This window comes from Dromaius novaehollandiae, chromosome 22 (genome assembly GCF_036370855.1).
Source record: "Dromaius novaehollandiae isolate bDroNov1 chromosome 22, bDroNov1.hap1, whole genome shotgun sequence".
NCBI lineage: Eukaryota > Metazoa > Chordata > Aves > Casuariiformes > Dromaiidae > Dromaius > Dromaius novaehollandiae.
The window spans coordinates 9,045,801-9,167,006 of record NC_088119.1 but is presented as its reverse complement, the minus strand read 5'-3'; the positions used below and the strand labels follow the sequence as shown (position 1 = coordinate 9,167,006).

The 121,206-nt window shown below is 51.2% G+C and overlaps 6 protein-coding genes and 3 long non-coding RNA genes across 24 annotated transcripts; 3 read left to right on the top strand and 6 right to left on the bottom strand.

Annotated features, from left to right (window-relative positions):
* Window positions 1–5,822: 5,822 nt before the first annotated feature.
* Window positions 5,823–9,093, bottom strand: HOXB2 (homeobox B2). Its single transcript, XM_026106916.2, has 2 exons — window positions 8,182–9,093; window positions 5,823–7,018 (listed from the first exon to the last, which is right to left on the bottom strand). The coding sequence occupies exons 1-2, from the start codon at window positions 8,567–8,569 to the stop codon at window positions 6,387–6,389; spliced, it is 1,020 nt and encodes a 339-aa protein (XP_025962701.2). The 5' UTR covers window positions 8,570–9,093; the 3' UTR covers window positions 5,823–6,386.
* Window positions 9,094–12,484: 3,391 nt separating this feature from the next.
* On the bottom strand, window positions 12,485–68,164 carry LOC112987190 (homeobox protein Hox-B3). 11 transcript variants are annotated; one of them, XM_026106949.2, is made up of 6 exons: window positions 52,355–54,518; window positions 35,884–36,127; window positions 21,912–21,974; window positions 19,493–19,582; window positions 15,922–16,475; window positions 12,485–14,823 (listed from the first exon to the last, which is right to left on the bottom strand). In XM_026106949.2, exons 5-6 carry the CDS (start codon window positions 16,355–16,357, stop codon window positions 14,057–14,059), a joined length of 1,203 nt encoding a protein of 400 aa, XP_025962734.2. In that variant the 5' UTR covers window positions 16,358–16,475; window positions 19,493–19,582; window positions 21,912–21,974; window positions 35,884–36,127; window positions 52,355–54,518; the 3' UTR covers window positions 12,485–14,056. The 11 variants fall into 11 exon arrangements, with proteins under 11 accessions (XP_025962734.2, XP_025962735.2, XP_025962733.2 ...); XM_026106950.2 differs by lacking the exons at window positions 19,493–19,582; window positions 52,355–54,518 and adding an exon at window positions 67,661–68,164; XM_026106948.2 differs by lacking the exon at window positions 19,493–19,582.
* Window positions 38,351–41,428, bottom strand: HOXB4 (homeobox B4). The gene is made up of 3 exons (XM_026106961.2): window positions 40,272–41,428; window positions 39,747–40,173; window positions 38,351–39,044 (listed from the first exon to the last, which is right to left on the bottom strand). The coding sequence occupies exons 1-3, from the start codon at window positions 40,383–40,385 to the stop codon at window positions 38,728–38,730; spliced, it is 858 nt and encodes a 285-aa protein (XP_025962746.2). The 5' UTR covers window positions 40,386–41,428; the 3' UTR covers window positions 38,351–38,727.
* On the top strand, window positions 39,948–70,210 carry LOC112987191 (uncharacterized). Its single transcript, XR_010392579.1, has 5 exons — window positions 39,948–40,083; window positions 49,768–49,861; window positions 62,660–62,942; window positions 66,899–67,181; window positions 68,967–70,210. It is a non-coding gene; the product is annotated as an uncharacterized LOC112987191 (long non-coding RNA).
* Window positions 70,075–75,524, bottom strand: HOXB7 (homeobox B7). 5 transcript variants are annotated; one of them, XM_026106964.2, is made up of 4 exons: window positions 75,378–75,501; window positions 74,765–74,929; window positions 73,765–74,047; window positions 70,075–71,015 (listed from the first exon to the last, which is right to left on the bottom strand). In XM_026106964.2, exons 3-4 carry the CDS (start codon window positions 74,000–74,002, stop codon window positions 70,762–70,764), a joined length of 492 nt encoding a protein of 163 aa, XP_025962749.1. In that variant the 5' UTR covers window positions 74,003–74,047; window positions 74,765–74,929; window positions 75,378–75,501; the 3' UTR covers window positions 70,075–70,761. The 5 variants fall into 5 exon arrangements, with proteins under 5 accessions (XP_025962749.1, XP_025962751.1, XP_025962748.1 ...); XM_026106966.2 differs by lacking the exon at window positions 75,378–75,501 and adding an exon at window positions 75,094–75,261; XM_026106963.2 differs by lacking the exon at window positions 74,765–74,929 and having other exon boundaries at window positions 75,378–75,524.
* Window positions 75,525–75,651: 127 nt separating this feature from the next.
* Window positions 75,652–79,143, bottom strand: HOXB8 (homeobox B8). Of its 2 annotated transcripts, none has more exons than XM_026106959.2 (2): window positions 77,627–79,143; window positions 75,652–76,851 (listed from the first exon to the last, which is right to left on the bottom strand). In XM_026106959.2, exons 1-2 carry the CDS (start codon window positions 78,045–78,047, stop codon window positions 76,547–76,549), a joined length of 726 nt encoding a protein of 241 aa, XP_025962744.1. In that variant the 5' UTR covers window positions 78,048–79,143; the 3' UTR covers window positions 75,652–76,546. The 2 variants fall into 2 exon arrangements, with proteins under 2 accessions (XP_025962744.1, XP_025962743.1); XM_026106958.2 differs by having other exon boundaries at window positions 75,652–76,854; window positions 77,627–78,047.
* A 122-nt stretch (window positions 79,144–79,265) lies between these two features.
* Window positions 79,266–81,184, top strand: LOC135330604 (uncharacterized). The gene is made up of 2 exons (XR_010392580.1): window positions 79,266–79,364; window positions 79,860–81,184. It is a non-coding gene; the product is annotated as an uncharacterized LOC135330604 (long non-coding RNA).
* A 2,659-nt stretch (window positions 81,185–83,843) lies between these two features.
* HOXB9 (homeobox B9) lies at window positions 83,844–91,068 on the bottom strand. The gene is made up of 2 exons (XM_026106980.2): window positions 90,027–91,068; window positions 83,844–86,913 (listed from the first exon to the last, which is right to left on the bottom strand). The coding sequence occupies exons 1-2, from the start codon at window positions 90,532–90,534 to the stop codon at window positions 86,678–86,680; spliced, it is 744 nt and encodes a 247-aa protein (XP_025962765.1). The 5' UTR covers window positions 90,535–91,068; the 3' UTR covers window positions 83,844–86,677.
* An 11,338-nt stretch (window positions 91,069–102,406) lies between these two features.
* Window positions 102,407–104,584, top strand: LOC112987202 (uncharacterized). Its single transcript, XR_003260223.2, has 2 exons — window positions 102,407–102,845; window positions 103,685–104,584. It is a non-coding gene; the product is annotated as an uncharacterized LOC112987202 (long non-coding RNA).
* The last annotated feature ends 16,622 nt before the right edge of the window (window positions 104,585–121,206 follow it).

Sequence of the window (121,206 nt, the reverse complement as noted above, 5' to 3'; positions counted from 1 at the left end):
GAAGATAAAGGCGAGCGGGAAATTTTTAGCTCTTTGGTTCCTGGGAAAAGAATCTGTGCGGGCCAGGAGACTGGTCGGTTGGTCAATGAGAGGAAGAGGAAATTACTTTGCTGCTTGCTGGGTCAGATTTCTTGCATGGCACTAAGTGTCTAACACCCCCCAGAAAAGAGCTGCTTTCCTGAGCTTGGTTTCCTATTCCCGCAGGGCTGCGGGCCTAATGCACTTCGGGAGTTATTAGCCTGAAACCCAGGCATTAGTGATGAGCGGATAGAAACGCGGAGGTGACCGGCAGAACGTGCGGCTGCCGCGGGGCGGGGGCGGCCGGACAAGTGCCCCAGCGCAACCCGGGCACTTCAGCAGCCGTCGTTCATCCCGTGCATTGCCCGGGTGGAAGCACCCGCTCTCTCCCACTGTTAAATTAGCAGGGATGCTGCTCTTGGCCCTCCAGAGAAAACCACGCCTTTATTGCAGCTCTCTCCAGTCCCGTTGAAGACATCTTTTTAAAGTAAACATTTGGCTGAGAGTGAATTCTCCCTTTTAGAGACACAAAATAGCTCCACGAAACTCGGCGCTGCAGCGGGCTGAGGGGAGGGAAGGGGGAGCTTTCGCCTTGAAACAACTACTTGTTTGACATGTAGGATAGGGTCCCTCGGAAGATGGTGTGTGGGAACACTTCTTGTAGCAGGTCTTCATGCGAGACAGGTCGGGGAGCTCTCTGTGCCGGAGACACAGACGAAATTAAGCATTTCCGAAGGCTCCAGAGCGCTCAGACAGTCTTCAGATGTTTCATTCTGCCGTTACATATAACTCTCCGCAGAGAAAGTTTGTGTCGTGCGTACGAAATGTCACGCCTGGCTCCTCGCGGGGAGATTTATAAGCAGCGCTGCTGACGCTGGGGATGTGCGTTTGGCTGTGGACTTCGTTATCGCCAAACAGGACTTGTCCTCAGAAATTGTCAGAGAAGTTTACAGTCCCGGCGTATGTCCTGGTTAAATCACGTATGTGTATATTTGGGTCTAAAAACTGAAGGGAGAAAATGGAATAATAATACAGAGAAAGTTTGTGAGTCAGAGTTTGTGAGTCCAAAGAAATGCGGAAGGAATCCTTTTAATGAGTTATAGGCATCGGGCTATCTCCGAGCTGAAGAGTAAATAAGAGACAATTAAGATAAGATGTAATTCTTATCTGTGGTGCAGGGAGCAGGGCGAGCGCGGGGCCGGCGGCTCGGCCGGCCGCGGGGTCCCAGGAGGCCCGGCCCGGGGCGGGCGCCGGCAGCCGGGGCGGCCCGGCACGACGTGCTGAGACGCTTCCCCGCAGCTTTCCCGGGGGCAGCGGGGGAACACGGAGCCCTTCGGCTTTGGGCGCCCGGGTCAGTTCGTGTAACTCCCTGGGCGAGGCTTGACTTTTCGGCAATGAGCAGGGGAAAAGAGACCCCGCAGGGGAACGGGGCGGTCCGCAGGCGGTCAGCATCCTCGCCGAGGGGGTGAGAAGCCCTCTTAGCCAGGGAGGGAGAAATCAGTTCTGTGTTGGTCTCCCGACCCACACCGTGGGTGGAGAGTTTGGGTGAGAAATGCCTGTTTCTGTATTTCTCCTTTTTTGGGGTGGCACAAACCCCTCGACTCCAACCTCCTCCAGCGCCGAAAGATCAAACTCCTCCTTCCGTGGCTTTGGGAACCTGTCCCGTGTGCTCTGGGGAGCCTGTCCTGTGTGTACCGACTGCTCCTGCGAGGGAGAGTGCGGGGGGCTGGTGCCGTGGTCCCAAGGCAGGGATGCGTCTGTGCGTGTAAGCCGAGTCGTCACGCTAATTAGGTTCATTAAGCCTTTCTGCTCGGTGAGAGTGGAGAGGACAGATCTGTATCTGCTGCCTGCGCCCCGGAGAGCCCGCTGCCGCGGCGGGCAGCTCGCCGGGCCGGGCCGGGGCCGGGCCGCTGAGACCTGGGCCTGCAGCCGGGCCCGGCAGCTCCGGGGAGAAGACGGCCGGGACCGACCCCGGAGTGTCCTCACCCTCCGTGAAACCTCTCTGGATTTCAGTCGGGTCCATACAGCTATCAGCACCTGGCAGGTCCGGGGTGGGCTCGTTCCGCCTAAAACCGCCCTTTAATTCATTAAATTTAATAAATGCATGATTTTATTAACATCATCAATATTGCTGGTATTAGTAGGTCAGCATCATTAACATTAACTAATACTATTCCAAATACTGTCCCTGGCCTTGAGAACTGGGTTCAGCTGCGACTGCAGAGCGAATCGCAGCATTTCCGAAGGCAGTTGCTCCAAACGGGACTCTGTGATTTCCTCTGCACTGTAGAAAGGGAGGAAGAAAACAAACGGCCAAGCTGCGATGGAGGAGGGAGGTGCCAGGCCGGGGCGCAGGAGGAAGCCTCCTCTCGCAGCTCCTTCCTTTGGTGATGGTGAAACGTTAGAAGTTCATCAAGCTCTGCTCACTCAGGGCTGGGGTGCAGCAGTGACTGAAAAGGCTGCTACAGCACTGTGGAGAAAAGGGTCAATAGTGATTCAGAAATATTCCCGGCAAGCCAGAGTCTGGCATCAGCAGCTCAGGAGGAAGGTCGGGGTGATTTCCCAAGAGGAGTTAACTCTTCCCATCTCACACTTTACTGGATCAGCTCCTGCCACACTCCTGGTCCACGTTTTCTTCGGAGGTTTGCCGCTTTGAGCCTTCCCGTGGCTGTAATGGTTTAGTTCAACATCTTTAGGGCCTCGAGTAGCTCTTTAGCAAACATATCCCCAGACTAGATCAGCACAAGATAAATATTACTTTAGCATCCTTACAACACGTGCGAGCATATCTCATTTGCATATTTCTAGGTTAATAATCGTGAGGCAATTGCAGTGTTTTGACAACGATTAAGAGCTGAATATGCTTAATATGCTTAATATATGCCCTCCAGTTGCACAGAACAGAAGGGCAGGGTTGCAAATATGCATTCTCCATTTGTTTGACATTTTGAAGAAGGTAAAGAATGGCTGAACTAATGGCGAAATCTTACAGTCATTCAATAATTTAGATTTTATTGAATATTCCCCTTCTTTCCTCCGACATTTCAGTCTTGCTAATTAGGACAAATAAGAAGGGGCCTGCTGTTAGCAAGGATAATAACTGGCGAGGTTCCATTTATTAAGTCACTTTCCGTGGGTGTAGAATTGATCTGTGGCTGTGACTGGCATGCTTTCTGGACCTGCAGCAACTTTGAGAAGTCATTATGATCTGCAGAAGGGCCCTTGTTAGAGATTTGTATTGATAAGATGTCAGGGCGCACGGTGCTGTGTTGGTGGAAACCCCTCCGCGCCCCGCCCCGCGCAGGGCGCAGCGCCGCCCTCGCCGCCCGCTCGCCTCCCGCTGCCCCTCCGCCCCTCCACGCGGAAGCGGCGGCTGCCGGTGGAAATCCGCTGCAGGACGGATTTGCTAAGGGAGAGGTGTGTGTTTTTGAGGGGAATAAGAAGCTCTCCTCTCCTGAGAGGCAAGTGGGAAGTGCAAACACATGATACCTTTACACCCCCCCCCCCCAAAAGCGGCACGGCTGCTGCCCCGGGGACGGGGCAGGGCGCGTGGGAGCGCGGAGGCAGCGCGGGGGCGCAGCGGCCGCTCCGCAGCCCGGGCGCCTGGCGTGGGCTCGCTCCGACCATCTGATTCCCGGCTCCTGCCGTTCCCCAACAAGCCTGTATTCAGGCTTGCGAGGGGGAGGAGGCGAGAGGGGAAATATGTGAAGCGCTGGAACAAATGGCGCTTTGATAGACAACGTCTGGCAGTGCCAACGCTGTCGCTGAGTATGTTCCAGAAGCTGGAGATATTAAATAAACTTAAAGATAATGAATAGCCTTCTGTGGTACTCGGGATGCGCATGGGTTCCTTTCCCTCCGCGAGGCCGTAGGACTTGCAGAGCGCAGAGGAGTCAGGAAGAGAGGGCAGCACAAGCGCTGCGATGGGGGAGGGACGTGGTGACTCCCAGGCTAGATGTGAGTGCAACTCCTCTGAACTCGGTGTAAATCATGCACTAGACGCTTCCTTTTATTTATGTGAAGGTGTTAAGTAATGTTCACTTGAATATTTTAATTGCAATCTACTTCGATTTTCAATATAAACCTGGTCCTTCGCGGAGTGAGATGCTAGCAGGTTTGAGACGTCTGCTCGTTTAGCGGGGGCGGGAAATAGGCTGGTGACATTATTGAGAATAACAAGGTAGCTGTAAAAGCAACCCCCTTTGTTACAGCGGGAAGAGATATTCCAGATCTTCGAAGAGCAATTCCGAAAACATCTGTCGAGGGCTTTCTTTATGTTGTTTTATTTCTTTTCACACCCTGAAGTAGAAAGAAAGGCTGGGTCTGAGGCTCTTAATCGGAAATAAAAATGCCGGGCGACCCCGCGGAAGTTTCCCAGACTCCACGCTTTTCCTGCTGCTCCTGGTGGGAGGGTGGCACCGCCCAAGCACGGAAACACACCAAGCGACTCCTCGATTCCCCGCGCGGAGAGACGCGGCCCCCGAGGAAGCCCCGCAGACTTCCCCGCCTGGCGGCAGCCCCTGCCCGGGGAGCCGGGCGGGCGGCGGGGCCGCTCCGGCCCCTCCGCCGCCCCCGAGGAAGGGGCTGCCGCTCCGCGCTGCGCGGGGCTGCCCGGCCCCTCTCCGCGCCCCGCCGCGGCTCCTTGCGCCGTTTCCCGGCCGCTCGCCGCTGCCCCCGGCGCCCCCCGCCCCCCGGCTCGCCTCTGCGCGCTGCTTGCGCACAGGCCCCACTTGAACGCCTCCCAAATTTCTGCCGTGTCTGAGGAAACACCAATGACTTAGCAAAGACGTAATATGATTTATTTTTGGTGTCACGGCGATTGATTCTTGCGCTGACCCCTTTTCATTCATAAGCCTCCCCACCCCCTCTCCCTCCCCCTCCCTCTTTGATATATGAGTTTTGTATTTAAAATTACATGTTGGAAGAAAGCTTTCGTAAAGGGACTCGTGAGCCGGGACAGAGCAGCACAAATTGCCATGGAAAGAGACCGCAGATTTATTAGGCCAGGGGTTTTCTGGTTTGTACTGCTAAAGAGAGAGCGAGCGAGAAAGAGAGGGAAAAAAAGGGCCTCTCTAGGCTAATCTCTGGCCTCTTTTTCCTTTATAGCGTTCGTTTACTGACTGCGATGCTGGCCCGCACCACCCGCCCGGGGTGCGTTTTTTACACCTACCCCAAATCCGCCCTTTCACTTTTCCGTCCTTTTTTGTAGTCCGGGACGTTTAAGCACTAGCGATTGCAACGTTGCCTGTGTGTATTTGTTGCTGCGAGAGCTGAGAGGAGGAGGAGGAGGAGGAGGAGTGGGCTGAAGGCTGGGCGCAGCGTGCGCCTTTCGGGGCCGGCCGGGGGGGCTCCGGGGGGGGGAGCGCCGCAGCCCCCCGGGGCAGCGCGGGGAGCGGGACGCGCGTGGGGCCCCGCCGCCCCCGCCCGCGGCCCAGCGCCTCCCCACGTCGCCGGCTCTGGGTTTGCTTTCGATCTCGTTTCATCCGGCGGTTTCTTCCCAAGCGCAGGAGGGGTTTTCTTAGTTGTAAAAATATAGCAACAATTGTTAAAATTGGAAACAATTTGGCTTTGATTTTTTTTAAACAAGCTCAAGGAAAACGCAGACAAAATGAATACAGCAGATATTTCTGACTTCTGAAGCCTCTGCAATGGTAGTTGGGAGCAATTTCTTTTGTCTGCTCTCTCAATACATGCAAGCAGATGATTAGGGCATCAGATTACCCCAAAGCATGAAAGAGGAAGGCGGCTAATTTAGGCAAAAAAGAACATTTTTGAATTAAATGTATAGTAATTGATAACACACGTTCTTGATTTTATAAAGACATTTATTTACGCTATGAAAATAATATACAATAAATAATTTGCCATTTACTATTAAAGGATTTGAATAAATAGTCTACCTCTAAAACTTAAAAAGAGGAAAGAAATTTCCTCTATTTTTTAATTTTATTAAGAAATCTAAAAGTCTCGTTCTGATTCCTGAGAAATTCACTTGAAGGATTTACAAATGTTTTCTCTTGGCGTGATATCTCTGATGTGCATGAGGACGACTGGGCGCTTTCTTTAAAAATACATAAGACAAAAGAACTATAATTAAATACCTGAACTGAGTAAAAATTAGGGTGTTCTTTTATGTGGGTCTGTTAGAATAAATATTGGTAGGGTGATTCGGCCCCACGATGTGGAGAGTTTTAACAGAAAATGTCCGGGGGACGGGATGGGCTGAGTGAATGACTCATGGCTTGGGCCGCTTTTAGGGTGCCCCTGCTAAGGGGGGCTGGGGGCGGCCGGCTGCGGCTCGGGAGGGGCTGTGCGTGGGTTTGCCGGGAAGGGGCAGGAGCGGCGCGGCGAGCGGCGAGTGGAGATCGCTACTGGAAATTTAGGTGCTGCAGATCTATAGTACAAAGTGCGCTGGTAAAAAAGTCCAGGTCTTCCTCGGAGAAGTGGACGGGGCTCTCCAAGGAGCCCTGGAGGCTGGGGCAAAGCCCCTCCGAGAGCTGCAGGCAGGCGTCTGCCGAGAGGATGCTCAGGTCTGGCAACAAAGGCGAGCGCGGCCCCTCGGCGTAGGCGCGGGCCGTGGGGCCGCCGGCGCCCCGCTCCCCCGCGGCCGCCCCGGCCTCGCCGCCCCGCGGGCTCCCGGCCCCCGCGCCGCCCCGCTCGTCGGCGGGGAGAGGCCCCCGCGGCTCCGGGGCTCGGCCGAAAGCGGGGCTCTCCTCGGGCTCGTCCGCGGGGTCGCTGCCCTCGTCCAGGCTGGGGCAGGCGGGGTCCCCGTCGGGGGGCTCCTTGTGCTGGGTTTGCCTCTTGTGCTTCATCCGCCGGTTCTGGAACCAGACCTTCACCTGCCTCTCGGTGAGGTCGAGCAGCGCGGCGATCTCGACGCGCCGCGGCCTGCAGAGGTATTTGTTGAAGTGGAATTCCTTCTCCAGCTCCAGCAGCTGCGTGTTGGTGTAGGCTGTGCGGAGCCTCCGCGAGCCGCTGCTGTCGGCGAGCCCCTGGGTGTCTTAAACACACAGAAACCCGCACATTGCAAAGGCAGGGAGCGGGGCGAATGCGGGCGCGGGGGGTCCGGACCCAGCCCCTCCCCGCCGCGGGCTGCGCAGCGCCGTGCCCCGCACTAACCCGCAGCTTGGCATGGGGTGGGGGGGGAAGCTTTAAGCCGCTACAAGATAAAATAAATCCTAATTGAGCTCTTCCCCCTGTGGAAGGGAGGTTGGAAATCACCCTCCAGTCCTCTCAGCCCAGGGAGGAGAAAGGATTTTGCTGCCCGGCCTCTGCCTTTAGCGACTTTTCCTCTCTGCCCCCTTCACCGACAAGGGGAATTTCGACCTGCTTCTTACTATATTTTTTTGCCAATAGTTTAGGAATTGACGCTGCTGAGCTTTGATTTCATTATTCCTGTATTCTCTGGCCAATGAGCTCTGGTTTCCGCCCTTCTCCCGCGTTCGCGTTTACCTGCACGATACTAATAAAATACTGAAACTGCGAATTCTGCCTTAAATATTTTGTCCCGGGGGAAGGATGGTCCCGTCAGGACTGCTGAACTCCCTCGCCAAGAGGCATCTTGGAAAGGCCACATTGCTTTGTGAGGGGAGGAGGGGAATTTGGGGCTGTATTTATTTTATTTTGTAGTGGGGGGCTGGCTCTGCACAATGCACTGAGTGCTGACAGTCCTGCTCCCGCTCTTTCGCCCTCCTAAGCTTGCTCACAACAGCCTCAGCATTTCCCCCCGTCTTTCTCTCCCCGCTTTGCTTTTCTTTCTTTTTCCCCCCGTAGGCTGCAAAAAAAATCCAGGGCTGGGAGGGAAAGACGAGAAAACGGAGCTCTGCCTCAGCCGCCAGTTCCTCCCGCTGTAGCTAAGAGAGAGCATCCGACTCCCCGAAATCTTTCTCTTTGGTTTCACACAAGTTGCAGCAATTTGCTCTTTCATTTGCGGGGGGAGGAGGCAGGAGAATTATCACCACCACCACCACCACCACCCCCCCGCCGCAGCCGGCTGCATATTGCTGCGGTGTCTTTTATTGCGTGACACAGTTTCGGGGGAGGTGCGGGGCAAAGCCGGGGGGGGGCTGGGGTAGGGCTGCTGGCGGGGCGGGGGGGAATTGTTTATCGTTCGGATCCTCTCGGATTTCGGCAAACACCCCCTCACCCCCTCGTTATACGAACCTGCAGGAGATCCTGCGGCAGGCACCGGCACCGAGGAAGATGATGGGGGGGAAGAGGATGAAGAAGAGGCTGGAGCCTGGGTAGCTTTCTTGGACGATTTCTTCTCCTTCATCCAGGGGAATTCCGCTGCCAAGGGGCCGGGCTGCACCGGCGGCTGGGCTTGGAGCAGGCCATGAGATGCTCTTTTTTGGCTCCTCGGTCTTGCCTGGCTGCCGGAACAAGGATTCAGGCTGAGGACGGTTTGCTCAAAAGGAGGAGGAATTAATGTCGAGTCCTTGATTGATGAAGTTTGAAATGTCTCCAGGACAGCGGGAAGAGACGTCAGGCACTCTGCGAGCGAAGGCTGGCTATTTATAAACCCGATCTCCCTCTCAAATTCAAAATTCATGGCTTTTCCAGGGCCCGGGTTTAAAAAGCGGGAGGGGGGGAGGGAGGAGGAGGGGAAGAGGGAGAGAAATCTGAGGGCCTCAGTTTTTATGGCAGTGATGATGATGGTTCTCGGGCTTTTTATAATTGTTATATTGCTGATAATACAGGCGTATGGGGACCTTGCTCTATTAAACTCGAGACTGGGGCGAAATTGCAGCCAATTCCTGGTCACGTGGACACCCCTGGCCAATGGCAGGCGGGGCCTGGTGGCAAACAGAAAGCATTATTTTCTTTAATTGATTAAAAAAAAGAAGCGAGAGAAGATCCCCAGGAAAAGCATCCTTTCCCCCACCCCAGTCCCTCCTCGGCGGGCCGCGGGCTGCGCTGCGGCTGGGCCGGCGGGTGCGGGCAGGCGGCCGCTGCCTGCGCTGCCTGGTGCTGCCTGGTGCTGCCTGGTGCTGCCTGCCTGCCCTGCCTGCCTTCCCTGCCTCCCTGCCTGCCCTGCCTGCCTTCCCTGCCTCCCTGCCTGCCTGCCCTGCCTGCCTGCCTGCCTTCCCTCTGCTGCCTGCCCTGCCTGCCTGCCTGCCCTGCCTGCCTGCCTGCCTTCCCTCTGCTGCCTGCCCTGCCTGCCTGCCTGCCCTGCCTGCCTGCCTGCCTTCCCTCTGCTGCCTGCCCTGCCTGCGCTGCCTGCCCTGCCTTCCCTGCCTGCCCTGCCTGCCTTCCCCCTGCTGCCTTCCCTCTGCTGCCTTCCCTGCCCTGCCTGCCTTCCCTGCCCTGCCTGCCCTGCCTGCCTGCCTGCCCTGCCTGCCTGCCTTCCCTCTGCTGCCTGCCCTGCCTGCGCTGCCGCCTGCCCGCCTCCCCTGCGCTGCCTGCCCGCCGGGGGCTCTGCGGGCGGAGGCGCTCGCTGAGCTCCGGGAAGCCTGAACCCACGGGGGGAATCGGGCGTGGGAAAAGGGGTTTTTCCCCCCGGGGGTCCGCCTGCCGCCGGCGACGGGGCAGCCTAAGCCCCGGCCGAGCAGGGAGCTCGGGTCTGGCAACAGGAGCTAGGGCCGAGTATGTGTATTTACATATTATACAGGGATGTTGCAGAGCTTGAAAAGTTCAGGCCAGCAGGAGGGTTTGGTTCGGAGTTTTGTTTCTGGGTCTGGATGTGAAGCACTTACGAAATCAAGGGAGCTTTCAGGTCAAGTTTAGTAAGATCGGTCGGATTTGCCTTGTTAAATTACTTTTAAAGAAACAGCGTAATCCTTGTGTTCTAAAGCGAGCCTTAATGGACCTTTTACACTTTTCTTCAAGGCCAAACATGTTTTAAGGTCATGGATATCTTTGAAATCACATTTCTTCCTTCCCATCTTCTTCCCCCCTTTCCCCTCGCCAGTAAACAGCTCCACTTCCAGAGTTTACAAAATAAATAAATAAAATTAAAAGTCATTTCCCAGGAAGATTTTTTTTCTTTTAAAGTAGCCGAGTCCACACAAACCAAAAAGAGGAGAGAAACAATCAATCTTTTTCTCGAAAGACTTTTGACAGGTCGGCCTAACTCACTCAGCAAATAATTTTGGCTTTTGTTAAAGAGTTGCTTAAAAGAAGATGGGTTCAAAAAGTTTAAACCAGAGCCCTGAATTCGTGAAGTCTAAAAAAATCTACATTTCTAGGGGGAAAAGCTCTTTGCTATAGAATGAAAATTTGGTTGGTTCTCAGTTTATTTGTTCAAGCTCCATTTCTCCCATTTTGCAGCCGAGCACTGGCAGACGGCATTCACGCAGGGAGAACCCTAGAAACTTTTGTCAGTTAAAGCATCTGTGTGGGTGGTAAGGGTTTCACAGAAACACAGAATAAATCTAAAGCTAAACCGGAGGCCGAAATGCAGTTTAGCAAAAGGGTGAAGAAAATAAAAACCATTTGCAAAATGCGCTCGATTGGGGGCTTTAAAGTTTGGTAGAATTTCCCTAAATATTTCGTATCCGACGATTTGCATTTGTGCTAATCGAAATCAGCGTAAACTTACTCGGTACCGGCATATCAGGGCTGATGTCAACATTAACGGTTGGGTTGCCGATCGTTTTTGCTTGTCCGCGTTAAAGAGGCTGTTTTGGTTTCAGGCGTTGCCAGTAGCCGTTTCTCAGGCTTTGCCATCAGCATTTGCCGTTTAGTGGCGGCTCTTTGAGGGACAGTGCGGGCCGCGGCGAGCCGGGATGCCGCGAAACAGTCCGGAAAGCGAGCGGAACCGGGAAACTCTTCCCAGCCGCTCCCGGTTGCTTTCGCTGTTTTTGCTAACGCTCAAAGTTGCGAACAAAACACCCTCTTGGGGAAAGAGGGATTTTATCCCACGCACCACGCGGAGCGCTGAGCAGGGAAAAATCCTTCCGGCCCAAGGGGAAGGGCATCGCCTCGGAAAAAGAAATGCACATGTTTAGTAAACGGCAGAGAGAAATGCAGTAATCGTATTTTAAGACGAAATCAGGCCTGCTTCTTTAATGCCGTCGCGCAGATTAAAACAGGGGACGTGATTTATAGGAGAGAGGAGCGTGGGAGTCCGCAGAGAAAACATCTGACGGCAGCGTGAAACGCGCGGCGCTCCGAGCCGCTGCGCTGGCTTCGCTTTCCGCGGTTTTAGCTCGTTCCCGGGAATCCCTGGCAGAGAATCCAGCAACATGGCGACCGGGACGTGAGGCTCGGGAAATTACAATCAGGGAGAGGGGGAAAAGCCAACAGCAGCCAAACCCGAGCCCGAGCCCTTGACTATTGTTATTTGATCCGACCCCAATCAAAGCTTGCACGCTCTTATACTTTTAAATTATAGCATCACCGAATGGTAAATTGCTCTCTGCATGGATGGGCATAACCGAGCCACAGTCCTGGGGAGAAAAACAAGCCCTGTCTCTCTTTTATACTGTTATTTATTATTGCACAAAGGTTATAATTATTAACCTGGAACTCCATTTATTAAAAAAGATCAGAGATAAAAAGAGCCACAAAATCATTTCTCATGTAAAGTCAACCGTGCACATGTGTGGATTTATCTAGGCGCCTATGGATGTGTCTAGCTACGCACACCTGTGTGTATAAAATACGAATACACACATACTCCCCGCTTCTGCTGCCCAGCCCTTTTTTTTTTTTTTTTTTTTTTTTTTTGGATAGCTTTTAAAGCCTTTTCACCCTTTTCTCTCAGCAGTAGTTAAAACCCCTGTACCTTCTTCCCCTCGGAGGGGGCCTTGCCCCCTTTCTCAGCCACAGAAACGGAGCATTTCGAGCCTGAGAAGCGGTTTGCACCCCCTTCCAGAATCATAAAACTTTTATCGGCCCACACTGCTTGAGTATAAGTTTTCTTAAGGCTTTCGAGCATAAAAAGCAGATTATTCACGGTATTATCCTCGCTGCTTTTGCTGCTGCAAGGGGTTACGTTCCCCTTTGCTTGCACTGTAACCGCTCCTAAAAACAATATTCTCTATATTTTTCCGTCTGGGGCAGGGGCGTGGGTGCGTTTGTGCGTGCCGGGGGGTGCTCGGGTGCCCGCGCGCGTGTGCTGCGCGTGGGCAGCCGTGGGCGCGCACGGCGGTTTCATTTCCCTGCGTGGAAACTCGGGGCCCTTTTTTGTGTGATTAATCATTTTCCTTTGTTTTCATTTGCGGCCCAATGGCAGCCCAGCGCCGGCGCCACGTGACCCCCCTTTGTGACCGCAGGCGCGGGCAGGGCCGCGCGGGGCCGCGGAGGGGCCGCGGAGGGCGGGGGCTGCCCGGGCCGCGGCGGCGGGTTCGCCCGGCCCAGCCCGCCCCTCCCGCGGAGCCGGCGCCCGGCGGGGGTTGCGCACATGGAGCCGCTCGTCCTGGCTCCGGCAAGTCCGGCGCTGTGCCCTGCCTGCTGGCTGCCTTTTTTCCTTTTCTCTGTACCTGGGGTTATTTTGCTTTTAAATCCGACTGATAGGACAAGGTAAAACTGATAACAGAAAGTTTATTCAAGAATTGTTCAACAGACAACCCTTAAGCAAGGAAATAAAATAACTACTATAAGAACAAAGAAAGATCTCCAAAGAGGAGGGGTGAGGTGGGAGGGAGGGATTCGCTATAGCTCTTCTAATTCAGGACTATACAATTACAGTCTGGTTCTGCTCTCATGCCTCCAGTAGAACTAATTACATTATTCATAAGTACGAAGGTAACATAAAACTACTGGTCTTTCTAAATTACAATAACTAAAATAAGCTTGTTGTACAATGACAAGGAAACACAATGTCCTTTATAACAAGTAAATACTAAAAAAGTACAATTTTTATCTTTTTTCCTCATATAAATACATAATATTGGGGATAAATAATACAAAAAAAGGAAAATATTTTAAACTGGCTATAACCAATAAATATATATGAATGTTCACCAGAACACACACCTATTGAAGGACGTCTCGACTGAGTTGGACGAACGCCCTTCAAAGTTGTTTTTATACCCATTATATGTAAACTCTAAGTGCAACAAAGATGTCCAGACAAGAAAGCATTAGCAAATACTAAGGATCCATTCACTTCTGCTTCGATTGGAGGACATTCCGTTTGTTCAAATATACCCTGTTTTCACGTAAGGTCAAGAGAAGAGGAGGAAAGAAGTGTAGGACTTCTAAGTCTTAAGATTGCTTTTCTGTTAATGAACCCTAAGAAAAACACCCCCAAAAGAAAAAAACCTGGCGTCATCAAATGGAGACTTCACGTCATCAGAGGCAAAGGCGGAAAAATATTCAGACCTGTCAACTCTTTCTTCCTCTCTTTGGACTGCTGTTGTTTTGTTGGGGGTTTTATAGGTGTTTCAGAAGCTTGTTCCCGAACCTTTTGCAATTCTTAAGCCTCTCGTTTTATTTTTTTGCTTTTGAGAGGAGAGGCAGGGGAGGGAGGGGAAGAGCGTGATTCCCACGCACTGGCAGGTGTGTATTTCCAGTTTGTGGTGGGGACTGGAAGCGAAGAAGGATGCCTTTCCTCTGAAGGCTGGAAGGGAAAGCGCAAGGTTCTTCTTGAGAAGGAATTAGAGAGGAGAGTAGTTTTCCTGCGAATCTCTTTTGATTGCATATATGTACACATGTACATGTTTATGTAGATGCAGAGACACCAACTGTGAAGACTCGGTTGGCTGACTATTCTCCTTTCCAGTGTCCGAGAATTATCAGTAATGATCTGTACTTGGTTTGCAAATGCAGGGTGCTGATGCTAAAACCTGCTAGATTCCCATAAACCTACCCCAAGCCCACTTCAGAAGCATTTGTGTTGAAACACAGGAGGTACATCTCTTCAGAGAGAGCTGCTTTTGGAAGCAAATACTGAAATGCTTGGAAATCGTGCCTAATAAAACCAAGAAATAATAGCAATGATAACAATAACCTGGCAGAAATCACCCCACCAAAAAAGAGAAAGAAGAGAGATCAACACAAATGTTTCTGAAGCCGGTCCTGCCCTCTTCCCCTCTCCCACAGCCTGTGGCGGGATCCCGTCCAGTTCACGCGAGGCTCTCCCTGCTCTCTATCACAGATGGGTCAGCTTGGGCGCCTCTTGGATTCTGCCCTGAGAAGAAGCGTGGTGCGTGGAAAGGTCTGTGTAGGTGGGGTGGGTCTCGCATGGTCCGTGGTGCTGGCTCGGGGGCATCTGCGGAGGCCCGTTGTAGTCCATGTTGGCAGCCTGGTGATGTGGCAGGTGATTGAGGCCGTAAAGGGACGGCCCAGAGGTGGGCATAGAATCCACATAGTTACCTCCGACATAGACGGGGCTTCCCTGCATGCTGGGAGTCCCGTAGGCCACCCCGTTCCCTTGTAACACGTGGGGGTCATACTCGGGGGCCGTGTTGGCGTACTTCTGTTGGGAGGGGCAGCCTTTGATGGGGTTTTGGTAGGTAGTTGACATGGCATAGGCATTTTGGTGGGGCTTATTGAAGGAAGGCGGAGAGGGGGCATCATAGTTACTGCTCATGGTGTGCAAGGCGTTCATAAATCCAGCTGAGGACTGCATGGGCTGGGGCGGGCTGCCGGTGGGGGAAGGCCCTCCAGAGGAAGACCCCATGCCTTTCGACTTCTGATCTTTCTTATACTTCATCCTTCTGTTCTGGAACCAGATCTTGATCTGCCTCTCGCTGAGGTTCAGCAGGTTGGCCATCTCCACGCGCCGGGGCCTGCACAGGTACCGGTTGAAGTGGAATTCCTTCTCCAGCTCCACCAGCTGAGCGCTGGTGTAGGCTGTGCGGGCTCTCTTGGAGGCCGAGGAGCCTGGAGGGCTTTTCTCGCCACTGCAGGTTTCTGCTGGCCGTGAAATGAAATAAAAGATAATTACTTACATGCAGAAATTGAATGCATCGTTTCTTAATAAATCCTGGAACAGGCACAAGAGTTCAACCCCCCTTCCTCTCACCCCCTTTGCATTAGCCTGCACTCCATAATCATGTCATTTATTAAGAGTTCTGTTCTCCAAAGCTGCCCCTGGTTTATGAAAATTTGATCATGTCATGTAGAAAAGGATTCCAGGGCCATTTATTTAGGAGTCGATTATTTTCAACAGATAATTTTGAGAAAATAATATTTGGCAGGGGGGCAGCCACTGCAAAGCCAATTAATAGCAACACAGGTCAGTGTTGGAAGATATTTTGTTTGCCTAGGTATGAACACACACAAACACACATCTTGTGTGTGGTTTGTATTGGTGCAACACAAATATTTACACACATTTTCAAACATTGAATTACTTCCGTATCTACATTTTTGCAATATAAACATGTATATAACAGATAAATATTAATAGAGTGAAGTGTGTGCTGGAAAGTTTGTACGAATATATTTGTCAAAACAGTGCAATTCCGTAGTGTACTTTTTTCTCCCTTGCCATAGAGATGTGTATATGCATCTGTGGATAAGCATCTGTGGATAAATGTAAAAATATACATATGTTTATGCATAAGTTACATATATGCACACACACTCAGACAGGGCCATGGTTGCTGCTGTATCTGTAGGCAGGGTGGTAGGAAGAGAAACATTACTCTGCTTCAGCATTGCTAGGCTGGTCCGGTGGGTGTACAGGTTTGCGTGTCTGTATCTACACAGGCAGACGTCAGCTGCCTACAGCTGACTGGTTGCGTTTCCCTGTAGTGCTCTGGATGTGTTTAAAATAACCCGAGTGTGTGCAGCTGGCGCCGCAGGACGGGCCGCGGCCCGCTCAGCCCGGCGGGCGCGTGTGGGAGGGCGCCCGGCTGGCGGCCAGCAGCCCAGCTCTCGCACGGCCGTGGGGTCCGGGCTGCCCCCCCGCCCCCATCTCTCCACCCCGCAGACCAGGCCATTCCAGCTAGTCGCTTCATTCCCTCGCTGGTTAGGAAAATGGATGGTTACAAAAGCAGAATGTTCTACCTGTGCTGGGGGAGCTGTTTTTCTGTTTGGAGTTTTGTCTCGATTCTTTCATCCAGGGGAAAATCTGCTTGGTGAGACTGGCGTTTGCACGGAGGTTGGCTTTGCTGGGGGCAGTTTTACTGCTCCCCGACTGGTTATTGCTGTTGCTACTGGTGCTGTTGGTGGCAGGGTTTGGGGGCGGCGAGATGGGCGGAGGCGGGTGGTGCTCTTGGGGCAAACTCGGCCGCATGCAGCTCCCGTTCAGGTCTTTACTCTTTGCGTGAGGGGTTGTGTTGCCAAGAGCCTGGAGGGAGCAGGCGGACCTCTGGTAGTCGCTCTCCACGTGAGCGGCGGGCTGGAAGGGCTGCTGCGGGCCGTCGTAGCCGAACCCATTGGCACTCCCGTAGGAGTAACCCCCAAAGAGCGTGGAGCTGTCGTAGTAGGTAGTCTTCTGCATCTCTGGGACTCCCCAAAATGATTTTTCCGGCTACCAGGGTCTTGACACCCCTATGGCAGAACATTGGCACCCCAAGGCCACGTGACAGGCCGTTTCCAGCTGTCTATTGGAAGCTGACCTGAAAGGTTAGGAGAAAACACACAATAATAGTACCCGGCCTATGAATCCATCTTGGGCCCTGAAAAGCACATGACATGAATAGGGTCCTGCAGAACAGGGTGAGCAGATGCTTTGAGCAGATTTTGTCCTGTGTGCAGCCTAGGAAGGCTTGTCAACTGTTTCACTGCAGAAGCGTTGAGTTCTTTTGGGGGAGCTGCTTTCCTAGTCGTTTGTTTGCATTTTTTTCCCCCTTAGAGCATAGCACTGAGTAGGTATAACTACATATATGCTCTATAAGTACACGTGCTTTCATCTATATACAACTATTTACATCTATATTCATTTATATGCATATATACACACACCCATACATGCACACTTACACCCATATATAGCTCTGTGTGTGTATATACAGGTAAATGTGTGCGTTGTGTGCACATATACATGTCTGTGTCCAGATAGCACACACGTTAATGTTAATGTAGGAACACTGACTGGGTAGTTGCTAGCTACAAACATGAAAGGAATGAAAGTCATGCTTTCTTACCCATGACCTATTCAAATCAGCGCTTCCCATATATAACAGCAAGAGGGTTGTTACCTAGTCGGAATGGAGAAGACTTAGCAAGTCAAAGGTTGCTAAGTTTATTGTAGGGCTGCTGTCTGGAATATTTGTTTTTAAACTGAGAACAGCAAATAGTCGATATGTTTTATCCAGGTAGCAGTGTCTTGACACAGTTGGCTTCATTTGCTGTTTACACAGTGACTCACAAAGTCTCTGGAATCTGGTGCAAATATTTTAAGGAGGTTTAAGCGGGGGCATGAATTCAAGAATGTGCTTCCTTTGGCCTGTTTATTAGTCTCTCTCCCTCTCTCTCTCTCGGGTAGCACAGGTTGTATTTAGAAAACAAACCCTTTCATTGCCTGCCCTGCTGTGTACTCCTAGGTTTGAATCTGGAACTACAATTGGCAAGATGTGATTCGGACCAGTTTAATTGCTGTTGTTTTTTTCCTTGGAAAACAAACGCATCACCAGGCCATTTGCTCCTAACTTTCTCCCCCTTTGATTTTTCACCATTCTCCCCCTCTCAGTCTAAGCCCATGAAGTCTAAAAACCCAGACCAAAACCTCAAAATACAAAATGAAACATTCCTCTTTTCTTTTTTCTTTTTTCTTTATTTCTTTTATCTCTTTTCCTTTTCTTCTCTTTCCTTTTTCTCTGTCTTTGTTTCTTTTACTTTTTCTTTTCTCAAAGCATAAACTTTCCGTACAAGTAGAAATAGTCTTAGAAATACGGAAACTTATCTTGACCGGAAAATAATTTGTTGTCTGAGGATCAATCAAGCAGCAAGCACATTTAATAGGCAGTAACTTCTCGCTGCAGCTCAGACTTTGTGAGGAGCTACTGTGCTGCTTTTTTTTTTAATTTATATCCATTGTATATTTATTTAATTTTTATCAGGACTCTTTTATTCTTAAAAAAAGAAGAAAAGATAAACTCGGTGGAGATAAAGTCTAATGCGGTATTTCTGAGTACTGGGGTTTAACAGAAGCCACAGCTTAACAATAAACAACGTTTTTTTCCCTCGCTTGGCTGCTGTGGTCTTATGTCATGTCATAGCAAGCCTCCATATACTTCTAATGCCGCCTCAGACAACGTGTCCACGTAGGGACTGCTTCGCTTTTTACACTGATTAAATCCTTTATGCATTCCCAAATCTGTATTGTATCTTCCACGGAGATGTATTATTGTCTGCAGAGAGGACGGTATCCTTGCTGAGAGTTATTCTCATTTGGTTGCCTCGCCATGATAAATACGTCTTATTAAAAAGTATCCTCCGCTAGCCTAGCCGAGAAGCTATGAATTAATTAACAAACAGCAGCGCCTTTATTATGAATCGGTTTGCTGCAAATGTCTGCGAGGGCAGAGGTGGGAATTTCTCCAAGGCCTTCCTGTCTGGCATAGGTTTCTTAAAAAAACACCAAGAAAACAAACCAAACCAAAGCCAGAACAGAGCGGAGAGGCTCAGCAAAAGCGGCTAAAAATAACAGCGCTGTTTTTTTTTAAATGTCCATAAAATAAATTTACAACCCCCTTCGCCCAAAAGCTCGCTCGCTTGTGGCTTCCGCAGAAGATTTGCTTTGTACCTCGGCTCGCAGCGCGTCACAAACGCCGGTCATTTATCTTCGCCGAGGACGGCCGCAATCCTAATTATTTACTCCAAGGAATTGTTTTAAAAAACATCCCAGGCAGAATAATAAATATTCGATTATCTCTTGTTCCAATTAAACCCGAGCAGGATCCGCGCTGGGTGTTTCATCACGCTCCAAGTTTCACTTTGCGAGCGGTAACATTTAAGCACAACTCTTTGCCTGCAACTTTTGAGTGCGGAGATTTAGAGACATTAAAAAAAAATCGGGGAAACGTAGAGGTGGGAGAGGGAAAGGCTGCGGGGGGAAGGATGCTTGGGAAAAAAATCAGGCGGTCCGGGGAAAAGATAAAAGAAATCGGAGGAAGAGGTATTCTCCTGTAAAGCCATTCCCTCCATGTTGGAAATCCTAAATTCACAACCTGACTCTGTTTATGAAGAAGAGCAGCGCCTTTCCCCCTCCCCCCGCCCCCGCCTAAGGTATATTTCCCAGACCAAGCGAAAACAGGAATCGCCCCGGCTTTAATTTAAATTATTATTAATAATAAATATTCTAAACATGCCCTTAACAATAGGTCGGCTACTCAGAAGGACCTCAAATCGCAGCGGCTGCCTTACGGTGAATATGCCTGGAAAATAGAGACACATTCCTAAAATTTCCCTCTTCCCTCCCCCACAGCCGAGCTTCACCCCAACCAGAACTCCCCAGTTGTAAAGCAGGGGGGAACAAGGGCCCTGGATGAGGGCTGCAAAAGAGTCTCTGCGTGGAAGGAAGCTTAAAGCTTGTGAACTCTTCTTGAACCGAGATTGGAGTCATATGGTCATAAATCATTGGGACATATACTCCGCCATTCACAAAGTGATAGCCTATTTGAGTCCGGCTTACCTTAGTCTCTGACGAGCAAAGCACGGGCAGACATAATATATTTTCACATCCAGCATCCACGCAATCAATAAGCACGGAATGACCCCCTTCCTTTAAAAATGTTAAAGGAATATACAGGAGAGAGGAAAAAATCCAGCATATGTATGTATATATGTACAAAAAAAGCCAAAACGGGGGGGAGGGGGCTCAGCCAGTGGAGCTTTCGGTTACGGCAGCTCAAATTGTCTCTCTGTCTCCGTTTGGGAAGAAAAAAAAATCAAGATGCTTTCCAGCTTCCAAGATGTGTAGAAAAGCTGAGGGCTTTGAATGGACAAACCCTGAGGTTCTAGTTGCCCTATAGACTGGTACGCGCTGCTCACTGATAACAATGGCCTCTGCTTTAGCACAGCAAAGGGGAAGAAGGGAAAGGAGAAGGGAAAAAAAAAGAAAGAAAGAAAAGCTGAACACAACCCCCCCCCCCCTTTTAACTATGCAATGCTTGGCTGGGATTAAAATAATAACGAAAAGAATCCAGGCTACAGGGGGTGTGCGGGTGGTGAAATAACGCGGAGGGGGATATTTAAAAATAAAGATTTGGTTTGGATTGCTGGGCAAAGCCAGCGAGCTTCCAAACAGCGTCACTAGTGAAAAATTATGCTAATTGCAGACGTGGTGGACAGAGGCCTAGGCAGAAAGATAGCAAAGCTTTCCTTTGATTCACGTGTTTAACAATTAGGTGTCAATTTATGCTAATAAACCGTTTCAACATAGTCATAGTCCCCCCCCCTCCCCTTTAGCACTTGGAATCGCGGCTCTTTCAATAGCTGAAGCTGTTCCTGCTCCGTCCCCTCGGCTGCGTTTGCCTCCTGTTAGAGCCCCGTTAGGAAACGACTACGAAATGCACTTTTGGGGGGCGCGGGGGGGGCGCGGGGGAGGGAGGGGGCACAAAAGCCGGGCTCTGCCGAGTCGAGGCAGCTCCGGAGCCCCGGAGCCGGGACAACTTCGCGCTAAGTTCGTGCGCCCAAGTCCCTGCGCGGGGGAGGAGCGGGGCCTGGGGGGGGTCACCTGGGGGGGGGGGAAGCGCAGGGAGGTGCTGGGCAATAACGACGGTTATTATAGCTGTGATTAATAATGCTGTTAGTGCTAGGCGAGGCGCTGCTGCTGGCGCCACGGGAGGTTTGTGCTTTTCGCCGCTCTCTGCCGAAAACAGAAACGGGCCGGGATGGTTTTAGGGAAAGCCCGTGGCGAGGAGGGGCTGCGCGTGGGAGGAAGGCAGGGCGAAGAATTTAGGTGTCGGCACTTTTTTTTTTTTTTTTTTTTTTTTTGTAAGTGCTGCTTTTGTTTCACATCGCAATTATCTTCCCTCCTTTAATTCTGGCGCTCACTCCTTCGGGTTAAGTGCTGACGGGGGGGGCGGGGGGGGACGTTCAGCAAAGCCAGACGAGGAGGGACCACAAAGGCTCCTCGGACTTGCCGGGGAAGGTATGCCCCGTCGGGCTGCCCGCATCGCCCGGTGTGGCACCTTTGGGCTAGTAACTCTGCAACGAAAGAGAGAGGTGTCCAAGTAAACATTTGCCTTTTGGGAGGACTTTGAGCTGGACAGCAAAGGTTTTCTAGGTGATGGATAAAGGCTGAGCCCAAGGAATACGGTGTTTCCAGCCATTGTTCTGGCCGCAGCGTCCAGATCCCAGACGGGAGGGTTTCGACCAGGGACATCATTACTGTGATTTTTTTCCCATCTGACTTTTTATGAGCTGCTCTAACATAAATCTTCTGCTACAAGATAGTTCATATTTTGGAACCCCGGCGCTGAGAAGTCCAGTGGAGGCAAGAAGAATAACAGTCATGGACTATTTTTTAAAGACTTCTCTGTAGGTGAAGTATGCTATAGGTTCCGAGTACGGATCTCCACTGACCTATTTTGAGTATCAGAAGTACTTCGGATTCTGCAAGTAACTCTTCTGAAGTGCAAAAATCTGTTTTAACCTTAAATAGCAGCAGAGAAAAAGTATTAAGAAGGTCGTTGCACGTTTGTATGTTGAGCTCCTGTAAGTAGTTTCTGGGCTCCCTGTGTATTTCCATCTTTGCTTTTGTTGCAGCTTATTTTTCTTTAAAATATAACTCCCTCGCACTCCTCACAAAATCAGAGCAAATGTTGCAATCTGACTGGATTTCCCTTCAAAGGGAATGCAGGAAAAATTTTCCATTTAAAACACTCCCTCCAAGTTACAGCCATAAATCACAAAGTTTAAAGACAAGCCAGTAGCGAAACGAAAATACTCAGCTGAAATTCAGGGCAGCCGGGCTCATTGTTGGGTTGGTGGAAAAAAAAGTCACGTTGGGTGACTTTGGAGAAGGAATGGCTTCCAGGGCTGGTGCAGATGGAGATGGGGATCTACACAGGGACATGGGACCAGGTAGAATATTTAGCAAAACTCACCAATTCTCCGACGTCTGGTCCAGCAAATAGGAGGCAGCGGAGGAGTCTGAGAAAGGAAAAGAACTGAAAAAAAATATATGAAACTTCGGTCAGAAAAGCGTGGACAAGGGAATTCATCATACAGAGAAATCTTTGGGGGGGAATAGGGAGAAGATAGGCTCTAATGAACAAAAGCCCCAGTATTTCCTCTGAGATTGTTTCTCATCAAAGTAACTACAGCATTTTCCAGGGACCGCACCATCCTCTATACATTTATAACCAGAACTGTCATCAGAGATGGTGGAGACAAGGTTTGTTTCTGTAAATTTGATACATTCGTCTGTCTCTCAAACGCTTCCCTCCGGCTTCCTCCACGGGAACCCGCCATGGGGGGAACATTTCAGCCCGTTCTGGGTTTTCGCGTTGGGCGTTAGACTCGTTACTGAAAGAAGTGGGTTGGCGTGAAATGTAGATGCTTTCTGGCATAGGTTGGTGAATTCTGAATGTAACTTACAAAAATCGTGAAGTGTTTTAGTTAAATGCAGCTGGTAATTTCAGTATTAGATGCATTTAAGAAATTAAATATATGCAGTTAATTAGTTCTGGGTGCAACAACAGTAAAACAATAGGGAAAACGCCAGGCCATTTTCATAAAAGGCAGAAAAGCCTTAAGGATTTAGAATATGTCTTTTTGTGTTTCTCCAATTTGGTCGAACGGTCGCCGCGAAGGGGGAGGAAGAAAGGGAGATGCTTTATGGTGTGCGCAGACACCGTTCACACACAAGTGATTTGGTATCAGAATTAACGGTATCAAGTCGTAAACATTTTTAAAGCTACACTGAGATTTATCACCGCAACTTTGGCACGAAGGATTCAGAAAGAAAGAAAGAAGGGGAGAAAGAAAAAGCAATCTCATTTAAAAATATTTTCGTTTTGGGAAACATTCAGTCGCTCTAATAATCCTGTTTCCGTTCTGTATGTTGATGTTATTAATCTCCAATAAAAATGTTCCCCTCACACCCCTACTCTGCTTGTGACAACATCCCCGAGTCCATAAATCACCGCGATGCTTCGTGACCTTCTCCAGTCGGCGGCCTATAGCTGTATTTTTTATTAGTATTATTATTACATGCGCGCACACTTTAATACACAGCGTTGGCAATATTCCACTTACATCACAGCCTTCCCCGGTTAACTGGGGCTTTGCCGTTCCCTCTGCAGAGCACACACAGAGATTTGTAAAGAGGAAAAAACACCCTTTCTGCGCTGTGAACTCAGCAAACGAAATCGGCGAGCAGGGAAGTTCCTCCCACGCCAGGCCCGGGAGGAAGGGGCGAAGTGGGCAGAGCGAGAGGAGGTGGGGAAAGAGGGAACCGCGTGTATTTGGAGGGGATGCAGCAGGGAGGAGGGGAAAGAGAAACAAACAAACAAAAAGGAGAGGCCATAAATAAAGGCTCCAGCAAGGGGGGGGGGGGCGTTTGTTTTTCTTTGTTTTTAATTTATCCCCTCGCACTAAAGGCAGAGGAGGGATGGAGCGAGTTCTTTTCCCCACGGTGCTGTTTGTTTTGCTTTGCTTCTTTTTGCTCTATTTCGCATTAATTTTCTTAAAAGACGATTCAAATCCACTTCGGCCGCCCAGAAGAGGGGCTGCTGCCCGTGGGCAGCGCGGGGGAGCCGAGCAGCGTTTCACTCCTCTCCTGCCCTCGCCCGTTTTTGCCCGAGAGGAAGGAGCGGGGGGGCCGCGGCTCCCCCAGGGAGAGCCCAGGGACCGGGGGCGTTGCGGAGGGGCCAGGAGCTGCTGCAGCCCCGCACAGAAGCCAGCCCGGATAAGAAATCAAAATGAAACAGAGTGAGCGGTGTGTTTCCTTGACAGATTAGACCTTTTTCTCCCCATGACCTTTGCTTAGAGGAGTAATAACTCACCAGGTTAATGATCAATCAGCGGAAGCGCTTTTGAATTGGCTCCAAAAAAATAAAACAAAACAACAACTCGGCGGACACACAACTCCCAGTCTCCCGCTAGGGCTGGGCCCCCCCGAGCCCTGCAGCACCCCGCTCCCGGGCTCCCCCGGCCGCCGAGAGCCTGAGCTGGCCCCAGCGTGGGGCTGGGGGGGTGCGGGGGACGGGGGGCACGGGGAGGGCGAGGCGGGGGAGAGAAGAGCGCAATTGGTGGCATCAGTGTGCTACAAATCGCTATTTTGGGAGCAGCTCGCCAGAGACAGGCTGGGAATCACCATCCCCGCTTTTCTCCCCCCCTTCCAAATGCCAAAATAATAGCTTGAATTATGCGCTCACGTGACTAGGACACGTCAACCTTTTGCCCATTTTACACAGAATTGGTAAAGGACCGGCTCCCCCCTCCAGTCCCGCTAATCCCCCCATCAGCAAATCCCCCCGGCTCCGCGGGCAGGCGGCGGGCGATGCCCCGCTCCCCCGCCGCCTGCTCCCGCCGCAGCCGCGCTGCCCCGGCGCTCGGCGCTTCCCTCCGGCTTTCGCCTCTCCTCCCCTTCCACTTGACTTGGAGGCGCGGGAGGGGACCAAACACGGCCGGGAGAGCGACCGCAGCAGCCAGCGCTCCCGAACCTCAACTTCCAGCCAGCCGGCAAAGAACGGCGGAGACGGAGGAAAAGCGGCTCCGCGGGACCGGGAAAGGCGAGCGGGGCTCCGCGGCGGCGGCGGCGCGGGGCGGCCTTGGCCCCGGAGCCGCCCGGGCTGCGCCGCTCCCGGCCCCGCCGCCGCCCCCGGCCGCCGCTTTCCGCGCCGGCTTCCAGCTGCCGCGTTTCTTGCCGTTTTAGCTCCCATCCTCCTCCTCCTCCTCCTCCTCCTCCCCAAAAAACAGGGAGAAAATGCGGATTCAAAGCCTTTCTGCCACTGCCCTTTCTTCGCCTCCCGGGAGGACCGGGGTGTCCAGGCACCCACGCTACCGACGTGGCAGTTTCTGTGAGAAAAGGAAGGAATTCGGTTATTTTTGCAGTGATACTCGCCTGAATCCGGGACTCGGCTGGCGCTGGAGAATGAGCTGGGCATGGGGCAGAAGGGATCTGAGAGAAGAAATGAGCTCCATTTTACCTGCTTTCATCTGAGAATTCATAAGGGCTAATAATTTCTGAGGAGAGAGTCTCAAGAGAGGGGGAAGAGAAGGAAGCGGTGTTAAGGAACTGTATTTCTCTCTTTTGGGATGTTTACACTGAGTGCTTGTCGGCGACATAGCGTGCGGATACCAGTGAGCGCTGCCGTCTCCCTGCACAGTGCATCTCTACCAACACGCCACGCAAATGCAGGCACACATCTGGGCCACTGCCCTTTGCTAAAACCCTGTATTCCTGTAAGGGTATTTGGTCTGTCATGCTCATCACCATATCAAAGGGCTCCCATCCATCCCAGGCTCTTAGTTAATTTTTAATTAGGAGAGAGAGCTTTAGGGATGGCAATGTTTAACGCAGTGCCAGTGCCTTTATTGCAGAGGACACGCAGACGGAGCTGGGGGCTTTAAATCATACTTCTATTTTTATCCCGGCTATGGTCGTTCTCCCGGCTCTTCAACCCACGTGTGGGGCCGGCGGTATCACATACCTACACTCACAGTCTCCCCGGTTCAGGGGGAATAACCTACCTGGGGGATGGCCCCGAAGAAGCCCAGCTGATGCCTCGGTGGCCGCCCACCCCCGAGACCCTCATCCCGGGCTCCCCGGATTTAACCACCGCCCGCACCGCCACAGGCAGGACCGGGGCTTCCCGAGCCCCCTCTGCACCGGGACTGAGATTCTGCACGTTGCCAGAACCCCCAAACCCCCAATCCCCTAAAACCACAACTGGAAGCACCGACAACATATAGATCTATATGGGTAAATTTCCGAAAGTGTCCATTAATATCAATTTACTTCAATGAAAACTTTGTTTCTTCATGAAGTTGATGATTTATGATAAAATCAATTAAATTACGGCCACTTAGGGCCTGCGGTTTCCTCTCAGATTTCATTCGCCAACAGATCAAGCGCGGGGTAAAAAAAAATCAGGTTTAGCTGGAGGCGAGTAAAGATAATTCTGAAGCTGGAGAAATGTAATGCAAAGCAATTTTCAGAAAAAAAGGCTCTGTGTATCAGAGCTCGTGCTCCCTGCCAATGTACCAGTTATCTTCAGGAAATATTGGACAGCAAGTCAAAACTTTTCGAGTTTTACGATGTACGAGAACATTTTTAGAACAGGCAGCTTGTCCCGGGGTCTGGGTTATTATCTCACTCTAAACGGAAAGGAACCAAAAGAGAACAGGGAGTCCGCATATGTTATTTTTAGAAAAATTTCCAGGTTTAATTCGATTTCTCGGGGTTTTTTTTCCTCATACAAGCTTGATTTTCCTACCTCACTCTTAAAATACACGCTGGGAGTTCACAAGGGGGGGGGCAGATTTTTTGAGTCCGAAACAGTAGTAGAAGTCCATAGAAAATATCGCATCCAAAATTTGCCTTTCCGGTCCTTTCCTTCTCAGTTAAAGCAACCTCAGAAAATGCATTTGAGCGAAACGAACCATTTTCGAAGACACCCCCCCCACACGGACACACACACAAACAAAAATAAGCCTTGACTCGTTTTAAAAGCCTGATGATTTCAGGCTCGGACTCTCCATAGAGCCACCGGTTTCATGGCAGATAGTAAGTCTCTGCCTTACCCATTTCGGTCAAATGCACTGGTCTGCTAAAAGAAAAAGCAAGCAAACTAGGATGTTTGTTACTCACATCTAGCCACTACAATCAGAAATGCGGAGGGAAAATCCGCTCTGGACATACACAGAGCTTGGGAATTTTTTTAGAAGCTTTGTAATTAAGGTCTGCTCCAAGTAAACAAAAAACTTTGTAGGGTCATAAATCACCATCACATACATTCTTCAGCTTAACACCCCGCTTTTCCAATGGGCTTTTGTAGTTTCTTTTTCAAACAAGAGAGAGGTGCTAAACCTTTAACAAATGTGTCCCAGACAAACTCCGCTGGTAAACACGCTCTTGGAAAGCAACGGCTTGTGGCCGGTCTCGGTTATGGACCGTGCAAGATAATTTTTGCTCATCTTCAGCTTCCCCGATCCTGCTCCCGAGGCATCAGTCTTAATTTGTTACCAGGAGAAAGTCAGCTATACTTCATGGTGACCAGTGGAGAAGCCTGTCAAAGCTTTCGGAGCAATTAATTATATCTCACAGCGTCGCAACTGAGAAGGTAGAAAAGGCAGAGCTGCATCATTGTTTTATTTATTTGTCTAACTTCTTACCTGCGTTACCGTTCAACCCAGGACTTCAAGAAGAAGGAGCGAAGTCGGATCAGGGTGGTGCGAGTTTGCAACTGAAGCAGGCAAATTAAGGAGAAGAAAAGAAACTACTTTATTGCACCCCGGTGGATCTTGCTGACAGCTCGCTCGGACGGATTTTTTTTTCCCCCGAAGATGTTTTGATTTTTTGGACTCGCTCGAGTTCAAGGGAACTGACTTGACGTGGAGAAAAATGGAAACTCTTCCAAAACAGCTTAAAGTATTGTAAGGATGCGGCCCCCTTCGCAGAAGATCCCGAGCGGCAGGGGATGAGCCGGGGGTGCCGGAGGGGGACGTTGCACGCACGTTCCCCTTAAAAAAAAAAAAAAAAAAAAAAACCCACACCCGAATCCTCGGTATCTATCTGGAAAGCTGTTTCTCTTTATAAAGACTTAAAATGTTGCAAGACGGTTATAATACTGAGTGACAAGGGGTGCTGGAGAGAAAGGAACCAAATGGATTCTGTTTTTTAGAGCCAGTAGGAATTGGCCAGCCTTCAATGTCAGGATTCAAAATTGATTCCATATGTCTCGTCCAGGGAAAGGGGAAAAAAGAAGGAACGAAAGAAAGAGGGAGACAGAGGGAGAGCGAGGAAATAAAAGTTATGCAGAGCCCGTCGGGTTTCTTTCTTTCTTTCACCCGCCATCCTTCCTAGCGGCGCCGGGAAATGCCCCGTCTTTAGCTCTTGCCCCCTTACAGCGAGCGTTTTTGCCGCTCGCGTTTGGAAGCGGCAGCGGCAGCAAACCCGACCCCGTGGGTTATTTTTAGCCTCGGCTTGTTGGAGCCGACCCCAGGCCGGGGAGAGGAAATCGGGGTCTGGCCGCTGGTGAAAGGGTGCAGCGCGGACCCCGCAGGGCAGAGCGGGGGACGGGCGCGGAGGGGCGCGGAGGGGCGCGGAGGGGCGCGGGGCCGCGGCAGGTGAGGGCCGCAGCGGTGGCGCAGCCCCGGCCCGGGCCGGCTCCCGGGGCGGCGGGGGGTGGGGGCCGGGGGGGCTGACAGCCCCTATTGATTTCCCCGGGACATGTTCGGCGAGAATTTGACCCTGAGTTTTTCAGGCTTTTCTCCTGACCTCTAGATACCGCTGCCAATAAAGCGTTGATATATCTCGTATTGAGCCGGACATCAAAAGGAGACAAAGTAGTAACGAGTGGGAATTTCTTCTTAACCCCTCCCCTTATATCTGTGCCACAAAAATAAGGAGTCAAATCTCTAACATCACCGCTGATTTATAGCCTCCCTTTTCAACTGATTTGGTTACGCGCGGGCAAGTGTTGAAACGTGGTTATTGCCTTTTATTTCTTCCGCCTCTCTCTTCTCCTCTCCCTCCTCCCGACCAAAAAGAAAGAGAAAACTTCAAAGGAAACCGTCACCGTTTCCAACCTTTTGCCTATTTAACTGAAGAGCAACAAGACTCTCCCCTTTTGTCCTGTCTGCGAGTAAATCGCGTTCAGCGCCCTTTCCGTGTATTAAATTGAAGCAGCACAATTTGCCCCGGCGCTGGTGCTGCCAGCGGCTCCCGAGGCCTGCGCGGCGCGGCCGCTCCGGGTGCGGCCCCTGCGCGGGCTGCGGCCCCCCCGCGCCCCGCGCAGCCCCGGCTTCAGCAGCCGGCTCTGCCCCCCGGAGCCCTGCCAGCGCCGCGGGCCGCAGCGCGGCCTCTCCGCGCCTCCCCCGGGAGCCGCTTGCCCGAAACTGCTCCGGAGCGAGGCGAGCAACGGCGCTGCCCGGCCCCGCGCCCGCTCCGCGCCCGCGCCCGCTCCGCGCTGCGCCGCAGGTCTCCGCACCCGCCACCTCCCCGCGCCGCGCCGCTCCCGCCTTGCAGCTCTCGCCCTCCGCGATGATCTGATCTTAAATAACTCTCCCCTACCGCCTGCAATAAATTATGAATTAAGGTGATGTTGGCTCGTATTTACACCGCTAATAGCTTCCTCTCTGGGCAAAGATAGGCGGTGAGAGGCCGGGCGGGAGAGCTTTCTTTGGGGATGAGGATGCGATGAACACGGATTCCCTGGGCGCTGATAGACCGGGAACTTCTGAAGAGATGACAGGCAAGAAGAAAAGCTCATTGCTTTGAAATTAATGAAACAGCACTTGCTCGAGCTGCTTAGGCTACATTATTATCTCCTCCCGTTCTTTGAATATTATTTCTGTCATTTGTAACTAGAATGCGCAATATTCCGAGCTCTAGTTTTTTCGAAATATTCGGTTTCAGCGAGTTAGTAAAGAAATACAGCTAGAAACAACGGTAAGAAACGGTTTGCTCGTTAAATTAGCGGGTGTAGGGGAACGGCGAAGTTGCTGTGCGGCTGGGCAGAGCGACGCGGGTGGGGAGCGGCAGCGGCGGGGGATGCGCGGGGGATGCGCGGAGCAGCGGCTTCTGCGGCCGCTGCCCCGGGTTTCCCCCGCCAAACCTGGCCGAAACGAAGTCCTTTGCCTTGGGCCGCCGCTAATCGCGGGTTTTGGGGGAGGATGGGGCTGAAAAAGGTGCGGGGAGCAGAGAGGACCCCTGAGCCTCGGGGAGCCCGGGCAGAGCCGGGGCTCTGGGCACGACGGGGCCCTCGCAGCCCCCATCCTGCCCCCAGGGAAGTGTTGCAGCCCCCAACCCCCTCTGCCTTGGTCCCCTCCCAAAGCCGCCGGCGAGGGGCGGCAGAAAGAGGGGCCATCCCTGCTTGAGCCCTTCCGCCGGGGTCGGGTCTCCTGCCTGGTCTGGGGTGTCCTAACCCGGGTCTGTGAGTCCCCTCCCGGGTCAGGGATCCTATCCGGGGTCTAGTGCTCTTATCCCGGCTCTGGGCTCCTAACCCGGCTCTGGGGATCCCCTCTTGGGTCTGGGGCTCTAATCCCGGCTCTGGGCTCCCAGCCCGGCTCTGGGCTCCCCTCCCTGCTCGGCGGTGCTACCCCGAGGCGGGGCTCCCCTCCCGGGCCCGAGCATCCCCTCCCGGGCCGGGGCCGTGTCCTCGGCACCAAGGCTTGGCCGCCCCGAGCCCGGCAGCCCCCCGCCACCCCAGCTCCGCCCGACACCTGGTTAGCGAGGGGCGACGCTCGCACCGCGGCGCCGGGACCCGGGGCTACACGAAGCTCCGGGCTCCGCCGGAGCCGGGGGGCGACGCGGCCGCCCCGCCCGGAGCCTGCGCGCTGCGCGGGCCCCGCCGCAGCCCGGCCGCCGAGCGCCGGTTTCCCACGCTCAGAATTTCAAGCCTACAGAAAGAAATGAAAACACAACAGAATATATAAAATAAAATGCGGCAAAATAAAATGCAACGAAATCAGATGCAGTAAAATTTAATGAAATGAAAGGCAGACCAATAAAATGCTGTAAGTGGTCTGCATCCTTTGGAAGCCGACAATTTAAATTAATACGGGGCTTGACAGAGAATGATGCTGTATTTCTGGCTCAGTCATCGTCCCTGGATCTCCCTTAATATTTAATGAAAGTCACTGAGTTGCTCTAATTTTGCTACATAAAGGTTTACACTAGCAGACAGAGTTAAATATCACTGCTCTGGTGGTGTTAGACTTGGCTGGCGAGCAGAGGGGAGGAAAGGGAAAGGAAGCGAGGGCGAAAAAAGCGGTGAATTCTCAAGCGAGAATCCGGTGCGAACATTTAATCTTTGCTCCTGTTGTCAGTTTTATTGACTCCTCGCATGTTGGAGCTTGTAAAATATTTAAAAACGCCATCTCCCACTTCCTCCTTCCCTTTCAACACTCCCGGTTAGGACCAATTTGGTCCAGTTCGGAGATGGGAGGGGAGGGCAGTGCGTGACTCCTGACCTCCCATTTTCCGCGGAGGATGCGCTCCCCACGCTGACATTAAAGCAGGTAACGGTGCCCCCCCCCCCCTCCATTTAGGACCCGTGTCTTGTCCCGAAGCTCGGTCTGCACCGCCGTACCTCCGTGGGTTGAGGGAATTTCCCTGTTAAAGCTCTGCTATATGTTACATAGTCAGTAATCACTAAAAAGGTAGCAGCTGCCGGCCAGGTCCTGCTGTTATTTAAGCCTGTTTGCTACTGCTGTCACTCCTTGGAGTTATGCTTTTCCTGAGGTAAATAACAGGCCTGGACTCCTAAATATAAAGGCATTCCTTAGAGCACCTTCTCCAGCTTTCATCATAAGAACATTATCCTCTATCTCTTCATCCATCACCATCACAGTCCGAGCAAGATCGCGGCGCTAGGAAGCCACGCAGAGTTCTCCTACTGCTGCAGAGAACAACGCAGTGCCCGCACCGAGCTTATCCCCCCTTCTGCCCGTGTCAGCGGTGGGTGGTTATAAAGCCTGCAGACAAACAGCCTGCTGCTGGAGCCCCCAGTATCGCCCCGGCTGCCCCAGACCGCTATTGTTCTGCTTCCCCCGCGCAAAACCGCCGCTCGCGGGGGCCCGCTGCCCCCCAGGCTTCCTGCCGCCGTTTCGTCCCGCTCCGAGGTCGGTGCTGGCTTTGCACCTCCAACACGGCCCCGTTCCCCCGGGCGAGCCGCCACCCCGCGCCCTGCTCGCGTGAGCAGAGGGACGGGACGGGACGGGACGGGACGGGGAGCGGGCGACTGGGGCAAACGAGTTATGGTTGCTAAAGGGCTGCTGCAGCACAGGACTCCACGCTGTAATTCTTGTATTAAGGTCGTGCTCTTTTACTAGGTTTATATGCCAATGAGGCGTTCCCGGTTTACCAAATTTATACAAATCTCTCCTTAATTGGTAATCACAGATGCTGTAATTTAAGACCCCCAGCTACAGAGCTTTCATATTAGCTGCTGATCTATTACTGTAAATCGTCTGAAATAATCAACTCCAGGGAGTGGGGTAGGGAGAGATCCTCGCTCTAAAATATCGTCGCTTGCACATCATTTTCACTCGAGAAATGATTTATCTTGGACACCACTATAAACAACACAACTCTCTCACAAACACACACACAATGGCAGCCGCACTGCTGCTGACATGTTTATTGTAATAAATCAAGAAAGGGGGAAGAAAAAAAAGGTTGCGAGGAGAGAGAGAGAGAGGGAGAGAGAGAGAGGAATATTCCTAAAAATATCAATGAAATGCCTCGATGGGTATAAACACACATACCACCATGTGAAGAGAAATGGGAGGAAATGAAGACGGCTATTTGTCACATTTTACGACAATAACATTAATAACAAACAATAAATTTACATGGACATATAGACACGCTAGGAATTGGGAAGCCCCTGCTACTTACAATAATCCAGCCCTCGGCGTGGCTTCTTGGTTCCTGAGAATTGTTTTATTGCAGACTCCTCTCTCTCTCTCTCTCTCCCCCTCTCTCTCTTTCTCTCCCCCTCTTTCTCTCTCTCTCTCTTTCTCTCTCTTTTTTTCCTCAGCTATAGGCTTGTTTTTTAAAGGACAGTTGAATTTCACGTCAGACACAAGGAGACCATGTCTGCGATTTTCCTGACGAATACATATCTATTCTGCAACCTCTGCATTAATTATTTAATGAATCACGTGACGGGGAAGGGGGAAGGGGGTCTTTCAGTTTCATACTCAAAGGACCACTGTGACCTTCCACCGGAACAGTATTTTTTTAAATAAGTTTCGGCTCGAACCAAGCTTTCTGGAGCCCCCGGCGCAGCCCCCCGCGCCCGGCCCTTCTGCCGCGGCCCGGCAGCCTGGCGCAGCCGGCGGACGTGGGATGCGCGGGTGCGCTCAGCTGCCCGGCCCCCACAGCCCTGTATTTCGGGGTTATTCCCCCGTCTTCTCTCCTGCCTGAAGTTGAGACTAGTTCACTTTTCTAAACCTTTCTTGGATGTTGGCTTGCTGGACCTTGGCTTAGTTAAGACACGTCATGGTTGTTTTCTCCCCCCACACTGAGATTTTTATCACAACCCCGTGCTGAATAGCACGACTGTTTCAGAGGCGAAACTAGCTGAGTTTATACTCGTGGTTGCACATTTCGAAGAGCTGCCCCCTCCCTTCGCCTTGCTACAAGGCCTTTTCTCCCCGCCGCCGTGGTTGTTTGCCTGGCCTTTATTGCGTGAAAAAAATCAAATCTTGACTCGGAAGAGAGCTGCCAAGAACGAGGCTCCTGGAGAAAAAAAACCCTGAGCAACAAAGGGAGCCACCGGCAGAGGAAGCGGCAGCGGGCTCGGGAAGCAGCCGCAGGGCTGGCGCGTCCCGGGCGCGCAGCGCTGCTCCGCGGGCGCGGGGGGGGCGCGGGGGGGCCGGTGCGGAGGGGCGCGCTGCCGCCGCGGACAGGAGCGCACGGCTGAGCCCCCCGCGAGCGGGAGCGGGCGGCGGCGAGAAGGGCTCTGCCGGCGGCGAGGAAACGAGCTGCGAAGCTCGTCGCTTTGAAAAGATCTCGATTATTTTGGAATCGATTTTATCGAGTGAAAGGGGCTGTAGGAGGAGAGACGTTTGGCTCGAGGTGGGGGAGGAAGCGGGGAAAAATACGACTAAAAAGGGTCTCTCCGGGCAGGTCCCTCGCTGGAGGAGTCACAGCAGAGGGGACATTTCGCCGCTCGCGGAGCACCGGGAGGGTTTTTACGGGAACTTGGGCGCACGGGCGGTCAGCTCGGAAGCCGCAACTTTCGCTTCAGCACAACCACTTCTTTTTTTCTCGGTAATAAAACGAAGTGTCCCTGTGACTGCAGCGGGTTAGCAGAACCCCAGACCGACCCCAGCCCGCAAGCCGAGAAAATACCCGCTCCCACCTCCGCTGGCATTTTGGGCTTGTTTCATGCAAAAGAAGCAGCAATTTCGTTTAAAAAAAGCTCCTAGTTCAAAGGGTAGGAAATGCGGCCATAAACAGCGGCTTCACCCTCCGAGGTGCCGTGATCAAAGCCGTTCTCTTTCTAAAGATAAAATGAGCGTTTATATAGTGAGAAAGCGAGATTGATTTACGGATTTAAACACGCCGTTCTTATTGCGGATCATAAATCTGTCACAGAGGCTGCCGGGGCTGAGAAACTCCCAAACTGCTCTCGGCACGGAGGCGCTTTTAAAGGCAGCTCAGCGCTATAGCGGGGCGCCCCGGGCGCTTGCACGGGCAGCGACAGTCCTGTGCCTCACCGGTACATACACACACATATGCACACGTATACACACACATATGCACACATATACACACACATATACACACAGGCATGTACACGTGTGTGATGGTTCCCTCTCCTCCTCTCTCCTGCTCTCAGATAAATAAATCTCAGCGGGCCGCGGGGGGGGATCACCCGCTTTCGCGCTCGTACAAGGGCCGTTTTTGTCCAGTTTTGGGACCCAGGGGACACAAAGGGCTTCGCAGCCCGGCGAGGCCGCTCGCGGCCGGGCCCGGCGGGGCCGGGGGTCCCGGGCCGCCGCTGCTGCCCCGCCGCCCGCCCGGGGGTCCCCGCGCCCCCCGCCCGCAGCTGGGCCCAGGGAGGCTGCGGAGAGCGCCGTGGGCAGGGGCGGCGCGGGGGCGGCGCGGGGGAGGGAGGCGACAGGGGCTCTCGGAAACAAAGGAATTTCTGGAAACGAGAGGGGAGACGAGGCGCGGGGCGAGGAGAAGGGGCTGCGCCGGCTTGGGGGGGGGTTTGTTGTTTGTTTGTTTGTTTGTTTGTTTGGGGTCTTTTTTAAAATGATTTTTGTAAAGCAAACCGAGGCTCGGAGTCAGCTCCGCCAAGACAAATCACAGCCCCTCTGGCCCTAGATAACCAAACGCCTCTCTGTCTCTCCTCCTTTCCCCCGTTCTGCCTTTCTTTCTCACAAAGACACTAACAAACAGCGAAAGCATCTTGCTCCTTGAAGTTAAGCAGAGGAAATAAAAGAGGGGACAGAGTCTGTCGAGCCTGGACTCGAAAATAGGACGATTAAGCCATTATAAGCAGAAATATTCTACCTTTATAGGTCCCTTCTCTACTCATTCGTCCCTTCCACCCTGTTCTCCCCGGGAGCGGGCGGGCCCAGGCGGCCGGGCCGCGCCGAGCGGCTCCCGCACACGCAGCGCTGCTGAACTCGGGCCGCTCCGGGCTGCAAACGCTGCCCAGCACAATGTCCAGCCTCGGAGAGGTCAAGGGGTTTGCGAGGTCAGTCCGTGGCTATAATACACAGCTAATCGCCTAGAAAACGTGTCCTCTGCGTGAACTCTATGCCTCGATCGGGGCTTGCAAGCGCTGAATTTTACCTCCCCAAATTCTGCCCCCCCCTCGCCCGCGGCATCCCCGCAAGGCGCAAAATGCGAGGTACCGAGCGCGTCCCCCCGCACCGCGCCGGCACCCCCGGGACCCCTCACCGCTCCTCCCAGGACCCCCGGGATGTCCGACCCCCTCCCCGGGACACCCGGCGCCCTGGGGACGTCCGCCCCCCCCGGGACGAGCCGGGCCCCCGCTCCCTGCAGAGGCCCGAGCCCTTCGGGACTCTCCTCGCTGCAAAAGCCTCCGAAACCCGGCCCGTGCGGGCCGACGCGGGCAGCGAGATCCCGCTCGTACCAAAAAAAGAAGGATAAAAAAGGGGCTAAACCCCCCCCAAAAGGAGCGAGCCACCCGCGGCCGCCGCGCCCCGGCGCTCGCCCCGCCAGCGCGGCCGGAGCCGCCTGCAAACTTTCTCTGCTCGCTCCCTTCGCTCACATCGGTCAAAATAAAACGAGAAAACAGAAGGAAAACCCCGCAAAAGAATTCACGTGGTGTTTTTCTTTCTTTTTTTTCCCCCGAGCTTCCTCGTGAAAGGAGGCAATAAAACGGTCAGAAAGGCATGCCAAGAGACCAGCGCTGTTACCTGCTTCGCTCCCACATCCTTTTTCCAGCGCCCCAGAGACGGCCCGCATGGTTTGGGTGGTTTCTTCCAAAGTGAGAGGTCTGGGGGAGGGGGTGGCCTGGGGGCTTTGCTTTTGGTTTTCTCCCCCAAAAATAAAGCTTTCACCTTTACGATCCAGATTTTATTATTAATATTATTATTTCCCCTGAAGATTCTTGTAGGACTCCGGGTGCTTTTTTCCCAACAGACGGTCTGCGGAGATTTGCTGTTGAATAACAATGGGAAAAGGATAAGTATTTAAAGAAAAGAAGTGATTAATGATTTTCTGTATAATTCTCGCATTTTTCTTGGCTTCTGTCTGCTTATAATGGCTGTGAACTTTTAGGTCCTATAGAAATCTTCTTTTCTCCCCCTTCTATCCTATTCATACTTTCCAGCTTTGATTTGGCTCTATAGAACCTGCATTCCTGGAAGCATATGCTTTTTTTAAGAACTATTTTTGCCATTCTTAGAAGCACTATCTCGAAAATAACACCCTCTTTACAGCCACAGCAGATCAAAGGAAAAACAGCAAAATAAAATGCAACAACAACAAAACCACCCCAACCTCAGGCATTACAATAAAATACAGCCCTTGCCACCTTCTCTGGGGGGAAAAAAAAGAAACTTTAAAGGGTTCCAGTTGCTGCCTCTAAAAATGTGATAGTTAACAAAAAACGCTTTCATAAATCCACTTCTTCTGCATCCCAACGTGTAACAAATCTGTATCGTGTGACTGCATTAATGTTATTTTAAAGTGTTAAAGTGGCAACAGAAGGAGAAACACAGCGGCCCTTTGTGTGCGGCGGCCCAGGGCCGCCTCGCAGGCGCTTCGCGTGCCAGGTGCCCGCGCGGGGCTGCTGCAGCCGCGGGGACCACGCGCGAACACCCCCCGGCCCGGGACATTTCAAGCCCGGCCTTTGCTGCTGAACGAGGCGGTGGGATTTTCGGTGCTCATGGGGGGTCTCCGAGAATCCCATAAACATTGAACAAATAAGCAAAAGCCGTTTTTCAGAGGCGAGTATAAGAAAATGATTATTTTCTTCAGATGGCGTGGAGGCCCCCTCCCCCCGCACCCCCCCCCAGCTCTCAATAGTCTTTTTCTTATATTTGTGACTTAGAACTGGAATGTTATTTCGTCCTGAACAGTATTTTCGATACTTTCTATGAGAAAGAAAATGAAAATTAATACAAGAGCTGCGGCTCACAAAAGAAGCCATTTGTCTTCTTGATTATCTATTTGCTTGTCAGGCTATGAGCTATCGCAGGAGCCAGCTCCTTTGTAATATAAAAATACACAGAAAACCTGCAAACACCGAGAAACATCTGTGCAAAAATTAGACTCATTAATGCATTAACTACCTTGGAGAAGGAGATCTTTTTTTAAATCAAGAAGCCTCTCTAGAGAAATACAACGCTACATCCATTCTTTAAAGCAAAGCGAAGCACTAATGACTACCCCTGTTTTGTCTGCAACCGGTTTGGGAAGAGCATATTAATATAAGCTTAGAACAAATAAATCATCATATGTAAGGCTTAGCAGTACTTAAGGCTGATATACCCCATAGTCAAACATCTTTTGTTTTCATTAGGGAGTTGAGGCTGTGCCATTGACAACAGAAATCCCAGTTCGGAAGCACGGTGCTTTTTAATTAAAATTAAAAAAAATCCATTTTTTCCCAGCAGAACAAGAAATGCAGGTTACAAGAACCACACAGGGTCGGCTTCACGAGGAAACGTTTATTTCCACTGGCGGGTTTTTCCCCCGCTCTTTACAAGGCGGCGCGGACCCGGCCGAGGACAAAGGGAGGCGGCGGGGCCGGGCCAGGGGGCTCCGCGCCCGCGGCCCAGCGGCCCCCGCCCCAGCCCCGGCCCCGGCCCCGGCCCCGGCCCGGCCGCCGAGGCCCCTCGGCCCCGCCGCCCTTCCACAGCCCCGGCGCGGAGCAGGGCCGGGCCGGGCCGGGCGAGCAGCCTCCTCCCCGCAGAATCCCCGCCGGCCGCGGACGTGCGTTCAGGTGGCACCGTTTACCGTCGAGTTTCTAAACTAAACATCCTTCTTTCCCCTCTTCCCTCCCCTCCCTTCCCTCCCCACGCTTACAAGTGAAGTAATTAACCTGCTGGACTACAAAATGGCGGGGGGGTCCTACAGAAGGGTCCTTTCTCTTGGTTCCTTTGTCCACCACCCACTTGACACAGTTTTGCTTTGTTTTAGCGGTTCCCCCCCGCCCCGGGCTGCGCGCTCCGCTCGGCCCCCAGGGTCGCCCCCGTCCCCCGGTCCGCGTAAAACACGGAGCAGACGGGGATTTGTGTGGGGTCTGTTGGTTTTCTCCGCCGCAGGGCTGTGCGAGAACTGCCGCGTCTTTGCGATGTCTGAATAGAAACTTTCGTTTTGTGGCTGGTAGGCGAGAAAAGAAAAAAAGGAGGAAAAAAAAAGAGGGGGGGGATCCAGTTCGTCTTGAAGAAACTGAGCCTCATTTATTAAAGTGAACGCTGGTTGTCGAGGTAATAGCAGACATAAGGTCCATCCTTTGTACGGGAGAGTAAACATGACAAATGGGGCAGAGCTTGGCGTGATTAAAGATGAAACAAGGATCCATCTTAGCCAAATCTGAAAACTACTATCTACAGCCTCCTTTTAATGGAAGAGAGGCACCGCGGCACCTCTCCGCTTTGTTGTAGCGGAGTCTCCCTCTGCTCCCCCTATAAATAAAGAGCCCCCCTCCTTCCCTGGCTGCCCGGAGCATACAAAAACGACCATGTGTTCCCCACACACACACACACCCCGACGCACACCCACACGCACACTCGCACCCACGCGAGGAGCAGTTATAGGCTGGTGGCTGGTCCATTGGATCGGTTCTGAGAACCGCCTTGCTGTAGCTGCAGGCTGCCCGAGGAGCTGGAGGGATTAGACCTGATCTTGGTGTTTGGTAGCTTGTGGTCTTTTTTCCATTTCATCCTCCTGTTCTGGAACCAGATCTTGATCTGGCGCTCGGAGAGGCAGAGCGAGTGCGCGATCTCGACCCGGCGCCGCCGCGTCAGGTAGCGGTTGTAGTGAAACTCCTTCTCCAGCTCCAGGACCTGCTGCCGGGTGTACGCCGTGCGGGAGCGCTTCGGCTCCCCCCCCGCGAAGCTGGGGTTCACTGGACAGACACAAAGGAGGGCAAGAAAGAGGAGAAGCAGGATTACCGAGCTGGTCCTTCCCCCCCAAAAAGCATCACACATCCTTTTGGCGGGGGGAATGCTCCAAAAAATACACCGCAAACCTTCTAAAAATACACCCAGACCTATCTCCAAATCTCCACCTCCATCCTCGTTGCTTGACGTATATTCCTGTTTTTATAAGGTCCCCTGGACACATTTTCCATGCCCTCTGCGAGAGCGTGCGTGCGCGTGTGTGCACATATATATACACATACACACACACCCCTGCGTGAGCATCACTCTGTTATCCCCAAATCTTTAAAGTTCCCCCTACACACACGGGCAAACACGCGCTTCTTTTCATTAAATATCACACAAAAAAGGGGGGGAAGGGAAAATAGTAAAAGTTTACTCAACCCGCCACTTAAATACAAATTACGAAAACATAAAACTTAACTTATGAAGATTCAACAGCCATAAAAAAGTAGCCTGCAAGAAATTGGAGGAGGATGGTAACAGAGACTTCAAAGGCACATGGCCAAGCAGAGCAATAAAAATTTATGGAGGATGTAATTATACCGCTCTGCAAACAGGCGATCGTAAATCTCCACGAATGGTTATTTTACAACTGGTGCAATAAGATTTCTACAGGACTTTGAGGTGCTACTTAGTATAAAGCAAAGCCACTTTAGTTCACTTACCCGTGCTTACATGGACTTTTTTCATCCAGGGGTAAACCACCGGCTCCTTGCAGGAGGAGCTGGCCGGGCTTTGGTTCAGCGAGTTCTGGCTGCAGGAGGGCGGCGGGCTGGGGGTGCCCGGCTCGCAGGGCTGCTCCGGCTCGGAGAGGTGGCTCTGCAGCCCGGCGGCAGGACGGACGTGGCCGCGGGGGGACAACACGGCTGCGCGGGGGCCGGAGCTCTGGCAGGACGGGTAGAGCTGCTCGCTGCAGGCTGACCGCGGCTGGTACATCGCTTCATGTTGGAAAGTGCCCGCTCGCCGCTGGCTGCTGTAATATTCCGGCGAGTGACTGGGAAGGTAATCGCTGTGGGAATACTCTTCACAGGGTGGGAACTTGGGGTCCACATAGTTGGAGTTGATCAAAAACGAGCTCATGGCCATTAATTTCTTAGAATTGCACACACGAAAAAAAAATATATATCCTAAAATTTATTCCCGTCCCCCCCTTTACTCGTTTTCCTGTTTCGTGAAACCCTCCTACTTACTGTCAAGTGAACAAAGTTGGAGTCCATGTGACAGCGCGGGCCAATGGCGAGGTGGCCTCCGATCCCCGGATAAGGAAATCTGCCCAGCCCGGGCTCTCCCGGGGCCCCGAGCATCCCCGGGGAGGCGCCGGGGGCGCCCGCTCCCCTCCGGCCGCCGCGGCCGCGCCGCCGCCGGGCCCCGCCGGCCCCCGCCGGGCCCCGGCTTGCAGCGCCCCGCGGGCGAGAAGCGGCCCCCCCGGCCCCCCCTCGGGGGTGTGTCCTGGCCGGGAGGGGGGGGGGAACCAGGGGAAAAAATATAAGAAAAAGGACAAAAAATTATTTTCAAGGGATTGGGGGCTGCGGCTCACAGCGGCTGCCCCGGCCCGTGATCCATGGCGATCGCTCCGGGTGGTGTCTGCGTCTCATTCCCCGCTAAGGTGCTGCGAGCAGGGACATTGCGCCCCGAGCCTGGCAGAGATGAATAGGGCTTGGTTCGGATCGATAGAAAATTCATCAGCTAATTCGGGGTACCCGGTCTCCTAAATCACATTTAGCTGTGGCTTTAGATTGACTATTTCCCACGCACGGATGGAAAAGGAGCCCGTCCTCCGAGCCAGAAATCAAGGACTTGATGAACAATTACAAAGAGAGTTAACCTAAGTCCTAATGCGTCCTCGCCTCGCCCTTATTGTAATAAAGACGCTTTAAAAGCAACAGCAAAGCAGCAGCCTTTCAAAAGCCACCCGTAAATACTCAAATTGGTGTTTAGATCCGAAACGCGCAGTAATCTCTTCACGGGCAGCAGGAAAGAGAGTCATATTTGTGTTCGGTGTCTCTGCCGAGACGGCACGACCTAAAGCGACGGTGGGACGCTCGCCCCTCACATCGCAGGATACTGCCCCTCTCCCCCCCCGCCTGTGCAGCTCAGATTTTATCTCCAAGTGATGATAAAGTTTATCGCAGGAGTGCTGGAGCTGGGTTAAGGTCAAATCCAAAGTATTTCTTTTCGGCTATAAAGCGGCTTTGTGTTTAAGACCTTGTTTTCACCCTTCTATTTAGGGGGTTTGATTTTTTTGCTTTGGGGTTTGCGATCGTTTTTTGGTTTGGTTTGGTTTGGTTTTTGCCTTCTGGGATTGTGACCTGTAGTGTTTGTGTCAACTACATATTCCCCTAGATACGAATTTGTGACCCAACTTCCTTTACACAAATTCGGATCTACAGGGTACATATAGAAGACAGATGCATCCTCCTTGGTCAGAGATCTTCTACTGCTCCTACTGTCATAATTATCTTCCGGGGAAAGGGGACGGGGGAGCCTTAAAGTTTGCAACTAGAGAGATCGAGAATTAATCTATAGATAAAGAGGGTTAAAAGATTCGCTTTTCAGAAGAAACACAATTAAAACATCAACTCAAAATCCGAATAACTGGTAATCTAGAAAAAAAAGCACTTTTCTACCTTAGTACCTTATGCATTAGCTTACTACTTTTCTAAAAAAATCCATCTCCCGACTGAATATATAAGTATAGACGTACAACGAGACCAGAACCCGAACAATCGTGCTTTAAAAGTAAAATGCGATAGCTTGGTCTGCCTCAGTCGCGATAACCTCCTAATTACTCTCTTCTACGCAGTACAAAGATTTCATCCATTTTTCGTTCTTGGAGGTCAACCAAGGTTTTAGTTTATACGTGTGCGCGCGCGTAAATTATAAAAAAGAAAGAAACAGATGAAAAGAAATACAGAATGTAAAGGCAGATGGGACGACAGGTTTTTTTTTTAATGACAGGCAATTCTTTTTACAACCCGAGAAAAAGATCAAAGGCGTTTCATTTCCGAAAAAGGGATATAAAGCAATAAAATATTCATACTGTCTAGGTAATGAACCTTCATTCGGAACTAATGAGGGTAGCATCATGTTGAGATTTCGTTTAAAATTACAGTTGCCCAAGAGATTAAAAGTATAACATCCTCCCCTAATTTTGGTTTTGTGGATTTCAAAAGAGAGAACATATTTTTGGTCAAGTATTTCCCGAATTAATTGGTATTTAAATGCCCCAGCAGAGAGGCTATCAAAAAACCGCCGCATTTACCTTACATTCAAATTTCGGCTAAAACCACTTTATTCGTACCCTTACGGTAAATACATCAAATAGATCTTTTAAACGACGATTCTTTTCCTATCAAAGGGGAAAAGTAGTTACGGAACGAGGGCACATAGCTCGCCGGGGACACGTTGTGCCCTGAGCTGTTCAGACCGGGAGGCTCTCCCCGGCAAAGCGCCCTTCCCGCCCGGCGGTTCCAGCAGCGGCTCCCGCTCCCGCCCCGAGCCCGGCGCCGCTTCAGCGCCTGCCCCGCACGCGGGTTCCCAGCGCCCGGCGCGCAGCAGAGCGACCTCGCGGAGCCGCCTTTGCCCGGAGCAAGGAGTTCTCCGCCTGCGCCCGCGCGCCCGGCACCCAGACCTTGCTGGGGAGCAGGCAGCAAATCTACAATTTACCTTCCCCCGTAAAACTTGCCATAAAAGTAAGGAGCCAGATCAAATCTGCTTGTACAACGTGTAGGTGGCGGCCGTAAAATAATTCTACAGAACCGATCCCATTAGAGCCCTTTTTTTCTCTTAAATTTTATTCCTCCTTTCCAATTCCGCTCTGATTTATTTTATTGTATTTCCTTTCGGTCCGTACCGCACGAACCTCCTAAGCGAGCCCCTAAAGGACACAAGCCTCGGTGGAAATAACTAGGCCGATTCCGGATTTTTAACCCCCTCCCACATCTTAAAAAAAAAAAACAACACAGTTTTAATTTTCCTTTCCGATGACGGACAAAAGGGGTTTGGTGCTAGCAGACCAGCACCCCTAGCGTCTACCCGAAAGCTTCCCCCCACACACCTCCAAGAAGTCTCACACTCCCGCCTGTGATCCCAAATTAAAAGCCAAGCGCCCCCCCCCCCCCCCCCCCCCCCGCACACCTTTCCGCCGCCGCTCAGGAGTCCGCCCCACGCTGCGGACGTTTCCCACGGCAGATCGCGCCCGGCTCGTTTCCATTTCAAAGCCGGACTCGGCCGGGGGGGGCCGTCCGCCCCCGCGGGGGTCCAGGGGACCCCCCGCCCCCCCCGAGCCCCCCCCCGAGGCACCTGCCAGCCCCGGGGTGTCATTACAGCGCTGGCCGCTCCCGCTGCCGGGCGGCTCGGGAGGCTCTTGCCGCCCCCGCCGGCTTCGTGTCCCCAGCGAGGGGGCTCGAGGCCGGGCGCCCCCCCGGCCGGCGGGTGGCAGCGGCCCCCTCCGCGCCCGGCCGCGCCGCGCCGCGCAGGTAGCGCCGCCAGCGGTACCTACCTCGGCGGAGCGGGGCCCTCCCGGCGCGGCCCCGCGGGGCAGGACGCTCCCTCCGCGGCCGGTCCGGCTTTGCAGGCGGGACCGTGCCGAAAGCACCTCAAATCCGCGCCCCCCCCCCCCCCCGGCCTCCCCACCCAGATCCAGGCTGGGCTGCTCCGGCCTCGCTCCCCCGCGTTGCCTTTTCAGCGCGATTATCCCCGATAAGAACACGAATTTCTCCCTTTCCCCCGGTGGGTTTGTTTCCCCCCCTCCCCCCCCCAGTATAAACCACTATTGTCTTTAAGGCGAGCGGAACTGCTGCTGGCGGCGCCGAGCGCCCCGCGCCCCCCGGCCTGCGAGACCCGCAAGTTTGGGTATTAATCTCGGAGTTTGTCAGGCTTTGTTAAACAGCGAGGCGTGTCCGCAGCGCGGCGGCGGCCCAGGGCCGCGCTGACCCGCGCTTCACCCCGCGCCGCTGCGCGCCGCTCCGCGCCCCCGCGCGTCCCGGCCCCGCGGGCAGAGCCGCCGCCGCGCACTCGCGGCCGCCCGCCGCGCCCCCCCGCGCCCCCCCGCCGCCGGCCTCCTCATACAGAGAGATGTATTCATATACTGGGTGTTTTCGGGGTAAATTTCCTCCTGGGGGGGGTCGCTGCTGTTAGAGGCTCCCAGGCCGGCAGCAAGGAGCAGCGCGGTGTTTCGCTCCTTCCCCGAGCGCCGACGTTTCGCTTTCCCGGCTTGGGCCGGGCTTTGCGCCAGCCCACGCGGCGGCGGGGGGATCCGCCAGGGCGCAACCGGCAGCGCGAAGCAGCCGGCGCGCCGGGACGCGCAGGGGCGCGGAGCGCGGCTCGGCTGAGCGGGGCTCGGCCCACACCTGCTCGGCGACGGAAAGCGGAGCTTTGAGCCGGGCTTGCCCGCCCTAATCACCCCTATATACGCTTTTAATTCCTAACGATGCTTTGCAAAACCAGCCCGGACGGGTCCTGTTTTCCCCTCCGCGGTGAACGTGTTTAAACGCCGCAGCGCTTCTAAGCGGGGCCGCGGAAAGGCGCGGTGCGAGCGCGGGGAGGCGGCGCTGCTCCCCCTGCGCGGGGCTGCGCGGGGTCCCTCGGTGTCTCCGCGCTTCCCCCGCCAAGGCCGGCACCGCCGCTCGCCCAGCGAGGAAGAGCTCGTTGCAAACGTAAATCGGGATTAAAGAGCCCAAGCAACTGACTGTCCGGCGGGGGGAGAAATACAAGGGAAACCCACCCCGGGCTGTGTTTTCCGCGCCTGGCTGGTGCTTAGACACCCGCAGCCGCGGGCCGAGCCCAGCCCAGCCCGAGCAGGAGAGAGAAATTAGAAATATCCTTGAAAATTATACCTTTAATTTCCTCCCTCTCTCCTTGCCTCCCTCCCTCGCTCTCTCTCCCCTTACATTGCTTCAAATGAATCTACTTCAAATGAACATGCAGAAGCGTAGTCCTAAATTGAAACTTAAACGTTATGATGTAGGAGTGGATATTATAGGGAAAGTTGGGAGGTGGGGTTTTTTATTGCCGTGAAATTATACCTGCTTGTTTTAATATCCCGAAAACAAATAGCCTTTATTATCCATTACCTGTTCTATAAACCTGGAGTAGAAATGACTGTTCTATAGAGATAAGTATAGTAATTACAAGGGCGAAGAGATGGATCACCCAAGTTACAACTAAACGGTAGCCCTTATATAGTGATATTTTATAAATACCAAGCAAATTCATGGCAATTAATTAAACCCGAGCCTTATCACGCGAAACAAAACGCTTTACGTTCTCCTGAATTTCACCTACTCCGTGAATATATCCGCACCGGGAAAGCAAATGGGTTTTCCAGAACGCCTTTCCCAGGGCTCAAATATTCTCTCTTTCTCTTCCAAGAAAAATGACCCTTGTTATAACCATTTAGTCACTGAAAATATTTAAAAGCCAAGGGAGGAAAAAAAGCAAATTCGGTAGGTTTTTTTTTGTAGGGGAGTTTGCCTTGCTTCGACTGTTTGCTTAAGAAGCTATTGAAAAGATCTTCCCGGTCCCAGTGCAAATAATATTTAGAGTTTGGAGGGCTCAAAGTCTGGCAGTGTAGAAATAACTTTGAAACGCCAAGGGAAATATTTATTATATCAGTTCATTAAACTGTTGCACTGACCAGAGTGGAGTCACATTTCAAGCAAGAAATATAAAACGTCCTCGCAGTTCCGACGGAAAGTGCGCAGCAAAACGGAACGAGCCGCTTTACGGGGCCGGCGGCGGGGCGGGCGCTCGGAGGCGCCTTGAACCCCCCCCGGAATATTTCCGAGCCATCGGTGCATTGATTGTGCCTGTGACATTATTGCAGATCTCGTGCGATTAAGGTATAAATGCAGACAGTAAATCAAGGATGTCATTTCTTGTACATCTTTTTGTTTTAATTAGTATTTACACTCGTACTGAATAGGAACTGCAAAACTATTCGGAGCTCTGGACCTCTGATCCCGGGGGAGGAGGGGGACAGGCAGCTCTCCAAGCGTTTGGGAAGTGTTCCCAAGTAGAGATGCTGGAGCACATTTTCACGAGCCGCGTCAGGCTTTTTTTTTTTCGGTATAATTTAAACCCTGTCCAAACAAAATTGACTCTGGAATGAAAATTATTTTTTAACTGCTCGCGTTAATATCCTATAGGGACCTGCGTGTAATTGGATTTAATAAATGCATTTCCCCCTATATTCTCTTAGTTTGGCTCCAAACGGCGTTTCAGGGGTTATCTAAGAAAAATACGGCGAAGTCGCTCCGCGTTTCCTCACGGGGGACCCGGATCAACCGCCTCGTTTCCCACCGCCTCCCCACGCCGCCCGCGGCCGCGGATCGCCCCTGCCCCGCCGTCCCCGTCCCTCCGCGCTGCCCCGCGCTGCCCCCGCCGCCTCCGCGCTGACAGCAGCCGCCGGGCGCTGCCCGGCACCGCGGCGCGCACGCCGTAAACTTTTGACCCTCCACTTTTTGACCCCTCGAGCGGCAACGCGGTGCTAACAAGCCCCCCAAGACCGCAGCCCCCTTCCAGGGCTCCGGGCACTAACGCCGCCCTGATTTCCCGGTTCCATCTATTCTGCTTACCTCAAAAAACTCGTCAGGACCCCCCCCCCGAGGGGGGGTGGGGAGAGCAAAAATAATTTCAGCCCTTCGCAAACATTAGCTGTTTGGCTCCAGATCACCCAGCGCTGTCCCAGGCAGCTGGATATTTTTCCCCTTTGCCACCCCCCCCATTAGCGCTGTATATTTAGAAGAACGGGAGAAAAAAATCCCGGAACCCACAGCTGGATCCCCCTCGCTGTGAGTTAATTCTCTTGCATTTGCCTAAGGGGAGTCACGTAGGTGAGTCGGGGACCGCAGCAACGAGCCCGTTCTGGACTGGGGGGGGGGGGAGGGGGGTCTTTATGGTTATTTTGGTTATATCACGATTATTTGGGCAGCGCTGCAGGGCTCGGGGGCAGCAGCGGCCGGGGCTGTGCGGGGCAGCCGGCGGGCGGCGGGGAGCGGCGGCCCCGGCCCGGCCCCGGCCCCGGCTCGGCCCCGGTCCCGGCCCGGCCCGGCGGCGCCCAGCGCGCCCCGCTCCGGCCCGGCCCTGCTGGCAGTGAACTTGGTCTGAAGCGGGCTCTGCTGGCTGCTCGGGGACGTTACAGGCGAGGCGGCTGCGCCAACCCCCTCCCTGGCTGCACCTTCCCCCTGCCCGGCTCCCGCCTGGGCTGCCCCGGTCCCCCCGCCCCGGCCCCGGCCCCGGCCCCGGCTTGCAAACTCTCCCGGCATAAACAGAGACGTGATTTGCCGCTAAGCAAATGTCCTTTAAAACAACCCCAGCGCTGTAATCTGTTTTGACTTGAAGGGTGTGTGTGTGTGTATAAATATATATATACATACACGCACACACGCGCATACACACACATGTTAAAAAGAGATAAATCAAAAGGAGAAAACTCATGCTAGTCTTATTCTTTCAACGCTTGCTGTCAAAATAGTTTCTTTTCAAAGCTATTTAGGGTAACAGAACACGGAAAAACTGCGCGGGGTGGACACCTCTCGAGTTAAGTCATCAACCTCCTTCCAAATATAATTGATTTAAACGTTAGGAGAGAAAAGATGGGGAAGAATCGGCTCAGATAGCGAAACAGCCACGGCGGGAAAGAAAACTTCGGTCTTAAACCCGTCCTGGGACCGGAGAGGGACCCCCAGAGGGGGAGGCAGCCCCCACGGCTCCTTCTGGGGTCCCCTCGCTGCAGAGGGACCTTTATCAAGAGGATCTGAAACAACCCCGCCAGCTCCTTCCCTTCGGGTCGGACGTGTAATAAAAAGGGGGAAAAAAGCGGCTGCGCTGGGGAAAGGGCGAGCGATGGCTGAGGCTGAGCCGCGGCCGTGGGGGAGGGAGGGCGCTTGGGAGCTGCGGGGAAGGGGCTGGTTTCCTGCGGGCTCCCCCCCCGCGGCCGTCCCCGTGCGGGTGGGCAGGCTGGGGCGGTTCACCGGGCTCCTGCAAAGAAGCGGGTTCCTAACCGTGTCCTTCCCTTAAATAGAGCGAAATAAAAGCGTTACAGACCGAGCCGTGCAGTTTCTAGTCGCCGCCGCCAGCCCATCCCCGCAGAGGCAGATAAGGACCCACAACCTCCCAACCTGCATTTTTGTGGCCAAAAAAAAAAAAAAAAAGAGAGCGAGATCCCCCCGGCTTCTCCCAGAAATAATCGCCACATTGTTGTTGGGTGTCTGTGTTGGAGCAATATGACCCACAGCCGGTCCTGCCCCAGCCCTCCCCCCCCGCGAGTCGCCACCAAACCCAGGCAGTGCGGACTCGGTAAATAAAAAAAAAAAAAGAAAGAAAGAAAAGAAAGAAAAGAGAGAAAAAAAACCCGGAGCTGATGTTTTCCCTAAAAAGGTGCCCCGGGGTCCGCGGGGCCGGCCGTGCCGCGCTGTGACACGCTGCCCACCCTCCGCCGCCGCAGCGGCCGCGGCTGCACAAGTCTGCTGACCTCGGGATGATCCCGCTCGCCTATGAATTATTGATGAGATATGAGCTCTGATTTCTCTTTTCAGTATGCAAACCCCATTATACTGTTAAAATGGCGATTTAATCGTTTAGAATAGCTTCGCTTTTTTTCCAACTCATTTGTGCCCCTTCCTTTTCATTTAATTCTCTTAATTAAATCCTTTAACAGATTTTAATCACTTTTTGTTGAATAAAATAAGACATCATACACATCTGTAACTAGGTTACCTTGGCGAAGTTTGTTTTTGGTGGGGTTTCTTTGTTTTGTTTTTGTTTTTAATTCGGCCTGCTTGGTTTCTGGGCTGAATTTTTAAAGGCCGGTTCGGAGCACATTTGACTTCGCGTAACGCCGCGCCGAGAGAGCAAAGGCGGCCTGTAAAAGCGCCCGAAGGGATCCTCGGCGCGGCGCTCCCTTGCTAGAAGAGAAATAAAAATAAAGCCGCGACACCCGAGATGGCCTGGCAACGGCACCGCCATGTCGAGCTGTGCTGGGCGCCGACGCGCTCCCAGCCCTCCCTGTTCCTCCGACTGAGGCATCGCCCCCGTTTGCCGCTGAGCGGCCGGGGGGGGGTAGGGGGGGGCTCCTCCCTCCCCCGGGGCCGGCGCACACCGCCAGCCCGGCCGCGTCCCCAGGCCCGGCCCGGCCCGGCCCGCCCGGGCACAGAACTGCTGCTGCTCCAGATGTTCCCGCGGCCCTTCGGGCTGCGGAGCCGGGGCCGGGGCCGGGGTGAGAAATAGCGGCTTTGGCTTCGTTGTTTTCATTTTTTCCCCCAAAGAGCCAGAAAGGACGAGGCACTGTTTACTAAACGAAATAGGAAACCTCCAGGGATGGAGAGAAGCTAAAACGACATGGTAGGGGAAAATAAAAGAAAAAAGCAAGCGGGGACAGCAGTGAGCCCCTTCTTTAACACGCGAGAGGTGGCCGGGCCCGCTGTGGCCCAGGTAGCTCGGGGAGGCTCCTCCAGCCCTGGGCCCCTGGGCTGAACAGTCCCTGGCACAGGCGGACTCTGAAGAGTCCCTACATCAGAGTTTCCCCCATGGGTGCCCAGAGCAGCGAGTGGTACAAAGATCTGCCGAGCTGCAGGCTTCAGAAAGAGCCTGCTTCCTTTTCAAAGCAGTAATCCTGTCCAAGAGAGTCTCCACAGTCTTTATACCTGGTCCTAAAGCGTTTCATATTTATTCTGTCTTCCACAGCTGCAGAAGAACTAATTGTTCCGTGTCCGATGTACGCCATGGAAGCGGGAGCAGCGATGAAAAATGCGAAGGAAAATCCCCGCCTACCTGCACGGTCAGAGCTCCGTTTTCCTGTTTACTCTCCTTATACTTCCTCTTCATCAGCAACAGGGAGATTTTTTTTCTTTAGAGGATGGGGGGAAGCCTGCTCTGAGCCTGTGACCCCTTCCATGCTGTAAAATGGTAGCCGCTTACCCCTCCCCGTGCCGCACGGGAAGCTGGAGGGGAACACCACGCAGGAGAAAAGCACACACACACACACACACACACACACACACAGTCACACACACCCCAACACCAACCCCCAAAACCCAGGCTGCGGGGAGGGGGCAGCTACCTGCTGCAGACCGCCCCGGCGTCCCCGCTCCGCGCCCGCTGCACCAGCGCTGCTCGCTCCGGCTGCCTCGCCCTGCCTTGTCCCTCGCCATCGCATGTGGCACATGCCCAGCCGTGTAAAATGGGGGTGCTTAACAAAAATCCTTGGGTCTTGTGCCCTCAGGCTTGGCCTGGCAGAGCCGGCCTGGGCCAGCAGGAAAGGCGAAAACCTTTGCGGGGGCGGGGGGGGGGGGGAACCGGGCAGTAACGCGGGTGGAGTGGGGAAGAGGTGGACGGAGGGACAGATACACGGACGGATAGAGGGATGGATGAATGTACTTTGGAAACACAGTGCGTGTGCATCGCACGCATACTCCTATTTCCAGGCACATACTAACGTGGGAGGACATTACTTTTCTTGCCTAAGTTGCTAATTATGATACGAACCGGTCAGAATTATTGCTTGTGGCCAGTACAGAGTAGCAGGCCCGTCGCTTGGTCTAACCTCGGTTTGATAACACTCCTCTTCCCACGTCCCGCCTCTGCTGAGCGTTTCTAGCGCCGGGCAGACAAAATGTCTGTAACCCGCCTTGTTTGCGGCGCTGAACTCGCATTTTAAGATTTTAAGACCTTTCCATTGCAGTGACTTTAGGATCCCATAAAATATCTTTATTATCAACGGAAGGGCAGGACCCCAGCCCGGACAGGCAATGTGCTGTGCAGCAGGAAAGCGCTGCACCGAGCGCGAGAGGCGGCCCGCAGCCCTTCCCCTCCCCGGCGCCGGCATCGCCCCCGCCGCGGGGCCGAGGTTGCGGGCGGCCTCGCAGCCCGGCGCTCGGCAGCGCCCGTCCGCCCCGTCCGCCCTCGGCCTGGGCCGCGGGGAGCCGAAGTTCACAGGATGGTAGCGAAGCTATTCGGAGCCACATGGAGCAGGACAGGAAAAACAGCCCGAGGAAGGAAAAGCAATCGCCCAAGTGTGCCGAAGGGGGACATTCGCCTTTGTGTAAAGGAGACGGACATGTGTCCACCAAATGTTGTCTCACCGTTAAAATCCCCGCTAAGGAGGGAAAAAGGAGCTTGTGACTGCTCCAAAGCCCAACAAGCCCCATCCCTCCCCCTCCGCAGCGCATCCGCTTTGAACTTTTTTTTTCCTTTTAAAGGAAAAGGACGGGGGGGGGAATAGATGTGAGTTGGTTCAGGTGCTGTGAAGCGCCCCCCCTTCCCCCCCAACCCCCCCCCCCCCGCAGATGTGGGGACTTGGGTTTCAAACAGAAAAACCCCGCCGGATTTGTGCGCTCTCCCTCCGCGCCGCAGCGCGGCCGCGCTCCGCGGGGTACCTGCCGCGGCCGGCGCCCACCTGGAGCCGCCGCCCCGCTCCCCTGCCTCCCGCCCGGCCCCGCCGCCTTGTTTGTTTTTCCAAAGAAAAAGGCTGCTCCCCGCCTGCCCCGGCCCGCGACGCCGCTCGCAGCGCAGGAGACGCGAGTCGGGGAGAATAGGTAGGTTGCAGTAACGGCCAGCGGGTCCCTGCGCAAACCGCAGCCTCCCCGGGTGTTTTTTTGGATCGCTTCAAGACAGGCTGGAGACACAACAGCGGTCATTCAGTGTCTCCATATGGCAGAAACGAACTGCGGAAATATGAGGACACTGCTTCGTCTTATTGGAAAAAACAAAACCCAAGGAAAAAAAAAAAGCCCTGGGGCAAAATAATGGTCTCAGGCCAAAAGAAAAGCAAAAGCGCACAAATTTCCTTGGCAGGCAGGTGAAAATAATTAAAATCGAAAGGTGTTAACAACCTGAAGAACACAGACAGAATACAGCTAATTGAAATGCAGAGGCGTGGGCCAGGTTTGTGGCTATTTGCGAGCAGTATAAAACACCCCAAATCACCTCCGATAAACGAGCGAGATCCCTTTTACATGGCGAAGGACGAAAACAAACTTTGTCTGCAGTACGTGTGTCCCCCGGCAAAGACAGGACGCAGATCGCCCTGCGGCTACGCTGCATCTGGTCACACACGCTATTTCTCCCGGTGCCACAAAGTTCACTTGCGGGCCTAAAGCTGCGGTGCAAATCTAATGAAATTCCAGCTCTCGGGAGGCTGCGAATTAGGACCGTCTAAAAGTGAGAAACACAGCTCTGAAAGAGAGGCAGACCCTCTCTCCTCCCCGCTCAGCCTTTAGCCACAGAAACCCTTTAAAATACTTTAAGCAGATAATATTTCAGAAGAACTTACTTTCAGGACTCCAGTCTATTGGTTCTCTGGACTGAAAACTGGACCCGCAAAACATGTTCCCTGCAATTGCAACGTTTATCTCATCTGGAAAAGTGCTCACCCATTGCTGCCCCTTACAAGCCAAACCAAGCAGTTAAAGTGTCACTTAACATTCTAGAGAATGTGAAATATATTGTACATTGTCAACTCCCCAAAACCATAAAACTAACTTTATGGACCTCACGTGACTTTTGAGAGCCAGTGAGGGGTATCTGTCTGAGGTCTGGGCGATTTTTACGATCTAACTTCTAGATAAAACCCTATCCATTTGACATCTAAATGTCATACCCACTTTTGGTATAGTTTGCTATTGGTAAAAAAAAAATATCAAGGGAAGGCGAGCAAATGGTTTGGGATCTGACAGTCCACTTCACATTCCTCTCAAAATCACTTAAGAAGTACCTAAACAGTGGGAGATTAAGTTTGGTAAGTTTTAAGATCCAACTTTACTTGATACGAACAAAAAGCCTAAGCTGTATTGTAAAGATGTCAGTGGCGCTTTGCCAAATAGAGCGACTTTAAGCCGGAGTATCTCGTGCCTTGTTAGAATCCCTCGGTATCAAAATTGCAACATTTGCCATCTTTGATGATGTTAAATTATCTGCAGCCAAAATGCCTCGTTGTGGTATCAGTAGTTACAGAGCTGTAATCTGTTATTTACATGTTGCGCAGAGAGCAGGAGGTGAGAGCAGGAAGCACAATAAAATGAAGACGAGAGATGGAGGAGAGATTGCAGTTTAGCACAGAAATATATTTTTTTATATATATACATATTAGAGGTATATTATAGATACAGATATACACACATAATTATGTGTAACACGGTTTTATGTGTACAAACATAGAGATACGTGCAAATACCTCCTGCTTTGAGAATGCGCCGTGTGTATGTCTGTCTATCCACGCGGCGATGCCTGCACCGCGTGCGCTGGGGCAGCCTTGATGCCACGTTGTCGCGACTTAAAGGACTTTGAGGCAGTTTGTGTCGTGCGATCCGGGGCCGCGTTGTTTTAGGAGCGGCGCGGGCAGGCGCGGGGCCGCGCGGAGCGCTGGCTGCGCGGGCCGGGGCGCTGCTGGGAGGGAGCCGCTTGCGCGGCTGCTGCGCGGCGCGGCCGCCCGCGGAGGGGAGGGCGCGCAGGCTCCGCGCCCCCGAGCGCAGCCCGAGCTCCGCGCCGGGCTCCGTCTTCGGCTTGCGCGTGGGCTGCGCGCTCCTTGCGCGAGTCGCGGAGGCTGGGTATAAAGTGCGACTGGGAGCCTTTGTGAATAGGAGAAACGTTTATTTGACTTCGAGTAAAGCTACAAACAGATACAAAAAGCTTATTGGCGAAGTACTACCAGGCAGCTAGACATGACGGATGCCATTTTTACACATAACACTGCGTTCACTCTGCCCACTACGAACTGGCTATTAGTCACATCAGAAATATTTCTAGTATTTACAAACATTAGAGCACTCTATTGTTGGTCCGATTTTATGCATTTTTTTAATAGTGAAGTTTACCCACGTCTAAGAGTACGTCTCAGAATTAGCCTGGGACTAGAAATCCTGGCCTGAAGTTTGAACTAAAACACAGACTGGACAATTTTAAGACAGAAAGATACAAGAGCTTTTTCTTTTTTTTCTTTTTTTTTACATTTTTGTTTGTTTTTTAATTTTTTTTTCTGCGACTGTAGTGCAGGAACCCCCGATTTTAGCTTAGGCAGAGAAGAACTCACCCAAAAGCAGTAAACTCAGGAAGGGGAAAAAAAACAACAAATAAACAAACCATCGTATCTGATATCAATTTATAAATAAGTTATAACATTTAAAGGGCTCACATAAAACATGCTAGCTTTCCAGAAAGCATCAAGAGAGCACGGACACATACATTTATAGGAACAACAAGAGCATGAGGAGCATCTGGAAATAAAATTTAATTAAAAAAAATAAAAAAACCACGACATAAACTCAGTCCTGGGATAACGGTACCATACGCGTTGTTTTAGAATATCAACGACATGCCGAAAGGAAGGTGCCTCACTGTACAGTACTCTGAAACTAAGATCTGCTGCGCTTTATTTATTTATTTACGTATTTATTTATTGTTTCCTCTTCTTTCCTCGATATTCCTCCCCTATAATTTATGGCTGGAAGGCGCTGCCCGCAGAGGCCAAGCTCATGCTTTTCAGTTTATTATCCTTCTTCCATTTCATCCTCCTGTTCTGGAACCAGATCTTGATCTGCCGCTCGGAGAGGCAGAGCGCGTGGGCGATCTCTATCCTGCGGCGCCGGGTGAGGTATCTATTGAAGTGAAACTCCTTCTCCAGCTCCAGCGTCTGGTAGCGGGTGTAGGCTGTGCGCGCCCGCTTCCCGTCCGGCCCGGTCATGTCTGGAGAACACGGACAACAGCGGGGATTTTTTTTCCGCTTTCTGGTACGATACTAGCCTTAATGCTATTTTTTTTTAATACCGAGGCAAAATATCCACCTTCTTCTGGCCGTTATGCAGGCTGTTTATCCCCCGAATAACGAGCTCTCCCCCCGGCTCCGCTCCTTCTCGCACACCCCCAGGCACGTGCAGAGCCCCCCACCCTCGGCCCCTCCAGAGCCGGCGCTCGCAGCTCCGTATTCCTGGTCTAACCGGAGACCCTCGGTCCTTAAATCCGCCTCTTTCGCCTCTGCCCGGGTGTTCGTGTGTGTTTGCTGGGGCATCTGTTTTAACACTGCTTTCTTTTCTTCGGGAGAAAAGGGGGGGCTCGCTGTTGCCCGTGCGCTGCATCTCCTCGCAATTTGGGGTTTGCCATGAGCAGATTGTCAAGCATACACCCGGCAAAATAAGAGAAGGAAAGGACGGAGAGACCCATCTGTGCATATAATGCCATTTTAATGGTCAATTCTCTCCTTTCCTCTCCCCCCCAAGGAACACCCCCTTCCCCTCGATTTTAAATTGCCTTCCCCCACCACACACAGACAGCGAGAGCCTGAAATAAGCGCCCGTTTCGCGGCAAGAATATCGAAACTAAAATAAAATCGCCCCCCTTCAGGCGCCAGAGGCAGCTTTCTGCTTTAGAGCAGCGACCAGAGCAAGAAATACAAAAGCAATAAATAGCTGCGTTTCTGATCAAAGCGGCTGCCCCGAATAAAAGGAAGGAGAGGAAAAGGGGGTGAGGGGGGGAGGGAGGGAAAAGAGGGGTGTGCGAAAATAAACAACAACAACGACAACGAGCGAAAAAGAAGTAGCTGTACCATGGCTAATGTGAAGTTTCCTCATCCAAGGGAATATCTGAGGTGCCTGCCCTTCTGGAGCCGCGGTGGAGGTTGCGATGGGCTCTGCCTGCGCTCGGGGGAGGCTGCTGCTTATTGGAGTGCCCTCGTCGGCTCCCGAGGACGCGCTGGTCTCGTCTAGTTCTGTGAAATTTGTGTTGGTGCTGGCAGAAGTAGCTTGGTCGGAGGGGGACGGGGCGGGCTTGCCTCCATGGCTCTCGCTGTTGGAGCAGGGCAGGGAGTCGGGAGAAGATAAGGAGCAGCTAGACGCCTGTCTAAACCTGCTCTCCTGAGCTGGAGAAGGGAAACCGCGGGAGCTCTCCCCCACAGCCCCAAAGTGACTAGAGGAGGCTGAGCGGTTGATGCTAAGGTCCATCCCATTGTAGTTGTAGCCATAAGAGCTGGAATGCATGGTGCTTGAATCTCTGTAAGAACCGTTCATGGAACTGCTGGTCCCATAATTTAGTAACTGATAGTCGGGGCCATTTGGGTAGCGCCCTGAGAACGAGTTTACAAAGTAAGAGCTCATTTGGGTTATTTTGGAGGGCTTGATTTGTGGCTCGTGGTCGTTATAACCCTGTGCTTGACGATTTATGATGTATTAATGAATTATAGCAATGCACTGTACTTCGTTTTTGCTATGTATGCGGCCAAATATGGGGGGAGGGTGGGGGGTGCGTTTCGGAATCACGTGCTTTTGTTGACCAGTCGTAAATTCTCACTGATGACCTCAAGAGGTAATTCATGCTCTATGGTTACAAATAATGACGCTCGCGGAGCCGCTCGGCCCGAGTCAGCGCGCGGCGCCCCGAGTCCCCGGCCGCGCCGCGCCGCGCCGCGCCGCGCCACCTTGGCGGAGCGCGCCACCTGCCGGCCGCGCCGCGGCGCCGCACCGCACCGCGCCGCGCAGCCCCGCGCAGCGCCGCGCAGCGCAGCACCGCCCGGGCGCCGCCGCTCGCCGCCTTTCCCCCCCTTTTTTTGCTTTTTTTCCCTCCGGGTCGGGGCAGCGCCGCGGCTCGCCCCGCTGCGGGCCGTCTCCGGCCCCCCAGCCCGCTCGCTGCTCGTTCCCAAGCTCTTCTGCGGCTCCGCGGCGGGGAGGCGGCGGCGCGGGGCGAGGCGCGGAGTGGCGCTCCGGGGCGCGCCGGCGTCTCCTCGGGCGCCGGGGGGGACGGCGACGCCGCGCGGGGCGGGCGGGCGGCTCGGCGGCGCTTTCCGCGCAGGCATCGCCGCTGCTGCGGGGAAAAGTCGAGCGCTCTTAGCGTGTTACAGACACAGTCACACCTTGTAGTTCTGGAGGGAAAAAAAGGGGGGAATGGGAAAAAAAAGGAAAGGAGGGCAAGTCCAGCCGTTGGAACTGCTTGACAACGTTGCTTTTAAGATATTCTTGCTCCTGAGCGTTTCCCGTCCTCCTTAAATCGAGCATTGTGCTACGTTGTTTTTGCTTTCCCATTGCTAACCTGCAAGGAATACTGGGGAGTAAAAGCACCCTGAAAAGGGAACAACGTTGTGAAAGGACTGCGCTTTGTTAAGCGTTACTTTCCTTTCCTTTTCTTTTTTCTCTCTCCTGTTTTATTTTTTTTTCCAAGGCAGTTTCGGAATTTCATATGCTTGTCTGCAACTCATTGGAAATTATGCGCCATATTGAAAGTGACATATAATTATAATAATTACGGGCAATGAAAAGCGTGGCAATAATAGTAAATGTCCTACAGCTGTGAAGCTTCTGCATGAATTGATTTTAAAAGTGACTGACATTAAACCAGCTTGTGGCACGGGGGAATGCATTCATACATAGGTATTTCTTGGGGGCAGTGGGGACAGGGAATTGAAGTGAAGAGATACTGATTCGTAGCGTTTTCCCCCCTTGAAGCTCCAGAAAATGGTATCCGGACTAGGCTGAGCTAGTCGCTTGCTTTGAGTCCTAAATCCCCAGCAGAAAAAGCATTTCCTTTCGTTTAATTCCACAAACCAATAAAAGTTTGCTCTGTGCATACACGAGATTCCTCTTTGGTACAGAACAGATGCAGTGTCCATCCCGTCCCAGGCAAAGCCAGGCTGTCAAAAGGAGCCACTTAAAATGCCTGAAGTGAAAATAAAATCCAATATTCTAAAAGAACTCATTAGATTTTTTTTTCCTTACATAAATCCTATGTACTCGGAGCTGAGAAGCTACTCGTTTTGCAGGGAAAATTCCCTTGAAATCTGGACTTTTTTTGCAATACACTTCACTTTGATTTGGGAATATGAAGTAAGGGACCAGATGTTTGAAAGATGCTAGGCAAATGTTAGGTATCTTTGGTAGATAAATGAGAGCATATTTTTGCCAGTTCCCTTGATTTATTATGTATATGGAGAGCGTTTCGTCATAACTCTTTGTACTGTAACAATAAAAAAGAGCGATACTAAAGCAGCATGTCAGCGAGGAAATACTATTGGTGAAAGGTCTTCCATTTCAGATTAGACAAAAAGAGGGAAAACCAGATTTATCTCTGCACTGTAACTTCCGTGCGCTCGGGGCTGCTTGTCCTTGCAGATAGCAGCCAGTGTCACCGAGCGAGAAGCAGCGCTTCCTCTACAGCTCCGCGCTCCTTAAGAAGGGCAAGTTTCCCTGGAAAAGGGAGAGATAATAAGGATGACAGGGTGGTGTGCGTGAGATCGCAGACTTTGTTTTTATTAGAGAATTCCATGTTCATACCTAAGACAAACTCCAAACACAACACGTACAAAAATTAATAAAATATAACTTTTTGTTGTTGTTGCTTTTGCATCCTTTTAGGTAGTACTCGTTCTTTCAGTAGATTTTCTTAAAAAAAAAGAAAAACTAATTACAAAGACCCCAGGGCTTGATTAATTTACCAAAGGAAAACAAAAAGAAAAAGGAAAAGTGGAAAAAAACTATGTCAACCGTGCATGAAACATTTTTACAAAATGAAGACAATAAACACCCCAAATGACATATATTGCAGCACTTCCATTAAATACAAGAGTTAGCCGATTCCTAACAGTGACACCAAGGGTAGGAAGGCGGGTAGGAGTCCTGTTTTTTTTTTTTTTTTGTCTTTTCTCTTTCCCTTTCTTTCTTTCCCCCCCTTCTCTCTCTCTCTATCCCTTTACTTCTTTTTTTTTAGCTGGGGGGGAGGGGAGGGAGGTCTAGGAAGAAAAAAACGCAACTAGAAGCCTGATTTTTTTTTTCTGGACAGGACGGAATCACTAGGAACACGAGCCCAGGTCATTGGTGGCCCAAACTTTGTCGCCGCGGCCGCGGCCGCTGCCGCTGGTCCCACCAATGCGCCCGGCCGCGCTCCGCCGCCCGCTCGGCCCCGCTCGCACACGCTCACTCACTCCCGCTCTCGCTCGCTCTTTTGTGTGTTTAAATACTACTTTCACTCCGCCGCTTTCTCCTCCTCCTCCTCCGCGCTCAGCTGCGAGGAGTTGAGCAGTTTGTTCTCTTTTTTCCACTTCATGCGCCGGTTCTGGAACCAGATCTTGATCTGGCGCTCGGTGAGGCAGAGCGAGTGCGCGATCTCGATGCGGCGCCGCCGCGTCAGGTATCGGTTGAAGTGAAACTCCTTCTCCAGCTCCAGCGTCTGGTAGCGCGTGTAGGTCTGGCGGCCGCGGCGGCCGCTGGGCCCGAAGGAGGAACCTGTGACACCCGCGGGGAGAGGAAAGGGATAAAAAAGAGAGAGGAAGGGGAAGCGGGGGGAAGCCCAGCCCCGGGGTTCACTGGGGCCGCAGCGATGCCCGGCGACACCCGGGGACCTAAGCGCTCGCCGCCCCCCTGCCCTCCCCGCCGGGGGCCCGTGACCCCCCCCGGCTGCCGCGGGCGCGGGGAGCGGCGGGCCGAGGCGGCCGGGCGCGCAGGGCCCCGCGGCGCCGGGCTCCCCGCAGGCTCCGCGCCGGCCGCCCGGGCGCAGGGAGGGAGCTGAGGCTGCAGCCAGCGCCGGGGAGAGGAGACAGGGCCAGATCTATCTTATGCCATTATGAAAAATCGCAAGGTGTTCTCCCCCCCCCCCCCCGCTATTTTCCACCCTACCGGCAACTGTAATAGATCTGAGCATTTAAGCAATAATGAAGTGAATCGATCTGCCCAAACTCTACATTAAAGAGGACACAACACTTTATGTCCCTGCGCTAATGGACATCAATTTGGAACTTAAAAGGCAACAAATGCATCTAAACATGGGAAAGAGGGTGGTGAGCCTCTACTTTTTTTTCTTCCTTTTTTTTGGTCCTGATTGAGGAAACAGCACTTAAAGAAGTCATATATCACCAGGGGAAAAAAATTCTCCCCAGGCAGACTTTTCATTATGTGTGGGTTTCATTAAAAATGTAGCCCTCTCCCTTCAAATATTTAAACACTTTTGTATTATTTAACTGCAGATCGGCACGCTGGCTAGGGATGGATGTGCGTGTGGGTGTGGAAACGTGCGTGGGTAAAGTCCTCCAGATCTGATTTAGGAAAGATATCGGTGCGTGTGGGGGACGGACAGAGACAAATCGCTGCCGCTGAGTGACACGCAAACTGGAATGTGCCGAAAGGGGGGACAGGGAAACGCTGTCTTCGGGCTTAAACGCGGGACAAACTTTCTGCCTGTTTTCCTGGCCGTGAAGGGGGGAAACTGAGCGAAAGGGGGGAATTCTTGAGCGGCCCGAAGTTTTGGAGCGTGTCGGGAGCCACTTGGAGTCTCGAGCGGTGCCGAACTTCCCGCTGCAAGTTTGGGCTCTAACGTGAACCTTCTCCTGCGCCTCTCGCTCGCTCGCGCTCGCTCGCTCTGGCGGTAACAAATAAGAAAGGGGGGGAGGAGATTGATTTATTTATTTCTGTAAAAGAGTAAACTCACTATTGCAAGAGTTCATCCGCTGCATCCAGGGGTAAACCGGGGCGGAACACTTTTGCTCCTCGCTCTCTCCGAACACAGTTTTGCTCTGCGCGCAGTCCGACTTGCGCGGCTCGGGGGCGAAGGGCACCTCGTCCAGGGCGGGGGGGGCGCCCGCAGGGTCCTTCTCGCGGAAGAACCCGCCGGCCCCATAGTCGCACGCGGAGCCGCGGCCGTAGGCGCCGGTGCCTTGCTGGTAGTAGGCGGAGGACGCGTAGCCCTTCTCCTGCACGCCCGTGGCTCCGTAGGTGCTGGGATAGTGCCTCAGAGGATCCGCATAGCCCGAGGGATACAGCGGGATCTGTCCCAGGAAGGGCTCCTGCCCCGCCGCCAGGCTCACCGGGAAGGTCGAGTTGACAAAATAAGAACTCATTGGAAGGAGCCCGCCGTCCTTTCCCGGCTTTATGATTTGTTGTGTTTTATAGTCCAAGTGGTTTAGCTATTAGTAGTATATCGGAGATTGGGTTTTAGCTGAAGGGAGATGGCGTGGTGCCAGCGAGGGACACAAGGAAATACAACCATCTGATCATGGGCTGACCAATAGCAGGCGCCTGAGGTTGCAAAATAGCACCCATGAGGAGCTGAGATTGCACCAGGGACCCCAAGAACAAACCATCCACCCCCTTTTCCCTCCCTTTTAAACAACAGAAACGCACCCCCTTAACCAAATACATAATATCTGCGGAAAGAAACATTCCCGGCGCGCTCGGAGCTTCATAAATAAATAAACGCCCCCCCCCCCCCCGGACCCCGGCACGGGGGTGTGAGAGCCCTGTGCGCGCTGCCGGGCGCGCATATGTATTTACACACATGTAATGCATACAAATACCTGGGGTAAGTGGGAGAAAAGTTAATTGTTTGCATTCGGAAAACTTTAACCCCTCGCGTCTGCAAATCATCCCAAAATATCTGGTAGTCTTCTACAGTAAAAAAAAAAAGTTTTGTTTTTTTTGGTGAACTTTTGCAAAGAGGAGATCCCGTTGATTTGATTAACTTAGATTTGCTATAGCAGAAGAAATCGGTTTTGACAACTTATTTTTGTTCATGTTTACCTAATTACCATAGATTATCATTTTCTCTTAAAGAAAGCGGCGCCTGCTTAAACCAAACATTTGCTTTTCATTTATGTTATCTTTTTTCCCACCTTTTTTTCTGCAAAAGCTACATATCCGGGAGATAAATGGAAAATCGAAGCATTTCCTTTATCCTTTGCTAAATCCCGATCTGCTTTGGAGTCGTGTACCGCATTGTGCCCTCTTGCGTTTTTTTGTTAATACCAAATCTATCCCCGACCTTTTACGGCTAAAAGGAAACCTTGGGTTACGGTCAAGAGCCGAGTTTATTGATTGTTACCGATGGAGATTTTTTAGGAGAGGAGAGCTCGTCGCGGGGTGGGTCTGCGCCGGGAGGTGCGCAGGGATCCTGCCTTCCCCCTTCCCTCTTTGCGCCTGGCCCCATTGCAAAATTCCTATTTTGTACAAAGTTAAACCGCTGTAACGGATAAGCTCGAAAGTCTCCAGCAATTCTCTGCCACCCTGAAAGCCGCCCTTCGGGCCGGGCTCCGTCTGCCTGGTTCCGCTACCTGGCGCATCCCTCCGCCAGCTCCCCTTCGCCCGAGGCAGAGGGGCATCTCAGCACACCGCCGTCCCTCTTTTTTTTCCCCAAACGGGAAAAAGAAGAGCGATCTTACAGGGGAAAAAAATCTTAATCAGAACCGGGAATGTCCATTGAACATTCTCATTTTATAAAGGATTTGTTTCCTGTCCAAATTTGTAGCCATCTGTCTGTCGGGTATTATATGCAGCGCGATGACACGCCTTATAACACACACTCCCCTGTACTTGGATCTGGGCTGTGTGAGCCACAAATCTAGAATTACAGATATTGCATGGCCACCGCAGAGCTGCCAATGCGGTTCTCTCTGACGGAGCTCCAAGTATCTACGAAACTGGTATCTTATTACGAGCTAATTTATTTTAAACATCATGTTTACAGCAGCAAAGCCAAGATTGTTTCATGCCACGGCTGCGATGAACATTTCGACTGAAACGTAATCCTTATAATTCAAGGAAATAACATGTAAAGGAAGTAGTTTTCCATCCTCCACCCCCTCTCTGACTGATATCTCTTATATTTGTTCTTGCAGAGTTTCCCTTTGTGTATGGAATGGACCCAAACTTACGTAGATCAGCTTTATTGGTATGCATGAAAAAAAAAATGTGCGATTAAGAGAGAACCATGACTGTAGAAGAAAAAAAAGGAATCCGATGAGAGGCTGAAGTTAGCTGCTTTGCAGGAGCCGGGCAGCGCAGATATTTGATTAGAATTACGCAATATTGATAGCACTGCAAAAACAGCGATTATCTGGCGTGATCAGCTCCGCATGCAAATTTTGGGCTAAGAAATTGGAAGTCCTGATAATTCAATGCGTGAGTACAACGGCTGGAAATGTTTCCTATAATATTTTCTCTCAGTTCTGGTTATTGCTATAAAATAAATCCCTAGAAATACTTCGAAAAACGTACTCGCCCCCCCTCCACAAGCTTTACCGCAGTAAAATATTGCTCATTCCCGTACCTTAGCGGCTAAGGCAGGCTTTTTGCAGAGCTTGCCCGTCGACATTTGTTAAGAAAATAAAATTCACTAATTGACATTGGCCGCTTGCTAATTGCTTATTGCCGATATTTTAGACACGCTGTAGATAAAAACAATATGTCTCGCCTCTGAGAAGCAGGGTAAAGCTTCGCTTGGCCGTATCGGTGGTTACTGGGGGGAGAAAAAGGAAAGAAGAAACTTGGTTGCCAGCATGACAAACCCGCCTGTCACCGTGCTCATCTTCCTCGGGGTCAGGCCCGCCGTCTAATTGGTTTCCCACCTATCATACATGTAAACGCGAGCAGCGGTCTTAAAGCGCACTAAATCTCAGAGAAGTGTATGTTTGGCACCGAGGTGGTTTCTATTTCCATTTTAATAGCTTTACCAAAAAAAAAAAAAAAAACCTAAACGGAGCCTTATTATCATAGCTGCTCAGCAGACGCGATGCTGCCTCCCTCGCCCGCGTCCCAAGGTAAAGCCGAGACTGATTTTGCGAATATATTTTCTTTGGACGCCTCCAGCGCCAGCCGAGCCGCGGAGGGACGCGGCCCCGGCCCCGCGGACGGCTGCAGGAGCGAGCCTAGACAGCAGCCCTAAGTTAGACCCGTCTTTGACCGCACCATTGCCATATCTTTATTGAGTCTTCGGTCTCATCTACTTAAAAACAGTCGCAGGGTTTGCTAGAGCCGCGATAAACTGGGGAAGCTGCGAGAGACACCAGAAGGTGGTACAACACGATTCGTTTTGTGCTGGGAATCCGTCTTTCCTCTCCTGACGGGCATCACTCAGCCGGCAGGGTATAAATAACGATAAAGAGACGCATTTACAGTATGGACGTTCGCAGCTCCCGGCCGAGGAAGGCTTTCCTTTCTGCCACTTTGCTTTTTCTGGCCAGCAAACGCCCGCCCCACAAAGCGGAGCCAGGCAGATAGATGAGGGGATTAAAACAACACCTAAATATTTCGAAATGCAAACAGAACAGAGCATTGCTTGTGCGAGAGCTAAGCTGGCTGAAGAACTTGGTAGAAAGTTCAGTGCAGTTGGTTCCAATAAAAAATGAAACTCTTTTTCATGTGGAGCTGGAATTCCCGACCCTTCTGAAGTGAGGACACAGCGGGGGTTCCCCGCCGAGGGACTTATTGCAGCCATAAAGTCAAGCAAACACCGCGAAAACACTTGAAAAAAACCCTTGTTCTTGGATTCAGACATAGAAAGGCATTGGCAGCAGAGAAGCTCCCCCCGTAACGCTCCCGCACACCCGAAATCACATGGGGAAAAGGAAAAGCAAGCCGCAGAAGTCGTGTAACCGCTGCAGCCTTGGCGCGTTTAAAACAACGACCCTGAAGGTGTAAAAAAATACGGTCTCTCTCCGCGCATAACCGTTTGAAACTTAATTTCCAGCAATTTAAGTTTAATTTACCTGACTTCCCGTGCAGTGCATAATAACCTCGTTAATGGGATCTTTGAAAAGGAGCAATAATAATCTACCATTGTTCCATTAAAGAGTGCAGCTAATTATTAACAAAAAAGGGGAGGGGGAGGAGGAGAGAGCATGGGGATAAGGACACTGGAGTAGTCAAAACGCGTCCAGACCGCACTGTTTCCACGAAAGCAAACCCGGAGACCAGGGGAAGGGGAAAGAGGGCTGCTGGTAAAAGCGATATTGGGTAAACAGAGAAGGGGAGGGAAATGCAAACACGTCTCGTGTAATACGGAAGGCGGCTGCTGCGGGGTGTTGGGAATTGCAACATGGAACAAGTTAATCGTGGCTGTTGCTAGTCAAAAGAGGAGAAACTTTCCCCCCCTCTCTTTAACATAGGCACTGGGCATCTCACTTTCTTAGGGAAAATGTCACCAGTCTAGACGTAAACAGTTGCCAGGAAACTGTGTGGTAGAAGGAGAAAACGAGCGGGAGAGCGAGCGGGAGGGGAGAGAGCGAAACCTTTTAAAATAACAGACGCGCATTGTCCCTTCAAAGCCTACAGCAACTTAAAAGTGATCCGTCGTCTGCCTCTGCGCTCCGCTCCCCTCCCCAGCAACCACCTCCGTTCTGTGTACACGACTTGACATATCTTTTCCAGACCCCGCTGCAATGACCGCTCAAAGCAATAAATAAATAAAAGCTCCTCTGCCCGCTATTACGAGCTCGGCTCCGCGGCTCGCCTGCGCCTCGCGCGTCCCGGCCGCGCTGCGCTTCCCCGGCTCCGCGCTCGGCTCCGCGCGTGGCGGACAAGCAGCATCTTCCACCGCCCGTGTGCGCGGGGCCGCGGAGCGTGGGGCCGCGGGCCCCTGCGTGCGAGCGCGGGTCGCTGCGCACATGGCCGCGAGCAGGCGCGCAGCTGCGCCCACGCACCGCCGGCCACGCGTGTCCGCACCCGCGGAGAGCGGCCGGGGGCGCAGCACCGCGCGGCTCCGCACCGCGCCTAGACGCCGCCGAACCCCAGAGCAGAGCCGAGGGAACCCGGGGCCCTTCGCAGCGGGGCTCCGGGCCGCGCGGTGCAGCCGCGGCCGCCGGCGCCTTCCCCCGACGCCCCCCGGGCGGGCGGCGCGGCTCGGCTCGGCGGCTCTGCGGGCCCCGCTGCCGGCCCGGGAGGAGCCGGGCCCCGCCGAGCCCCCCCGAGCCCCGCCGGGCCCCGCCGGCCGCAGCCCCCCGGGAGCCGCCGCCCGCCGCCGCCGACGGTAGATGGCAGCAGACGGCGGGGAATGGGCGAGCCCCGCGGCCGGCGGCGGCTCCGGGGGCCGCCGCTCCGGGTGGGTCCGCTTGGGTTTTATTGTCCCTTTTTTTCCCCCTTTTTTTTCCCTCGAGGAGGGAGCGGTGGGTGCTGCCGGGGGGGCCCCGCGACGGGCACCGCCGCCCCTCCCGGGGCCCCGGGCTGCTCGGCCGCCCCTCGCGGGACCGGCCCGAAATGGTTAAAAAGACCTGCTGGCGCCCAGCTGCGGGGCTTCCACAAGTGGTTGCCCACGCGGGGTGTGGGAGAGGGGCAGCAACCCGCCCCGGAGCCAGGTGGCTTTTTATTTTCTTTTTGCCCAGCTCCAGCAAAAGAAATAACCCCCCCCCCGAAAAAAAAATCACGAGCGCGGAGATACTCAGGGAAAACAGAGAAAAGCCTTTCCAACCGCATTAATTTTTCTGTGATTTATGAAAAACGTAACAAGTTCGGGAAGAAATGGCTTTTAAAAAATGACTTTCTGTTTATGATTTCCGCGGCTTGCGATCATTTACTCTTGTCCACACAATATTCCGGCACAGTCAGGCTAGGTGAGATAAATCGTCACGTCATAAAATGGTTTATGCTTAAGTAATGAATCTCTTCTTACTCCATCTCGCTTCACACATACAGGCTCCTACATTATCTTATTTTAAAAATCACCTCATAACAGTAGCAATTAGCACTATATTTCAAAATCCCGAAATCGTAAAAAACCACATTCAAAATGACGGGCATCTCTGGACAAATATTTTCTTAAAACCAAAGCAAGCGTTAGGCAACGGCGAGGCAACTGGAGGCTCCTTTCGCAGAGCCCGGTCTCGGGCTGCGGCTAGGACCAGCCCAGCGTGGGTCTGAAACACGAGACGCTGTTCCGGGCCGGGAAGCCGTAAAGCCGCGTTAACACCGCACCGCGCAATTAGAGACACGGAGCTTTATTGCACCGCAACGTCAGCTCCATTGGGGAGTTTCACGAGGGAAAAAAATGCAATGAGAGCGCTGCGCTCTGGGTCGCCTTCATTCTTATTATCTTTTTTCTCTTTTCTTTTTTTTCCCCCCTTTTTTTCCCCCCTAATTTCCAGAACCGCATTCTCGAGGACTGCCGCGAACTGCCCTCTTTGAAGAAACCACCCACGTAATAACGACCCTGGAGAGCAGCGCAAAACCCAGCCGGCGGCCGCGCCAACTTCGCCAAATTACTGGGCTCGCCCGAAGACAGGCGAAGGGGCAGGAGATCCTGCGAGGGGAAAAAATAAAACACGGCAACCGCCCGCAAGGAGCTTGGTGGTTTTTTAAAGGCAGTATCTAAAAGCCTCCGTGACCGAGCTACTGCAAAATCCTTCATTCCAAGTCTACTATCTCCAGGTGACCTTACAGGCTTTATATTTCTTTTTTTATTCGGTTGGTTTTTTCTCTCTCCCTTTCCTTTCCTCCCTTTCCTTCTTTCCTTCTTCCCTTTGCTTGCTTGCTTTCCTCTTTCTTTCTTTCTTTCTTTCTTTCTTTCTTTCTTTCTTTCTCTTCCTTTCTTTTTCTTTATTTCTTTTTCTTTTCCCTTCCTTCTTTTTCATTCCTTCTTTTTGTCTCTTTCCTTTCTTTCTCCATTTCTCTCTTTCTCATCCTATACTACACTTTTGGGGGAAGATTTCACTTAAGCAGATTTTAGCTCCCCCGACACCCCTGATTTCTTCTAGTGTTTCCCTTCCTTATCACTCCACCGTTTTCCTTGTATTTTTTTCCCTGCGTTAGAGGGGAGAGGGAGATGGGAATGAAATAGAAAAGGCAGTTTGACAAATGCATTTTCGCAATTAAAATTAAATGAAGAGAAACAGATATTATTCCCTTACCTTTTGACGTCCATTTCTGTGGTATATGTAAAATATATAGGGAGAGATAGACAGCGTTTGCTTATCTGTTAGCTGACAAATATTGTCCCAACCTGATAGCCGTCGATTGCCTCTCTGACTTGTGATAGCTTCTTGCATTTCTGTCATTTGCATAGAAAATGGAGTAACTTCCCTCTTTGAAAAATGATAGCCTCCACTCGGTCCAGAATCTCCACTTCCCCTCCATTACTACTGAGATTCCAAATCAGCAGGCAAATTAGCCCAGGAATTAAAAAAAAAAGCATATAACTCTTGTTGTGTGTGAGTGTGTGGATGTGTGTGTATATGTGTGCGTGTGTATGTGTGTATAGGCTTCCCCCCCTCCCCTCTCCCCTGTTTTAGCCCTATCGAGCTTATACACAAAAGTAAAAAAATGTAAAGAGGCGAGAGCCCTATAGAGGACACTGATCCGACCCAAGGTGCAGCGGACAGAAGAATGGTGCAATATAACCACATGGGAAATAATAAAAAGTTCATGTTCACGGTTAGCAGTCCACATGACCGGCTCTGGCCAATCCCAGAACCCAGCCACTCATAAAGTTCTATCACAAAGTTGTAAATTTTCATAAAACAACAAGGAATTTATTGCATTTCTTCATGACCGGTTTAACAGCAGTCTTTTTCTTAGCCGCCATCTTTTTTTTAAACAAAAATAAAAGAATATGAAAGGGGTTTCAGGGATTTTCCCCCCCTCGGTTGCCTATGGAGGAGTGTTTGATAGAAATAATCGAATAACACCTCACACATTACGCTAGGAGCAATAACCCCCCCACACCCCCAGAATAAGGAATTTGGGGTCGCCGTTGGCTTTTAAATGGGGGAAGATGCGGTAAAACAGTGGGGTTCGGGCGGGCGCTTGATGCCTTTTTTTTAGGGCAATTTGGGAACCTCTCTGCTGCCGGGGGCGGCCGCGCTTGCAGGTCTCGGGAGAGGGAGGCGGGTGAAGGTGCCGTGTGCGGCAGAGCCCAGCGGCGGGCAGCGCCCCGGCCCCCCCGGCCCCCCCGGCCCCCGCTATAGCGCGGCCGCCGCTGCCGGGGGGGCCCCGCCGGGGAGCTGGGTCACCCCGCCGGGAAGCGCTGCCCGCAGCACTGCAGAGGCTCGCCGTGCCCTGCTTCGCCCCCTTTTTTAGCTGTAATTATTTATTTAACGCTCTTGACTCGCTCCTCGCCCCGGCTGCAGAGGGGCAGCGAGCCGGGCCGGCGCAGCGCAGAGGCGCAGGAACGGGGGAAATTTCTGGAAATCCCTTTTTTTTCCCCGCTGTGCACAGAGCGCTGCTGCGGAGAGCTTTCACCGGGGGAGATCGTCCAGGAAAACGGCAGATTTCCCCTTCTCAGCAAGCGGGATTTCGGCGTGCAAAAGCCGCAGTAGCTGCTGCCTGTAATAACGGGCTTGCCCTAGTTAGTACGTGCAGCCGGTGCCGCACGTCTGTGCTGCGCATGTGGGCGCGCACGGGCTCGACGTGGCACCTTATTTGCGCTGGAAGCTGCCGAAGGATGCCCCGCGCCTCCTCCGCGGGCGAGGAGTTACCCGCGGCCGCGGTGGCGAACAGACAGACAGACAGAGCAGGAAGGCAGGCGAGAGGGTGGAAAGCTGCCACTGCCAAGCCAGCACCACCTCCGAGCGCTCTGCTTTTTTTTTTTCTTTTTTTGGTGCATTTTACGCACACAGTGCGGAGCAAATGGCGTGGAGGCTCCGCCGGGGGAACGCGCGTCCTCGCTGCGCGCCCGCGCAACGTAAATAAACAAACAGCGCGGAGGGGGGACGCGCGGCCGCTCCCGCCCGGGCCCTGCTTTCCCCGCCGCTGCTCTGCAGCGCTGATTTCCCTGCCTTTAATGGCTTTCATTTATTTTATGTGTGCTTTGATGCTAAACATTATTTGGCGCTAATGAAATAGTTACAGTCCGCAATAAAGTAATTGAAGGGTGGAGGGAGAATCTCCAAAAACTAAACCCACAGCAAAATATATCGTCTTGCTGCAAATTGGTTACAGGAACAAGCGAATTAAAACAAGGGCGAAAAGCCTATTCGAGCTGTTTCTGACTGCTCTGCATTCCTCCTTTTTCATTCCTCCTTTTTCCTCTTACCTACTTCAGTAGCAGCCACGGCTCAATCCCAGAGAGGGAGGAGAAGGGCGACCAGCCCGCGGCTCCAGAGCCCCGAACAGGAATTACAGTTTTGGTGTATTCGCCAAACGTATTGAAAAGGCACTGAAATGTTGAAAACTGTAGCGATGCTAAAAAATGAGACCTTTTTAGTGATACGCTGGGGTGTATTTTAATATAAAAGGCTCTTTGATATATTGACCTTACCTAAGGAAAAGGAACCCAGTGCCCCGGTGCTATTTTAAGAGGAGGGGAAGGAACGCAACACAGCTGTAGATTATTGGAGATTTTCTTTTTATTTCGAAGAATAATAATCACAGACGAGAAAAAAGCAACGCGTCGGCATTAAATAATTTGCTACTTCGATATACAACATTTTACGTAGCACAATATTAATTCCTTTTTTTTTCCCCTAGAGACTTGAACAAAGAAGTAATCCAGGTAAAAATATACACAGACAAAACAGCATAGCGACGAGAAAAGAACCACGGAGGTTACAGGGAGAAGGTATAATCATCCTTCATATTATGTACAGGACTATATACGCTAAGTATAATTTGCATTCAGACTTTCAGGTCACATTTTCTAAATTAAAGGTGCTAAACACGACCACGTTACTTCATACCAAAAAGTACACGGCGAAGTACAAACGGAGATTTACAAATTACTTGTACTATAGGAAGACTCACATAGAAAAATGTATCTATTCTGACTCTAAAGCCACATTTAATAGGTAGATATTCATTCTATTGTACAAAAAAAAAAGACTTTAATATAGGTAGTATTTTTTCAGTGTCAGGAAACACAATGTATCATTCCTAAGGTTTTTAATTATTTACGCACTTATCATTTATGTATTTTAATATATAGTCTTTGCGGTGTGTTTTCCCCCCCTTTTCTTTTCGTCTGGGGTTTTCACGTTTCCTGGCTCCCCCCGCCCCGAGCAGCTCCCTCGCCCTTTCACTCCTCCTCGTCGTCCTCCGCGTCCGCCTTCTCCGGGCCGCCGGCGCCGGGGCAGACCGTCTTGTTCTCCTTCTTCCACTTCATGCGCCGGTTCTGGAACCAGATCTTGATCTGGCGCTCGGTGAGGCAGAGCGAGTGCGCGATCTCGATGCGCCGCCGCCGCGTCAGGTAGCGGTTGTAGTGAAACTCCTTCTCCAGCTCCAGCGTCTGGTAGCGCGTGTAGGTCTGGCGGCCGCGCTTTCGGTCCGCGCCTGCGGAACAAGGTCGGAGGCGGCTGAGCCGGGCCGTGACGAGGCTGCTGGGGTGTCCCCCGCCCTCTGCCTCTTGCCCGCGGGGTTCCCGCTCCCTGCTTCACCCACGCACCGTGCCGGCTCTGCAGACCCTCTCGCTGACACCCCGTGCGAGCTCGGAGCGGGTTCTCCGCGTTGGCAAGGTCTCACCCTCCCGCTCGAGGCCTCCGCACCTCGCCCCGGCTGATCGCAGCCCCCAGGCCGCCGCACGCCGCGTCCCCCCCCCGCAGCAGGGGCAGCGCGCGGCGCTTTCGGGGCCTCCCCGCCGGCGAGCGGGGCTCCGTGTCCCCGCGTCGGGGCGCGACGCAGCAGCGAAACTTCCCAAAGTTTCCTGCCCCGTCGCCTCGACCCGCCGCCGCGCCCGCGCCGCGATTCCCGCCTCCATTTTCGGATGGTTGGGAAATAACTACATAAAGCGGAGCGAGAGCGAGAGCGGCAGCTGTTGCCCGCACAAATCCAACTATTTGTCCTCTCCTAAAGCTGTCATCGGGAAGCCTGCTCGGAAGGTGTGTGGTGTTCCCAATTATTTGGGGGAATGTGGCTCCCGCCCCGCCGGGGCTGCGCAGGCCCTGGCGGCCCGGGGAAATGCCCCAAACTCCGCGGCCCCCCCCAACTCCCCAGGCGGCTGGGAGCAGGCGTTGGACAGGGCCCAGCTCCTACTTCTCCCCCTCCCCCCCGATATTTCCTGGAGCCCAATTGGAAATAATTATACAATGTGGTGCTTGTGGTGCTGGGTATCTTTTCTCTGTAAAAGCTAAATGTGTCTCTCTTGTACAACATGTCCCTTGCGGGGCGGTGGGGATGGCGAGCAGCAGCCCTCGGCCTCTCCTCCACACATTCCACTGGACTCCTCTTCTTCTCCCCCCCCCCCCTTTTTTTGTTTTGTTCTTTCTTTTTAACAGAAGAAAAGATCCAGTCATTAAAAGAAGAAAAAAGCAAAATAGCCAGGCTAGCTGTAAAGTAAAAATGTGCAGGTCGTGGAATGTGGGTTGTAAAATCCGCTGAGGGGAGAGCCATAAACTGCTGCTGAATAGGGATGACAACTCTATCTCTGCTGCTGATGAAATTCCGCAATCAAGCAGCGGCCGAGAGGGGCGGGGGGGCCCTGCCCGGGCGCCTGGGCCCGGCCGCCGCTGCCTGCGGCCCAGCGGAGCCCCGGGCGGGCAGGTTGGAGCCGTCTGCCCGCTCCGGGAGCCTCTCTAAGGCTGGTGCTCGCGGCGTCACATGCTAAAAGGGGGGTGCGGGGGGGGGGGGTTCTTAAATCTGAAGTCAGATAAAAGCGGAGATGAAGTGTTTACGACCAGAAATATTTGGTCTTTGATAAATCAACTGTAAAAGGGAATGAATTATGGAGCAGGTAATGGAAAGAACTGACCACCAAATAAGTGCGAGGTGACTCCTGCCTTTATAAGCCGCGATGCACCGGCTGCTCCGCTCTTCTCCTTCCCCCCCGCTTCGCAGGGAGCCTGGCCCGCGCTCCGGCCCCCCCCCCCCCAAGTTTACCGGCAGCCCCGTTCCCCCCCCCGGCTGCCCCGCTGGCGGGGACGCGCTCGGGCTGCCTCCGGCGGGGCTCGCCCGGTGCCCTCGGCTCCCGGCGGGGCAGCAGCGCCTTTCCCTGCCCTTCCGCGGGCTGCGCCGGGGGGAGCGCCGCGCCGTGCCGGTGCGGGGCCCGGTGCCCCCAGCAGGCCCCGGCCCCGGGAGCCCCGCTGCCTGCAGCCGGCCGGGGGGGCGCCGGCCCCGCTCCCGCACGGGAGATGGATCTTTGTCACATGTGAGTTGACACTGGTGCCCCGGGAAGGAGCAGGCTGCTGACCCGGGGGGGGGGGGGGGGGCAGCGGCGCTGAGCGGGGCCGGGCTGGAAGCGCACCCGAAAGGCGGCACCGCCGGGGGGGCCCGGCCGGGCCGCGGGGGGGGCTGCGCCGGGACGGGGGCAGCACCCCGGGAGCCCCCAACTTCGGGGGCTGGCAGGGACCCACCGAGCAGCTCCGGGCAGGTCCCTTCCCACCGGAGCAGCGCCCAGAGAGCCTCCCCGGCGTCCGGGGGCTACCGGGCCCCTCCCCGGGCCGCCGGGCCGCTATTTTCCGGGGGATCGCACCCACCGGCGGGGCCCCCTCGCAGCCCCCGTGTGCACCCCCCATCCGGGTGCGGGCCGAAATGTCACCGCTTGGAAAGCAGAGCTTTTAATTGCACAAGGAATGATGTGTGGCTGCTTCTGATGGCAACACGCTATGCTTAATTGCAGTGTCTGGGACGTTGTGGTGAGGGGCCGGCAATTGAAGGTTTGCAATCTAACAGAAACCAAACCAAGCTTGCAAGCGCCTCCCATCAATAGTTTCTTTAAGAATCTATACCTCTCTGTGCGTGGGGCTAGCACAGTCTCCATCCTGCAAATACAGGAGGGGAAGGGGATGGCCACTATTTCTGCAGCTCTGGCTGTCCCCTCTGAGACAAACTGCCTTTGCGCGGCACATCCACGGCCCCAGCACCGCTAATAAATATTTAAAGCTAAAGGCTGGCTTTCGGGGGGGGGGGGGGGGGCTCGCTCCCTCTGCCTCTCTCCCTCCGTCTCTTTCGGAGAGACAGATTCGTTTTCGGTGAAACGTCATGCGAGGAGTTGGGGACAGGTCCCCCCTCCCCCTCGCCCGCCCCCCCCCCGCACGCCATCACATCACTGACACCCCCGCGGGTCCCGGCGGGCGCGGGCGCCTACCTGTGCTCCGCATCCAGGGGTAGATGCGGAAGCTGCTGTCGCTCTGCAAATCCGAGTCCCTCTGGTCCGTTTTGCTGCAGTTCTGCTTGGAGGCATCTGCCGGGCACATCATGGAGAGGTTTTGCTCGAAGGGGGAACAGTGCATGTTGAAGGAGCCGGGCTCCAGGCCGTAGCCGGACGAGTACATGCTGGGGGGCTGGGGGTGCACGGCGCTGCCGCTGGAGTAGAGCCCGGGCATGGAGGCGGCGAAGGGAGGCGTGGATCCGGCCCCATAGCCCGCTCGCTGCGTGTTGGAGGCGAAAGCGCAAGAAGTTTGCTCAGGAAAGACTCCGGATGGGAAAACCGAACTTGCGGCTTGATATTTAGAAAATAAAGCATTCGCATAATACAATGAACTCATAATTTGGCCGGGTGATTTGTAGGTCGGGACGTTTTAGTGTCGGTTTTACGAGGTACCGTGATATATTACGGAATTAGAGTCCAGATTTACACCAAAAAGGACCCCTTTTTCCTCCCGGCCCATGTGACGCGCGGGCACGTGGCTCCGGCGGCGCCAATCGCCGCCCGCTCCCTCCTCGGGGGCAAAAAATTGTAGTGCTGCTGGATTTATAAAATATGATAAATAATTGATGCGATATAAAACCCTCCAAGATCTATGCTGGAAGGGGTGAAATTGTGCTGGAGTCGATAAGCAACCTGTAATCAGTTTTCAGCTGAGACCGAAGGAGAAAAAGAAAGAAGTGTGTGTTGGGGGGGGGGGGGTAAAAAGCACGTTGCTGATAAGCCGGCGGCTCCCTCTCGGTCTCTCTCTGCTGGAGGAAAGGCAGGAGCGGAGCCCTATTTATCCCCTTATTGATCCCGTCTAAAATTCCCTCCTTCGCACCATTTCCCTGGCTCCGAGGTACTTTTTCACCAGACTGTCCATAATTTCCTCCCCACCCCCCCTTGCCCCCCTCTCCCTCCGCGGCCGCCCCCCAAAAGACAAATGTCTCATTGATACCTAATACTTTCAGGGTCCTTTTTTTTTCCTCCAAAATGCCATTCAGCTCTATATCTAATTTGTTCTAGTGCCACAGGCTTTGAGCTTCTTATTGAGCTGGCATTCGCTTTTCTTGTTGCGAAAAATAAAGACTATACAGATCCCTTGTTCAGCGTGTCAGCGCTTCTGCAGGAGGCAATTACAGTTATAAGTAAAACGTTACCAGCTGGCTGCTTGGCTTTCTGCTGGGGAAGCAGCGAGCCCTCCCCAAAGGCGATCTGCCTCGCTCCTTTTCGAGGGAAGGGGGGAGAGAAAGCAAGCAAGCAAGCAAGCAAGCAGGCAGGTCTTACTGGCAGCAGAAGCCCAGACAATGGTGGATGCGCAGCCAGGCTCTGCCCCGGTTCTCCTCTCCCAAGGTTACGGCGGGGGATGTGCGCGCACCCCGCGGCCGCGCTCCGCTCCGCGGCTCGGCGGGCGAAGGCGCAGGGAGCCGCTCGGGCGCGGGGGGCGAGCGGAGCGGAGCGGGGAGGGAGGGCGGCCCGGCCGCGGCTCCGGCCCGCGGGGGCGGCGGGGAGGGAGGGAGGGAGGGAGGGAGGGGGAGACGGGGCAGAAAGAAGAGAAAAACACAGATTACCTTCGGGCAGGGTTTCCACACCGCCTCCCAACCTGTCACCGCACCCGGACTGCTAGAAGCGGCAAGGAGAGGCGCAGCCATCGCGGCGGCCCTGCTGCCCCCCCCGGCCCCAGCCCCTGCCTGTCCCGGCAGCGCTGCGGCTCGCCAGCATCTCTGCAGGCGAAGAGGGCTTTGATGGCCCGGGCTGCGGCTCCGACACAATTGACTTTTATTTCCTTTCTATCAAAGTGGTCCTGGAGGAAATGAAGCAGGCGAAAAGAATGATGTCACGGAATTCTCGCTTGTAAACTTTATTGTAACTTTCTTCCGCCGCTTCCAGGTTTAGACAATAGAACAAAGTGGTGAAAGAACAACAAAATATATCATTAGTTCCCCCAATAAAGTAATTCACGTATACAGTATACATTCTTTTTCACAGTTAACCTAAAGATCACTTTACAACTTGCTTCACTGTGCGCATGCTAACTAAAGGAGAGAAAACGCTTTTTTTCTTGTCTTTTTTTTGTCATTTTTTCTTTTTTTTGGGAAGAGACATTTAAAAATTGTAAACAAAAAAAAAAATCCCGAACCAAACAAAAGAACAGAAGTAAGGAAAGTAAAAAGAGAGAGGGAGGGGGAGAGAGAGAGAGAGAGAGAGAGAAAGAGAGAGAGAGATAACTACAGCATAAATAGGCAGTTTCATGTTGTTGGGATGTTTGTTTCAATAGCTACCTCCAGTACATACAGATAAACCACAACAAAAAAGGTGGGAAATTAAAAAAGTGCACAAATGTAATTTCACATAACTCCTATAGCATTGAAAGCTATGTTAACCAACCCACCCCCCAGGAAAGAAGAGAGAGACAGAGAGAAAGACAGAGAGAGAGAGAAAATTTCACAGTCATGTTTTACATAAGCTATTGCGTTACACTACCACTAGTTAATAACTGGCAAAAGGCTGGAGAGACCTCCAGATCACTTCTGCATACTGTTCATTGTATCAAAGGATAATCAGGAAAGTGGTGCTTACAGCTATATTGTTTTACAGCAATAAAAGGGTTTTTTTCTTTCTCTTTTCTATGCATTGTTGGTTTTTTTCCCACCCCTCCCTTACATTAACTGCCATTAATGTGGGACTCGGGGGCTCTTCCACCCCAGCAGCGCTTGCCTTTCAGTCCTTAAAAATCCTTTTATTTCTTGTCCGCCTTCTGTGCTTCCCCTTCCTCGTCCACCTCCTGGGCTCTTTCCATTTTCTGTTTTTCCAGTTCTTCCTGCTCGCATTTGCTGCTGGGAAACTTGTCTTTGTTGTTTTCCTTTTTCCATTTCATCCTCCTGTTCTGGAACCAGATTTTGACCTGCCTTTCTGTCAATCCCAGGGCATGCGAGACCTCGATCCTCCGTTTGCGGGTCAGGTAGGGATTAAATAGAAATTCCTTCTCCAGTTCCAGCGTCTGGTAGCGGCTGTAGGTTTGCCTCCCCCTCCTCCGTCCAGCGGCTGCTGGGGAATTGCAAAGGTTGGGTGCAAGAGGGGAAGAAGAGAAGGAGGTTGAAAGATACATAAACCAGGCTCGGGAATAGACACACGCACACGCACACACACACACACACACACACACACACACACACACGCGCGGGAGGGGGAGGAAGAAAGGGCTCGCACAGGCGAGGGCAGGAAGCGAGCGGGCAGACGGAGCGGCTCCTCCGTAATATTGTACAAGGGAAGATGGTGCTGGGGGAAAGGGGTGATGGTGGCGGCGGGGGGGGGAGGGCCACCCCCGAGCCCGCTCCGAGCAGCCCCCCAGCTCGGGGCTCCCCTGCACGCTTAGCACTGCCACAACAACAACAACAACAACACCGGGCTCAGGCGCTCCGGGCTCCAAGCCGCTGCCCACCAAAAAAAATAAATAAATAAAAGGAGCCAGAGCGAGCGAGCGGCAGCACCGAAACCCCAAATCCAGCGCGGAGCAAAAACGAAGGGGCTTTTTCAGGCTATAAAAGTGCCATAAACTTTAAGGACGCTTCCTCCCACAGAAAGCCCCGCTCGCTCGGCCCCCAGAAGAAAAGGTCTCCTCCAGGGCAATTAAACTATAAAGCAATTTGCAAGTGCAAAAGTTTACCCCCAGCAAGCAGTAAAACCCGGGCAGCGGGGAAGAAAAGGGGCAAAGGCAGCGAGCGGGCGGGCGGACGGACGGAGGGACGGGCAGGGCGAGCGGGGCTGCTCGCGGGGCTCGCCGGGGACGCCGCTCGCCGTCCTTCCCACCTCGCCTCACCTTGCGGTCGCATCCAGGGGAAGAGCTGGGTGGGCGACGGGCTCTGCTCCGCGCTCTCCGCCTCCTCGCCGAGGCCGCCGGCCGCCAGCTTGCAGTCCGTGTACTGCACCAGCTCCGAGTCCTGGGCGGCGAAGAGGCTCTGCCTTTGCAAGGGCTCGTAGCCGTAGAAGTTGCCGGGGTCGCCATGGCACGCCACGGCGCAGGGATTCTGTTGGTAAGGGGAGCTGGAGAGCGAGGAGGCGCCGTGGTAAAACTCCTGGATCTGGGGGGGGTGCTGGAAGGTGCCCCCCGCGCTGGGTCCGTACACCACCGTGGGTCTGCCCCCGAGCTCCTGGGCGAACCCGCAGTCATAGTAGTTGGGACGCAAGGAGTCCCCGGTTTTGTATTTGGAGAAGAGTGAGTTGACGAAGTAGGAGCTCATTTTAATTTAAATAATAATATTTGGTTTTGGAGAAGAGGAAAAAAAAAAAAGCCAAGCAGACCAGACCGCGGGAATCTATTAGCAAAAAAAGAAAGCGCTAAGATGCTAAGCAACGACAGTTTGTGATTTCCAGGAATATAAAAGGAGGATATAATCAAAACTCTAAGCCTGCATGATATTGAATTCTTTCCTCCCCCCCCACCCCTAAAAAAAAAAAAAAAATCGCCACTTAAAGAGTTCTCGCTTTACATTTCCAAGAAGAGATGCCAGTTCATAAACAGTTTTCAGTGATTTACTTCAGCGCAAATGAGTTGTTTCATATTTTGCAGTGTCTTTTCATGATCATTTGCATCTATTACCAAAACCTCATCCTATTGGCTTCTCCTTACTCCACACGGACTCTGCACTGCATGATTGTGAAAGGAAGAGTGTGAGAGAATAAAGAAGGAAAAGCAAGCGAGGGGGAGAGAGAGAGAGAGAGGGAGCGAGAGAGAGAGAGAGAGAGAGGGAGCGAGAGAGAGAGGGAGAAGGAGGTGGGGTGAATATACGGATTAAATATGTTTAACTACCTACATTAATGAGATATCTCTCGCCTCACAACAAATCACATACCTAGACCACCCAAAAGATTGATTTTTTGGGAGTGTTGGAAAATTAAAGAGAAGCGCTCTCAGTCGTTAATTTCAAAATTTTAACGAGGCAGTTTTAGCCTTTTTAAATGTCAGGGTCGCTTTGGAAAACTGTAAAAGAACACGATTTAATTGCTACCAGTTTTAAAAGGTCCTATAAATGTAATTGGTATTTTAATACAAGTTATCAAATCATACAGCTTCTTACCCTAAACATATTTTAAAACAAACGAGGTAGTCATATTTAACATTTTAATGATCAATTTCCTTATTATTGATAAAGGTTTAACTATCACATGAAGGGAATTGCATTTGTAATAGCCCCAAAAAAGGCTGTAAACTGTTTAACAAACTATAAAACGCCATAAAGCCGGGGATGTTGTTGTTGTTTATACCGCACTACATAAAAGCCGTTAGGATTTTACGAGTTCGTTCCTCTACTGCTATAAAACAGAGGTTTCGATTGGACCCGTCCGCATTATAGCGAGATGTTGAGGTGTCAATATTGAATTAAAATGATTATAGTTTTTCATATATAACATTGACTTTTTGTGTCTCCCTCCCAGCCCCCTCGCTCCCTCCTCCCCCAGCCCCTGCTCACGCCGAGGACTCGCCGAAGATGTGTTTGGGGATGATTGCAAACTAAAAGTATTGTTTCGCTTATCACCTCCCCAGCAGAACCTTTATGGTCAGTAACTGATGGCTGCTTCCGCACCTCGCCCCAGCCTCAATAACTTTAATTTTTTTTTGCATGATACTTATAATGAAAAGTAGGGGGGAGAGGGGGATGGGGTAAGGGAAATAAGAGAGAGGCTTTCTATTTTATTGGCATTTGGTAACAACGGAGCAAACTTACCCCTAAGATGCCAACGCTGCAATTTCGCACAATCTAAGCACACAGGGGGTAGATTTTGAAATTCGTTTATCGCAGTCAGCAAATATTACCGAGACGTATTTCAGCTAATAACGACCCCAAACCCTCCCAACTTAAACACCGCCTCGGTGTGCCTGACACCCCCGCGCCCCTCCGCACCCCGCGCGGTGCCCGCTCCGTTCCCCAACCCTGCAGCGTGCAGAGAAGTTCAAGACACTCTTGTAAACCTCTCGCTTTTTTCCTCTCTCTCTGCCCGGGGTGGATTTCTGCTGCTTCCCATTGCATCCGTCTCCGCGATTTTGACTCCAGAAAGGTGAATAAGAGGATTTCGCTCTTTCCTGCCTTGAACCGAGGGACAATTCTCAAATATCCACTTCCACAGCGTGGAAAAGAGGGAAAAGTTTAAATGCTGCAGTCAGCCAGGCTTTCTGTGGCTTCGTTAAAAAATACTAACGTTAAAATTGACGGTGGGAACAGGCGTGGAATTAAAGAAGGAAAGAGAAAAAGAAAGAAAGAGAAAAAGAAAGCTAACAAAGATAGTAACGGAATAAAACTTTAAAACCATCCTTAGTGAAATAATTTAAGTAAATACGTTTATTTTATTTTGTGTAGGGATAATTTCAGCCTAGTCTAAAAGCCTTTTCAAGTAATTATTGTTGTTGGAATACTTGCAGTGGTATAATTAAGGCATTTCCCCCTCTAAAAGACAAGTTAACATTTTATTTTTCCCAACACTTTTATTGTCGATTGAGCAGATTTTGGTTTCATCTTTGAACATAAAAGCCTAGAAATGGTGCACAGAAGTAAATAGAGCTAAACAGCATGGTGTTAAGATACCCGATACTAGGATTTTCAACAAAGCAAAAACCTGAATCGGCTGAAGTGTTTTCAGAAAAGAACTTAGGTTCTTCTATGTGTATTTACATACGTACTTACATCTATTGAAGTATTTAAAATAAAAAAGAGCAGCAGTTCCCCTTCCTACGTGGACGCCGAGGAGGCGTGAGTTAAGTTGTTCTTGGAAGTTAACGTTTTTATCAAGTGCAGTAGAATTTTATGGTCTTGATGTGATGGTAACTCACCAAAGCACCAGAAATCAATGGCTGATCTTAAATCATTCATATACTGTACTCAGATTCCTGATGAAAGGAAAATGTTTCTATTATAAGAAAAAACAAGTGCGTGTGTGTGTGCGTGTGTGTGTGTCTGTGAGAGAGAAGATAATTTATAAATACCCAGTGGGGAAAAGATTTATTAGGAATTCACAAGGAAAAAAAAGAACCCCAAAGCCCTTACTAGGTAAACCTTAACTTTTCACTGCTCTGCGTTTTACCAAACACAGAAAGGCAGGATTTCTTTTATTTTTTAATCTAATTCTGTGTGTATTCGTATTTAATTTAATAGCATTTAAATAGAGTCTTGAGATGTTTAAACTTTGCCTCCTCAAACAACATTTTAAATAATATTGACAACGATTCCTTTTTCTGTTATGTGTATCGGGTTAGTTTGTTACATTCTCCCGAAGAACACTGCTTATCGGGAAGTGGACGTATTTTCTTGTGTAACTTAGGAGAAGCATTTATCCAGAAAATGTTTGGCCGTAGCAATATGAAATAAAACCTATGTTGAAATTATATTAATCATTTTCCTATGTTATTTGTAGCTGAATATAAGGGCTGAAACGTCTGAATAATTATTGTCTTGTGATTTTGAAGAAAAAAGGGCCAAATAGAAGTGAATTAATGGAGTTAAAAGTTTATGTTGTTGCTGTTACTGTATCAATGGAATATTCATACGTATTACAAATCGTGGTAATTTTATAACATTTTGGACTAATTTTCTATTTTGTAGCCTTTTAAAAAAATCTTCTCAAATATAATATGCGAAGACGTTGGGCAAGAAGCAGCAGCATTACCAAAAGACGGAGCAAATATACCCCAAATGATCGCCTCAGCTTCCAAAAAGCACAGACTATTTTTCAGCGATGGCTATGAGAATTAAAGATGTAAAATAAATAACCGAGAAGACGCAGATCGTCCTAACGGCTTAGGTAAAGAGCTAGGGAAAACCGTCCTGATTTTGTGCGTGCTGCTTTCTCCCGAAATCTTTGACCCACTGTTTTTCAGTCCTGCAAGCGTAAATCTTCGGCGTGGGGATAATTAAGCTGTCCTCCCACCTCAGTCCGAACTAGCAGAAGACAAAACCAAGCCTTTCTCTTCCCTTTAAATGAACATTTAAAATAGATGCGTGTCCCACCTCTCATCGCATCCCAGCGCAGAGCCTCCCAGATCAACTCCCCCATTTTTTTTTTTTTTGAACCTCGCATAATTTACCCTCGCGGGTAAAAAAAAAAGATGTAACCTATAAAATCGGCAAAATAGCTAGAATTAACCCTATATTTCATGCCCGGGGATGCCTGGCGCTCGGCAGCCAGCCGCGCGGTCGCTGCCGCTGATGGGATCAAGGTGTTGCGCGGAGCCCCGCGGCGGGGCGCGGGCGGCGCGCGTCTAGCGTGGAGCAATACCGCCACCTCGCGGCGCGGCGCGGTGCAGCGCGGCCCGGAGCGGGGGCAGCCGCGGGCGGGTGCGCGGGGGGCTGCGCGGGGGGCGCAGCTGGGGCATATAATAAAAATAAAGAAATAAATAAAGCAAAAGCTGGGGGGGGGGAGGGAAAGAAAAGGGAGAAAGAAAAGAAAGAAAGGGGCAACTCGACTTCCTCCTATTCATGGCCGAGCTCTGAAGTTTTACGCGGAGAAAGCCCCACCATCCAGCCGCTTTACTAGCAATAAAAGAGGCAAAACGGGGCTGCTTTTGAAAACCGCTATTGTTTCAAATTCCGAGACTAAACAATTGGTCATTCTGCTCTGGAGGGGGAAGGCCGGGGCTGTAAACCGATAAAGAGCTTCCCAAGCCCAGACGTCTCGCCAGAACTTCGAGTGTGCGAGTGTGGGGTGCCTGCGTGTGTGCGTGTGTGTGTGTGTGTGTGTGTGTGTGTGTGTGTGTGGTTGTTGTTGTTGTTGTGGGCATGGTTCAGCATTCTGGCAGCCTGGAATTGCTTTAAAGGAAAAAAAAAAAAAAAAAGAACAAAGGGAATCATCCAGAGCGCTGGATTTTCACGGCATCTGCAAGAGAAGAATAAATTAGCAAAAGGCCCTCCCCACCTTTTCTCTCTCTCTCTCCCCCCCCCCCAATTTATTAACCCCCCCCCCTTTAAAAAAGAAGGGGGGGGGCTTTGTATGTGCCTGAAGCAGAAACAAGAGCATTTACACGTTGGGTTTCCCCACATTCCCAAGTCGTTGTAGTAATTTAGGAGTTCCTGAAAGTTTTCTTGCACTGTTTGCTTTACAGCCGTTTAGTTCCTTAACCTTCAGAAATTTATACCCTATAAAGTTTTATAGCGGTCATATTCTTTTATTGCAGCACACTGCACTGAATTTTCCTTTTTTTTATGACAAGTTACTTCCCTTCCTCTCTCTTTCCTCAGTAAGCTCCAAATATCTTTCTTCTTCTTTTGTTTTCTTTTCAGAGCTACCCCAAAGAAAGGATTTTTTTAAAGAAGTGAAATATTGCCCTTTAGAGCACCCATTATGTTAAAAATTAGTGGAAAGAGACTCTTGGTTATATTTCTCACTACCTGCTTCCTGCAGGGCTGAGCAGGTCTTAGGGTCTGTTTGTTTTTTAAATATATAGATAGAAACACTTTCCAAGCACTTGTATTTCTTCATGAGCAATAAAATGTCAAACGAATTTAGAGACAGAATTATAGTAACCGCTCATGGAGCCCTTAGAAAAAGGAACCGCGTGTCAAATATGAGGTGACGCCAAGCAGGGAAAGCAGGGTGGGGTTTCTTTTTGTTTGTTTTGGTTTTCCCATTTTGGGGGGGGCAAAGTTATCCTTGGGTAGTAGGGGAATAAACCGAAGAAAGTAAAATAAAGTGAGTCCACTCTGCCTCTTTCACTGCCGTCCCCAAAGGCTGGTGCGAGAATGCAAAGCTTAAACCCTCAAAAACAAACAACAAACAAGCAACCACCAGTAAATATAACCAGAGATTAACGATCCCCGATCTTTTTTTTTTAATTGATTTAGAAACGCAGCAAGTTTGCACGGGACCAAGTAAGCACTGTGCTACACCGGAGAGGAATTATTTTCATTTATCTCTGGACATCTTTTTAAGCTAAGCAAAAATTGATTCTTATAATACACTTAACGAGCCACTAAAGAACGCAGGAAAACACAATGAAAATATTTCTGAAATTTTAGATGAAGCAGTATAACACAATGACATATAGGTACTGTTGTTCTAAAATCGATTTTTATTCTGGAGCATTAAACATCTCTGGAAAATACATCCGGGCTGATGCTACAGAAGACAGTTGTTCCAACATTTTTTAAGTAAGCATATTTCCTAATAAAAATGAACTAACATTTTAAATTCTATTTAAAAAGAACCTTATCCTGTTGCCTTAAAAATATCCGCTCTTTACCACAAGTCTAAGGAAAGTGAAAAACGTTTCTAAATTCTAGTGGCCAAAAGGTTGAACACATCAATTAAGTCATGGGTACGGTTTTGAAAAATATAGTAGTAAGTACTTAAGCAAGTCCATACGCAATTCGAGATATGGGGAGTACATTAATCCAGCATAAAGCAGACGTGAGATTCATCCATCCTTCATTAAGTGAGAAGAATCCAACAAAAATGAAAAATTAGGCTGCCTAGCTTAAACGGATCTAAATCATCTTTTTCTACTCACTATCTCTCTCTCTCTCTCTCTCTCTCTTTTTTTTTTTTTTTTGGTATATATATATATAAATCCGGGATTAGGGAAGTGATCTTGCCGCCACAAACTTTTTTCTCCAGCTCAAAATGTCTCCGAACCAGCTTTTCTTAATTTAATTTCGAGGAAGGAGAGTAGGGTTTTTGACACAGGGTGAAGCTGGGTTACAGTTAACTCACTCTGGTAACCGAATAGTTAAATTTTAAAGCCCCCAAGGAGCTATTTCACGATGGAAAGTTTTACACGAGAAAGTCTAGGCATTAAAAAAAAAAAAACTTTCTGAGGAATGAGCTTAAACACCTAAGGTCTGGTTTCTGGTGGAGTGAAAGATCTCCCCCCCCCCCCCCAAGGAACTGCAGCGGTGCAGAGCTCGGTGTGCACAAGGCGCAGCTACTTGATTCTTATCTCTGGATCGGGGGGAAAAAAAACAAAACCCAAACAGGAACACTTTCCCCAAACGCAAATCTGCCTAGCACTTCTCCGCAGAGCAATCCCTGCTCAGCAGACAGAAGTGGTCCAACCACACTCTCACGCTGAGTAGACCCAGGTTAGTCGCTTATGAAATTAGATTTGCACCGGTTCGTTCACACATACATCAGAAATAGATTTCTTTCCTCTTTTTTTTTCCCCCACCCTATTAAAACGAGCCACCTTACGCTCGTGTTGTTCCTAGAAAGACTCCTGGCAGCTGGTATACAAATGTGCACACGAAGAAAAAGAGAGAGGTTTATTTCGATATTTTCCATCAACTAACAACGGCAGAACTCCTCGTATACTGAAAAGCCACATCAGAAACAGAAAAACAAGCTTCAACATTCACAGAAACACAACCACAAGCACATTTTACAATACCCACCATATAATCAACTGGTACTAACCCCCCCCTCCGCCCCCTCCCTCCCCCCTTCCCAAAACAAAGTTAAGTCTTACAGAGATAAAGGAAAAACCAGCCCTGCCCGGGCCGTTTCGAGAAACCTCCGGCGGATCTGTCAGGCGAGGACTCAGCTGCGGCCGGTCCAACGCGAACCGGCGGGGTCCGTGTTCCTTAGAGGCGCTGCTCGGCGGGGCCGGGGGCCCGGGGCCCCCCGCGGCCGCGGCCCGGGGCGCTGCGCCCCGCCGGCACCGGCCCCGACACCGGCCCCGACACCGGCCCCGGCCCCGCCGGGAGCTGGGCTCTAGCGGAGCCGGCGAAAACCGCTCCGGGCTTCAGCATCGCAGCGAACAGGAGGGGAAGGAAAGACACACACGCTATGGTTGGCACTTTATCTCTGCAACAGCCTACTGCTTTTAGGAAAAGTCAATTCACAATAAATTATAAATATGCTAGCACTAAGAACACAACCTTCCCGTCCCTTGCAGCTCTGCTAAGGTAGTTTTTTTTTAACTAGAAAATCCCATTCTTTCCCTGCTCTAAAAGTTAGGAATAAGTTGGCAGGGGTTCTTCCGCCCCTTTTTCTCCTAAATAATTTACAATGCGGCTCTGAGAGTGCCCCCCGCACACTCTCTCGCCTCCCTCCCCGTCTTTTCTCCTCTTCCAAGTGACCCAGTATAAAACTACCAGATGAGGCGGCTTGCCTGTAAAGAGCCTACTAAACTTGCAGGTCAAAGTCACATATCTGCTATGGCACGATTAAAATAAAAAAACCCGAATAATAAAGCAAAAAAATAATCATAAGGAAACCCAGCGCAGTTGGGAGTTGGGCGCTCATTAATCGACTACCCCGGTATAAAGTCGGCGAATTGAAAATGATTTGTTGGGTGCAATTAAACGCAAGTCTTACGAATGTGTCTGTCTTGCAGTAGTTTAATTAAATCGTCTGGTTCCTTGGCCACCTCGGGGTGTGTGTGTGTGTGTGTGTGTGTGTGTGTGTGTGTGTGTGCGTGTGTGTGCGTGTGTGCGCCGGGAGCTGTGAGCGTTATAGGGAATCATTGTCCTTACGTGGCTAAAGCAAGACAGCGCGGTTTGCTGGGGGCTTGGGCCAGAGCTGTTTGTGGCCGGTTTTGTTCGCCGTCTTGCCTTCCGCGCGGAACGCGCAAGCAGAGCGAGCTGCTGCCTGTGCCTGTGTCACACTGCAGGGAGAAGAAAAGAGGGGGGAAAAAATAGAGAAAGAGCACAGGAGAACAGAAACAAAACCCAGCGTGTGTCCCCAAAAAGGAGCTGCAGTTCTGGCTAAGTTGCCTCCTACGTGGCAACGCTAAGAGGAGGAAAAGAATAATAGTCAACATGTCGCATGCAAAGGTGGAAGCGGGAAGCCCTTCCCGGGGCGCGGGGCTGTTCGGCAGCGCTGCGGTCGGATGCGCTGCCGGGGCGGGGGCGCGGGGGGGCGGGGGGAGGATGCTGCTCTCGGGGGCTCATTCCTTGCCCTGCTCCTTGTTCATTTTCTTCATTTTCATCCTTCGGTTCTGAAACCAGATTTTGACTTGTCTTTCACTCAGGTTGAGGAGTCTGGCCACTTCGTGTCTACGGTCCCTCGTCAGGTACATATTGAATAAAAACTCCTTCTCTAGTTCCAGGGTCTGGTATTTCGTGTAAGGGCATCGTTTTTTCCTGGAGGAACGGGCGTGCAGCCAGCTGGCAGCTGGGTTGGCTGAAAGAAAAGCAGCGAGATCAATACGAGGCAGCTTGAGTGTTTCTCAGAAGGTTTTAATCATGCCATCAGACACCGAGGTTATACACACGCATCTGCGCGCCCGGGCGAAACACGCGAGGCAGCGGCGGGGGCCGCACGGAGATCCTGCGGGATCCCTGCGGGGAGGGGGGGGGGTCCCCGATCCCAGGCCCCGGGCAGGGCCCCCCCCGCGCCCGCGCTCGCACGCTGCAGAGCCGCGACCCCGGGCAAAATCGCGTATATATGTTTTTGCGATGTGTTTTCCCACGTGTCTGCAGATGCAGCCGCGCACACGCGGGCTTCGGGAAGCGGCTGCAGCGAGGCGGTCCGGGCAGCCCTTCCATAAATCCTGCCTGTTCCAGCCAGAAACGGTCCTGCGACAGCAAACATCCCCCGCGGGCTGCCGGGCTCCCCTCCGCGGGCTCTGGGCAGCCTTAAGCGGAGACGCAACGTGCAGCGCGGCCCCAAACGCCAGAAATGCGGCCGAAAATAAACAGCGAGCTGCGCGTCACCCTCGCGTGAGCGAGAAGTTGCGTGGGAACCTTCTCCTCCAAGGACCTTTAGGGAATTAATCTAATGGAGGGGGGGGCTCGACGTTTTGGGAGCAGAAAGGAGGGAAAGGGGAGCCCCACGAAACGGGGCTGCTGGAGGTGCCCGGGGCAGGTTCGCACCCGAAGGTGAGGCTGTTTTGGGGTAAATGCTAGAGCGTTCACTAATCCCACGTCAATATTAGCTGACCGTTGGGGAACCGAGAGGCGGGAAAGAGCGAAATGAAGGGTTATAGACAGACCACGTATTTCTATTTTATTTCCTTTGCCTCCTCTGAAATGATGACTGAAGCCATAAACCTTTACACCAATTAAATGGACCATTATAAATATATACATACACACACGCGTGCACCACCAGAATGTTTCCTCCACGTAAAATGAAATATATTGAATATTTTTAAAATAATCCGGTTAATCTTCCACTGTAAGTACTGCCTCTTACAAATTTGCACGGCTATTTCCTTAATGTAATTGACTTGCTCTAATATGCAGAATTAAATATTAAAGAGGAAGAAAGCTGTTAATAATTGATACTGTTAATCCTGCTACCCATCTTTTAATGGCAATGGCGGGCTCTGCTTCAAAACAGATTTTTATTTGATTTGATTTGATTTTTTGGTCATATCTTGGATCGTTAAAATATAAGACATTTTAAATGCAAAAATTGTTTTATCTATTCGCTCCATACAAATCCCTAAACAGGAAAGCGAATGAGAAGAAGTTCTGGCACATCTTTTCTTCAAAATCTAGCAAATAAATTAGCAGATCCCAGTGCTATACACAGTGCAGAGATTCATTATTGTGAAATACTTGCAAAAATTGAAAGAGTCAGGGAAATTGGTGGGAGTACTTTCTGCAAAACAGCTCCGTCTTCCAGCCCTGGCAGGCTCTCAACATCAGCCCAAATTAAACTATTATTTAAAACAAAATATGCGTCGTAACCACATGCCATAGAAACCACACAGCATCCTCTTAGCGCGGGTCCCTGCACTCACTTATAACTTAATAACATTTTCTTGGACAAGATTTTTATATATTCAATTTCAGGGACATTGAACACAGAACCTGGATATTTAATTCTCTCAAATCATTCACCTCACGGTTGCAGTTTGTTCTGGATCTCTGCCCAGTACAATAGAATAGGACTTTCTTTTTGTGTGTGTGAGAGTGTGTGTGTGTGTGTGTGTGTGTGTGTGTGTGTGTGTGTGTGCGTGTGCGTGTGCGTGTGTGCACGGTGTAAGTTAAATGATAGGAAAAAAATGTCACCATAACATCCTGGACACGGAGGGGAGGGAATCACGAGGGACGAGAATATACTTTATTTTTAATCATACGGTTGCAATCGCAATCTCTGTTGCTGTTGCACGTTGGGAAAAAATAAAGTTAATTCAAGAGGAAAAAAGAATTACTGTGTCATTACACACTGCACACCCTCTGCAGAGCTCTACCCGCGGCGGGGGCTGTTCCTCCGCCTGTTCCAGCCAGGCACTTTGGAAAACTTGAACATTCACTGCAAAATATTTACCGTGGCCGTGAAGCCAAGTTTCTATCTCTCGCCTCCTGCACAGACTTTGGCTCCGTTTTACCTCTCACTTGGAAGCCAGGTACCACCCGAATCGGCACAAGGTTAAGATACTCATTCTTTTTTACTCGTATTCCCTTGCATTATTATTAGTATAATTAATAATATTAATAATATTAAAATATTTCCAAGGCGACTTTTTTAATATATTTTTTTCAGGGGGAAAAAAAAATAAAAAGAAAAGGCAGGTCACGAAAAAGGCACATGATGCAGTTTAACTGTTCACCAATCTGGCTACATTACAAATAAAGACCTAATTAAGCTGGAAGCAACCCCCCCCTCCTTTTTTGCTAGGAGGGAGCATGGCTTTGAAATATTCATACCCCGACCGTTGCATTTAATAAACAAAGCGTTGAAAACCCAAACAAACAAACCAACCAAAACAAAAAAAGCCCGAGACAACGTGGCAAGAGGAGCGAGCGAGGCTGCCCGGCGCCCTGCATCTCTCGAGGTAAATTAGAGCAACGGGCACGGAAAAGGCATCGCTGCTGTTTACTCCCCCCGACGTGAACTTTTCCTCCTTAATTTTTTGCTCTTTCCCCCCTTCTTCTCCTCCGATCGCCGCCCTCCGTCCCCGTTTCCCTACCTTTCTTCCCGATATTTATTCGCTCCCCCTTTTCTTCCCCAGCCCACTACCATCCGTGCAGATTTACTCTCGCTTACAAAGTGGTCTCTGCTGCCGGAGTCAGCTCTCTGTAGGAAAGAGGGTGACTTGCTCCAGCTTTTGTCCGCTCTGGACTCTGTTTTGCTCAGAGACGACGCTCAAATTTATTTTTATTTTTATTTTGCAGCAGAGACAATGCCACCCCGCTCCCCTCCCCACCTCTTCCCCTTAGGTTGGCATCAGGAATCTGAGAGTTTTCTTTAAGCCCTGATTTTAAACTTTACGCAGCATTGTCCCCTTTTATTGCACCTCCTCCAGCTTTTATACTGTTTACTTCCTCACTTTTATAACTTACTTTGATCTGTCCTGTCTTTGTCTTCGCTTCCTTCACAAACTTTATTGTCCTCGAAGCTGGGCCTTTGATTGGAAACGATCCCTTCCCTTGCAGCAGAAGTTTCTAAATTGTACTCCTGTGTGCCCTGTTTATGGACATCCCCGGGCCGGCCCAGCAGCGGCTCGGCTTTAACGGATCCCTGCCCGGGGAGGCTCTCTGCTCGGGGCACGGGGTCCAGCCAGCTCCGTAGATACCTGCTATCAGATGGGACGCTTTGATGTTGAATATATGGATGGTAGACGGCAGGAAGGGTACCCGAAGAATGTGGATTCAAAGGAGTCCAGGAGGCGCTGAAAACTGGAGGTTTTGGCTGGAAACTACAGGAGGGGAATTCTAGATGCTCATTATGCCCAGCTTGCCTGGAACTTGTATATTGCCCAGATGAAAATTTAGCTGAAGGCGAGTCTTCACTTTCATGACTTATAATAGAGTCGACATAGTAATTGCTAAGAGTTCCAGAAATGGACATTCTCAGACATCATACAAAGCACGGTTCAATGAAGGGAAAAAAATATGTAGGACAGATCTAGATTTGTACTCGACCCCCTTCTCCAACTTCCTAGCCAACAAAGTACAGTTGGGCTGCTGTGTTGTGAGCTCCCAGCAAAATGATTGGTCAAACTTTTTTCGTGTGCCTGATAAAGCGTCAGGCGCGGCGTAAATCAATCGCCGCCGAGGGGGCTGCGCTGCGCTGTCATCCGCCCTTGCATTCCATATCAAGGATGGATTGTTTTATGTTTATGCAATGTTGCAAAACGTCAGGAGTTTCGCAAAGCCACGGAACGGCCAGAGCTGTGCCTGATATCCCTTCGTAGATTTGCCCCTGGAACATCGGGTGGGGGGCCGGGAGGAGGGGGCGGATTTTTTTTTCCTTTTTTTTTTGTTTTTGAGCAAGATGCTGATGTACTCTCTTTAATAACCATCATGGGGGAGCAGAGATAAAAGCTATTCTTTGCCACTCGGGCTCCAGAGTACGATAGCGAAAAGCCAGAGAATAAGCACAGTCCAACCCCCCTACCCCCCCCCAGTGATCTTATATACACAGATATGTGTATGTGCATTACATGCATCTAGATGCAACTGCACAGATGTATGCATTTGTACAAAGCAAAAGCTGGAGCAAGGTAGGAAGAATGGTGAGAGCGTGTTATAAATAATTAATCCACGAGGGTGGGAAAACGGATTGTTAATATGGTAAAATAATGTGGTTAAATATGAAATCTAAAAGGTCAGTGAGATGTACGTGACATTACAACTTTGACCAGCAAGCTGCAGAACTGCCGTCTCCTACACACGTTTAAAGCCTGGTTTAAGATACGTGTTTATAAATATATGTGTATATCAAACATATATAATATACACATGAATATATGTCCACATGTTTCACGGTATAATCTCAGGACTGCATTTCTTGGGCTAAAATAGTTTAACACATTGCTGAAATCAGAAGCCTTCATTTAACTTTACAAGGCTAGTAAAATACAGTGCGCCACTGATCCTGCTTTGTTACAGAATGCCTTAAACTTGTGACGGTTAAATAGTTTAATAAAACTTACATTAGCTTTGTTTGATTTTTATAGCCTTGAATTTATTGCCTGTGGAAAAGAAAGGGGGCAAAAAAAAAAAAGGAATCCTTCGCATTTTCCCTTCCCGTGCCCCCCCCCCCCCCACACACACACCTCCGCAGAGCTGCATGGAAGGGCTGCGCTGTGCCTGCCAAACGCCCCCCGCGCTTGCATTTTAAGTGTTTTGTTTTTTTTTTTTTTAAACCTGAAAGATTTCGGGTTCTTTGCTAGCACCGAAGCCGGTGATTGACACGGGCTTATAGCTAGACGCAGCTCCGAGCTAGTCTGCAGCAGGGTAACAGGGTCAGTTTGACCAAGTTATTATGACAAATGCGTTTATTGCGAGATGGTCCGACGGCGTCGTAAATGTTGGTTAAGGAAAAGGTGCACTGTATGATTACGGCAAAAGTGTTTCTCTGGACTTCAGCTGTAACAGTCTGGATCAATTTGCCTCCTTTAATCTATTACCCCTCCGTCCTTCTTCCTCTCACCCCAACACAGAAGGATATTTAAAGTGAAGGGCAAAGAGATTCCTAGCAATGATAAATCATCGCGAATCCTTCCCGAAGTGTGTAGGGATGTAAGTCCATTTAACAGACTAATAATAACACTGTGTGTGTGTGTGTGTGGGGGGGTGCTAGCAGCCACTCGAAATCAAGGAAAACTGTATTTCGCAATTCCCTTGTCCGTATGATCCGTACGGACCAGCGGGTGCCGGTGTGTGCATGACTCCATATGTCCGTGTCCACACAAAACCCATGTGTGAAATGGCTACCAGAGGTGTATTGCAGACACCGGCAGATTATAACGGCGCTTAAAAACCCAGACCCGAAGCGCTGCGTTTTCCCCCCCTCCTTTAAGCGGTGCCTGGATGGGCGCAGCTGACCTGCGCCCTGCTAGAGGGACGCGGTCCCCACGTCGAGGACCGGAGCGCCGCTAAAAGAGGCGCTATTAGGAAGCTGTCCATTCTCATTAAAAAAATGGAGAGGGTAGGGATGATGGGCAAGGAGAGTGGGCGCCTTAATGCTGGAGGTTAGATTTATTTTTAATTTTTAAATCAATCAATGTGGCAACAGCCTCCCAAGCAGTGCAAAAAGCTCCCCTGCTTGAAAAGCAGCTGCATTCTCCAGGCTCCAGCCAAGGTGAGGGTTGAGGACTGGTTGTAAGCCCTGCACAGCCCCTGGGCTCAGATCTTGCAAAGACTGCCGTGAGTAAATGTGACCCAGGTGAGTACTCCCCACCGACTCGCAAACTCTCCTCTCCTTTCCATGGGGTAAATCCAAAGTAACTCCACTTCATCCCTTCTGCATTTAAACCGGGGAAGGCAGAAAAATCCCTGCCACTGAGTAGCGTGGGGCAGGATCGCTGCTTCTTTCCAGTGTGCATCTCACACAAAAAGAGGGTTGTGTGAAACGACGGGGGCAATTCCGGCTTTTTCCAACTTGTCTAATTTCTATCTCCTTTTTTTTTTTCCTTACTTCCTTAAGAGTTGGGAGGTTTCAAAATGAAAAGACCCTGTGTCATCAGACAAGAAATACGAGCTGGCTGCTCACATTGTCATATTTCTGGGCTTTATTGCCTTTCAGAAATGATTTTAAAAAATCAGCCTATTTCACAACAGATTTGGAGGGACTCTGCAAATGTTATGAGAGCCTGGAAAAGGAAAGGGCTGATTTAAGTGTGTTGTGGAGATTAAACTCGCTTGGCTCATGGAAATGTGTTTATACAACTGATGGATAAACAGCCGTGTTGGTAGCAGGGTGTTGAATAAGTATAGATGAAATTATTGAACATTAATTGAAGCAAAACACCTGTTCTCTGTTTGCTAGATAAATTGGCCATGTCTTACCTGTAATAAATATATTCTTGGAAAAAATCCTGGTGCGCCTCCTATAAATAATGATGAACTATGTCAGCATGTGAGTATATAATTTTCTGTAGTATATAAATTCCATCCAAGAAGACTCTTAAGAGTGTGACTCTGAGGCAGAATCCAAGGGTTTTAAGATCCCTGGTGGGTGGAAACCTCACAAGAAGATCTGCAAAATCCATTTGCTTTTGCTCCTCTGGAGGTTTCCGTTTGTTCAGTAGTTTATTTTTTGTACATATCCCCATAGCTCATCTCTGTGTAGCCTTTTCTGAGAGGGGCTTAGGGCTAGCTACAGCTTCATCTCGGGTCTGCCTGCTTGGAGAGACCAAGTCATGTGGTGCTGGCTGTTTCGGTTGACATTGCATAGACATTTATATTTTAAAGCCCGAAAGCGCCCACCTGAAATTGCATGAAAAGCCCATTTGTTTACAAAAAAATGGAGAAAGAAAAGTCAAGGATAAGTGACCTCAGACCAGAATATAAAAGTTGTGGGGATGAATCTTTGGGATGAAGGAGACAGGATGTGCAAGCTTTACTCAGTTCACGTACTGGCAGGATTAATTTTAGATATGTAATTGTGTGACTTAGTTAAGGGAAGTGGAACTGGGAATACTTATTTTTAAAAAAGTCCGAAGTGGAAACTTTTCCTGCTTTCAGAGACAGCGCCAAGGATTTTAAGTGTATGTGGCTGTGAGGAAAAATTTGGAGTATTCTCAGCTTGCCATGGAAAGCCAGAGGTTTCTGAACTCAGTTATTGTTTATAAATAATCTTTATTGTTTGTAGAGAGAAGAAGAAATAATTTCCAAATAGCGCTTCCCTTTGAAATACATAACTACCAAATTATATCCTGAACAAACAGCTTCTGGGCTTGGCATTTCTATGATGAAAACACGCAAATATAAAATACTTTAATAATATGCAGATTTTAGGTCTGTGCAATTGCCGCCTTTTAATGATTTATAAGGTCTGGCATAAGGAAAGAAAGCAGATGATCCTTTTCTTGCCGGAAACATATCTAGCCACTTTTTAAAAGGCGGTTGTTATCACTGATTAGACCTGGCACCTTCTTCCAGATGATTTCGCTTCTTTATCCCTGACACGGAGAGGGCGGAGGAGGCTGAGGGTGCAGAGCTCTCCTGCACCGCTGACACGGACGGTGCTGGGCGGGGGGTCCTGCCAAATCCCCGCACCAAGAGGCCAACACGGAGCCTGGGAACCCCCCGCACCGCCTAAGACCTGCTCCCTGGGTCCTTCGACTTAGGTTCAGAAGCAGATAAGGGTAAGACAGAGAGGATAAAAGCTGAGAGTGAACTTCATGGCTATGGAGAGTCTGGAGACCAGATTCTAAGATAACCCAGCCTTCAAAGGGCTGAGCATTGATTTTAGGCTATGTAAAACAGTCTGAAATAATAACAATGCTAATAACACTAGTGATAACAACAACAACGCCCGAATAACTTATTTGTTAAGAGCCAGGAAACAGAAATACAAACTCAGCATAAAGCAAACATAACGCATGAATGATACATTTACACAGGTCTAAGAGGTTATGAAAGAAACTTCAGTCACGAACCCCTCCAAACGCACGAGAGCGCAACAAAAAAATCCCTCCTGAAGAGTAAAACCTTTAAAAAAAGTGAAATAAGTTTCTGTAGCCTGAAAGCAGAGGGATCTACCTTTGCCATTTCCTGTGCTAGCTCTCAGTTTGAATGCTGCCGTCTGTTAAAAATCCGTAAGTGGTGAGGAGGGAGGAGGGGGGGGGGAATTCCTTGTCTGAAGAGAAGCAAAAACAAGTTACACATGTGGGCAATTTTCCAAGAACCGAAAGTATACTCTGGCTAAAAAACACAATTCCAAATGAGGTTTGTAATCTCAGCAGTTAATAAAGCATTTAGATCCCCTGTAAAGTAAAAGCGTATGTGCATTTGAAAAGGAAGCTGGTGGAGAGAAAGTTGAAATAAAGTTTGATTGTTGTTCGGAACCCACATTCTGGCTACTAGACTAATTCCCCCTCGCCTCCCTCCTTGAAATAATATTAAACTTCCACGAAATAGCTGGGCGCCTGGCTCGCTCCTGCTTCCGCAGCTTTTACGCCCCGGGAGCGGCTCTGCCTCTGCCACCGCTGCTGCTTCCCGGCCCCGAGCCCAGGATCTGCTTTGGGGTCACCACGGCATAACTCGCCCCCCCGCCCCCCAAAACATCGTCCAGATCGCGTTAGTATGGCAGGAAAGGAAGTAACAAGCCACGGTGGTGAGAAATCTGTCGCTCGCACTCAAGGCAGGGGCAGAGGGTGGGAAAATAAAAGCGCAGGTACGAGAAGTAAGTTATGATCGAATTGTTCCAATTAAATCCGTAGCATGAGACATGGTAAAATAAAAAGCGTGTGTTTCTTCCAGATAAGCTCTTTTTACAACCATTTGCCCGTAATTAAGGCTCATCCTGGGTCGGGATAATATCAGACGTTTGCAGAATAGGAACTTGAGGGGTATTTGTTGAATTAACCGGAGTTGCTCCTTGTCTGTACTGGGGAAGGACAAGGCGCAGAAATGTACAGCATATTGCAGAAGAAGCAGTTATTATGTGGATGATTTTTAGCCATCCCCACACAGCTCCTTCTCCAGGTAAAGTCTCTCTTGTCTTTCTAATTTGGAAGGAAGAGAAATAAAGCGCTTGCAGGCAAGCCAGGCAGGACAGCCGAGCTGGCGGGACGGCGGAGACCCTGCCCACCGCACCCTCCTGCCCCCACTTCTTCTTTCCCCAAACCCGCTGGAAATTAGTCCCAAATTCTCGTTTTCAGGCAGCAATACAGACACACCCCCGGGCCTGATCCTGATCTTTTCCAGCACCGTGTCTCCATCCTCCTCCTCGGACCTTGCTTCCTCTGTTCACGTGGGGAGGAGGGAGATCAAAATCAGAAGCCCAGACGTTTACAAGGCAGGTTAGTGGTTGCCTATGGGGACATTATTACCGAAGAGTTTATGATTAACTTTCCCAGATTGTCCTTTTCCGTTTAAAGGCTTTGAGTTAGGGCACAAGTAGCACGTTGTTTCTGAGGAAGGAGTCGCAGAACTTGTGGGTTAAGTAGAAAACTCCAAGCTATTTTACGCTGTTTGACTTTCTCCCCCCTCCCCTTGGAGCGGCTGTTTGTTTAATAGGCAAGATAGGCAATATGCCCACCCCAATTACCAGCTTCAGGAATAAAGCACACACCAGCTTAAAGCCCGCACGAGATTTTTGTTTGTTTGTTTTCGTTTTGTTTTAACATTCCGTGTCAAGAGAGAAAAACACTGAATTCCCGGTAATCCCTCGGCCACAAAAAGTAGGAGCAGATGATATTCTAGACCCTGGGTATCATATCAGACTTTAATTCTTCAAACAGTGAAGTGAGAGGCAGTTGCAGGCTTGTTTAATAGTGGCCTGGACCATGGGAACCTGACTTTTATGGGTATTTGAAACAGCAAGGCACAGAAAATTGCTTCCATGAGCTGATGCCGTTAGCAACACACACACAACTGCGTGAGCCTCCAGTTCGTGGACGTATATATGTATACATGCAAGTGTGTGGACTCCGTTCAGGCACGCACACACTAACACGGAGGGCTCTTTAATCTCCCTCTTTCTCACACGCACTTTTATAGGTTAAAAACAAATCCGCGTATTGCAACACGCAACACGTCGCGGTGCGGAGGGAGGATGCGGCCGAAAATGACTGTGAGCTTTTCTGACACCGCCTAAAACCTCGCGTTTAGCGAACTGCGCAGCCATGGCGCTCGCCTAGGTTTATTTTAAGACGTTATATTTCGGGCTCGGTGATGAACTCACAGCTCGCTCCTAAAAGCCCAGCAGGGATCCGCGCCCGCGCATCTGCGCCCGGGTGCGCGCCTACAGACCCGGGCTTTGGCTTAGCGGTCGCTAATTTAAATTTGCGTTTCTTCGTACGAGATGGAGGAGCTCCTCGGCGACTACACAGGATGTTTAATTCGGGGTCCAGCAAGTCTATTGCCAGGTCGGGTTTATTTTACACCTCTAGGAAAAAGCGGAGACCCGCTCGCCGCCCCGATGCCTGCAGCGCATCGGCAGCGCAAGCACAGACGTGAAGGACTGCGTATTCCACGTATTTTGCGTATTTTACCACGCGTATTTCATCAACGGCAACAGCTAAGCTCGCCAACTGTTCCCTAAAATCGCGTTTTGCCCCTCACATCTGGCTGCGGATCCAGCCTCTGGATTAAGGCACGTGAGTTTCTGTGCAGCTGCGCGTCCAGGCGGCTCCCAAACTCGACGGCGCGTCCGCGGCGGCCCGGTGAGGCCGGACCAGGACGCTCCGCGAGGCGCCGCAGCCTAATTAGCCCTTTAATAAGGTATTAATTTGGGGCGTGACTACGTTGTTTTGCAAAAGGTCCCCGAAACGGGAATTTAAGCAAAGAAACCAGCCCCCCCCGCCCCGTTTCCCCGGAGCTGCCCGGGGCTCGGGCCCCCCCCGCGCCCGGTGCCTGGTGCCGGGGCTCCGCGGGGCCGCGACCGGGATCGGAACCGGGACCCGGCCGGGGCCGGGGGCGCAGCCGGGCCGCCCCCCTCCCCATCCTTTGCCGGGGCAGCTGCCCGCAGCAAACGCACCGAGGAGGATAACTGGAGTAAATCAGGTAGTTTGATGTTCTTGTGTTAAAAATTAAAAGCCCAACAACATGAAACTACCTAATTCACAGAGCAGTTCTAGTTCACTCTTGGGTCAAAGGCTAAAATTGCCAAGAAAGGCGCCTGGGCGGCCATTTTGTTTGACATCATCTGCAATCTGAACTTTTATAATAGAAAACAGTTGCTAGGAAACAAAAGCAACAAAAGGAGCTTTTCAAAGAAGAAATAAAACCCCTACGATTTCACGAAATAACTATTCAAATGATTTCCTATGTACAGTGTCTCGAGCGGATCCCTCCTGCAGGACTTTACAAATAGTTTACAAATAGACCAGAGGAAACAGTAAAATGCTATTGACTTTGAGAAACAAGCGATTATCGCAGCTATAAAAAAGAGCAAAAAATCCTAAAGTTCTTCCCCTCCTCCTCTGGAAAGCTAATTTAAAGGATCATTTCCGATATGAAGCTATTTCATCAAGACTTCGTATTAAAACACAACTAAAAGTTTTTTTTTTTTTTTTCCTGTGTAATACACCCGGCGCTTGGTAGCTTTCCGCAGAGAAGAAAATGAAGTCAAATTAGTGAGTTCCGGGGGAAAAAAAATCATATTCTCTTCCCCTAAAAGGAAGTAAAACGTGATGCATTTAAATAAAAAAAATTCTAATAACATACAAATCAATTAAAGCAAAATTAAAGCATCGTTGCAACTATTGTATAGGTATAAACAGCAACACCGAGAAACTTACTGTGTTCTTTCCTCCCTCCAACGCACCCCGCACTGGAAGAGCGTGTTATAAAATAATATGGTCGTGATACAAGGGAGAATTGAAGGCGAGGAGAGGGGACAGGAGGGGGACAGGCCCCGGGGGCTTCTGCTGGGCTCCGAGGAACTTCCGCGGGGCGAGTTTTGCAGGGAGAGCTCAGCTCAGGCAAAAACTCCCATGTGGCAAGAACGGACCATACATCCCCCGACCGGCAGCGTCAGGCTCCTTCCCAACACAAGCATTAAAAAAATAATAAAAATAGATATATCTATGTGCAATATACAATTTTTATAAAAATATAAAATGTCTTACCTTGTAAGCTCTATTTTTTCCCTCAACTGGATTAAATAACTGAACTGGGTGAGCAAAAGCAATCAATGCAGGCTCGAAAGACAATAGGCAAAGATAGCCCCGTCCCAAAAGGGCAAGTTTAGTGGAGTTTAAAAGTTCATTGAAGAAACAAATTCTCCGAGTTCAAGAGATGCATGGAGGAGCCAGAAACTTGACTATAACTTAGCTTCATTTCATTTGAAAAGCCTTTAAAAGCCTGGATGGGACGGTATATAAATCTATTGTACCGGAAATACAATAAAACTTAGCCATGTTGTTGAACTTCAAACAGTTTACACCACATCAGGCGGGGACCAGAGAGACAGGCTGGAATTAGAAAACAAACAAACCCACAAAGAACAACCACCCTCAGAAAAAGCCAAACACACATTTGAAAGAGAATAGAAGGGGGAAAAAAGTATTTTGGACGGGAATATCGAGCAACCTATCCTATCTTATCTTACACAGGATTAGAGCCTTCTCTAAACACACGCAGAGAGATCATCTGATTCCACATCTTTGATATCCACCATAATTTAAGATTTTTTTTTATTTCACAATTGATCATTTCTCCTTTTCTCACTGTCCTGGCACACAGATACAGCAGGTTCAAGTTTAAATCAAACTTACGAAAGGAAAGAACCTAAAGTTTACTATAAAGCTTCAGCTGTGTTTACACATTATATATGTTAGCACACATGCATATATGCATGTGGTACATATAAATGGTACACACACGTACCGCATTCATAATAAATGTAAATTTTACTGAATATTTTCTTTCCTAAGAAGAGGATTTTAAAAGCCCACTGTAACAAATATCTTACTCTTTTTTGCGAATAAAATTGTTAAAAGAAAAATCGTAGTCACAGTTGAACTCGTACTACTAAAAGCACTTTCTTTCAGACAAAATAGGCAAAAAGAATATATTTATAGCGGAGCTTTCCCTGGTGCAACTAAAAGAAATTAAGTACCCCCACCACAGTGCAGATTGAAAACATAAATAAAGAAAACCACTTAAGATAAGCGTGAAAAAGAAAACTGCATGTTCCATTTAATTTCACGATTACGTTTAAAATAAATAACAATCAGCAAAAAGAAAAGTAAAGGAAAAACAACCCCAAAATCTAAGTAGGTGATGTATTAGCTTTAATTCTTGGGCTAGAATAACATTTTAAGGTAATGGATTTTTTTCCTCTTCTGGCTGTTGCTAAAATTTTTAGAGACATTTTAAATTTAGACGTCAAAGACAAGTTAGAGCTCTTAGACGGTAAATGGATCTCTTAGCTATAAGATAACTTCTACTTGTCAGGGGAATAAGTGCTAAAATAATTAATAGGCGGAATGGGAGGGATTTCAAGTGTTTGCATGAGCATATATCAGTAAATGTATATATGTGTACATATCCATTATACACACGCGCACTTACATAATAGAAGAATCTATTACAGATCATCCGAGGGAAATGGCACTGAATCTCAAGATCTCATTATGGCTTTCTTTGTGGCTTAGTTAGATCTTCACAAAGCGGCATTTTTATTAAAATATGGTTATAGCAGCTGGTTTGCACAGGTCCCATTCATCAGCATTAGCCTTCGGGAGGGTTTGGTGTCCGCGCCTTCGCAGCCGTGCGGATATTGCCAGGCTGAACGCGTTACAAACGGGAGGCGCTTGTCGCATTTATATGAACAAGATTAAAAAGTTGGCCTTAAACCCTCCTTCTTCCCCCCCCCCTCCGCCTCGCCGCGCCTGGATGTCCCTGGGAAGCAGCTCGGCGCCGGGCTTGCTTGCTTTCCCTCTCCCAGCTATCCATCAGGCCGAGGGACATCAGAGCACCACACACAGAAGTGCAGGGCGATATTTCTTAACAGCGCTTTGCAAACGATAGGAATAATTATATACGTGTGTGTGTGCATATATATATATATATGTGTGTTTGTGTGTGTATATATATATATATATATATATAGTGAACCATAGTAACAAGAAAGAAAGAAAAGCTCCGCCCTCCTCTTGCTGGGGCTGCATTTATCATCGGGGTGCAAAAGCCCGGGAGTAACGGGGGCCCCGGGGCACCCCAGCCGGGACCGCGGCCTCCGCGCCGGGCAGCGGAGCGGCGCGGCGGCTCAGGCGGCCTCGGGGCGGCGCTCGCCGGCCAGACACGGCCGGTCCCGGTCCCGGCCCCGGTGCCGCCGCCTTCCCCTTCCAGCCGCCGGGCAGCGGCTCTGCCTGCGGCTTTTGTTTGCGCTGCCGAGCAGAAGAGCCGCGTTATAGCGGTGCGTGGAGGGGGCGGAGGGGGGGGAAAGGAGCCCGGAGAGAGAAGAGGGAGGTTGGGAAAGTCGGAATTAATCCCTCTGCGGTGGGAAGTCCGCAAAACTGCCGACTTCGAAATGAAACCCCCGCTTCTCTGCGGCCGCCTCCAAGGCGGGTCCCGGGACTGGCAGCAGGCGCCTGCCAGGGCCAAAAGGCTCAACGCGGGGATCTGCAGACACCCAAAAAAACGGAATTTAATCGCGCCTTCAGGAGAAACACTTGCACTGCGTCGCGTTTCCCAGGGAGAAAGCGCTTGATACGGCTGGGAAAGCAGAGCGAAACTAACAGCCGAGCCCGTCGCGTTTCAGGGCAGCACGTTTTCACATTGCTGCTAAAGCGCGTGGAAGGGCCTCCTGCGCCGGGGACCGCGGGGGCGGCCGGGCCCGAGCCGGGCTGTGCCCGACGGCGAGGGGCGGCCCAGGGGAGCGAGGCCCCGAGAGTCACCTGCCCCGAGGTGCGGAGGGGCAAAACTGCCCCTGCGAGCACTTTGGGCCTCCTAAAACACGGCAAAGAAACAAGCCAAGGGCAGCCCTGGCTGGTGGGCTCCCCTCCCCGCGCCTCGCCGGTGTTCGGGGGCTCCGAGGTCTGCCCCGACGGCGAAACGGCAAACGCGCCGAGGGCAGCAGCGCCCAGCCGAGCCCCGGCTACTTGTTGCTGAGAAAAAAGTTTCCCTCCGGCGAAGGGGACACGGTCGACACGGGGTGACGTGAAACAGGAGCCCGTCGGCCGCCCCTCCGCCGGGCCTCCTGCCCGCCCCGTCGGGGCTGGGGAGGGAAGGCTTTGCCGCAGACCTGCCTTTTCTGTTCTGTTTTTTTTCCACCATCCAGCCCCCCCCGCCCCGTATTCCTCCCCCCTTTCCACCCTCCGGGCTTTTTTTCCTTCCTTCCACCCTCCGAGTTTCCCCGCGGTGCGCGGCCGCCCAGGCTCTTCCTGGGCTCAAGGAGAGCCGGATCCAGTGATTTTATGGACTAAACCCGCAATTAGGCGGAGTCATTAGCCCTGGAACCCCCTCCTCTCCCGAACGGCCCACGGCCCCGCGTGTCCCGGCGGCGCGGCCGCCCCGTCCCGCTCGCACCCACCTCCCGAAAATTCAGCGAGCCGAAACTCTGCGACGGCTAAAACCGCTCCCTTCGCTGCTGCAAAACTCCAATAAATGGGAACAAAAGCAGCTCAGAGGACGGGGGAGCCCCTCCACGGCGGACGGGGCGCTGATCCTACCTCTCTATCTCCTTGCAGGGCGACCTAGAAACGCAGACGGCGTGGAGCAGCGAAACGAGAAGGCGCCTCGGCGGCGAGCCAGCACGTAAGCCTTCCCCGAGCCCCCGAGCTGCCCTTCGGGGTGTCCCGAGGTCCCGGAGCTCCGCTCGCGGGCGCGTGTTTGCCCCCCACGCGGGCCCGGGCCCCCCGCGCAGGACCTGCAAAAATTGGTTGGTCTCCACGCACGCGGCAAAACTTCGGCAGCAGCCCAGCGAGGGGGCTCTTTAATGAGCGATGGGCTATTTCGGCAAAGCGGTTAAGGGCTAAACCTCGAAAAATGATTTAGCGGCAGGTACAAAATAGTGAGGAGCGTTGCGGGGGTTGTCATTAAATAAATTACCAAAACATTTTGAACTTACGATCGGACAAGAAGTCTATCTGTACAGCGCATTTAACTTTTCTACATTCTAATTTCTAATTTCTCGCTTCTCCAAGATCCTTATTGTTCCACGAGTTCACACTAGAATTTATTTTTCTCCATATATCAGCATGCCGGAAAAAAAAAACTTCGAAAGTCTTCGTTTCAATCATTTTCAAGAGGATTTTTTTAAAATAATTCTTTCAGTTGCTGTACTTCTGGCTATTTTGAGCTAGGTTTAAAACTTCTCTGGGAAGGAGCAACACAGAAATACATTCAGCCCCATGCGCTGCTTTAAACGAAATACTCCATTTGTTCCTATTCCATCCATTTGTTGGGAAATTCAATTAAGACTGGATAGCTTCAATCATTTACGTAAGCCCTCTATCCCGGAGACTTTAATAGGTTTCTTCTCTGGTTTTCAACATTGTTGTTAGAAATACATAAAGCAGGAGAGAGGCAGGAAATTAAATTTAAAGGTACCTCATTATGGAACAACTGTTTTTCTATCTCTCCCATCTCTGCAGACGGAGGCAAGTTTACGCACACGGAGAGAAACACATGGCGACATAAAAGACTTAGTTCCCCCTCAGTAAGTGGACTTGGCAATCCTGTTGAAATGACCTTTTAGTTTCAAGTCTAGGAAACAGCCTTCCTCCCCATTAAAACGGCAGGCTTTAAATAGTCAGCAAAGATAAAGAGAGGAGCGAGAAAAAGAAAACCACGCCAATAGGAAGAGTGGTTATTTTTTGGTAAACTAAGCAGTCACTAGGAGAGCAACCGCCCCGCTAATTTGGGGATTTTTTCGAGAAGTCTTTTCCCCAGCCCTGCTTTCTGCGGCGCGGTTGGAGCCGAGGTGCGGCCGCACTGAATTTCCAGTCCATTCCCCGAGTCGGTCGCGCAGGTTAGTGGTTTTAGCCAAATAAATAAATGAATAAATTAAGCCAATGATGAAGAGTCGGAGCAACAGTAAAAAAAAAAATAAATTAGTAAGAACTTCCAACAGAGAAACACGCGAGCGGAGAAGGAGAAAATAGGAGGAAAGGGGTCTTGCCTCTGATCTTTGCTTTAAAAGAGAGCTTGAGATTTTGGAAGACCGAGCATGAAATTGTCATGAAAAATAAAGAAGAGGAAGATACGCGAGTCTGCTCGCCAGTCCAGAGAGCCGCTCTAACAAGGAGTTTTCTACACAGACGTCTGCATCTGATGAGGAGGATAAAATATTCTTGGGAATCTACATATGGGAAATTATAAAAGACCAACAGTTACGAAAAACACCTCCCTCCCCAATCTCCGAGCGAAGTCGAAGCCAGCACCGACTTACCTGTGCATGCCTTTAGTCTGTGCCTTTTTTAAAGCAAATGCTTCCCCTCCCCCTTAAAAGCGCCCGGAAAATAAATAAATAAATGCAGCCCCTTTTCCTCGCAGAGGGATCCTTCCACCACTTGTTACAACCGAGAAAACCTTCCCCAGCTCCGGGTTATTTTATTTGATTTTTCAGTTCTTTCCTGAGGAGTCCTGGCTCAACGTTAGTCTGGCTTGAGAGCGAGGGTGCTGCAAATTAATTTTTAACTAAAGGGCCATTGTGTTAGCGAGGGAGAAGAAAGATACCCTCCCTCCCTCCGCTTCGAAGTCTAGACAAAATCACTGTTTTGACGGCAAACTCCAGGCTTTCCCTGATCTTCAGTAATTCCTGACTGTTTGCCTTCGCCCGCTATAAAGCTCAGGGAAGGGAGTCTAGGTTTTATTTGGTTTTACCCACCTTCGATTTCTTGTGCTGTTTTAGCATCTTTAGACCTGCCTAAAGATGGAGTTTCCTGCAGGAAAACGCACTTATCTTCTCTTTTTCCCCCCCCCGGGCCGTGACCGGGCTGCAGCACAACAGGCACCGCAAAACGCCCCTCCGCAGCGCCCGACGCGGCCGGGGCGGAGCCGCCTCCGCGCAGCACCCGGGAAGCTGCAGCCGCGCCGGGCGCGGGGGGCCGCGGCGAGGGGCCGAGCCCTGCCCCGGGGCTGCCCCCCCCGGCCCGGGGGGGCGGCGGGTATCTCCCAGCCGCGCTGTCCCCGGGGGGGCAGGCAGGGCCCCCCGGCGCCGCGCCGCGCCCCCCCCGGGCGGGAGGCGGCAGGAGCTGCAGGCGGCTCATTTCACCCCCAAAAGGAGGTTGGGGGGGGAGGGAATCCCTCCTCACCCCCCCAGGTTGCAATGGGGAGCCTCAAGCAGAGCGGGGGGGGGGATGCCGGGCGGGGGGGGCAGAGCACGGCGGCGGAGCGGGCTCGCTGCCCAGGGCGCGGCGGAGGCGAGAGCGGGCTCGGGCTCGGCAAAAGGAGATTTTGGGATGGGGGGGCGGGGGGGGGGAGGTCTCTGGTAATTAACTTATCTGCTAGAAGCGGCTTCCGGCGAGGCGGCCAATCCGGGCCGGGACCGTCCCCCGGGGTCGGTTTTAATGGGAAACCTGGCTGCTTCGCAGAGGGCTAGGCACGTATTTTTTTTTTTAATATCAAGGCACACATGTGCAGCTAAGGCCGAGTTTCCCCTTGCCCCTCCCCGGTTATTGGACTCAGACACAGTCTGCTCCCACCTCTGTTTTCACCCTCGCCATTTTTGGGCTGGTGGCTATTTCGGGAAAGCCCTGCTGCGCCGACGCTTGCAGAGGTAGAGCGGAGGTTTGCGGCGGCGCCGAGGCACGAAAGTCCGTCCCCAAAAAAGAGAAGGGCGAAAGCTTCCTCCGGCGGAGAGCTGCACCCCTCAAAGACGAGCACGGCCCGGCCGCACGGCGCAGCCCCCCGCCCAAGCCGGGCTCGAGGGGAGCCCGAGCCGCCAGCTCCTTTCTTCTCGGGGGGGGGGAATGTTCGTCTCCTCGCAGGCGATTATTATTAAATATTAAATATAAAAAGGCGGCGGCACTTTTAAGGAAGCAGGGGCGCCCCGGCCTCCGGGCTGGCGTTGCCGCCCCCTCCCCGCGGGGTTTCAAGGTCTCGGCCGGGCGCTGGAGATGGGGTGGGCTGGGAGCCGCGTCTGCACAAGCGGAGTTCAGGCTTTGGGCCGGAGTCCGGCCCGGGGGTGTCAGCGGGCACGGCGCCCGGGGTGGGGGGCTGGCCCTCGGGGCAGTTTGGGGTTGTTTTGGTGCATTTCCAGCATTGCGGAAAGCGAGCTTTCCCAGGAGGAGCGCGCCCAGCCTGCCCGCTCTCCCTTCAGGAAGCATTTACCCGCGGGGTTAAATCACCGGCCGCACCGGGCGTTTTAAGAACAACGTGAATTAATTCCGACTCCATCTTTAAGAAGAGTGATGCTTTGTGGCAGGGCCATAACTGGAAGGAAATAAAACCGAATCGAGCCCCAGCACCAACGGAGAATTTCCGATGGTTGAACGCACAGTTTCCAAAACGGCTCGGCCTGCGAGTATGGAGGAAAGCGAAGTTTTCGTTCTTCACTGGGACGCATTTATCCAATTTCCCAACTTGTAATACACCCTCCCGTTTCGAAATACCACGTAGGGATGGGGTTTTGTTATAAACCTCGTCTAACTCCCGCTGGGAGGAGATATTTTGTAGTCGCGCTTTTCTGTCTATGTGGTTCTATATTCGCGAGACAGTCTCAAAAAAAACCAAAAAACACGCTGATTTTAGTAGTTAATAATGGACAATTCTTTCCAAAGAATGGGAAGGAGAAGCATCATACAGATATCCGAAAACTCTAGAAATATAGACCAAAACCAGCCAAACACCACAAGAAACCTCTGCTATAAAACAACCGAGGGAGGGAGGGAAGGGAAAGATATTTTCCCAAAACTTTGAGCCCTGGAGGGAGGTTTCCTCCCTGTTCCGCGAGGCCCCAGCGCCCGGAGCCCCCGGCCGAGGAGATCCCGGCCCGGGGCTCGGAGCGCAGCCGGCCGCTGGCCCCGCCGCCCGCCGCTGCCTCCCTGAGCCGAGCTGCGAGCTATTAAATCGGGGTGTTTTCCCCCGTTTCGGCGCCTTACTGCCTCCGATCTCCTGTTTCAACAAGTTCCCCACTTTTTCTCCCAATGGGCCTCTGCACACCACGAGAAATGTATCCCAAAGTCCTTTCCCTAAAACACTCGGCCTCTTTCTTCCTCCCGCAGGGCCCGATTCTGCAGTGCTGCTCCCCAGGGGAGAGTTTTCCCTTGGGGCTCGCCCCTTCCCCTTCCCCCGGGGAACCGAGCCTAGAGTATTTGCACGTTTATGCTGCCGTCCGAAAGCGTTACCTCGGTTTGCTTCCAGGCAGCTCGAGGGGAAAAGCAGCGGAAAGCGCCCAAAGGAGGCTCGGCCGTGAACGCTCCCGCCCGGCGCCGGGACGCTGCAAACTTGGCCCAGCTCCTTGCACTTGCTCCCTTGTCCTTAACTCCTCGCCTAACGGAGGGCGGTTGGGGAGCTGGGGAGGAGGGGAAAAGGGAATGAGGGAAGGAGAAATGGGCACGGGACTTTTAAAGCAAAAGCCTTCCCAGAGCAAGACTGGGGTTCCAGTGTGTCTCTGCTGGAAGAAGGAAAGATCTGCTCTTCTGTCAAGCTAATTTCCTTCCTCGGCCTCGTGAAAAGTAAAATGTATGGTTTGTCAGAAATGCATAATAGAAAAGGCAGCTGGCTCCTCCGGGCTGCACCAGTTGCAGGGGGAAGAGGACGGGGGACGTGATGTCTCAGTCCTTGGAAAGTATCCTCGGCCCTTTCGAAAGGTTTTATTCTGGAAGTACTTGAAGGATGACAAATCTACCTCTGCGAGGAGATTTAGAGCCGGCTCGGGGCGTAAGGCATTATCGCCTGGAGGAAGCCCTTCAAGTGGCCAGACTAAATATGCTCCGTTAAGGGCGGGGGAAAGCCGGGAGGGGGGGGTTGCTCGGTTTTATTCCGGGGGCTGCTCGGTTTGATTTCGGGCCAGATCGGGGCAATCGCTCCTCGACTTCCACGTCGCTCGGAGCCCGGCGCAGGGTTTCGCAGCCGCATCTCCGGCGCCTTTCAGGGCTCCGCCGCTTCCCCCCGCCGCCAGCGAGTGCCACAGCTTTCCCTGGTTACTCCCGTCCCACGGGAGACTTTTTCCTTCAATATTTTTTTTTGGTAATAAAACCCACAGCGAAGCTAGCGCCGAGGTTTGCGGCTGGGGCCGGGGGGGTTGGGAGTCGGGGCAGAAAAGCACGAAATGAATTTCGCCGCACAGTGCAAGCAGAAGATAGATAACCGCAAGCTGCTGCCTCCCGAAGTTTGCTGGGTGCAGGTATTTGCCTGGGTGCTGGAGCCCCGACCCGGCTTCTTCCCTCCCGGCCCGGCCCGGCGGGGCGCAGCCCCCCCTCGCCGCCCTGCCACGGCCCTTGTGCCACCGCCTCAAAACCAAACCCTCCTTGTAAAAGTCACTTCACATAGCCAGAGGCTGAAAACTACGAGGTAGCAACTTTTTACGACCCCAATCCCAGGACACGGTTTCATTTAATTCCTTAACTGGATTTTCATCCCTTTCTCTCCGTGCTCTTTTTCCCAGCTAGAGATCCCTCAGGGTTTAGCATGAATTTAAACACTCAAACCTTGCAGCGAGAGCTGATTCACGATCTGGCCTTAAACCCGCCGTGTTTTCAGACCGTCTGGAGTTGAACTCTGATTCCGGCCGGGGGGATTTCGGCTTTTAAAGTGTCCCTGGGGTCCCCGTCCCAGCTGGAGGAGAAGGGCACTCCATGGGCCCCGGGGCCGGCGGCAGCTCCGGGGTCCGCAGGCAGCCGGTGGGGCTGGCTTGTCCCCAGCCCTTGCCGGGCCCGGGACGTGGCAGGGGCCGCTCTGGTCCCCCGCAGGCCCAGCCGTCCGCAAGGGAAAAATCCCGTCCCGACCCCAGCCCGATCGGGCAGGGAAGCTCCGCAGGCGCGTTGGTTTGCTGTTCTTGCTCTTTCCCCTCATAATTAATTGTCCATTTTGCAGTTCGAGGCAGGAGCGTGGTGGGCAGAGAAGGAGGTGAAAGAGGGGGAGAGCAGTGCCAGAAATCCAGGCTGGGAAAAAGCACAACTGTAAATCCATAGCTTAGCTCCCCTTGGAAGCAGAGGGGTTTGAGCCTTGCTCTGCTCCTTGCCCCCTGGCCCTTGTCCGGGGACCTTCGCCTCTCGGGTTTCTGATTCTCCTCTGTGCAGCGTCCAAGGGTCTTGCACCCTTGACGACGAGACCTCCCCTGCTCCAGTCCCGCTGAAGAGCTGCACTTCAAACAGGCCAAAACAAGGACTTCTCCATCTTTATGGCTCTTCTCCTGGCTCTAGAGGGGGGCTGGACTCTGCCTCCTAGTCTTCCAGTTTTTCTTTAGGAGGAAAAAAAGAGAGAGAGAGAAAAAAAAGGCCCCCCCAAATCAAGAGGTGAAAGAGGTGAATCACAAGAGCAATCTGAGACCTTGGAGTCCCAGCAGTCAGACTCGGCCGTCTCTCCCCTCCAACAGAGCAAAGTCAAGTCGCGGCATCATCCTGAAACTATTTAGCTCACATCCATGGGAGTTGGGGTCCTTTTAAGGTCTCTTCTCCCTACCCCACCCCCAGTGCCTCTACCCCTCATATATTATTTTTACTAATGTGGTGGGAATTTTTTTCCTCTTCTTGGAGGAGGAGGGATTTGTGTAGCCAGATCCTAGGAATTTGGAGAGAGAGAGAGAGATCCCCCTGTTGACTAGAGAGATGTTGTTCTTGGGATTAGAGATGTCTGACCTTGAAGGTTGCAGGTCACGGTCTTGAATAAGGAGCAGAAGCATGAGGCTGGGACTGAAACTTGAGGTGCGTCTGCTGGAGATCACAGGCCAAAGTCTCCCAAACAAAGAGGAATGCCTCAGCCGGGCCGAGAAAGGACAACTTCCCCAAGAATTATGGGCTCCTTCCGGATGGCCGCATACCTGCGGACCCCCCAAAGGAAGCACTTTGGCTGAGGGAGGGCAGAAAGAAGGGGAGAGGGGAGAGGGGCGGGAGGGCTGGAGCCAGAAGGCCCTATTATTTATTATTATTTGTATTCTGGGCAGGCCCAGAGGCCCCGACCCTGGCGGGTTTATAGAGCTAGGTGCCATAGAAAGCAGCAGAAACAGCAGCCCACAGTCTGGCCGGCCAGGGAGGTGGGGGTGAGGAGCAAGGGAGCTTCCCAGAAACCTCTTTGCAGGAATTGACGAAAGGAAAAATGTCCCCCACGGGCAGAGAAGTGGCATCGTGACACAGCAGGAGACTGAATCTCTTGAATCCCTGTCTAACTCAGCAACTGTAAAATTCCTCTCTGTGAGATCTTGCAGAGCCCTGGGGAGACAGCCACCACCGTGTGCCTCAGTTTCCCCACCCAGGAATAGCGATTAGGGAAAGAAAGAGCACTGCAAGGCCTTGTGTCAGGGCAGCGAGGGTTGAACAGGCCAGAGAAACGTGATTTCTCTACTGGGATCCCTGTCCAAATGCGGAGTGTAACATATTTATTGGTCCGGATCCACCTGGCTTGTGCCAGCATGTCCGAGGACCGCGCACGTCTGCTCATGGTTAGCGGTGCAGGGGACGTGCCCCTGCGAAGTGCGACGGATGAAGTTACACACACTGAGAGACAAGATCATCTGCTGAAGGCCTGCACATCCCATGGGAACCAGCCAGGAGCCTGGCACCTTTGGAAACAAATCCCTCTGGCCATTAGATGCGGCATCAATGCCCATGTTCAAACATACACATGTGAAAATCCTTGGGGCCTACAGGAATTAAGCACATTGGGAAGGGCTGGAAAACCCAGAACCTGCAATACAGCCTCATCCCACTTCACTGAAGCACCGAGATGTGAACACATGCAGCTCCCGATCCTCTGATGGTCTTGATGTGGTCTAAAGGACCTCAAGGGCTAAATGACTTTATTTCCGCCTTTTTTAAAAAAAAGCTATCAGGACCTCTTTGCACTACTTTTGCAAACCGTGCGTGGAAATATCCGCAGCAAAACTACCCCTTGCTGGGATGCTTCAGCGCATCGGGGCTTTTCGCTTTTCCTTTTCGGCTCTGGAGGCCGGGGAGCGGAGCGAGGGCGGGAGCAGCCTGGGAGCAGCGCCCGGATCCCGAGCGGCTCCGAGCGACGCTAGAGGGAGCCCCGGGCTCAACTAATTAACGAGCAAGAATTAGCCGAGGGGGGAGAGACCTGGAGCCGGGAGAGAAAGGGAAGATTAGACGCTTACCGTGTCTTCATGGGGGTTCAAGCTGCATTTATTCCAAGTTATAGCAAGAGACTGTGCAACAAGCGAGAACGGCACTAACTCTAAATGTCCCAAAGAAAACGCCTTTGTGCATTTGGGGATCTTATTCAGGGAATTTGGGCTATGATGGATTTAAATCACTGCCAAAATGCTTTTCCCTCTGCCTAGGTATTTATTCTTCACTTTGAAGCTTTCAGAAGAAAATATAAGGCCTCAAGCTCTCTCCGGAAAGCCATTTTTATGCCTGTATTGGTTTCTGAGGCACCTCTGAAGGCACAGGAAATGTAAGGGATAAATGCTAAGGAGTTAAACATTTCCTGTCGTGGCCCAGTCATAAGCTCAGGCCCAGGAATGACATTTTCCAGCTGCTCTAAGGGAGGTCCTCAGGCCCTCACAGGTGGGACGCCGTGGCCTTTGGGGTGCTGCAGGGTGCTGGTGCAGGCTGGGTCCGCAGTCTTGCAGCAGCTCTGAAGCTGGAGGCTGCAGAGGGATTTTCAGGGCTTTTAGCAGGTTTTAGCAGAGCTCCTGGCAGACCGGGAAAGCGGGAGCAGCCCTGACGTTAGCTCCTGCAGAGCCGTGTGCTGGCTGGCGACTGAGCTTGAGCGGTCACAAAACTGAACCAAAATGGAGCTCAGCAGAAATGGGGTCATAAAACCTGCCGGGAAGCTTATTTATTATCATTTTAATCTTATTAGCATCCCATCCAGCGGCTCTTTGGAGAATAAAACACTGATATTATGTATGTATCTTGACAGAAACCAACCAACCTTAATAAAAATGAAGCACTCAATAAAGAAAAAGGGGAATCAGACCTTTCTGAAGTTTTATATTGTCTTTTTAATTAACTGCTCTAATATTGCCTAAGTATGTAGGAGGGGAGACTAGAAAGCAGCAGAAATTATGTAAAGGGGTTACTGTATCCCGTTGCCTAGGTGTAAATAACGCTTCTGTTAATTTAAAACCAAGACTGCCTGCCTTTACGACTTCACTGCGCTGACATTAGCTCTATCTTTATACAGTGTCATGGGTGCAAATAGATTGGGCTAAAACTTCCCCCAGAGCCACTTTAAAGTGACTTCTAATCTTTCCCTTTAGTGGTGTTAATGCAACTTCACAAGAGTGTTTGAAGCACCATTAGGCAGAGAAATGGACCTTCTCTCCTGATGGTGCCCTTATCCAAATAGCAACGTTACCAAAAAACCTGTTTCATATCAGGCCAGCTCTCCGGCACTCCAGAGAAGACATGGGTTTCCTTTTTATGAGAGTTAAATACATAAAGGATCTGTGCTTTGCCTTGCTGTATCACCGCCCAGCGGAGATCTCTAAGCACATTAGGGAGAGGCGTTCGTGCCTCGCGTGGTGCAGGAAGAGTGGCCGCTGCTCCTGGAAACGGTGATGGAGGAAGGAGCGGTGGCACAGCAGGGGAGGAGAAGAGCCCACATCACTCAGACTGGCCACCAGTGAACTGTGACAAGCTGCTGGGATGTCTTTTCCCAGTGGTGGGGTCACTGTGCTGCCAATCCCAGTTAAGAGGACACCGAGGAAGGTGGGAAGGGATGTGCTTGGAAGCCACATGTGATTTGTGCTAGGCCATGGTCACATCCGCATCACTGTCCATATCCTACAGCTGGATGCTGGGGGTGAAACATGACTGCGGCGTTTCCTGTCCGTACTGGGAGATGTGGCTGGGCACTAGCAAGGAACCGGTGTTGCAAGAGCTGCTAGATGCAGAAGCACCAATGCTGCTGGCTGGAACAAGGTCTGCCGCACGCCTCAGCCCAAAGCACCATCCGTCCCCCTGCCCTGGGGCCAGCAGGGCCCAGGAGCAGATATTTAGGGGAAAACGGGGCATGCACAGAGTGCACCTTTGCTGAGGTTAATGTCCCAGCCTCTGGAAATCAGCAAAATAAAAAACTCTGAGCTGGTGGCCCTGTTTGGACCATCGTGATTAGCAGCTAAAGGCAGATGTGTCCCTTGGTAATTTGTTGAATCTCTTTTTGATTCTCATTTACATTTTTGGCTTTAGGAACCTCCTGTAGCAATGAGGTCCACAGCTTAATTGCAGATTCGGGGAAAAACGTGTCTATGCCCTGAAACAATGAATAAATATTCCCCTGTTCACCTTCCAGGCCTCTGACATTCCTCGTCTCAGTCATCCCTCTGGTCCCTGCAGGGCATCGTGGTGACCCCAGTTCTTTGCAGTGCTGGGTTACGTTACAGGACGCTCGACCCCAGAAGCGGCTGAGGGAAGTGCTCAGCTCTCAGAGCAATTGCTGCACCCCTCCTCAGTGGGAAACTGTCCCTGCCGTCTGGCAGGGGCAAGGGTTAGAGCCTGAGGGTGGAAGGATCCTGGGATGCGACCTTCTCCTGTCATCCAGGAGGGGGCAACCCCTGGCTAAAACCGAGCTGAGGAGTATTGGTTAAATAAAAGATGCTTGGGAGGATTTTCCCTCTTTCCTTACTCCTTCCAAACAACAGCTCAAATTACTGTGATGCAGGAAAGCTGTAAAATTGAAAACCCAGATGGGGGAACTTGCAGGGAGCACAGTGTTGGAGCAGTCTATATTTCTTTGCTCAGGAACATCCATTACTGCAAACTGGCTTTAGTCATGAAAAGGAAAAAGATGAGTTAAAAATAAAGTAGATTTTCTTCTGAATCAGTCAGAACTTTATATTGGGTGACCAGGTCATAGGCATATCTCGCAATTTATTTTCATTAGATTTGTCTTTAATTAATTCAGTAATTTTCTTTCTTTTTACAGCACCCAGACCTTAGGCACAGGTATATGTTAGATGGAATAAGCTGATCTATCCGGAGACTCTCTCAGCCTTTTCCAAATATTTGTCTTCAGCCACACACACTGTTTTATTTATGCAACACACTCTCACACTAGCAAATATGCTCTTGCCCTACTGTGTAGAGACAGCCCCAGTGAGCAAGGCACCGGCAAAGATTTATTCCAAGCTCTGTCGCTGGGTGATATTGAAAAAATAGCTCCTTCTGAGTGAAGACCCTGCCCACCTCTCGAGGGGGTCTGGTCAACAGCTAAGTTCCCAACTACTTCCTGGGGAAGTTCCTGGAGGAATTAATGCAAAAGTATTGGAACAGAAGTGGGCATCCCACTAGGCCATTTCATCCTGGTGAGGGTGTGTGGTAATGAAAGCAGTGAGTGCTGAGAGAAAGAATATCTGGAAAATAAATGAGCAAAACCCTGGTAAAAAGCCTTTATCCATTCTCTCTCTTGCTCACTGTTAAATATGGAAAGAAAGTAGGAATGAGGAAAAAAAAAACACTCAGTGCTGGGAGAACTGGAATGAGGAGCTTTTCTGGCACAAGCAGAGCAGGAGAAGTTTCCAGAAGAAACAACATGAGAGAGAGGATTATTACAAAAGGCCAGAGTGTCAAATCTGTGCTGGGAGTTAAAAGGAGCCCATAAAATCCGCTCACCAGAAATGGAGCCAGAGCAAGGTCTGGAGTTAACTCCTTAAAGTCTACAAAACAGCGATAATCATCAGGAGTGACTTTCCCTCTGTGAGGTGCAGAGTCTGGGCAAAGTCCCTGTCTAGCCATCACCCAGAAAGCTATAAAGAGGAAAAGGCAGATCAAGCAGGTTGATGAGTGCTTTATGCAATGCAATAAATCCAATGTCCAGATCAGCTCTCTAATTTAAGCTCTCCTTTCACAGCCATTTATAAAGATTCTTTCAAAAATAAGAGAGAATCATAACCATATAATCCATTGCTTACTTTGGATAGAATTTTCTAAGGAGGCTAAGAGAATTTGTGCCTAATTTTACTATCATTAATAATAAAAATAACTGTGCTGCATTAATTGCTTGAGGCCAGAACCCTACTGGGGACCTGCAACCTGAATATGAGGCAGGAAAAAGAAAATTTCAAGGGATTTTTTAAAAAAATGCTGCCATGGTGCATTTCCCATTCAAAGCCCTTGCAAACACTGAGCAGTGAGTCCCTGCAGTCACTTATGGGTTATACACCAAGTTTCCCTTCTTCTATATAAAAGAAATGAATCCTTGCAGATATCTGGAGCCTTCTCAGTCTGGAGAAGGAAAGTCTGAAGAGAAATTTCAGAGCATTCTCCAAATAATATCTTAAAGTGGTTGCAAGGCTGGAGTTCATAATATTCTCCACTTTCATGGTGGACAGAACAAGAAATGATGGGTTTAAATTGCAGCTATGGTGGTTTATATCATATATTTTAAAATAATTTTTATTTGCAAGGACTAGGAAGCACTGATGTAGAGTCCACAGGCAGTGTGGGATCTCTGTCACTGGGTAAGTTAAAGAACAGATGAAGAAAAACATCTAGCAGGAATAGCATATGGGATTTAACATAATATGAGTGAAATTGGAAGAAATGACCAGGTGCCCACTCCTGATCTCTTTCAGACTTACTTTCCCTGGCTCTGTCATTCGTTGGATACATCTCCTAGTGAGAACAAAGTAAATATGTCCAAGATCAGATGGCAAGCCTGGACTGGGACTCGATCTTACACAGTGGGTATGAAACTTCTCCTTTCAGCTCCCACCTGCTGCTTTCCTTGCAGAGTATCTGTGCTGGCCTCTAATCCCATATGGCAGGAGCAGCAGATTAACAGATTACAGATCAGCTCTGGCCTGTCCCCACTTCCCCATCCGCTTCTGGTTCTTTGGATCCTGCTGCTGCTCTCCAGATGTGCAAGGTGAAACCTGCCTGGCAGCGGGTGTGAGGCAGGACTCAGCTGTATGATCCTGCTCTCTGCCCAGCCTTGGTTCCTCTGCATACACCAGGCAAACCGAGAGAAGCAGGGTCTGGGAGGTCATGAAATGTTGGTTTAAGAGTTACAAGTAATTCAGTCCTTTTTGGATCCCTGGTATTCACAGATATTTTGGGACCAAGAAAGAAGCTTGTGGCCAAATTTTCAAAAGATTGTGGATGCTCCCCTCGAATTGCGGGTGTTCAGCATCTTCTGAAAATTAGGGTACTTAATGCTGAGCACATAAACCAGAAAGCACCCAGGTATGGTAAATAAAGATCAATGAATATTGCTGTGACTTTCCTCTCTTACATGGCAGAAATGGCTCTTGTTTAACACACCCCAGAACAAATATCTTGCCTCCATCTCAGTGAGGCAGAGCTTAAAGGGGCAATCAAACTGAGATACTTTGAAAAGACAGAAACAAGGGTAACACAGAAGCAAAGGCAAACTAATTAAAGTCAAAATGAATTTATGAGGCACCTTAATGAAACATGTGGATGTACACAGAAGATGAATCCATTACATTTACACTTTTAAGTCTGCAGCTAGTATAGAACTCATATGATTGGAAAGGTAGTAAATTTCATAGAGAATGAACATGTTCATATTTACACAGAGAAAACCTTTGTCCAAAGCAAGCATGTGTGGTTAGTGAAAGATTCAACTAGGTACTTAACACCAGTTGCACAACTGTTTTGTTCTAAGACTTCTACTATGTTCTATCAAAGGTTGCACCACTTAAATGGTAACATTTATGGATTAAAGTTGAGCAACTTTGTTCTGCCTGACAGATGGGTCTTGTTCCTTTGATGACTAAGATCACACAGACAATTATAAACAAATCACATCTCAGTCCATAACCATAATGACAGAACATATATAATAAATGTTACTTTTTGCTTAATCACCAAGAAAATGCCCAGGCAATACACAGTGCACCGTCTCAGAACATGACATGGAACCGCTAAGTAACAACCCAAAGTTGCTATATTTATTAGTCGGCGTGCGGGACTACCCATGCCCAGATGTGGATCAAAACCCCCTCACGCTGCCAGGAAACAAAACCACAGCCTGTGTCTCCACCGATTTCCAGCCTCAGCATCTCCGGGCGCCCGTCGACACGCCGCTTAGCCCCGGGGCAGGGCCCGGGCCGGGGCTTGAACCCGCGGCCGCCAGGACCACGGAGAGCTCCGCCGCGGCCGGGAGGCTCCCTGCTCCGCGGCTCTTCCCGGGGCAGCGCCCGGGCTTTGGGGAGGAATAACTGGGAGTAAAGATATTTAGAAACACGTCTGGTAGCACCGTTCCGTCGGTGTAGTAACACCCACACATTTTCCAAGGAAACAGATGAGGGTTTGGACGTGGCCGGGCTGGATCAGCTCGAGCCAAGTCCCAGGCTGACTTGAATCCTCCCTTTGCGGTGAGGTTTGGGACTTTCTTCTTTTCCAATTCAACATGCTCGACAAAGGAAGAAGAGGGTCTGCCTCTCCGCTCCCTGGAAGAGTCGATGAACAGCAGCCATGGAAATGATTTGCAATAGCTCTATTGGCTGGGAGTCCACATCAGTCCACGACTGGGAAGTATCCTCCTTGCTCTGTGCATGGCCAGCACATGGCCAGCATTGCCAGTCGTTTTCCTGAAGCAACACAGATGTTAAATAATTCCCTTTTTTTTGTGCTGGTACTTTGCTTTTCTTTGCTTTATTTATTTTTTTGTAGCTGCTCGTTGGTATGAAGTCACTGTGCAACAAAGACGGAAACACCACCAGCTGCTTTCTTGAATACAATAAAGAAAATAAAGAAAGAAAGAAATAAAGGCTTTGTCTCATCCACTTTAACCATATTGAACGCAAAAGCACAGAAAGGGTCACTTTTATTTGTTCCTGCAGGGGCAAAAAGCCCTAACAGCTAAATGGTAAAAAAAATGGTAATACAGTGTTGTGTTTAAAATATATATTTTTGCAGCGGAGATCTGAAAGATTCAAAGTGTCTTCGTTTACAAGCCAAATAGATGCACAAGGAAAATTACAAAATTAACGCTGAAAAATGCATCTAGTTTGTAGAGGAAAGAAATCGCATTTTTCTTTTCAATTTTCTATTTTTACTTTTAATCTCCCGGTCGTAATCACAACTTTCAGCAAAGTGGCAATCGAGGATGGTGCAAAGTGGCAATATGAAACATTACAGTGTATGGAAAATTCAGTTCTACTTTATCTTTCAGTCCTCATCGGCGAAAGTGACTTCCTCTTTGTTATTCCTTATGAAACCTTGGGCTGCGAGACCCTGCTTATCTTCATCTACAACTTTCTATTGTATTTTAACTATTTACCCCATTCACTTTCCCCTCCCTCAATCGGCCATCAAGCAAAGAAAAAACCTTACACACAGTAATAAGTGCATATAAATTAATTCGTCCTGTAGTGATTGTAACTGCAAAAAGAGTAAAAAATACCTAGCATAATAATTTCTAGACAAAAGCTCGATATCTAGATCTAACAAGAGGTTAACTTCTGGTTCGAGGAGGACAATATAGTGGCTATGGGTCTGAACTAGTGCAACATTTTCTACAAATTAAAGGGTTAATGTGAGCACGATTATTTTTATGGAAATATTTTCAAGGTTGAAACTTGGGAGCGTTTTGTGAAATCGTTACCCCTACAAGAATGATGTGTCTCCGACGATCTTTTAAAATTCCTTCTCACTATTTGCTATGTATACATGTTAAAAAAAAAAAAAAAAAAAACTAAAGCAAACGAAAGCCACAAAAAAGGAGTGAGGGTTTTTGGAGCGTTTGAAAACGTGCGGTGGTGCTAGGGCCACAACACACCGAGCCGTAGTGCCCGAGCTGCATTGCTGTGTCCGGCTTCTACCTGGAGACAATTCGGGGACACAGATTTCAAGCACGTGTGGTGAAAAAGACCGGTGGGGGGTTGGGTGGCTGTTTTGGGGGATGGGGATTATATATTGCAGAGTTACCGTTGTCCAAAGTGAATTCGAACCAGGTTCGTTTGAGAGTATCACTGCTATAATAAACCAAGATTTTCTTCTCTCCCTTAACTACTACTTTTAATCGAAACGAAAATGAAATCGGGTCATTTCTGTGCTTCCAAACGTGCGCAATAACAACTCCCCGCGTTGTTTGGCCGTGGGAGAAGGCTCCGTTTTACACTCCCGCATGTGACCTCCGCTCCGCCCGGTGGGGAGCTCAAGTCAAACGTTTGTATTGAAGGCGGTGATTTTTATCAGAGGCGGGTGGGAAAGCTGCCTGGAGAAAATCGACGGGCTGATGAAGACGGGGCTGGACGGAAACCTCTTTCCCTTTCATTTCTGGCCGGGCGCGGCCACAAAACCCCCTCGGCCGCTCTCGGAGGATTTCGCAGGTCATTTTGTCCCGGCGCGGTGGAAGAGCCGGGGCAGCGCGGAGCCCGACGGGGACCCCGGCGCCCACCTGCAGGTTCGGGGGCGGGATGCGCCTTCGGGCTCGGACCCTCCTGCCTCCTCTCCGCGCTGCTCGGGGTCGGGGGGAAAGGCGTTTCCCGGCGCCGCTGCCACGGGCCGACCCGGGCCGGGGCTCAAAGCTAAGTCGGGCTCTAGAGGGACCGGGCGCCGTGCGGGGTGGGCAGCATCGCATTGCCGATGAGCCCCGACCCTCTGCCCCGCCGTGGCCTGCCTCCCTTCACGGAAAAGCTCTCCCTGTTTTATTATTATTATTATTATTACTATTACTGTTATTATTATTATTGTTGTTATTATTATTATTATTATTATTACTACTATTATTATTATTGTTATTGCTATTATTATTATTATTTCATTCTGCCTTTGAACCTCAGCGCGGCCGCGGAGCGCAGAGGCGCAAACGCGGAGCCGCGGCGGGGGATTTACGATCCGGCCCTTTGGAGACCGAAGCACCGGGTGGATTCACTGTAAAACGTCGCGGCGGCCTTGCCGGATGGGAAAGTCCGAGAATGTCACTGAGCCAGAGTTTGTCGCCAAAAAAACGCGCTCTTGTTCGGTCGGGGATAAATTTCCTCTTTGGCACGCAGCAAGTTCAACCGCGGAAGGGGGGAAAGAGGGAGAGACTCCGGCTTCTCGACGGAAAGGTTTTTTTGCAGGCTGTTCTTTCTCGGTGGCTTTGTCGGGTTCAGGGAAGCCCCCCCCCGGGCCGGTCCCCCCACCCCCGCCCCGGCAGGGCCGTGGCAGGAGGAAGAATCGCCCCGGTGCTGTGAAAACCCACTTCGGGCAGTCCCTGCACCCACGGACTCGGGGCTCTCTGGTGGAGAAGGGATGCTGAGTTATACCCAAGGGATGGCTGGATTGAATTACGCTTGCTGAGAGGTGAAAAGGGCCAGGCACACCCCAAGCCACATCCCGGGAAAAGGCACAGCGCTTCGGGGTGCTCGGCCCTGGCTTGGGGTGTCTCAGAGGATCCCGGGGCCTTTCTGCCCTCAAAGCGCTGCGGAGGGCTCAACAGCAAAGCGAGCAACAAGGGCAGGAAATGTTCCAGCGAGGCAGAGGCTTACAGCAGCAGGAGGGGAGAGTATAGAGAAACTGATGTCCACAAATTCCCTGGAAGAGTATTGATATGTCCTTTGATTTCCTGCTTGCATTTTAAATTTGCAGCAAAGGCAGCAGTCAAAAAAAGGAGCAGTGAGGAGGAAAGGGGACTAACTTGCAGTGACTATGGTTACTTCTTCCAATTTTTAAGACTGGAAAGGGAGACAGAGTGGGGAAAAACATCTGCCTGAGCTGAGATTCCCTAATTCATGTCTCCCTCATCCCATCCAGGGCCACTCTTGGAGGCAGCCGAACATGTGAGTGGAGGAGCAAAAAAATTTCAGCAAAAAAATCTCAGCCAAGGGAGGCAGCGATCTGGGCTGGCAAAGCAGTATCTATGCCCCTTCTGCACTGATCAGCACCCAGAAATGCTGCTGTGTTCAAGGCAAGGGCTGCAGAGGAGTGAGGCAAGAGGTGCTCCTGCCGCAATTCCTGTAGCAGAGGTGAGATTAAAGCAATTCGCTTCCCACAGAGGGCACATCCAGAAATGCCACTTAGATAACTAAATTGATTCTGTTGTCCTAGGAGGTTTGCTGGGGTCTGTATTTGTTGCTCAGGCATTGCTGGCC

What these genes read in the sequence shown, in the direction of transcription:
- HOXB2 (XM_026106916.2), bottom strand. Translation starts at nt 8,569, where the DNA reads ATGAATTTTGAATTTGAGAGGGAGATCGGGTTTATAAATAGCCAGCCT. An exon ending in TGCCGCAGGATCTCCTGCAG is followed by an intron (nt 7,019 to 8,181) that starts GTTCGTATAACG and finishes TGTGTGTTTAAG; the next exon opens with ACACCCAGGGGCTCGCCGAC.
- LOC112987190 (XM_026106950.2), bottom strand. Translation starts at nt 16,357, where the DNA reads ATGCAGAAGACTACCTACTACGACAGCTCCACGCTCTTTGGGGGTTAC. An exon ending in AAACAGCTCCCCCAGCACAG is followed by an intron (nt 14,824 to 15,921) that starts GTAGAACATTCT and finishes TTTCACGGCCAG; the next exon opens with CAGAAACCTGCAGTGGCGAG.
- HOXB4 (XM_026106961.2), bottom strand. Translation starts at nt 40,385, where the DNA reads ATGCTCGGGGCCCCGGGAGAGCCCGGGCTGGGCAGATTTCCTTATCCG. An exon ending in CCAACTTTGTTCACTTGACA is followed by an intron (nt 40,174 to 40,271) that starts GTAAGTAGGAGG and finishes TGCAATTCTAAG; the next exon opens with AAATTAATGGCCATGAGCTC. An exon ending in AAAAGTCCATGTAAGCACGG is followed by an intron (nt 39,045 to 39,746) that starts GTAAGTGAACTA and finishes GTGTCTGTCCAG; the next exon opens with TGAACCCCAGCTTCGCGGGG.
- HOXB7 (XM_026106962.2), bottom strand. Translation starts at nt 74,164, where the DNA reads ATGAGTTCATTGTATTATGCGAATGCTTTATTTTCTAAATATCAAGCC. An exon ending in CCCCTGGATGCGGAGCACAG is followed by an intron (nt 71,016 to 73,764) that starts GTAGGCGCCCGC and finishes CTTGTTCCGCAG; the next exon opens with GCGCGGACCGAAAGCGCGGC.
- HOXB8 (XM_026106958.2), bottom strand. Translation starts at nt 78,047, where the DNA reads ATGAGCTCCTACTTCGTCAACTCACTCTTCTCCAAATACAAAACCGGG. An exon ending in CCCCTGGATGCGACCGCAAG is followed by an intron (nt 76,855 to 77,626) that starts GTGAGGCGAGGT and finishes GCAATTCCCCAG; the next exon opens with CAGCCGCTGGACGGAGGAGG.
- HOXB9 (XM_026106980.2), bottom strand. Translation starts at nt 90,534, where the DNA reads ATGTCCATTTCTGGAACTCTTAGCAATTACTATGTCGACTCTATTATA. An exon ending in CAAAGACAGGACAGATCAAA is followed by an intron (nt 86,914 to 90,026) that starts GTAAGTTATAAA and finishes CTTTTCTTTCAG; the next exon opens with CCAACCCAGCTGCCAGCTGG.